General features: G+C 44.8%; 8 protein-coding genes, 1 long non-coding RNA gene and 2 pseudogenes across 18 annotated transcripts in view; 5 read left to right on the forward strand and 6 right to left on the reverse strand.

Annotated features, from left to right (window-relative positions):
- The first annotated feature begins 1,613 nt into the window (after nt 1–1,613).
- On the forward strand, nt 1,614–12,485 carry CUNH19orf18 (chromosome unknown C19orf18 homolog). The gene is made up of 3 exons (XM_058574765.1): nt 1,614–3,786; nt 11,246–11,388; nt 12,258–12,485. The coding sequence occupies exons 1-3, from the start codon at nt 3,647–3,649 to the stop codon at nt 12,371–12,373; spliced, it is 399 nt and encodes a 132-aa protein (XP_058430748.1). The 5' UTR covers nt 1,614–3,646; the 3' UTR covers nt 12,374–12,485.
- Nucleotides 12,486–14,799: 2,314 nt separating this feature from the next.
- On the forward strand, nt 14,800–18,150 carry LOC124084100 (uncharacterized). The gene is made up of 3 exons (XR_009225605.1): nt 14,800–14,913; nt 16,451–17,127; nt 17,621–18,150. It is a non-coding gene; the product is annotated as an uncharacterized LOC124084100 (long non-coding RNA).
- Nucleotides 17,811–30,378, reverse strand: LOC124084062 (zinc finger protein 154). Its single transcript, XM_046430982.2, has 3 exons — nt 30,239–30,378; nt 27,443–27,569; nt 17,811–26,186 (listed from the first exon to the last, which is right to left on the reverse strand). Exons 1-3 carry the CDS (start codon nt 30,269–30,271, stop codon nt 24,802–24,804), a joined length of 1,545 nt encoding a protein of 514 aa, XP_046286938.1. The 5' UTR covers nt 30,272–30,378; the 3' UTR covers nt 17,811–24,801.
- LOC124084131 (zinc finger protein 211-like) lies at nt 18,155–18,896 on the forward strand (annotated as a pseudogene).
- LOC124084132 (G patch domain-containing protein 2-like) lies at nt 19,965–22,969 on the forward strand (annotated as a pseudogene).
- Nucleotides 30,379–46,562: 16,184 nt separating the features above from the next.
- Zscan4 (zinc finger and SCAN domain containing 4) lies at nt 46,563–48,711 on the reverse strand. The gene is made up of 3 exons (XM_046431113.1): nt 48,316–48,711; nt 47,405–47,570; nt 46,563–47,314 (listed from the first exon to the last, which is right to left on the reverse strand). The coding sequence occupies exons 1-3, from the start codon at nt 48,709–48,711 to the stop codon at nt 46,563–46,565; spliced, it is 1,314 nt and encodes a 437-aa protein (XP_046287069.1).
- A 16,200-nt stretch (nt 48,712–64,911) lies between these two features.
- On the reverse strand, nt 64,912–74,616 carry LOC124084058 (zinc finger protein 211). 10 transcript variants are annotated; one of them, XM_046430961.2, is made up of 4 exons: nt 74,390–74,616; nt 73,462–73,532; nt 73,210–73,330; nt 64,912–68,646 (listed from the first exon to the last, which is right to left on the reverse strand). In XM_046430961.2, the coding sequence occupies exons 2-4, from the start codon at nt 73,513–73,515 to the stop codon at nt 67,169–67,171; spliced, it is 1,653 nt and encodes a 550-aa protein (XP_046286917.1). In that variant the 5' UTR covers nt 73,516–73,532; nt 74,390–74,616; the 3' UTR covers nt 64,912–67,168. The 10 variants fall into 10 exon arrangements, with proteins under 10 accessions (XP_046286917.1, XP_046286918.1, XP_058430729.1 ...); XM_046430962.2 differs by lacking the exon at nt 74,390–74,616 and adding an exon at nt 73,942–74,336; XM_058574746.1 differs by lacking the exon at nt 74,390–74,616 and adding an exon at nt 68,900–68,976 and having other exon boundaries at nt 73,210–73,335; nt 73,462–74,336.
- A 29,658-nt stretch (nt 74,617–104,274) lies between these two features.
- On the forward strand, nt 104,275–107,458 carry LOC124084084 (protein phosphatase inhibitor 2). The gene has a single exon (XM_046431042.2). The coding sequence runs from the start codon at nt 104,549–104,551 to the stop codon at nt 105,161–105,163; it is 615 nt and encodes a 204-aa protein (XP_046286998.1). The 5' UTR covers nt 104,275–104,548; the 3' UTR covers nt 105,164–107,458.
- Nucleotides 107,459–107,923: 465 nt separating this feature from the next.
- Nucleotides 107,924–111,252, reverse strand: Znf134 (zinc finger protein 134). Its single transcript, XM_046431040.2, has 2 exons — nt 111,011–111,252; nt 107,924–109,714 (listed from the first exon to the last, which is right to left on the reverse strand). Exon 2 carries the CDS (start codon nt 109,252–109,254, stop codon nt 108,490–108,492), a length of 765 nt encoding a protein of 254 aa, XP_046286996.1. The 5' UTR covers nt 109,255–109,714; nt 111,011–111,252; the 3' UTR covers nt 107,924–108,489.
- Nucleotides 111,253–128,760: 17,508 nt separating this feature from the next.
- Nucleotides 128,761–136,723, reverse strand: LOC124084064 (zinc finger protein interacting with ribonucleoprotein K-like). Its single transcript, XM_046430987.2, has 4 exons — nt 136,548–136,723; nt 136,064–136,102; nt 133,845–133,971; nt 128,761–132,193 (listed from the first exon to the last, which is right to left on the reverse strand). The coding sequence occupies exons 1-4, from the start codon at nt 136,569–136,571 to the stop codon at nt 130,926–130,928; spliced, it is 1,458 nt and encodes a 485-aa protein (XP_046286943.1). The 5' UTR covers nt 136,572–136,723; the 3' UTR covers nt 128,761–130,925.
- Nucleotides 136,724–142,204: 5,481 nt separating this feature from the next.
- Nucleotides 142,205–142,502, reverse strand: part of LOC124084134 (vomeronasal type-1 receptor 1-like) — an 897-nt gene continuing 599 nt past the window's right edge. The window contains exon 1 of the mRNA XM_046431114.1: nt 142,205–142,502. This exon is cut by the window's right edge and continues 599 nt beyond it. Within this exon, the coding sequence (XP_046287070.1) occupies nt 142,205–142,502 (298 nt within the window).

A 142,502-nucleotide genomic window follows, 5' to 3' on the forward strand; every position in this document is an offset into this window, starting at 1 on the left:
GGGACAGAACCCAGGGCCTGTGCGTGCTGCGCCAGGGCTCCACCACAGAGCGGCACCCAGGCCTGACTAGTGCCCCTGAGAGTCTGGCTCAGGAAAGGAGGCTCTGGGTGCCACCAGCACCTCACAGTGTCTCCTGGGTGTTGGGCCCCCGACCAGCAGCCTTTACATCTAGAGAGGCGGAGACCGTCAGGCTCCCTGTCTGATGCCAAGTCCTGTCCTCACTCTCCCTAGTTGACCTGGAGCCTAACTTTGCCTTTGATCCTCTTCAAAGCCCACACAGAGAGACCTGCTGAGCCCACCCACAAGTTCACGGTCTCCGGGAGGACTACAGGTGAGCTGAGGGGCCTAGGAGGGTAGAGGATCCGTTCACACCCGGGGCTGAGCTGGGTGGGCCCCAGGCACTCACCCCAGGGCAGACCACCTCTGAGCAAACTCGAGTGCAGCGTCCCTCAGAGGGTGAGTGGTGAGGGTCCCACTCCACAGAGGAGGACACCAGCGCTGGGGTAAGCTCCAGCTCCCTTTGGGTGACACACGAGGTGTGACCACACACACACAGCAGAGCGGCCTTTCCGGCAGCATCTCTTCCTGCAGATTTGTCCCCTGGAGCACACTGAGGGTGGCCACTGGGCCCTGGTGCTCCTTCTGCCTCTTGAAGTCTGCCCTTCTCTTCCTTTTTTGTGCTAAGGCCTGGCATGACTTGGGTGCTTGCTGTCCCCTCTGCCTTAAATGCACCCCAAAAGGCAGGAAAGAGTAGCCCAGGGCGTAATGGCTCAGGTTGGATCCTCCCTTCCCAGGAGCGTTGGGGGACTGCCATCTACCCATTTCTCTCCCTCCTAGAGAGAGGACTGCTACCTGTCCTTTGCCCCTTCTCTTAGGAGGGGCAGTTCAGGCCCCCAAGCATCAAAGCATGGGGAAGTGCAGAGAAGGAGAAGCAGTCGGTGTAGCTGTGGTCCCGAACACGCAGGGTCTTCCCAAAGCTCAGGGGTGCGCCTTTCACTCACAGGTTCCCAGCACCGCGCCCAGGCACCTAGTGCCCCCCAGGCAATGGGACCCCACGTTTCATGAGCTTGCACCAGGGATGGCCTGTGGAAATGCTTGCTGCTCCTGGGCTTCAGGGGCGATGGCTCTGCCCAGAGGGCAGGGGTGGTTGTCTAATCAGACCCCGGAAAAGAGCAGCTCCTCCTGGGACCTGAGCACTACTGTGTTTAGTTTTGTTTTGGTATTGGGGATTGAACCAGGGACACTCCACTGGTGAGCTTCATCCCCAGTCATTTTATTTTTTTATTTTGAGACAAGGCCTTGCATATACCACCCTCCTCCTCAGCCTCCCCAGTCACGGGGCCCCTTAGCTGCTGATCCTGTGGAGTGCTGCTACCTCCCTTGTGGCGAGAAGTGTGTTGAAACCACACTGCCCTGGGTTATGGCCGGAGCCCTGCGGGGGCAGGTCCCAGGACAGTGCTCTCATGGATGGGACCAGTGCCTTAGAAGTCCAGAGAAGGATCTGGCCTCTGATAGGGCAGCCAGGGGCCCCCAGTGCCCAGTCCAGAGCTGGGGAAGCACAGCTCTGCTGTCCAGAAGCCAACAGGTTTCTGGTGCTTTGGTACAGCAGGCTGCACAGGATGCAGTACACGGCGCATCACAGCATCTCATGACCCTGCCTTCTGACCCCATGGCTTCCTCCAGGGTGCACCCGCCCTCCTTCCCCATCTGTAGCAAAGCTCCTCTGACTCCTCCTCTCCTTGAGCCTGCTCACTTGGGCTTGGTTCTCACACAAGCAGATCCTGCCTCTTCCCTTGTCTCTAATGGCCTCCCGTTGGCCACTTTCAGCCTCATGGCACCTGACCATGAAACTGCTGCTCTTCCCTCTGCAGCATTTTGCTGTGAACACATGCAGACATTCAGGAAGCTGTCAGAGCTGCAGAGAACCCTGGGCACCCATGGCTCACCATCTACGGTGGTCACCTGCACTCCCGGTGCCCGGCGGCCAGGTGGTTTGTGTAGCATCAGGCTGCGTTTCCACCTCAGGGCACTTTCGGCTGTCAGAAAACTCTCCATCCTGGTGCTGGACAGCTGGTGCCTGGGAAGGGGCTGCTGCTTACAGGTTTCTTTAGGCCCCCAGAGTATATGGATCCCATGGGAATGTCACAACTTTTTAACGTGAACAGCAACACTGGAAAAACTACCTCTTAGAAGTTATTACAACAGCCATTTGAGGAAAGTGATTTGTAATGTAGAAAGTTGAAGCTTAGGCAATTTAAGCAGCTTGCGGTATCTACCTGGTAGGTTTGCCTGCAGTGAGATTTCATTCTTCACACTGAAAGGACATCTTTTCTGAGCTGCTGTGATTGAATCTGGAATGACACTGTATATTTTCAACTAACAGAGAGCTAGCTGGGTCTTGAATAAGGATAGCTGCTCTGGATGACTTCAGAACATTGCTTACCATGCATCAAACAGGAGTCAGAATCCTCACAGACTGAAGCAGACTGGCCTTGACCAGATCTGGGATGACTTCAGAGCTGGGATTGAGCAAATGAACACCAGACAAAGCCAAGTCTCAATTCATGGAACTCCACGTATAGCCTCCTGCTGGAGCTGAGATCCATTTGTTTAGAATTTTGATTATCTACTATTTGGATCTTTGAATTATTAGAAATTTTACCTTGTGCTTTCTCTTCCCGGTCCATCCTATATAATAATCACCAACTTTGGAGGAAAAAGAAAATTCTCCATTCTATATCATTGCTGGGACACAAGGTGAAAGAGGCCAAGCATGTGACTGGACATAGACAACTGGCAGGTTTTATAAGTAGCTGAGTAATGTACCTGTTTTAGCAATTGTTTTCTGTTCAACTTGTACAAACAATAATTCCCTAGTAATTGTTTTAAATTTCAGATAATGTAAAGAAGAGCAAAACATCTGAGCTTACAAAGACCAGCCATGGCTTTATAGCACAGACCATAACCCTGAAATCTGACTCTTGGAACAGAGGTTCGTAGAATCCTACCCCAAATTGCCCAGTAATCCCCTTTCATTACAGTACCAGATGACCTGAGGAAATCTAGTCTGATTCATAGAACTAAGCCATTCTCCTTGCAGCTACACGATGACAGGTGAAAAGTACCCATCAATGACAGGTGTTGCTCTAGGGACCAGAATGTCCCCAGATGACAGGATCTCTATGGGGATCAGGATGTACCCAGATGACAGCCACTGTTCTAGGGATCAGTATATCCCCAGATGACAGATGTCATTATAGAAACCAGTATAACTATTGAGCAAGAGATGACTTTGAGGATTGGAGGTAGATTAAAAAAAAGGCAGGATTGGGATCCTGGCTCAGCGGTAGAGTGCTTGCCTAGCATGTGCGAGGCCCTGGGTTCGATCCTCAGCACCACATAAAAATAAATAAATAAAGGTATTGTGTCCAACTACAACTAAAAAATAAAAAAAATATATTTAAAAAATAAAAAAAGGCATCAGAGATTGTTGGGAACTAAAATTGTATTTGTTTATACAGCCTGTGCAATATAGCCTTAGTATATTTAAGAAATTAAGAATATATTCTTAAAGGTATTTTTTGTCTTCTATTCTCTTTGTAATAGCAGTGTGATTAACACATGTTAGTTGAGAAATTCAGCTAAAATGAGATTTTTGAGCACTTGTCTTCTTTCCATGTCAGCAGTGATTCCGCACAGACCTGCTCTTGTTCAAGTGATTCTAATCGCGTGTATAGCCTTCAGCATTGCTCTGGTATGTGGGATCATGGTCTCCTATATGATACAGTAAGTGCATGTGGAAGAACACCCACCATCCTCAGATGACAACTTCATGAGTGTATCATTTAGTGTCAAAGGGTGATGATCCTCCTGATGCGCTAAGTTATTATAGTCATTGTACATTTCCAGACCCATGTTTTCAAAATACCAGTCATGTTTAGGTTGGGTCATGATGTAACTCAAAAGGAAAAGAAAAGAAACAATACAACTTAGTATAACAGAAAACTTGGGAAAAGATTGCAGGTATTAAAGTAAAGGCCCATTTTTGAAACTTTTGGAAAGATACGTGCACATTTGTGAAGAAAGACACATTTCCTGTGGTGGGCTGGCCATGGGAGGGATTTGAAAAACATCAGGCCAGTGTCCTCTGAGTGTGGTGTTCTGGGGTGAGCTTGATACTTTGGAGTCACCCTGGCACAGAAGGAGGAGGTAAATGTGCTCTCTTTTTGTCTGCAAATTTGCTGATGCTGTCCAGGGAAACAGTAGCTTTTGGGGAAGATATTATACCCTCTCAACATAAGTAAAGCTTGGAATCAGGCTCTTTCAGGTGACATGGTATTTTAAAAATTAGTTATAAAGTGGGGGCTGGGATTGTGACAAGAGCACTTGCCTAGAATGTGTGAGGCACCGAGTTTGATCCTCAGCACCACATAAAAGTAAATAAATAAAATAGAGGTAAAAAATTAGTTGTCAACCATGATCCCGGCCCATCTGCTGCCCAGAAGGAGGAGCAGCAGATGACCATGACCCTGGCCTGCCTGCAGCATGGCAGGAGCAGAGTGTCCCTTGAATCCACATTGATAGAGACGAAGACATTCAGACAATATGAAGAAACAAGCGAAGAAAGTGCCCCAAACAAACCAAGCTGATACAATAATAGATTCCACTGACAACACAGTACATGAAATGTCAGAGAAGGAGTTCAGAATGTACAAAATTAAAATGGTCTGCAAAGCAAAAGTGCATCACCAGGATACAGGAAGGCAGAGATACAAGCCAAATGAATGTGCAGTTTCTTCAATGAAACGATAGCAGAAAATTTTCTAAACATGAAGAATGAATTGATTTCAATCAAACACAAGAGGCTTACAGGATACCAGATGTACAAAATTTCAATGATCCACACCAAGGCATACTATAATAAAAATGCCTAACATACAGAATAAGGAGAGAATTGTAAAAGCTGCAAGAGAAAATGATTAGATTACATATAGGGGAAACCAATTTGGATTGCAGCAGATTTCTCATCCCAGACCTTCAAAGCTAAGAGATCCTGGAACAACATATACCAAGTTCTGTAAGAAAATGGATGCCAACCAAGAATCTTATACCCAGCAAAATTAAGCTTCAGATTTGATGACAAAATAAAAACTTCCCACCATAAACAAAAATTAAAAGAATTTACAATGAGAAAGCTGGCACTACAGAATATTCTTGGCAAATAATCCATGAGGAAATGAAAAACAACAATGAAAATCAGCAAAGGGAGGAACTACACTAAAGTAAAATACAATCAAAGGAGAAATCAACTCAAGTTAAAAACCCAAAATACACCAAAATGACTAGGAATACAAACCATGTCTCAATAATAACCCTGGATGTTAATGGCCTAAACCTATCAATTAAAAGACATAGACTGGTAGATTGGATTAAAAAATTAATCAATATGCTGTGTTCAAGAGGCTCATATCATAGGAAAAGACATCCACAGACTGAAGGTGAAAGGATGGGAAAAAACATATCACTCACACGGGCCACATAAACAGGGGTTTCCATCCTAATATCAGATGAAGTGGACTTCAAAGGTATGCTGCTTAAGGGAACCATACACCAATAAGACATAACAATCGTAAATATCTTTGCCCCAAACAATGGAGCATCTACATATGTCAAACAAACCCTTCTCAATTTCAAGAAGCAAATAGATCACAACACAGTAATATTGGGTGACTTTAACACACCTCTCTCACCACTGAATAGATCTCCCCCCAAACAAAAACTAATCAAAGAAACCATAGAACTCAATAACACAATGATTTAGACTTAACAGACATATATAGAGTATTTCATCCACCATCAAGTGAATACACCTTCTTCTGAATAGCACTTGGTTCCTTCTCTAATATAGACCTTTATATTATGCCACAAAGCAACTCTCAGCAAATAAAAAATAGATATATTACCCTGTATTCTAGCAAATCATAGTGGAATGAAACTAGAAATTAATGATAAAATAAAAAATAGAAGCTACTCCAACACCTGGAGACTAAATATTTTAAATGAGCAATAGATAGCAGAAGATATCAGAGAGGAAATAAAAAAATTCCTAGAGGTAAATGTGAATACTGATACAACATATCAAAATCTCTGGGACACTACAAAGACAGTGCTAAGAGGAAATTTCACTGCATTGAGCTTATTCATCAAAAGAAAAAGTCAACAAATAAATGACCTAAAATTACATCTCAAAGCCTTATTAAAAGAAGAAGAAATCAACACCATAAGAAATAGAAGACAGGAAATAATTAAAATCAGAGCTGAAATCAATGAAAATGAAACAAAAAACATTTTTTTTAAAAAATTGAAAAAATGAAAAGTTGGTTCTTTGAAAAAATAAATAAAATTGATAAACCCTTAGCCATTCTAATGAAGAGAAGGAGAGAGAAAACTCAAATTACTAAAATTTGTGATGAAAAAGAAAATATCATGATGACACTATTGAAATACAGAGATAATTAGAAATTATTTTGAAAATTTATACTCCAATGAGAGAGAAAATCTCAATGACACAAATTTCTATAAACATATGATCTACCCAAAGTGAATCAGGAGGACATAGGCAATTTAACATTAATTTCAAGCAAGGAAATAGAAGACGCCATCAAAAGCCTACCAACCAAGAAAAGCCCAGGACCAGATGGATTCTCAGACAAGTTCTATAAGATCTTCCAAGAAGAACTAATAACAATACTCCTCAAATTATTCCATGAAATAGAAAAGAAATTCCAAATTCATTCTATGAGGGTAGCATCACTTTGATACCAAAACCAGACAAAGACACATCAAGGAAAGAAAACTTTAGACGAATATCCCTGATGAACATAGATGCAAAAATTCTCAATAAACTCTGGCCAGAGGCAAACAACAACATATTAGAAAGATTGTGCACCAAAATCAAGTGGGGTTCATCCCAGGGATGCAAGGTTGGTTCAACATATGGAAATCAATAAACATAATCCATCACATCAATAGACTTAAAGACCAGAATCACGATTATCTTAATAAATGCTAAAAAAGCATTCAACAAAATACTGCACCTCTTCATGTTCAAAACACTAGAAAAACTAGGAATAGTAGGATCATACTTCAACACTGTAAAAGCTATCTATGCTAAGCCGAAGGCCAACATTTTATTTTTTTTATTAGTTGCTCAAGACAACACAATGATCATGACATCATACATTTGATTCAAATAAGGTATGAATTCTCATTTTTCCACGTGTACAGATTGCAGGGTCACATTGGTTATACATCCATGTGTATACCTACAGCAATCCTAGTGTCACAAACATCATTTTAAATGGAGAAAAATTGAGAGCCTTCTAAAAACTGGGACAAGACAGGGATATTGTCTTTCATCACTTCTGTTCAACATAGTCCTTGAAATTGTAGCCAGAGCAATCAGACAAAAGAAATTAAAGGGATACACATAGGAAAAGAAGAACTCAAACTATAACTCTTTGCTAATGACATGGAATTGATCCAAAAAAAATTCCATCAGAAAACTTCTAGAACTAATGAATAAATTCAGCAAAGTAGCAGGGTATAAAAATATCCATAAATCAAAGGCATTTCTATACATAAGTGATGAATCCACTGAAAGAGAAATTAGGAAAATCACCTCATTCAAAATAGCCACAGAAAATACAAAATACTTGGAAATCAATCTAACAAAGGAGGTGAAATACCTACACAATAAAAACTACAGAATACTAAAGAAGGAAATTGAAGAAGAACTTAGAAGATGGAAAGATCTCCTGTGCTCTTGGATAGACAGAATATTCAAAATGGCCATAATACCAAAACTGTTATACAGATTTAATGGGATTTCTATTAAAATCCCAGTGAAATTCTTCATAGAACTTGAAAAAGCAATCATGAAATTCATCTGGAAAAATAAGAGACCCAGAATAGCTAAAGCAATCCTTAGCAAGAAAAGTAAAGCAGGAAGCATCACTATACCAGACCTTAAACTATACTATAGAGCAATAGTAACAAAAATAGCATGGCATTGGCACTAAAATAGACATGTAGAACAATGGTGCAGAGTAAAAGAGACAGAGACAAACCCACATGAATACAGTTATCTCGTATTAGACAAAGGCACCAAAAACATACATTGGAGAAAGGAAAGCCTCTTCAACAAATGGTGCTGGAAAAACTGGAAATCCATATGTAGCAAAATGAAATTAAACTTCTGTCTCTCACCATGCATAAAACTGAACTCAAAGTGGACCAAGGATCTAGGAATTACACCAGAGACTCTGCACCTAGTAGAAGAAAAAATAGGCTCAAATCTTTATCATGTTGGATTAGTTCCCAACTTCCTTAACAAGAGTCCTAAAGTGCAAGAAATAAAAGCATGAATCAATAAATGGGAGGGATTCAAACTAAAATGCTACTTCTCAGCAGAGGAGACAATCATTGAGGTGTAGAGACAGCCTATAGTATGGGAGCAAATTCTTACCACATGTACATCACATAGAGCACTAATCTCCGGGATATATAAAGAACACGAACAACTTAATACCAAAAATAAGAAACAACCCGATCAATAAATGGGCTAAGGAACTGAACAGACACTTGTCAGAAGAAGATGTACAAGTGATCACCAAATGTATGAAAAAGTGTTCAACATCTTTAGTAATTAGAGAAATGCAAATTAAAACTACTCTAAGATTTCATCTCACCCCAGTCAGAATGGCAGTTATCAAGAATACCAGCAATAATAAGTGATGGAGAGGATGTGGGGGGAAAAGGTACTCATACAGTGCTGGTGGGACTGCAAATTGGTGCAACCATTTTAGAGAGCAGTGAGGAGATTCCCAGAAAACTTGGAATGAAACCACCATTTGACCTAGTTATCCCATTCCTCAGTCTATACCCAAAGGACTTAAAATCAGCATACTATAGTGACATAGCCACACCAATGTTTATAGCAGCTGAATTCACAATAGCTAAAATGTGGAACCAACCTAAATATCTATCAATAGATCAATAGACAAAGAAACTGTGATATATATACACAATGTAATATTACTCAGCATTAAAATAGAATAAAATTATGGCATTTGCAGGTAAATGGATGGAGTTGGAGAATATTATGCTAAGCTTAGTAAGCCAATCCCAAAAAACTAAAGGGCAAATGTTTTCTCTAATTAGTGGATGTTGATCTATGATGAGGGTAGCATAGGAAGAATGGAGAAACTTTGGATTGGGCAAAGGAGAGGGTGTAGAGGAGTTATGAAGATAGGAAAGATGGTGGAATGAGATGGATATCATCACCCTAGGTACATGTGTGATTGCACCAATGGTGCATCTTTATACTGTATATAACCAGAGAATTGAAATGTTGCACTCCATTTGTGTACAATGAATTGAAATGCATTCTGCTGTCATGTATAACCAAGTATAACAAAAGATTAAAAAATTAGTTGTAAAGTGACATTGTGCTATTGGCCCAGAGTCTACACTGTGCTTCCTACTCCCAGGAGTTCCACCCACCCATCAGAAACAGCCCCAGAAGTACAAATGTATTTGCTCTTTGAGAATTAAGTGTGAGAACAAGGAACATATTGCCACACATGGGATGTTTTTAAGAAAGCCACTCAAAGACCACTTTGGACTAGGTCAACTGAAGGTAAAATGAGATGGGAAGTAAAATGGGAGGTGCTCCACTAACCAGCATGGAGCCTGCTGTTTGGTTCTGGGTTATCTGAGGTGATAATCTGGGTTGACTTAATGGTGTAACTGAAATGTGATTAATTACTATGGGAAATACGTTAACAAATCTCAAAAGCTTCTAACTTAGGTCACTAAAACATTGCTGAAGTTCAGTGCTGGATAAAGCACTGACCTACATTTAACCCTGTGAACATCATCATCTGTGCCACCTGTTATGTTCCTCACAAGTTGCCTAGAGTCTGGGGCAGAAGAAAAAACACATGGCCCAAAAAGCATGCTTTTATGTACTGGTCTATCTCTACTGGTTTCTCTTTCACAGAAGTAGCTTTTGAAAATACTACTGGCAAGTTTACTTTCATTTAAACCAGGAAGGTAAAATTCTAACAAATTCTAGCTTTGTTTTAGATAAAATATTTCAATTTATGTTGTGACTTTCAATTTTTGAATACAATCTCATTTATTTTAGTGTTTGGAAATGAAAAATCACTTAAAATCAGCATTGGGATCCTATCTTCATTTAAGATTTTAATATTTGGCTTATGGTTTTGGGGGGTCATTCATTTCAATTTTTGAAAATATTGTGTTAGTATTTATCTTTGTGCCTGGGTGTTTTGGTGCCTCTTAAACTTTGTTCTTGAGGTGAAGGCCTCATTCTACCCAATATCATGATCAACTTTGGTAAAGTTTACCAGTCCAGTTCTTGCCATCCATAGCAAGCTCTGGATGCTCCCACAACCTTTCTCATCATGGTCCCCTTAAAGTAACTTTCATTACCCAAGTCTCACAGAACTGGGAGGGCAATGATGTCAGGAAAAATCAGGAGCCTGTGTCATGGTCCACAGTGAACAGGAACAGCAGCTCCAGGAGCCACTCCAGGACTGGACCACAGGAAGTGACTTCCCTTCAGTAGCCTCAGTTTAAGGGAGGATCAAAAAACTCAGTAAGCAGGATAAGTACTATTTTAAGGCAGTACTTTTAAAATTCAGATTAATGCCAAAAAAATCCACAGTGACCAAAATATCAATATTTTCAATACAGAACCAGTGACGGTGCTGGGCTGAGCCATGTTATGGAGCCTCAGCAAAAGGAAGACTTTTAATACCCACCCGTCTTTATTCAAAATGTTGTTATTGTGTTTATGATACATTTTTGGCTTTAGTTTTTATTTCATCATGTATTACATTGAATTATGATTTGTCTTGATGGTAGGTTTTCTGTTTGTTTTTACCAACCCCTTAAATTTTGTACCCAATGTGAGTGCCTCATTCACTCCTAGTCCTGGCTTTGATCCACAATTTCGGATTATCAGACTCACTCCTTCCTCCAGAATTTGGCCAGTCATCCCACCCAGAAATCTGAGGTCTTCTCATGATCAGTCTTATTTAATCGCCTGCTTCCTCCTCCATCCCCACTTACCACCTCCTTTGCTGTTAAAATGGTGCATGAGTAAGACAACGATTCATCATGAAAACTGCACCTGAACTCACGTGTTCTTCTCCAGTAGGCTGGTAAAGGCTGAGGAGAAGCAGCAGCTTGCGGAGCTTTATGAAAACATTGAGATACCATATGAGGAAGTTTCTGAGGATGAGTCCACCAGCCTGCTTCCAGAGAACGAGAAGGAGCTGGGGAAGTTCATCCGTTCAGGTAGTGATGGGCTAGTCTGACTAAGTGGATACAAGGTCACACGAAAGCTCGGCCAGCAATTTTTTAATGGTTTAGTTTGTAAAAGCAAAGAAAAGTGGGAGATAGTGGATTCCCTGGTAGGAAAGATGGACACCTGTGTCCATACCCACAGAAGCAACCATTCTCCTCCAGTCCTGGAAGGCGGATGGCTGTGTGGCTGCTTGTTTCCTAATGCATGGTGATCCCAAGGACCCTGGGACAGAGTCCAGGAAGTAAACTCTGCAGAACAGAACTTTCCCTTAAGTATAATTGTTTCTATGACGTTGTTCTCATGTTTAGGACACAGTTATGCAGGCATTTCTCTTGCCTCAGTCTGCTGTGGAGGTAGGTCCAGGATCACAGAACAGATGCCCCTACCCCCAGGGGTGCCTGCCCACTGTGAAGGGGTGGCCTGAATGCTCCTGCACACTGATCTCTGAAAGTTCTGAGATTCTTGGACACCTGTTACAAACTTCTAGAGGGAACACATGTGATTCTGTCTGATCAAGTCATACTGATACCCACCTCTGGATTCCCTCTAACAATTCCAGACATGGACAGCCCAAAAGAGCCAAAAGGCCCAGGAGCCCTTTTCATAACCTAATAGAAAATATTTTTTCAATATCTTTTTGTTACATTGGATGATGACTTTTACTTGTTCTTTTTAAAAATTAGGCATTTATAAAGTTTTTATATACAAAAGGGAAATGACATTAAAATTAAATAACATTTATCATCTCAAGAAGCCCACTGCTTGTTCCTTCATTTCCCATGTTGCACCCTCAATCCTTTCTTCTCCATTCTCATTCCTCACTTTCTCACATCTCAATAATTTCATCTCTACATTTTAGTTATCAAATTGAAAAGGAGGGAAAATATTGAAAAGAAGAAATTGAGGGAAGAGCAAAAGTTAATGAAAGAAAAGATAAAGGATGCCATGTACGGTGCAAAAATGGAGAATCTGTGAAAGCAAGTGGGAGATGCAGGCTGACAAGACCACATGGCAGCGGTGGCTGAGGACGCAGCACGACCTGCTCCGAGAGCCCGGAGAAGAGCACTCCAGAGAAAGCAGCATCGGAAGTTTGTAACAGAAAATAAATTCCTGTGGTCAGCAACCCTTGCTTCGTAGCTCTGATCATCCATGGACAATTGTAGCTTGATTGGAGAACAGAAGGAATCCAACTGTGTTAAGGGAAAAGGAGAAATTGTCAGGATTTTCTTCTCTTGCTCCTCACAGGTTCAGATAGAGGCACAGATAGTTTCTTTGGGCAGGACCCCATACCATGCTAGCAAAATGCTTTCATTAGACAACACTTTCTCTTTGTCATTTTCTATCAATTCCAGGCATTTATTTGTGACTATTTTACACATGAAGAGACTGAGGTTGCCACAGTAAATGACACCAGATTAAGGCAGGCCTGCGGATGTCAGCTCTCTGGAGCACAGTGGCCTGCAGTGAGGAGCCATAGACATAGCCAAATGTAGCAAGCTGCAAGCCGGGAGCTGCCAAGGGCTGTGAAAACACAGGAGGCAATATCTAGTCTAAATGGTGCAGTTGCTTTGGAAATGTCTGGCAGTTTCTAGAAAGTTCAACACTGAATTACTGCCTGACCCAACAATTCTACTCCTAGATACACATTCAAGAGAATTGAAAACACCTTCCACACAAAACTTTGCACACAAATACTCATAATGCCATTATTCAGAAGAGCTGAAAGTGGAAACCACCCAAATGTCCACCAACTGATAAATGGATGAACAAAATGCAATCTATCCTTACAATCAGATTTTTTTTTAGCAATAGAAATGAAGTACTGATGTACACCACAACATAAATGAATTCAGAAAACATCATGCTACGTGTAAGGAGCAAGACACCTACTATACAACTCCTTTTATACACAGAACAGTCAGACCTGCAATTGCAGAAAATGGGTTAGTGGCTCCAGAGCTGGGGGAAGGATGAAATAGGATTGATTGCTAATGGGAATGGTATTTATTTTGGGGGTAATGAAAATGTTTCAAGATTTAATAGTGGTAATGGCTGTTCAACCTTGTGAATATGCTGAAAACCACTGAGTTGCACTTGTGTTTTTGTGTGTATGTATGCTGGAAATTGAACCAGGTCCTTGTACATGCTCTATCACTGAGCTTGACTTTCAGAACCCAAAAGTGTACACTTTAAAAGAGAATTGCATGGTATATTAATTAAGTCTCAAACGAGCTATTAACAAAAAAGATTTAGTCTAACTTGAGGATGAGCTGAAGACAGACCAGTCTCCTGACTTTTGCTTTCAATTTCCATATTTCCTAAACTTGAAAAATTCTAAAAGACAATGTGACACAGGAACAGGGGTGCTGTGTAGTAGAGGCTGGGGCAGTCTAAAGAACCTTTCAGGGCTGGGGATATAGCTCAGTTGGTAGGGTGCTTGCCTTGTAGGCAGAAGGCTCTGGCTGGGTTCGACCTCCAGCACTGCCAAAACAAAAACCCCCAAACAACTTTCCAGCCAATAGTTTGAAGCTGCATGTGGGGTATAGTGAGGGAAAGAAAGAACCACATATGGGACAGATGTTCCAGTTGGTAGCAGGATGACATAGCAGCCAGGGAGCTGCCTTGATTCACAACTCTCAGGGCCTGGGGGCCTTCAGTGTTCCCAAAGACATCCTTATCTCTGCCCAGCTACTCTTAGACAAAATCCCAACTCAGGGAGGCACTAACGTGAAGTCACTTGCCTTAGTCTGGTTGGCTTTTCTTAACAAGTATCTTAGTTTGGGTGGCTTAAAGGGAAAAAACACATTTATGTCGCATAGTTCTGGCAGCTGAAGTTCAAGATCAGGGTGCTAGCATGGTTGGCTTCTGGTGAGGGATCTTTGAGATGGAAAGGGAGAGAAAATCCTGGCTTTTGTGAGGTTGTAAGTAAGGGTACTAATCCTACTCACCAGGGCTCCACCCTCATGACCTAATTACCTCCCAACATCTCCATTTTCAAATACCATCACAGAGAATCAGAGCTTCAACGTATGAATTTGGGTGGACACATTCAGTCTACAGCAACTGCTTTTCAAAACCCTACCTACAACTATTTGTTGAGCAGCTACCACTGCCATCAGCTTGCTCATTTGATAGACAACATGGCAAAACAAGCTTTAATGTCCATCAACAAATAACACTGCTCAGTTGTGGAACCTCCAAAATCAGTGCGAGGACTAACCAGTCTCCAAAGCCCGACTGGACGGACCAAGGCCCTCCAGTCGTGCCCTGGCGCTTCCCGGCGTCCTTCGCGGCAGCCCCCCTCCTTCCACGGAAACGCGTCACCCAGCCGCGCCTGCGCCGGGGGCACTTCCGCCACACTCGCGCTCGGGGCGGGACTTCCGGAGTCCACTAACAGTGGGGCGGAGTCATGCCACTTTCCTGTGAGGCCGCTGGAATCTGGGAGGGTTGGAGCGGAGCTGGGACGCCGTTCGTGGTGGGGTTTTTAAACGTTCGAGACAGTTAAAGGAAGAACGGTACCAAGGCGACGAGGCCGCTCCCGCACCGGGAGGCGGCACCCCTTCCCTGAGCCCCACGGCGGGCGCAGGGACAAGAGCACCGAGGCAGACGCCCGGGCAGTCCGCTGGGGCTCGGGGAAGAGGCCGCCTCTTCCCGCGGGCTCCGTGTCGGTGCAGGGCGGGGGGACGTGCCTGGGTTTCTGGGCTGAGGAATGGTCTTGTGGTCGTGAAGGGAGAACGTGTTGGGGACAGGACGGTCCTGCATGGCCAAGGCTTTCAGAGGAAGAGTGGGCGAGCAGTGGTTCGGCAGCCAAGGAGTGAGAAGGGAAGACGACACTCAGGCCCGAGTTGAGCTGAGGGTCTCTGGGCTCTCCAGGGTGTGTGGTGCCCGGGGGAGCGGGGCGCAGGGTTTGGTCCAGCCTGGCAGATGAGGCCAGCCGTGCCTGTGATCTCAGAGCGACATGTGCTCAGAGGAGTGAGCAGCGGAGCTGGGCTTTGAAGGTTTGGTGGGCAGAGGAAGACTTTTGCAACTGAGGGATGGCATGTGGGGCCAGAAGTGGAAAGGCGCTGGGTATCAGATTCCAATCAAGCTGGGCAGGAAGGCTTTTGCATTAGGATTTGGGCTGCCACTGCTGTTGGGAACCCTGGGTGCCATGGAAGTTGACTTAGAAGGTTTATTCTGCAGCTCTTTGCCAAGATGAGATGTAAGGCCTGGAAATAAGGCCAGTTGTTTTGGGTTTCTATGCCCTGAGTACAGGTTCTCCCCACTCTATACCCTGGGTAAGGTCTACCAAGTAAGTAAACCTTTTTATCAAGTTGGAATCAGTGCATTGGTAGTGAGTTTTAGTTCCCCACCAGTGATGGAGTAAGGCCAGTTGCATCCTCGTACCATAGGAATCATACTCGAACCATAGGTCACCTTGCCCTCTTGATCCTAGAAAACATGCATCCCACAATTTCTGGTTGTCCATTCTTATCTATAGTGCAGCCCCTGATGGTGTGTGGTTTCTCCTTTCCCAGGTTGGGAATATATGTGACTAATAAGTTGCTTGGATCTCATCTGCCTAAGTGTCATGTGTTGTGTGTTTGCCATCCCCATAACCCTAGGGGACAGTTCTGCTCTCACCAATGGGGTACAAAGGGGAATGTGAAGAGGCCAGGGAAATGCTTAGCATGGGGCCATGAGAGGGTTGTGATGGAAATGTCTGTGATGTCCAGACATGAGGAGTGTGCAGTCTAGAGAATGGTGTGATGGCCCCAGGTGCCTGGAATTGAGACTTCTGTGACCTTGGTCATACAGAGGATTACCTGACACTAGCATTGGATGCTGCTTTGCCAAGCCTACAGTTGCATGTCTCTTTGTGTCATTGCCCTTGTGCCTGGTGGCTGAACAATCTTCGGGCCTATGAGTAGACAGTGATACCAATGACACCAGGGCCTGGTTTCTCCTCTGAGATATGGAGCTTGGAAGAAGATGGGCATGGGGTAGATGAGGATGGATTGTGGAGCTTCAGGAGTGGACTGTTTATGATGTCATCTCTCCCCACCCCGGCAGGGCACTGTGACCTTTGAGGATTGGATTTCTATTTCTCCTCAAGAATGGGATCTCCTTGATGAGGTTCAAAGATGCTTGTACCCTGATGTGATGGTGGGAAAATTGGCACTTATACTTCTCTGGGTAAAGTCTTTACACCTGCTTCTGTGCTCTGAGGTAGCCTCTGCCCTTCCCTTCCTCCTCAGCAGCATATCAGGACTATAGGCTCAACTTCCTCCCCAGTTCCCTTGGTAGGTGCTTTGATTTCAGGGCTGCAGTGTGAACACTGCTCTTTTCTTGGACAACCCCAGCTTCTGTGAAGCCCATGCCTGGCTGTAGAGGATGCAGGTTGAGGGGGCTTGCAGTCACCCTAATGGGTCCCCCTTACTTCCCTCTTGCTGACAGTGGCCTTCCCATATCCAGTGCCCCATGTCTTCTAGGTACTGCTTCCCATTTATAACTAACATCTCCTCACCCTGCCTGTGCAGCACTGCTGGTACCTAGGTGCTGGCTCCTCAGTAGACCATGAGCTGTTCTTTCAGCATCCTCCCTGAAGTTCTTTTGTGATGATGTTTTCCTTTCCTGCAGGCTGCTATGTGCTGAACTATGCTGGCTGGTGTCCCCTTGCCTCTCCTGTTTTTCTCTTACTACCTGCATCATCTGGATGCAGTGTGATTTTTTTTTTTAATCCTGTGGTGGTATGTATAGTTCATATCAGTAATTCATATCTGGGCCCTGGGTCTCACCTATGTCTCTCCATGCTGTCTGCATGGTTCTCTAGCATCAGCTTCTTCATGTTTGGTCCTGAGGTGTGCACACATTCTTATTTGGTCCTGAGCACTGGAAGCTGTGTTGTGATGGTTTTCTTGGATATACCCACCTGCATAGCCCTGGGTGTCAGCAGCAGACAAGGTCCTGACAAAGTTATTTACAGAGGAACAAGTCGTAGGCCCTGCCTCTCCTGTGTCACACCTGCAATTGTATCTCTGGCCTCCTAAGGCTTCCCCCATTCTGTGACTGTCAGGGCCCAGTTTTGCTAAGCAGTTCATTCTTATCCTCAACACCAACTCCTTGTCCTTTAAGCAGTCTCATAGACTTGTTCCTGGGAGCATTACACATGCAAGAAATGTTTGTAATGGAGCTGTCTCCTTCAACGGCATCAATATGTATTTCATTATTTCTTTCTTTCAGGTTGGTGGTGTGGAATAGAGGACGAGGAGGCAACTTCTGAGCAGAGTGTTTCTGTAAGAGGAAGTGTCACAGATTATGACTCCCAAGTCAGTTCTATCTCTCCAAGAGACCAACCTCTGTGAGATGTGTGGCCTTATCTTAAAAGACATCCTTCACTTGGCTGAGCATAAGGAAGCACACCACAAGCAGAAAATGTGCATGTGTTGAGCATGTGAGAAACAATTCTATTTCAGTACAAATTTTCAGCACAAGAATCAGCATATTGAAGAGAAGCCATTCAGAAGTGATATGGGCAGAACCTCATTTGTGAAGAACTGTAAATTCCATGAACCAGGAAGGCCTTTATACACAGGGAGGTTGGAAGTGATTTCCTGACCAGCTTGGAATTTCTCCATCAACAGTCTTCTTCCTGTGGAAAAGTCAAATAGCAAAACCAAGTATGGTGCTGCCTCTCGCAGGAGAAAGCTCATTGTAACTGGGAAGAATGTGATGAAGTGTTCATCCCCAAACACACACTTACTTGTTCAGCATTAGAGAGTCCTCACTAGAGAAAGATGTTACATGTGCAGAGAGTGTGGGGAATCCTTTACCCACAGCTCCAGTCTCATTAAATACCAGAGTACACACTGGAGAAAGACCTTAGAAGTGCTCAGAGTGTGGCAAGTCCTTTAGCCAAAGCTCTAACCTCTTTCAACATTGGAGAGTTCACACTGGAGAAAGGCCTTATAAGTGCTGTGAATGCAGTAAATCCTTTAGCCAGAGCTGCAGCCTCAATAACCATTGGAAAGTTCACCCTGGATAGAGGCCTTTTGAGTGTGGGGAATGTGGGAAATCTTTATCCAAAGATCCAACCCAATCTAACATCACAGAATTCACACTGGACAAAGGCTTTTTAAGTGTAGTGAATGTGGGAAATTCCTTAGCCAGAGCTCTGCACTCCTGCAGCAGCATAGTATTCACACTGGAGAAAGGCCTTATTATAAGCAGTTCATTCTTATCCTCAAAATTCTTTACCTACAATTCCAGTGTTCTAAACTACCAGAACATTCACACTGGATGAAGGCCTTATCAGTGCAGTGAATGTAGGAAATCCTTTGGTCAGTACTGCAGCCTTATTCTACACCTGAGAGTTCACACTGGAGAAAGGTCTTATGGGTGCAATGAATATGGGAAATCCTTTAGCCAAAGGTCTGCACTCCTTAAACACCACACAGTTCATACTGAAGAAAGGCCCTATGAGTGCAGCAAATGTGTACTTCAACTTCAGAGACCATAGGAGAGTTCACACTGGAGAAAGGCCCTAGAGGGTCTTAAGTGTGGAAAATCTTATCCAAAGCTCTGGCCTCATTCAACACCAGATTTCACTCTGGAGTAGGGCCTTATAAATGTTTTGAATATGAGCAAGCTATCAGCCAAATGCCTTTCCTCAGGTACCACAAAGTTCACATGGGGAAGACACCTTAATGTCCTGGAAGTTGGGTGCTTTCTTGTTTAATGCAATGGCACTGGAGGAAATCCCTTAGGATGCCATTTGCCTGAACTGAACCTGATTCATTCACACGTCCACATTAATTCCAGGTGTGGGGGAAGCTTGAAGCTTTGTGCTGCACTTCTAAATCTGTCCAGGGTCTTTGCCCAAGTGTTAGTCACCTTCAGTACTGTAACTGAAGCCGTGTGGCCTCTATCACCTGCCAGGCGCCCACAGTGTGTGTTGGTACTCCTATTGCATAGAGAAGTGGTTAGTCTTTGCTTTCCCAACCCAGAGCAGGATTTGTGAGATGACAGCATTCACTCCCAACGTGTTAAGGTCTGGGTCTGACTCAGGTTTGGCCCCAAAGACCTGGTTGAGTCCTGCTTGTGAGAAAAGATAGACTACGTTAAAAGATAGACTACGTTTTCCAGAGATACTGTCTTTCATGACCAGTGATGAGTTTTGTGGCCTTTACCTGACCAACCTGAGGAAAAACCTGCCTCTTGTTTCTCTGCTTTGTGTGATGATAAATTTCTTTTTTAAAAAAATTGTTTGTAGATGGACACAATACCTTTATTCGCTTATTTTTATGTGGTGCTGAGGATTGAACCCAGTGCCTCACACATGCTAGGCAAGCGTGCTACCACTGAGCTATAACTGCGGCCCCAATGTCTTATCTCTTAAGCCACCTTTAATCTTGGGAGCCCTATTCACTTTATTGAGTGATTTGAAAACAGTAGAGTTCTGTCACAATGAAAGCAGCAGCAGCATTTGAGAGCATTCCACATGTATGCCTCAGGGTATTATGGCAGAAAGTAATTCTTCTGTTTGGGCCTGATTTGTGTTTCTCCCCAAGCCTCCAAGGAAAGCACCATGGACCTAACTTACAGCCTGGCTACTGTGGTACTTTGTGGCTTCTGAGCTCACTTGGGAGGTGACTGTGAAATTTCAGTACAGTGTGAAATTTGTTCACAGGTGTTATTGTGTGATTCCCTTGAGAGAAATCTCTTTCCCTTGTCCTGCAAAGGAGCCATGAGTCCTAGGATAGCACCAATAGTTGCAGTGTGGGGCAAGGGACCGTGATTGTTACATGAACACTGGATTAATAGGTAGTGGAAAGGGGAAGGAGCAGGTTGAGAGGGTGGGGTCAGGGCCAGTGACAGAGGGGATGGGGCACTGGGATGCAGCTCAATGGCTAATGACACCATGGGGCTGTAATGGCTGGAGGGAGGGACAAGGGTGATGGGGCATTGCTTTTCAGGGCCTATCACCCAATCCAAGATGGCCTCTTACAGCTCTCTTCTCTCTCTGTTTCTGTGTAGGCATGGTGTTCCAAGCCATGTTTGCTCAAGCCCTCGGGGCCAGGCTGGGGCATGGTGGAGTCCTTCGAAATATGCTTGTTTCTCCCACATATGTGGTCCTGTTGAGACCCTCAATCTTGGAGGGAGCCCAGTCACCAGGACTTTCTGTTTGGCAGTTTCTGCCCTAGAAGGGCTACTCCACTGTCCTAGGTCCAAATGAGAAGTTACCGTTCTGCCTCCTCACCTTCATCTTTTGGAGTCAGCACTTTGCCCATGTGTGGCTTGGATGGATTACTTCTCTCCAGGACATACCTGGACCCAGGGTCACCCTGGTCATATAAGCAAGATTGGAGGTGTGGGAGTCTCATGATTGTACTGTCTGCATTTGAAATGCAATCTTTGAGGCAGGGAAGGATTCTGAACGAGCATTTGACTAGTCTGATAATTCAGTGACAAATTGGGGAGAAAGCACAGAGATCTAGTTCCCTGAGTTTGCTTGTTTTTGCTAACATCACAGTTGCTATCTGATGTGGCCTCAAGGATGAGCTGGTACTTGACTTAGCCTTAGACTGGGAGCAGACATCTGAGCAGAATAAACTTGGTGAGCGGTGGGAGATGTCCCTGAGCCCTTGGCAGCAGAGACAGCAGCTTTGGAAGCCCCAGTCTGACTTTACTCACCTGGCAGAACACACTTGCTGATACAGTGAGGCCTCTGAGTCACATCTGGATGAGGCCATTAAAAATTGTTGACAAGTGGCCCAGTCACAAATTTCAGTGACTCCGATGACACAACGGTAGCCAAACAGCACCCAGCTTTCAATGCCATAGTTAAAAGAATAAGCAACATTCTTGGCACGAATCTGATTTCTTTACTGAAAATGCACCTTGTCACCACTCAGTTGCCAGGAGAAGGTGGCTGCCAGCCTTCAGAGAACCTGAAAGTTCAGACTGGAGCTCTGAGAGAGGCTGCCTGTTCAAGTCTACTAAGGAGCAGTGTTGTCCTGCTGGAAGGAGAATACTCCCTGGACCTCACTGGGCCATGGTTGTGTGAATCAGCAGAAAGCAGCACTTTCCTAAGCAAAATAGGAAGGAAATAAAGAATAGAGTATGAAGCAGATAAACAAAAAACATATCAGAATGGGAAACCAGCAGTTTGTGTAGCAACAGTGACACTGGGCTCTTCATCAATAGTGAAGAATGGCAAGGAGATGAAGAGAGTCACTGTCCCTAATCTCCTGCCCAGTGGACTCCTGGTCATTGCTTAAGTAGAAAAAAATGGATTCTGAACTGGATAAATTTTTAGATTCCACATTCCTTTTACTTTCTTGACCTTCTCAAAGAGGATACCATGCTGATTTGAATTGTGTGCCAGGAGCTGCAGTGTGATGCCTCAGAAGTGGGAAAGAAAGCTGGTTGGAAGAATTCATCTGGTTCTTAGCAGTCTTTCTCATTTTTGCACATAACTGAAAGTGGCCATCACAAGGGATAGAATTCTAAGTTGAGGAAGATGAACTAAAGACCAGAAAAAACTTATTTTTAGGTGTGACTATGCATCAAAACATTAGAAGTAATGCTTGGTGCAGTGGTGCACACCCATAATTCCAACTACTCAGGGGCTGAGGCAGGAGGATTGCAAGTTCAAGGCAAGCCTCAGCATAATTTGTTGCATAATAAGCAACTTAATGAGACCCTAGATAGGCATGTAGCTCAGTGGTAATGTGCCCCTGTGGTCAATTCACAGTACATGCGCACGCACGCGCACACACACACACTTTCTAAACACATAGTTTGAGTAAATTATACCTCAAACTATTTTAAAGATATAAAAAAGCTTCTTATTCATTTTACTATATTTCATTATTTTCTATGCACTTGAGCTTTTTTTGTGCCTACTATATAAATATGGTAGAAACAATACATTGGTGTGCTACTGATAACTTTCTCAAATTCCATGTTCTGCAGTGACATCATGTGACAAATGGAAATTAGCCATGATGGGAGATTTTACATCAAGGAATGTGGCAAAAGATTCAATGAATTATCTAGAATTAGAAAATGCTGGAGAATATGCTAATAATACAAATTGAACTTTAAAATATATGTAGATGTGATCATTGCATTGTGTATAAGGCATATACACAAAATTAGGCACTACGCATTCAGGATTGCAGTTAAAAATTCACATTATTGAAGCATAGGGTCTAACATACATCTTTGTATTTTTTTCTATCAACTTATTTGTTGATAAAAGGGAATATAGCTAAAACTCATTTTTAGTCATACAAAAGTTATGAATATATTTTATCAAAAACATTCTGGTTGTAAATAAAAAATGCTCAGTATAATAAAACACCAGGGAAATGGTACTAAACTACATTATTACACTGCTACACATTTACTCTTAAAAAACTAACCATATCCAGTGGATATGAAGAACCAGAACTCTCATACACTGCTCATAGGAATCCAAAGAAAACAAGCATGTGAGATCAGAGTTCAGCAATTCTTAAAAGGTTATACATTCACCTACTCTGTGACTCAGGCATTAACACAAGAGAAATTAAACACATCCTTGGAAAAGTGTTTGCAGCAGCTTTTATTTGCAATAAATCTAAAACTTGTTGTAAACAACCAAAATATCTATGACCAGATGAATAAATAAAAAGTAGGTTATAGCCATATAACCTCATACTTCTCAGCAATAAAAAATATCCAGACATCCTCATGTTCCTGTTGATGGGCAGAGTCACAGCTTTGGGGACAGGAGTACCCAGTGTTTCTTCTTTGCAGCAAAGCCACAAACCTTTTTCCTTTCTCTTAAAAAACAAAAATCCCACTCATATAAGCAATACTGATAAATCTCATATATGCTGTTTGAATATACCCAGGGGAAAAAGCATGAGAACTTAAAATGATTTCAATAACATACAATTCCAGGATATGAATGAATCTATTGTTGTACAGGTGAAAGTCTGAATTTGTTTTTGAAAAAATCAGGATTGACGATGTTGACTCCATCACCTTTCTCCTCATGCCCTGGGGGACCTCTTGCCTCAGTGGTAACAAACATAGCTAAGAGGTGAAGACTGTTTCCTCTGGACTTGGCAGGAATACTGCCTGCTCACAGAGGCCATGTAAGTGGACCAAGATCTCCCTTCTTAGAATCCTTATTTTCCTGTCTGCACAGTACAGCCTTGAGATGAGCAGTCTCTGACAATAACTTCAGCTACACAAGATACGGTCCTAAGTATTTCTGACCTCATCTTTCATAGCCAGAGTGACTAACATTGTGGATACCCATGTAAAAGAGGCACCTTCCAATCAGTTTGTGGTAGTCTCTTCCACTACCTATTAATCCAGTATTTCTGTTAACAACTATAATCTTACAGCTTGTGATGCTATCCTATGGAACTCAGAATGTCAGGGCATACAGATCCATGCAGGGCCTGACAAACAGGAACCCCAGCCAATACTGAGCTTGAGGCAACATCCCTTTGAAAAGGAAAATAAGTTCATGTTGCTCTCAGAAGCATCAGATTGTCACTACCTCTCCCGACTTCAAACAGCACCCTGCAGGTTTTCCTGGAAGCCTCAGGCAGCAATACAGAAGGCCCAAGCCAGAAAGAGCTGTATCCTGCCATCATTCCACTACCCTCCCTAGGGACACAAAGTTTGGGATCCCAACAAACTTGTTCACCCAAAAGATCCCAATTGTTTTCAAAGAACTACATTCAGTAAATAGAATTCCCCCAAATAACTGGTGCCTCAACCAATAAAGATTTTATTATCAGACAACCGGAGCAATGAGACACAGGTGGTTCCCACACTTGGTGATTCTGTGGTAGGAAAAATTCCATCAAGAGTCTCATGAAACCAACAATATTTCTGAAAAAGGTCCACCTTCCTAAGTCAACAGCACAGTCCTTGTGGCATGGACTAACTCATCAGAGAGAAAAGGGGATGAATGCTTAGCCTACGTACAGATCCTTTTCACAGGCGGGAGAGCCCTGTTTCACTGGGGTGGGTGGATGGTGCATGCTGTGGGCACCTTCCAGCAGGTAGAGTTGAGCTTTCAGTGGCATGAATTTGGCACGGGGCCCAGGCAGGTTAATGAGTGCAGCCGAGCTCCCACATACCTGGAATGTGAGTGGATGCTTGGATGTATGTGGTCCTATTCAGGCAGTGGCACCACCAAAACCCTTCAAGAACTGGTATAATGAACAATAACATATCCATGCACATCAAAGGTATATTTCTCATATGAACTTTGTGGTATCCACTGAGATAAGGCTTTCAGCTGAATGTTTTCTCAAGTTCACTGTTCTCACTAGGACTTTTCTAAGGTGAATTTTCAAGTTTGTAGAGATTGGATCTTCAGCTAAAGGGTTTTCCATATTTCCCACAGGCCTTTATCGAGTATGAATTCGCCTGTGTTTAATGAGGCTAGAGCTATGGCTAAAGGATTTCCCACATTCATTGCACTCATAAGGTCTTTCCCCAGTATGAACTCTCTTGTGTTTAATGAGACTGGAGTTTTGAGTAAAGGATTTCCCACATTCACTGCACTCATAAGGCCTTGAACCAGTATGAACTCTCTGGTGTTTTTGGAGACTGGAACTATAGGTAAAGAATTTCCCACATTCACTGCACTCATAAGGCCTTTCTCCAGTGTGAACTCTACGATGCTGAAGGAGTGCAGAGCTCTGGCTAAAGGATTTCCCACATTCATTGCACTTAAAGGGCCTTTCTCCAGTATGAACTCTCCTGTGTTCAATAAGGCTGGAATTTTGACTGAATGATTTCCCACACTCACTGCATTCATAAGGTTTTGATCCACTATGAACTTTCTGGTGCTTTATGAGACTCGAATGATATGTAAAGAATTTCCCACATTCACTGCATTCGTAAGGCCTTTCTCCAGTGTGCACGCTCTGGTGTTGAAGAAGTGCTGAGCTCTCACTAAAGGATTTTCCACATTCACTGCACTCATAAGGCCTTTCTCCAGTGTGAACTCTCCGATGTTTGATGAGGTTGGACTTGTTGCTAAATAATTTACCACATTCCTCACATTCATGAGGTCGCACTCCAGTGTGAACTCTCCGGTGCTGAATGAGGCTAGAGCTCTGCCTAAATGATTTCCCACACTCCCCACACTCATAAGGCTTTTCACCAGTGTGAACCCTCCAGTGGTCATTGAGGCTATAGCTTTTGCTAAAAGATTTCCCACACTCACTGCACATATAACATCTTTCTCTAGTGTGGGTTTTCTGCTGCTGCACAGTTGTGTGTTCATGGCTGCATGTCTGTATGTATTCTCTATAGTCAAAATGAGTTTTTCCATTGTGACAGACAGTCCCCAAATTACTTTTGCCATTTGACTGTTCCTCAATGCAAGTGGCTGGTTGATGGAGAAATTCTGAGCTGGCCAGGAAGTCCTTCCCAACTTCTATGCAGGCAAAGGGTTCCCTTGATTCATAGAATTTGTACCTCTTCATAAATAAGGCTCTTCCCACATTGCTTTTGAAGGGTTTCTCTCCAAAGTGCTGATCAATGTCTGCAGAGAAATACAACTGTTTCCCAGATGCCCCACATCTGTACAGTTTTTGCTGACAATGTGTTCCCTGTTGGTGATGAGTTATGTGCAAAATGTCTCTCAAGACCAGGCCATACATCACACAAGGAGGAGCCTTCTGGGGAGACAGACCTTCATTTGAAGTCCTTACTTGGGACACATCTTCTAAAGAAATATCCTGCTCAGAAAGATCCTCCTCATTCTCCATTCCATGCCAACAATCTGAAAGCAAGAAATGCTAGTCAAAGTGCTAGTGGGAAGGGGCAACTGCTACAAGCCAAGGAGCAAATCCATGGGATTGTTTGTAAGACAAGGGAGTTGGGTTCTGGTTGAGAATGAGGGGCTCAGCAATAGTGGGTTAGAAAGATGACAGAATGGGGGAGAGTTGATGAGGCAAGGGACACACCATGTGATGTGACAGAAAGAGAAGAGGGAGAATTTGAAACTTTATCCTCTGCAAACAACTTCCTGCATAACCTTCTCTGCTGATGATACCTAAGTGTTGTATGGAATGGTGTATCCAGGCCCAAGAAAAATATATGCCTTTAGTAGAGCAGCTGGCCTTTACGGACAGTTTAAGGATGTATGCTTATTTCATGACACAATATATAAAGGCCAATGTTGGAGAGCACTGTAGAAGTGGGAGTTCAGAAATGTGTAAATTAGCTGCAGGCTGGATATGAGAGTAGAAGTGACAAGTAGTGGAGCTGACAAATTAAAAAAGTATCAAAATGACAAAGGAAAAACAGAAATGAGCTCCAGCCACTGGCACTGGCACCAAAACACTACTCAAACAGAATATATATCTGCTACGATGCGAGCACAGCTTTCAAATCATTTTCTTAACCTGGGCAGTCTTCCTCTCAGTTCCTCTTGATGTTGTTTGTGAACCAATGAGGACTATTTACCTCAATTCCAAAATGATACAAAAACATGGCACTTAGGGATACAAGTACTAAGGGAAAGATGGGAAACAAGAGCAGCCAGCATTGACCCAGAAAAAATTTAGCACACGATAGCCCAGAGAAATAAAACAAATATTAGAAAGAAAATTTCAAAGAAAGGTCTTGTAAGAATAGTACAGTCCCTGTAAGTATGAGCATTTCAGTGGCATGATCCCTGGTACAGGCAGTCATAAGGAAACATTGGTTAGAAGAAGGAAGCAGAACCTGGCGCACATAGAGGTGTCAAAGCTGGACAAAGACATCGAATCATGGAGAGGGAAAGAAGGCAGGATGCAGCAACGTGACTGCAAGGCTTCTGATCCCGAGTCTCCTTGTGAGGCTACAGGGAAACAGAGTTGGGGATGCTTAGGCAAAGAAAAGCAGTACACATCTCAATCCTACTAACCACAGAACCTACCCAGGGAGCAGAGGGAAGTAGAGCCAATGGTCCTGTGTGAGGACAGACCTGCCTCTCAGAAAAAGGGCGAGAAAACAGACTTGCTCGGGGCTCATGGGTGGGTGTCAGGAACTTACCCAGGGAAGTTATAAGGGCCAAGTTCTCCACCATCACATCACGGTACAGGCATTGTTGAGCCTGGTCAAGGAGATTCCATTCTTCACAAGAGAAGTGTATGGCTACATCTTCAAAAGTTATATTGCCCTGCCATAATGGAAGAAAATCAAACCACAAATAGTCCCTTCCCTGAGGACACACAATCCATTCCCCCACATATTTATCTCATGCCCATTCCATGCCCAAGCTTCCAATTGCCACTGTACTCTTATGGGTTCACTGATCACCAGGCACAGCATCAACAACAGGAAGGTGGACAGATAACTTAGCTAGGTACCTGGCACAGAAGTATTTGCCCTTGCCCCTTTGTACCCAAGATCATGTCAGTCTCAATACAGGACCCCAGGACAGTCAGAGTTACTTGCTGTCCAAGTGCACATCATTCTTTACACATCCCTCGTAACTAGAGATACCAAAGTCCCATGGACAAAACAACTTCACTGTCCTACACCTCATCTTCCTGATTTCCTTACTTGCTGTCCAAGTGCACATCATTCTTTACACTACACATCCCTCATAACTAGAGATACCAAAGTCCCATGGACAAAACAACTTCACTGTCCTACACCTCATCTTCCTGATTTCCTTACCTCCTCTTCACACCATTGGTGGAGGTAAATTCTCACCCTAGGTTATGGGGATGACCAAACATACAATATCTGATACTGGATAGATTAACGACAATCCTTGTAGAGGACAATGTATATCACTTAAGACTACATAGAGGTATGGTCCAGAAAAATTGAACCAGGGGCTGTGGGATGCAAATTTTTTTAGGACCAAAAGGGTAAGATAATCCCTGGTCCCCTCAATTGATATGTTTGGGTAACTACGTGGGCTGGTAAGGAGGTAAAATCTGCTACAAAGGAATAAGCAGAAATTATGTCTGGTCCCCTTCATATAAAAAATTGTCTATGTGGAGATATTATTAGCTGGAGAAGAGTGAGGACAGGAACTTATATTCAGTTTACTTGATATCATCCGAATTTCACCAGCTGTCAAAACACCACACAATACTTGTAAAGGCACACAACACTCTCAGTATGCTTGACAAATATGAACAGGATCAAAAACTGCCCTGCACTTCTCATAGTTTCCACTAGTGGTGGCAGACAAGGTTATATCAAGTCCCCTGCCTGGCTCCAGTTTTTGCCCCAGACTTAGCCACACTGGCCATGTGTTCATCTCAAATACTCATGACCCTACTCTTCTCATGTCTGTACCAGATATCCAACTTTTCTCTATATACCTAACACTTTAAGATCTGTTCCACTCTTCATTCAACCCCAGGCAAGTGACTATCACAGACGTGATTACATCTGCCCCTGGCTTTATCTTCCAGGCAGAATGAAACACTAGGCCCCACTAAAGTCACTACCTAAAATCCTAGCAATTCCATAGATTGGACACCAAGTCCAGCCAAAGTGTCATCTTGCCTCAAATATACCTATACCTCGCAACCATCCCACATCCATTCCTCCGGTGAAAGCCTATGCTACTTGCAAAACATCCTGTTTGCTACCTCCTACTTTCATGGCCACTCACCTCCTTTACCTCTATTCCCATAATGTATTTGTAAAGCCTATTGCCATCAACTGGAAACTGAACCAAGAGGCACTGTTCTTGGCTCCATCCAACCCTGCCAATGCCCCCTATGCCTTCCACCATGAATCCTCAATGTGATTCACAGCTCACTAACTTTAGTCCACAACAACCACATTTTGAATGTCTCCATTGTCAACCACTTACCAGATTTCCACATCAGTGTATTCAGCTCCCCACTTAATTCTGCCTCTCTGGTGGAAACATCTCTACACTCTTAACATAGCCAAATCAAAACTCCTGATGTCCCAGTGAATATTATTATTAATACCATCTTCTCCATCTCAGTTAATTGAAACTGAATTCCCTCAAAAACTACAGGGTCATTCCTGAATCCTGTTTCCTCAATGTCCCAATTAGAAGTTGCCTTTTAAAAGAACTTCACATCCAAAATGTAATCTATAACGGTGGTCCATTAGCCTCACCTGGAGTATGGCCGGAGCCTCCACCCTGATCTTCCTTCTCCCTCAACCCCTGTCTGTTCTCCACTCTGCAGGCGATGGAGACTAGTCAGACTTCTGACCCTAACTTCCCACCGCCTGCAGCACAGTCACCCAACTTTCCAGGCACATCACAATCCCTACCCGCGGCTTCCTGAACATTCCCAGGTCAGGCTCCCCTCCACTCATCCGCAAACCTCCAGGTGTCAGTTCCAGGGAGGAGCTCCATAAGGTCCTGGCGTGGCCTTAGGACCCTAGGCTTGGAGTTTATCCAAGGTCCCACACCCAAGAACTAGAAAAATGGCACTGAAGTCACACGACGCAGGAGGCAGCAGCAGGCTGGCGGGGCGCATGCACTCCCCGAGGAGGGTCCTTAAGCCCGTCTGGGCCATGGAGCCACGAGAAGGGGCAGCCTGACTTCTGGGATGGCGGAACGCTCACCCTCGCACCCCGCCTGGCCCTGAAATGGGGTGGCCGGGCTGGCTGCCTCCCACCTCGTGCTCACGGCCGCGGGACCAAGAAGTACGCCCCGCGCCCCCACGAGCTCGTCGCCCTTCCACCGGTTCCTCCTGTGAAGTCGCTTCAGAGAAACGTCTGAAACCCAACAGACGGCGAGGCCTCTAAGCCCCCGGCGCGCGCCCCGGCTGGTCACTCCGGCCCGTCCCCACAGGACAAGGCGGGCCGCGCATACCCCCGCCGAGCCGCGGCGCTCACCCGCGCGGGGTCCCCCGGCGCGGCCGCCGCCATTGGACTCTCCCCGGGCGGGCGCGGTCACGGCAGCCCCGCGACTCTGCGCAGGCCCGCGGGGCGCCCTCCGCCCCACCGGGCGCTGGTGGACACATCCGAGCAACGTCAAAATGGCCGCCTCCTAGGAAACGCCGGAAGTCCCGCCCTCCCGTTGTGCGTTCATGGAAACGCCCACTTCCTGAACTGTCATTGGCTCAGGCGTAGCTGCACAGTGCAGAGCCTTCTGGGTAATGCAGTTTCCTAGCTCCAGAGGTCACGCATAGGGGTGGTGATCATTTGGAGTTCAGGCTAAGCTCCAGGGACCAGCACAGAGGAAAGGACTCCTCCCTTCTGAAAGCGGAAGGGGCAGTAGCTAAGGAGTCTTGTCTGCAGCTGGTAGCCCAAGTGTTTAGAAACTTAAAATTTTAAACTCTGTTAATGTTTATAGCAGCTCAATTCACAATAGCTAGACTATGGAACCAACCTAAGTGTCCCTCAATAGATGAATGAATAAAGAAAATATGGTATATATACTCAATGGACTATTACTCAGCTTTAAAGAAGAGTGAAATTATGACTTTTGTCAGTAAATGGTTGGAGTTTGAGAAGATCATGCTAAGCAAAATAAGCCAATCCCATAAAACCAAAGGCTAAATGTTTTCTCTAATATACAGAAACTAATTCACAATAAGGTGGGGGGCACTAGGGAAGAATAGTGTTACTTAGGTAGAGGGAAGTGATAGGAGGGGAGGGGATGTGGGGATAGGAAAGATAGTATATTGAAACAAACATTATTACTTTATGTATATATGTGACTGCATCACCAATATGATTCTACAACACGTGCACTCAGAAAAATGAGAAATCATATACCATCTATGTATATAAAAGTGCATTCTACTGTCATGTATAACTAATTAAGACAAATTTAAAAATTAAAAAAAAACTCAGTATGCACCTAGAAGTCAAATTTATTATTTCAGATGCTCCCAAAAGTTATGGATCCAAATACATATTTTATAGAGTCACTCACACAGAGAATGTGTGCCCTCCTAGGGAAGCTTAATAAAAATTATTGTATTGCAATTAAAATGCTTCATCCTGAAGCACTGAAGTCAGTTGGTCAGCTTGTGTGCTTTCTGTTAGGGGCAAGAATGAAAATAAAGAGTGGGGCTGGGGATGTGGCTCAAGTGGTAGTGTGCTCGCCTGGCATGTTTGTGGCCCGGGTTTGATCCTCAGCACCACATACAAACAAAGATGTTGTGTCTGCCAAAAACTAAAAAATGAATATTAAAAAATTCTCTCTCTCTTTAAAAAAAAAGAGTGGCATAGACATGCCTCTATATGATAGAGGAGGAATTTGAGGCCACACTGAAGCAGTAGTACAAAAGTGGATTTGATTGTGGCTTGCACAGAAAACATCTTTCCTGCCTACACAGTCAGTAAACAGTGTCCAATTCATTGAGCAATGCTTTTTTCCACTTAAACACTCTTACTTGAGATCTGAGACATAGTCACTTCCTTTCAGAAATCTAAGATCAATCTCAAAAATAAAATAAAATAAAATAAAATAAATGCTCTTTTGCTAAGGGAAAATGAGAGATGTGGTGCTTTTTAAGAGGGTCAGTGAGCATACATTTGAAGGAAGTGAGGGATGAGCTATGTGTGTATTTTGGAATAAGTTACAGGTAGAAGAAGCAGATGAGAAGGTGGTCTATGTGGTGGAGATTTCACAGGACTATGTAGCAGTGGGAGGCTTGAGACTCCACCCTACTGAGCCTTTATCTGCCTTGTCCATTGCAGAGACATTCAGGGCATGTGGCTTAGAATCCTTGGCTTTGGCCCTTGGGACCTGCACATGTACACTATTGTGTGCGCTAGCCCTGGAACTAGACATCATCACCTTTCCTACTGCAGTGATTCTCCTAGTTTGATTCCTGGATGTTCGCCATCAGTGTCACTAGCAGACTCATGGGAAATACACATTCTCAGTTCTGAACCCAGACCCAGTGAATCAAGAACTCTGTGAGTCAAGTTCAAATGTCAATTCACTGAAAAGATTTTTATTCATTTAATAACTCTTACTTGCTATCTGAAACACACTTTAACCAGTTTTTAGATTATTTTGTTGAGCATTTAGTAAATTTTATTTTTTCTGATGTGATTCCTGCAGAACCAGGTGCCTGAATTTCTGTAATTAGCAGGAATTCTGTATAAAGCTGCAAGGAAGAAAAGTGATCTATTACATATTTGTTTTTCTAATAAGTTTTTCAATTGTTTATTGAAAGGATACTACACTATATAAAATTATACAATGGAATGTCAAAGTCTCAGATATGTCTACATTCTGTGTAAAAATGTTAGTAGTATTGTGTCTGCACATGGATCCATTTCTCTCTCTGTGTATCCATATTGTTAAATGAACAGGAGGTCATTAGTCTGAGATTGTCTCTCTACTCTCTACATATAATAAACTGCAACCTAACTTAATACACAAACAAACCAAAAACCTAAGCTACAGGTATCACAACGGCCAATCACATGCTGTTGGGTTTTATCCAATCATACTAGTCAAGCAACTCATCAGACTATGCCTGAAAAAGGCCAACTGGCCTACTAGAGCCAACAGGGACTTCTTTACTGACCTATGGAAGCTCACAGCTCACACTGCTAGGGAGAACCCTCTGAACTCATTCTACTAGTTCAGGGCCTGCTCCACTCATGAATCTTTATATCATCAAATAAGCTGCTTACTTTAATTTGTCTAAAGGTTTTCTTTCAGCAATACATTCAAATATGTCTACATAAAATGATTTTCTTAGTAAAAAATAAATCATATTTTATAGCTTTTTACTTTACTTTTCTTGCTAGAAGAAGAAATGTTGGAAAACTTAAAGCTACTTTCTCATTTTAGACCTAAAACATCCTTATTTACAAACTTAGACCTAAATCTGCCTCTTTTAAAATTCTGCTTTGTATTTCATTATCTGAAATGCTTGATCCATGTGGGCCAGCTGAAAGCGAGAAGCCAGGTCCAACATAATGGTCCCCCAGGTCTCCCTAAGATGACCTTTCAAGGCTCCAGAAAACTCCATGGGTGTCTTTTGCCCAAGCTGTTTCTTATCAGAGCTTCCTGGGACAAAGTATGCCTAAATGTAAGCCTGGAGACCGGGACCCTGTTCCCACATTTAGGTTCAGCCTTGGTGTCTGTTGTGATGTCTAGGACCTGCAGTGGGGGCCTCATCATCCTCATCGTGTCCTGCCATGTTGATCAGTCTCAGGTGGGATGCAGTGCCTGGGGACACTTCTCTGGACATGACCTCTGATGTGAGGGTGAGGGTCTCAGCCTCTACACTGATGGAACCCAGAGAGCTGGCCTAACAAGGAGGGCCTGCTAAGAAGATGAAATAACAGGACTGACTATGATCATCTCAGGCCTTGGCTCTGAGCTCAGGTGCCTCCACCCTCTGATATTTGGGCTCCTCTCCTCTGTGCAGGCCTCTGTGTTGTCTATCATTCAAGATCTCAAAGAAGCTGCTTCAAATATTTTAGAAAGTTTTATAGTTATGCATAGCAGGAGTATAATTCAGCGAGCTAACTCAATTTCAGATATCTATATTAGTATATATTTTTGTGTTGTTCTCAGTGGTACATGTTAAATACATTTAATAAAATGTAAAGTTTGAGATATTTTGATATTATAAAGGTTTAAAAATTCTGTTCATTAATCAAAATGTTTTCATCATGTTTTCCCTTTTATGACCAGTGCTTCATGCAGTGTAATATCATTACAGTCAGTGAACAAGAGCTACAGCTCCCAAATTCTAGATAAAGTAGAATAGTAGTATCACAAGTCTCTCCATTTCAGTGAGCCTAAGCTTGCATATTCTTAATTAACCCAAGTCATATGTACAGATGCCAAAAAGTAAGAACCACTGGTGTAGAGTATTCACTTTTCAAAATAATACCCAGCCTATCTGTTCTGCATTAGTGCCTCAGATGATGAACATACTACAAATACTGATATAGGATATAGTTATAAATAATATAGGAAAAACATATCATACATGTGAATTGGCAAAATACATATTATTATATGATATATAATACAAGTACAACATATAGCATAAATAATACAATAAGAATTATCTGATAAAATTGAGTGTAATTTGTGTGTGTGTGTATATGTATATGTGTGTGTATACACACACACACACACACACACACACTAACCTCAAGTATTCAAGAGAGTGCCTTAAATTCCCAAACTGAGTTCCAAGTATTGTCAACAGGACAGAGCCTGAACTCATTGAATGAGTCACTACCGAGCTACAGTGGCAGAACTTGCTTGAAATATGGTTTCTGGAACTTGTCAAAAATCCTCGATCTGGCTTTCCCCAGGAAGCTGTTCCCAGACAGGTGATTAAGTGGAGCCACACTTCTGGAAACCCACCTGCAGGAGAGTGGCAAGAGGAAGCTGCAGGCCACTGGGTCTTGCTGAGAGATCCTCACTCCAGGCAGTAGACCCAGTGGAGAAACCTGAGGCCTGCAGGAGCCTGTGTCGGTCAAGTCACCCACACCTGGAAGTAGGACTGGAAAAGTCCAGTGCTCTTCAAGGGCCTTTCTGGACCATCACGAGAGCAAGCCAGACAATGACTTTTTTCTTCTAGATCCTTGAACTTAACTTTCATTTGTTATCTCATAAATGTCTAATATCTCCACCGAAGATCATAACAAATCATATTAAATATCCTTATATAATTATTCATGCTATGTTATTTTATGGGACAGAACAAGATCAATAATTCTCTTAAACACAAGGTATCACACACTTCCAGCAGAACATCTTGAACTTACTACTCACTTATAAATTGGGAAAGTAAAACTGGTTTTCTGGAAAGAATAGGAATATTTCAGATGTATAATCAGTTGCAAAAGATGTAAATTTCTTTCTCCAGTAGGAAAAGCAAAACTGAGAGGCACAGGCATCATTGCTTGTTAGCATAAAGTCGCCAAATGTCTGGAATCATGAAGCTGGAACAAAAGAGGGGAGCAGCAGAAACTGGATTGGATTCAAAACAGGAGAAATATAAAGAGGTAAATGGAGAAGAGGAGAAAAAATAGACCACAGAATTCACCAGGGCCACAAAGGTGATATATATATGGTGCAGAGACCACAAATTGCCAAAAATCCTGTGACGAATTTAGAGAAAATTACCTTTTCCCCCAGCAAGAATAAGAATAAGAGTGTAGAGGCATAGGGTTCTTACTGAAGAAGGGGTTAAAAGTGGATATACATATTTTTACAAATGCAAAGATGCTTATCACCCATAGTCTTGGACTATCAAAAATGATACATAAAGTACCAGGATGGAAAACAATGAGTGGACAGAAACGAAGTTACACACCAGGACCAGGATGGCCTGGGTGACTCTGAGGACACTCCAGGGGAGCAGTGGGCACTGTGAATATACTGGACTTGCCTCTTGTGCATGAGAAGGATGCTTACCTTGGAGCCATAGACCCAAACACAGAACAGCAGTGAAGCAGAGCATGGACACATACAGTGGAGTTGCACTAGTGCCAGAAACAACCCCAAACAGTACCCCAAATTGAATCTCTTAGTGATATTTTTGCTGATATGAGGGCCAGTCACCATCATGGTGATCACCATGTGTAGAAGCAGAGGCACAAGCCAGTTAGGTGAACAGAGGGATCAACAGACTTGGCAGCTCTGTGTTTAAGCTCCATCCACCTGGTGCTGCTGGGGCTGATTACAACTGCTGGAAGCAACTTAGGAGGCAGGTGGTGTACAGAGACATCCCTTGGGCCACTTGATAAAGATAGATGGCAAGTTTACATCCAATGCCACGCAAGAAATACTTCCACCCAGACTCTATCACTGTCTGAGAAATTATTCTTGAGATAATAGTCAAGAAGTTGGTCAAAGTTAGTGCTTTACAGTCAGGTCTTTGGGCATCAAACTCTTTCCACTCAATAAAATAAATAATGAAATAGAAGTGAGGAATTGCCAAGATTCCCACTGTAGTCTGGAAGAAGACAACTCCCACTGTTAATTCCCTGAGAATCATTCTCTTATCTGTGAAGGGAAGATAAATTTATTAGGGTTCAAAGACCCTGAGAGAAAAATAAAGTATGTGTTACTTTTATTAAAGTAGCTTAAAACAAATTTTCATCACTTTATTATATTTATAAATCTTTCCCACTGATGAATGTATTCTAAAGCTTTGTTTTTTTTATATTAGTAGATGCCTTGTGTTGAGCTTAGAGGTACATCTCATATGTGTTTAATAAAATTTAAATGTTTGAGATATTTAAATATCATCAAGTTTTAAAAATTTGCTCCATTAATATGTTTCTTTCATTTATTTAAAGCACTTTGCATCTCTGTGACTAATTTATAGGCTCATTAAAAAAAGCCTAATTTCACTTAAAAATAATTCAGTGTGACATGTACAATTTGATTATAATACTTGTTTAACATCCTTTCATAAAATATTTTGATAAGATTCGAGGATTGTTTGAAGCTAGGATGTTGAAACAGGGTATTCATCCTTTTTAAAGTCAGAAATAACATTACAATTGTTATCAAAACTGTAAATTTTCAAAGGTGTAACTGTGTAGACAATATGATGGGAAATTAAAATACGGCAAAATATTACTAAATAACTTTTATTTTTGAAATCTGTTGTACAATTTGTTAAATTTAATTAGCTGAATCAATTGTATTTAATGTACAAATTGGACACTTACTAAATATGGGAAATAAATATAAAAATATTGCACTGTAATGTCAGCTTATCAATTCAAAGACATTTTTCAGATTTCAAGGAATTAAAATAAAAATATGGGGAACTCAACAATCAGTATAATTTTTAGAAAAAAAATTAAAGATTAAATAAATGAAGAGATGTGCCATATCACTCTATGTGGAATCTTATTATCATAAAGCCAATGTTTTACAAATAACTGAAGTTCTAATTAATGTCCAAAGGAACTTAAATAGTTAACCACTGCTTTTGAAATTAACCCAGCTTAGATCTGAAAAATTTGGAAAAGAAATTGGAGAAAATATGTACAAATCATATATTTGATAAAGCATTCATATTCATAGTTTACAAAAAACTCCTAATGAAAAAGAAGAGAAAGAAAACCAAATAATCTGATTAAAAATAGTACAGGGTTAAATATATTTTCCTCCAAACACAAATACAAGTGGCCCACAGACCTATGAAAAAATGCTTAAATTACTAATTATTAGATAGATGCAAATCGAAATCACAATGAGGGATTGATGATATAGCTCCATGATGGAGTGTGCTTACCCAGCATGTGCAAGGTCCTGGATTTGATCACTAGCACCACAAATTCAAAACTTCATGATGAGTTCTCAACTCTCAGTATGGATCAGTATGGATCCTAGCCCAATAAGAAAAAATGCCCCCAAAACAGAAAACAGCAAGTGCTGGCAAGGATGTGCACATATTGGAACACTTGTGCCACACAGTGGGAATGTAAATTGATGCAGAAAGGAGGTTCCTGAAACACAGAAAGGAGATTTCTGAACAAAATTATGAATAGAATTACCATGTGATCCCAGGATTCCACTTTTTGCTATGTATTAAAAAAATTGAAAGTGGAGTCTTGAAGATATTTGTATGCCCATTTTTCCTAGCAGCATTATTCACAAAAGTCAAATGCAATCCAAAGTTTACCAAGAGATGAATGCATAAACGCAAAATGGTATACACATACAATGTAATATTATTTATCCTTAAAAAGGAAAGAAGAGTTTTAGAATATTGTTTCAGTTGTTGATGGATATTTATTTATTTATTTACATGTGATGCTGAGAATCAAACCCAGTGCCTCACACATGGTAGGCAAGCAATCTACCACTGAGCCACAACTACAGCCCAAAGGAAAAAACACATGCTACAACCTGGATAACCATCGTTGTGTGAGGAGAAAGAAGCCAGGCCCAAGTACTATATGATTCCATTTGGGTGAGGAATCCAGAATGTTCAAAATGATAGACACAGAACCTAAAATTATGGCTATTAGAAGCAAAGGGAAAAACAATGAAAAGTTTTTGAATGGGTATAGAATTTCAGTTTTGCAATGAAAAAAGTTTCTGAAGATTGGTGGCAGACCAATGTGAATACTCTTCATGTTACTGTACTATATAATTTAAAATGATTAAAATAATCACTGTTTTGGTATTTGTATTCTACCACAATTTCAAAAATTTACTAGGGTATTTTTGTTAATCAGCATACAGTTATAACGATGATGGTCAAATAGTAATAACACAGGCTTCAGCACACAGCTTCATGGTATAGATTTAAGGATCAGAAAAATGAACTTCTATCTATGTCTGTAAAAAAGTTAGAAAGGCATTAGACCAAGGTGTTACATGGAATGCTTTTGTGGTTTGAGATTCATTCAGCAGTAGCAGTGCCTGCTATGAAACTTTCATGTGAGAGGTGTTGATGCCCTGAACCATGAAAATGATACCAGGAATGGAGAAAGCTAATCATACTTATATGTGTTTTTTAGACATGAAGGGGACATAACTCTCCAACCACAAGGGGTATCTGTGGTTTTGAACAGGACAAGTAAATTCAGATCTTTATGCCAACCTATCTAAAAGTTTTATATTTACTGAAAAAAGAGTAATAGAATGAGGTCAAATATCTGTCTTGCTTCAAATGGACTAAATTTTCAAGAAAATACCATTGTCCAACACTTTTTAGTGTGCCCCCCCAATTTTTTTAGGTAGTATAAATTTTGATTCTAGTCTTCATTTCCTTCACGTTTTTTAGTTTCTAAACTGATAACTGCATTATAATTTATCATTTTTGAAAAATTGAATCGATTAATATAGATAATCCACCCAACAACCTCCTATAATCCAGTCATTTAACTGAATTTAAAGACTCCCCACAGGCACAGATATTTGTGAGCAGGGGGAATGGAAAGAGAAAATATATGTCAAGACACTTAGGATAAGATTAAATGTACATGAAATAGAAAAAAAGACACTTAGAAAATAACTTGAATTTTTAAACTGATAAAATGGTCTACTTTTCCTCACTATAATAAAATAGCTGACACAGGTTACTGATGATGAAAAAGAGATTTACTTATGTTACATTTGTGGAGACTGAAAGTCCAAATAGTATATTGCATGATCTTGGATGTCTTGCCTCATGGTATTAATAAAAATGGCAGGAGCCTGTGAGGGAGCAACTAAATGATTACATTTTGAACCAGAAGCAGAAGAGATACCAGTTTTTAACATTCCCTTCTGAGGGCACACTGGCCTCCCATTGGGGTAATGCCGCAGTCTGGCTGGGTACAATTCAGGAGCCACTTGTCAAAAGAAACAAACTTTATTTTTAGAACACACACTCTGCACCACACAGCTCTTCAGGAAAACCCTCAGAGCCCAACTGCCACCACCTGCTTCCCATAAGCCTCTCAACCTCCCCCACTCCTCCTGCTCTTGAGGCCGATTGGCTGGGTCGTGTGGGCGGAGCCAAAAAAAGTCCCCCAATGAGCAGCTCCGAGGTCTGAAAAGTCGGGGAAACAACCCAATGAGCATCAAGGCAGAGGAGCCAATCAGTTGGCAGCTGGAAGTTTGCTGGCAACTGGGAGTTTGCTGGCAGCTGGAAGTTTGCTGGGGCCCCTTCGGCTGTGGCTTTCAACAGGGTAAGGTTCATTGAGTGACAGTGGTGCCTGCTATGAGACTGTCATGTGAGAGCTACTCAACCCCTGGATCTTGACAATGATATGAAGAATGAGGCATCCAATCATAATCATGTATGTTTTTTTACCTCTTAAAATTTCACCTCCAATACCAGCAACCTGAGTACCAAGCCTCTAGATACAAGAGACTATAGGGGACTCCAAAACTATAGTGTTACCCTTGAGATATTAAATAATTCAGTACTTTGAATTGCTGTTTCCTGTATTTAGGAGAGGAGGGACAGGTTTTTTTCCTGTTAAGCAGGTCATCTATTTTTTTTCCTGTATGAACACTACCTCATGAGAAGCATTGTTTGTATTTTATAAAGCATCATGAGATTTAAAGTGTTAGCCTGAATTGAGAGCCTCCCCCAAACGAAGTCATCTACCATTCTCTACTAGGGTGCACTTGTAATGTCCATGCTTTTCAATTTAAAGAGACAGCATGAGTTTTCCTGAAGGGTGGACCAGCGTATAAAAGAAATATAGCCTGTTATCGCATTACAGAGATCAGGTTTTATAAATACATCAATAATCGCATAGCTCCATCGTTGATGTTTTCACCAACACTATGAGAAAAGAGAGAGAGAGAGGGAATATATAATATCCAGGACCTCTCCTAAATTCAACTGAGGAACATTTCCTCAGTGTCTTGACATGAGTAAGTCCACACAGAGAAGATTCCAAGTCTAGAAATCACTCTATATGCACCCTCATTCTCCTGTGTCCAGGGTCACACTCTCATTTATAAATATTCTGTGATTAGATGAGACCATTGATTAGGGAGATAGTGAGCAAATGCATAGTGTGAAGCGAGAGAGTGACCCTGCACACCTAGGGAGGGAGGAGGAGAACAGGGAAGAGAGTGGGAAGAAGGGAGCAGTGAGAATATGCGTGATGTTGCACTACAGATAAAATCATCCAGAAAGTATCATGCTTCTGGAAAAGTAAGCTGCTATAATTATAGATGTGGCTTTTAAATATGGACAGAATAAATGAGTAATATTTTATTATAAAAAATATGTTAAGTAAGCTCTTCCTCAGTCTATGTAAAATGAGAAGCAATTCATCATAAAATGGGGCAGGGAAAGCTATAAAGAGAGGAACTAGAATCTAGAATTTAAAAACCTAGATTATGAGGCAGATGACAAAATATTAAGTCTTCAATAACATAGGAGGAAACTAGTATAATTACAGACCAGAAATTGAACAATAGAACTCTTTCTAACATAAGGAAAAGGAGAAGGACTTCAAAGGAGAATACTTTAAACAGAATTCTTATACAGGTTTATTTTGTTGAGAAAAAAAAAAAGCCTCAGAGCCCTGATGTCAAAAGAGTTACAGGGGCAGTGTGTGGAAACACAGTGGATTCACAGATGGGAGAAAACACCTTCAGAGATAGTCACTCCCACAGTGCCCTGCTGCTGGCTCCATGTGCAGTGCTCCTCACACCATCCCAGGCCAGGTGGGTTCTGAGCCTGGCTCTCCCACCCATGTTACTTTCCAGTTACTTACCATCAGTATGACCTGCAGGGGTCCACTGATGGACAGAGCAGGGGAGGGGCTGTATCTTTAGGATCTGTATATGACCAGGATCCCCCCTTCACCTTTCTTGTGGAAACCTGCATTCATGTCCTAACACTCTTCTTAGCTTCATAATATATCAAGGATAATAACAGAATATGATCAGCTTGTAAAGAACACCTGGGTTTATATCACAGCGCAGGAGAAACATGGCCACATCAATGTTTATAGCAGTTCAATTCACAAATGCTAGACTATGGAACCAACCTAGGTGTCCCTCAATAGATGAATGAATAAAGAAAATGTGGTATATATACTCAATGGAATATTACTCAGCTTTAAAGAAGAGTAAAATTATGGCATCTGCCAGTAAATGGTTGGAGTTGGAGAATAGCATTCTAAGCAAAATAAGCCAATCCTCAAAACCAAAGGCCAAATGTTTTCTCTAATATGCGGATACTAATTCACAATAAGGTGAGGGGCACTAAGGAAGAATAGTGTTACCTTAGATTAGGTAGAGGAAAGTGGTGGGAGGGAAGGAGAGGGGATGTGGGAACAGGAAATATAATAGAATGAAATAGACATTATTACCTTATGTGTATATGTGACTTCATGACCAAAATGATTCTATAACAAGTACACTCAGAAAAATGAGAAATCGGGGCTGGGGTTGTGGCTCAGTGGTAGAGTGCTCGCCTAGCATGCACAAGGCACCAGGTTCCATCCTCAGCACCACATAAATGTAAAATAAATATATTGTATCCACCTAAAGCTTAAGAATAAATATTTTAAAAAAGAGAAATCATATCCCATCTATGTATGATATATCAAAGTGCATAAATGCATTCTACTGTCATGTATAACTAATTAAAACAAATAAAAAATTTAAAAAAGGACTTTACATCAATATTTTTGAGTTTGGTAATTAGATTTCACCTTTCATATTAATTATTTAAGTTTTATAACAAAGTTACATTAGGCTTATAGAATAGTTTCTTTCTCCTCCTCCTCCTTCATACTAAGGTTGAGCCCAGGGACATGTAATCACTAAGCTACACCCCCAGTTCTTTTCAGTTTGAGACAGAATCTCACTAAGTTGCTATGAATGGCTTTGAACTTGCAGTCATCCTGCCTCTGCTTCCTAATTGCTGGGATTAAAGGCATGTGCCACCATGCCTGGCCAGTTCTTTCCCGTTCTTGAAGATGATTTGAACAATATTTATTATCTTATTGTTTGGTACAATTCAACTCTTCTGTCAGAGTCCATTATTTGACTTTGGAGGTTATTTTGAAATAGAAAACATAAGTAGTTGAGATTTATGATAGATTGTTCAGGAAAAGTCTGAGAGTATAACTTTATTTTATTTAAAAAAATTTGTAGTTATTGATGGACAGCATGCCCTTTAAATTTATTTTTAATGCCATGCTAAAGATAAAATCTAGTGTCTCACATGTGCTAGGCAAGCACTTTGCCACTGAAGCACAGTCCCAGCCCTGAGAGTATAAATTTAGAGATATAAGAAAGATAAGAATTAATCTTTGTGGACTGTTCAACTCCAGGGCTGCAAATACCCCAGTGTACTGTTTACCCATCCTGAAGGACTTAGAGGACTCAATGGAGATGTATTAACACTTCATTAATTACTCACCCCTGGATTGTGATGGGAAGGGGTACAATGAAGGGTGCACTGTACCTATAATCTAGTGGAATATACAGGATAGGTAGTAAGCCCAAACTGCAGGTGGCTTTCTTCAGCTGCTTTTTAGGTACATTCCTTTACTTTACAACAAGGGTCACTCTGTTTATATCCTCTTCTGAGAACTAGAGATAAGGAAAGTGGCAGGTCCTTCTCTCCCATTTCCCTAATTATCATCATTATAGAGACCTTCTTATCTCACTGCAATCTTTTCTAGGCACTGATTTTAACTGAATAGTAGACATTGCATGTTAAAAATTTCTAGGAGGTTGAGACTATCAATGCAGTGTCCAAAATAGGAGTAGTTTTGGAGGCTCTGCATAGAGGTAGGTATAGTGTTCCAGGTATATGGAATGCAAGGGCAGAGACTGGAGGATGGGAAAGAGCATGACACTTTTGAAAAAGTTAGACTAGAGGACAGGAGCAAAAGAGTAATACAAGGGCCTGGCAGTGGTGCACAACTATAACCCCAGTGGCTTGCTGACTCAGAAAACTTGCAAGTTCAAAGCCAGTCTCAGCAACTCAGTGAGACCCTAAATGGCTGGGGATGTGGCTCAGTAGTTGAATGCCCTGGATGGTTCAATCCCCAGTACCAAAACCCAAAATAAAACAACCCCCAAATCTAGAGTAATTCAAGGAAGGTGACAGAGACAGCCAGCCATGGCTGATGAAACAGCCTTGCAGAATATGCTGAGGTTGGGGGGTTATTTCCACTCTAAATCTGATCCATGCACCTGGAAGGAACAAAACAGGAGTTCATATGTCAGGGTGGGAAACAGGTCATTAAGAAGGCAGCTGCTACCATCACATAAGTTGGTTTACAGACGTCTCCACTGAGTGTCACAATAAAAAGTACCATGTGCTATTAAAAAAAAAAAAAGGCAGACCACACTAAATAAATGAGCCACATGTCAGACTCTAGGAGTTCTAACGTCACAATAGGGTGAAATCATAGATTTGGGTGCCTTTACGTAGGGTAACTGAAAAAGATTGGCAGGAAAAGATTGCACCTAGCAAGGGATAAAGCTAAGTAAGAATGATTTTACTTGACCAAGGCTATCATGAGCGGAAAACGGTCACATGCTAGAGAGTAAGCCAGAGTCAATTTGCACTTTCATCGCAAGGGACATGACGCTCCTGGCATGTGATCATTATTGAATGTTTCAATGGATTCACTTTTCAGACATCAGTATCTTAAAGACAAAAAAGAAGCCACTACCTCAGCCTAAATAGATGGTAACTGCAAAGATAGACCTAATGACACATTAAGCCCTCCTCCTTGCACATACCCATACAAACAGAAATTCCAAAACAGCTTGTTAGCTGGAACTCAGTCCAACCTCCACAGAGGAGCTGCAAACAGGGACTTCCAGGGCTCAGTTCAACCTCTGTAGGGAGCTGTAGACAGGAAGTTCTGGGACTCCACCCATCCGCCGCAGTGGAGCCATGGACAGGAAGTTCCGGGACTCAGTCCAACCTCTGTGGGGAGCTGTAGGCAGGAAGTTCCGGGACACCGCCCATCTGCCGCAGTGGAGCCCTGGACAGGAAGTTCCCGGGACTCAGTCCAACCTCTGTAGGGAGCTGTAGGCAGGAAGTTCTGGGACTCCACCCATCCGTCGCAGTGGAGCCCTGGACAGGAAGTTCCGGGACTCAGTTCAACCTCTGTAGGGAGCTGTAGGCAGGAAGTTCCGGGACACCGCCCATCCGCCGCAGTGGAGCCCCAGACAGGAAGTTCCGGGACTCAGTCCAACCTTTGATGCAGAGCTTCAGGCAGGAAGTTCCAGGTGGCACCGGTCTGCCTGCGCAGAGCTTGCCTCCAGTAGGGCTCCCTAGACGGAAGATGTTTTTAACCTTATCCTAGGAATTTAGCCTTCAGTCCCATGTGAGAACCCGTGCCAAAAGTTATGTGCAGGAAACTTTGGTGTACTTGGACTCTGGGTAGGACATCATGACCGATATGTGGAAGTGGGCTAGAGCAGGCCATCGTTTAGTCTATTTGTGATTCCTGTGAATAGTCAGGACCCGTTACTGTGGGCGCTATGTGTCCTGGAGAATGGACAGGCGTGCGTTACACCTACAGGATCCAAGCCTACCAACTGTGCAAGGGGGAAGGAGGAAAGAGCTTTATTTGCCCCTTTATATTACCTGGAGACTCCAATAATTGTACTCAGGATCCAGGTATTAAAACCAAAGCTATCGCCATACTGAGTGTTGGAGAAGACATGGACATTCAGGATTTTTTTTTTTTTTTTTTTTTTTTTTTTTTTTTGCTGCTAATGGTGCTGTCATGGATTCAGAAAGAAAAGGAAAAAAAAAAGCTCACAAAATGTTTTTCTTTGCCTTATTTATTAAAGAAATATTTTCCCTTGTGTACCAAGAATCATATGCAAAAATGTCCACAGTAGCAAAACACCTGGAGACAGTCCATGAAAGAGTATGAATAAATGAGCCCCACCCAATAGAGCACTGTATACAGCCCCAGAGTTCTATAGAGGGACCATTAGAGAACCATCACAATTTACACTGCACAATTCCCCCTTCCATGTTTTAGGGCATTCCTGCATGACATCCTCTAGTTAGTCAGTGGGTTTGAGCTCCAATTTCCTAGTGGAAAGCAGCCCATCAGTACATGCCAACAAGTTGATCTATATATGCCCATTCGCCTCAGATCTGCACAGGATTTCTTTTTCTCCGAACTTCCATTTAAAGCTGGTTCTGGAAATAAATTCCCCTTCCCTCCTTACCGGCCATTCTTGGAAGAAAATAATGGGAAGTAGTTGTCTTTTTTGTCATCTGTTCATAAAATTACCTCCTGCAGCTTTAAGTTATCAGTCATATTCAGTCCTAATTTAGTTATTAACATTTCCAGTAAATTGAAAAAGTCATCTTGCAAGACCTGCCTTCAAATATCCACCTCTGCTCAGGGTGTTTTTAGGTGTCTGTGGTTACAGAAATAGAGTGTGCTGGGATGATGGGGGCGATGGGTAGTGAAAGCCCCTCTGGACCACTGTGAGGTGGTGGTGTTTTGTCCTCCAGGATAGATCTTTTCATGTGGGCACATTTTTTTTTTAATTTCTAAGCAGCTAATAGCGTGAACATTACAGATTAATTTGTTTACTCAACAGATATTTATTAAACATGAAATATCAGGCACTTTTCTAAGCACTTGGAATACTTTAGTGAACAAAATTGACACATGTGGTGCCCTCTTTAACCTTACATTTTCATGGTGAGAGACAACATAGTCAGGAAGTTACATTGTATGTTCTCAATGGATAAATACTATGGAAATACACATGTATGCAATATATGCATTTAAATTACATAGGGGAAGTAGTTGAGGAAGCTTTTGGTGTGGAAGAGACACTTTTGAGTCTGATTTTCTGGTGAATCCTCAGGTGACGGTGGTATGTAGACGATTGGCGGTAGCTTCTCTGGCACAGGGAGCACGTATAGGGCTTTTCTCCTGTGTGAATTCTCTCATGGGCCCTCAAGTTGGTTTTGTGGCTGAAGGATCTTTCACATATGCTGCATTTGAAAGGCTTCTCCTTTGTGTGAATCATCTGATGCACATGTAGGTCTGACACCTGGAAGAAGCCTTTTTGACACTCAGCACAAACAAATGGCCTCTCATTTCTGTGTCTTCTCTGGTGGGCTAAAAAGTGACAGAGATACCTAAAAATCTTGGGACATTCCTTACATTTGTATGACTTTTGAGCTCCACGGTATTTTTCATGGTGTCCCTCACATGTAGAGTTTCCCTTATTGCTCTGGTGGGCAGGGACAAACTCGGAGGAGGATTGGTCTGAGGTGGGGAGAAACTCTGGTTGCTCCTCCACAGGGACATTTTGGTAAGAAGGTCCCTCCAGGGGCCCTTTCTCAGAATTAGATGTAACTACCCTTCTGGAGTTGTGTGGGTTCTCACAAGAAGCACCTCCATCTTCTAACCTAAGATAGTTATCTTCCTGGATAATGAGTAGGGAAGGTGTTTGAGTTCCTTGACAATTAATACTGTTATTTGCTTGAGTATTTTTCCAGAAATTGTTGCATGCATTTTCTTTATCTTCATTTCCTGTGGAAGTAAAGAAGCCATGAAATGAAGTTGTACTCAAGAAGGGGCACACATAGAATAACCCTCAGGGTGGAGGTCTGCCTGACTCACCTTGTCTTGTCTCCAGGGGAGTATCCTGAGGAGCCTGGAAGGATATCCCTTTATTCTCTCCTGTTGTGTTTTCTGCTGATAGCTGTTTTTTGAGATGAACAATAACTTCTTTTAAGGGCATGTTCTCAGAAAAAAGGGCTTCCTGTCCTTGCATGTGAACACGTACCTGTAAAGAAAGCCATTTCATTTTTATCTGTGAGTCAGTTGTGTAAGGAAAAAACTTTATGGAAAACTTGCCCTCAACAGACTATCACAAGATTTCTCAACTCTGAGTTACCACACCTTGTCTAACCCTATCTCTGATAGTGCTATTTCCATTGTTCACAAGTTGTTATGCTTTATAAGTATCTATGAACATTGAATTTGTAACTATAGAATAATTATGCCTGGGGAAAATGCTGTTTCTGGTGAACTTCTGGCCACAATATTTTCATCAACTGGGCAACACATAACCTTGGTATATGTGTGTCTACTGAAAGCATCTCATTTAATATGCATTCTTGATTAGTTATCACTGATTAATAAAATTATATTTTTTCATGATTAATAATATTATATTGTGGATCCCTAAGGAAATAAAAGCTCCTGTCAAGGTAATTCTTAATCTTTGAGGTCTTTACTCAAATGTTAATTTGTTATAGATTGCCACCACTTCTCACAAACTGAATTTATTAACTTCAATTAATCAATGTGTTTGGCTCATATATATCCTCAGAATAAACAGATACACATTTTCTGTTAAGTAGAACAGTGAAAATTCTCCTTGGTGAGAAAGAGTGGTTGGGAGAGAGTGTGATCTGATGAAAAATCAGGTCTGCTATGACGTTCTTCTATTTCCAGGCAACTGTACTAGACTGTGCTCTTCCTGACTTTGCTTTGTCTCTCACCAAAGTTCATAACCATCTACTCACTAAGACTGGTGGCTCCATGCAATCATCAGTCAGGTCTTCCATTAATTTCTCCAGGTTTCTTCCACTTGATTCCCATTTCTCTTTCAAAATGGATCTGTCCCTGCAGTTTCCATTAATCATAAACTGCTCCAGGACCAATCGAGAAATAATCTCATCCTTACTATGCTTTTCCGGCTGCAACCATGAGTGAAAAATCCCATGGAGTCTCTGCAGTTCCTTTCTTGCATTTGAGTTACCATTGTCTGGAAGTGAGTTGAGCTCAGAGCTTGAGAATTCAGAGATGATCTCTCCATTCTGGACAGCAGATCCTTGGGTTCCTCTAAATTCTGTATTTTCTAATTCAAAATCATTCTGGGATGTTTTGCACTGACATGAGTTTGTGAGATTTGAAGCCATTCTTAGCAAAAGTTCTCAGGCTCAACTTTGGCACTTTAGTCTCTGCTGTCTTGTTTCTCTGAGAATCTGTTTCAGTGATTGGTGGATGCTTAACAGATGTAAGCTAGAAACAGAAGAAACATACAGTTAGTTAAACACAAATGAATAGTGCAAAATTTCAGGGACAGATGCTTTTATGGATGAATTCTATCAGACATTAAAACATTGTAGGAAGAAACTCTACCTATTTTCATCAATGAGGTCATCACTTCTCAGATAACAAAATCTTACAAGTATATTCAAATAATTCAAAGCAAAATATTTCCAAATCAAAATTTTCAAAATGCAAGAAGTTTCGATTAAGCCCCACATGGTGGCCCTGTAGTTCCAGAGACTCAGGAGGCTGAGGCAGGAGGATTGCAAGTTTGAAGCCAGTCTCAGTAACTTAGTGACACTTTGTCTCAAAATAAAAAATAATAAGGGCTGGGAATATGACCTACTCCTAGAGCACCCCTGGGTTCAATCTCCAGTACCCCCAAAAAAAGTTTGGGTTAAAAATCATCAACTGAATTTACCATGTTAATAGATTATAGAAGAATATAACATAATCATGTTATAGTAGATGCATTTAAAATGAATGTTAGTACTCATTTCTGAAGAAGGCATTTAATAAACTAAAAATTTGAGGAAACATCCTTGATGTGAGAGTGTTTTTGTAAAATTACAGAAAAATATTCTTAAAAGTTTTCTCCCTAAGGTCAAGAGGCACATATCCTACGTAATCTCTGAGACATTAGACTGTTTTTTAACCAGTAAAATAAGGAAGGAAAATCTATGAAATATCATTATAACACTCCTTATTTTATTACAGAACAACGTTCAACAAATATTAGTCTTAATGAATTTAGCAAGGTGTCCAGTAGAAGGCTAATGTATCAAAATGAACTGATTTTGTATTATTGTGTTATCAATTATTGATAGTTAAAAATTAAAAAGAATAAACCTTTCCACTTATATTACCATGGATTGGAAGAATCAACAATACAAAAATGTCAATTACATCCAAATTCCTTTATAATTCAATACAATCAAGAAAATTCAGCAATACAAACCCACTTTTTATCTTGTGTGTGAAATTTGACATGATGATTCTAAGGGCAACTCACTAAAATGAATATGCTTGTATTCTCATTGATGCATAAAGGAGATGTTACATTTACTTTAGAAAACCTGGTATTCAGAATTGTTTCTCAAACCCTTTGTGATGTATGTAAAAGATTTTAAAAGTCTAGTAAACCTTTTATAGGTTATACAATCCAGGAATGATTTTCTCAAGGACCCAGGAGCCATGATTTTAAAATGTCATCATGGTAGATTGGGTGCATATTTCCCACTTTCTATGAGATGGAACTAGCCTAACTCTTGGCTCCAAGTTGTAAATATGCCTCAAAGACATATAAGAAAAATTTGCATCCTCACAGTCTGTGACAGTCCTATGTTTCAACCTAAATATATAATGTTAGATGGCACAGATTATGACTTATTCATATAAAGGGATATTTGTCAGCAATGAAAATAGGCAAACAGCTGCTTCATCAAATTAAATTAAAGTTAAATTCAAATAATAACATGGACTGGAATAACCCATACACTAAATAATACTTTTTGTTTATTATTATACAGTATATGGAATTCAGAATTTATGTTATAAATATTAATACACATCATCACATGGAAATCCAGAAGTATATTATTGGTATTAATATATCATCCACACTATATGAGGGTATCGGTTACTTCTGCAGCTAAGGAGAAATTGGAATGGCATGTGGGGGCATCCCAGGAGGGCTCTACCGCCATGGTTTCCAGGTTTAGTTGGTAGCGGTTTATTTTTTCCCAAGGAAACTAGTTACACAGTAGTACTGGCTCTCCCTGTGCTATAGACTACACTTCTTCTGTGGTGACCTTGCAAGGTAAGCACCTTACCAGTATCCCCCAATACTGCAGGATTTTTAAATTTCCTGTATAGGCATCAGACTTTAACAAAAGTGCTCATAAGAGTGTAAGTGTGGTCTTACATTATAATTACATTATAATTCATGTGATAAAGTTCAACAAAATTCATGCAATATGTTCTTTCAAAAATCATCAGAATTTATGAGAAAAGGTGGATAGTCCACAGTAGCGAAAACATGAAGACAATTTTGTCAACAGATGAATAGATAAGAATATGGAGGATAGATAGGAAGAGAAATGGGGTGGGAGAGAGAGAGAGAGAATGGAATATTATTCAGCCTTTAGGGAAAAAAATGTCCTACTGGGCTCAGTGGCACATGCCCATAATCCCAGCATTTCAGGAGGCTGAGGCAGGAGAATTGCAAGTTTGAGGCCAGCCTCAATACCTTAGTGAGGCCCTAAGAACTTGATGAGACCCTGTCTCAACATAAAAAATAAAAAGGGCTGGGGACGTGGTTCGATGGTTACATACCCCTGGGTTCAATCCCTGGTGCCAATAAACAAATAAAAAGGGCTGGAGATGTGCCTCAGTGTAAGGTGCCTTAGGTTCAAGCCCTATCACTGCAACAAACATCTCACCATCACTTGTATACCTTAGATTTAAATAATTTTCCCTTTCTAATTATACGTCAGGGAAGTTGAGCAGATGGGGAAAGAAAAAGAGGCCAAAATCCACATAAATGACATTTTTCTCTGGGCTGAACACCATATCGACATTTGTCCTTGCTTTTTAAGATTTGCTTCTCTGTTTTTAATTTCTGTCCTTTGCCTTTAGAGTCTGGCATCTAGCAGAGGTGGAATTCTGTATGCATGTATTGAACTTGATTTGTGATCACAAATCACATTACCTGAATAACAATAGGCACACCATTTGGAATAAGGATATAACATCTAATCACCACTTGTTTTGGTACTGGAGATTGAACCCAGGGTACTTTACAAGCTACATCCCCAGTTGTTGTTGTTATTATTATTATTTTGGTAGCAAGGATTAAACTCATGGCACTCAACCATGGAGCCACATCCCCAGTCCTTTTTTTGTGTTTTACTTAGAGACAGAGTCTTACTTAGGTGCTTAGGGCCTTACTAAATTGCTGAGGCTGGCTTTGAACTTGCTATCCTCCTGCCCCCACCTTTTAGTTGCTGGGATTAAAGGCATAAGCCACCACACCTGGCCTAATCCCTTTTTAAAATACATGACAGCAGAATGCATTACAATTCTTATTACACATATAGAGCACAGTGTTTCATATCTCATGTTGTATATAAAGTATGTTGACACCAATTCATGCATACTTTGGATCCTGATGCCCATCACATTCCACCATCATTTCTAACTCCCTGCCCCCTCCCTTCCCCTCCCACCCCTCTGCCCTATCTAGAGTTCGTCTATTCCTCCCATGCTCCCTCCTCCCTACTCCACTATGAGTCAGCTTTCTTATGTCAGAGAAAACATTTGGCATTTGGTTTTCTGGGATTGGCTAACTTCACTTAGCATTATCTTCTCCAACTCCATCCATTTACCTGCAAATGCCATGATTTTATTCTCTTTTATTGCTGAGTAATATTCCATTGCGTATATATGCCACATTTTTTTTATCCATTCATCCACTGAAGGGCATCTAGGTTGGCTCCACAGTTTAGCTATTGTGAATTGTGCTGCTATAAACCTTGATGTGGCTGTGTCCCTGTAGTATGCTGTTTTTAAGTCCTTTGGGTATAGACCGAGGAGAGGGATAGCTGGGTCAAATGGTGGTTCCATTCCCAGTTTTCCAAGGAATCTCCATACTGCTTTCCATATTGGCTGCACCAATTTGCAGTCCCACCAGCAATGTATGAGTGTGCCTTTTCCCCACATCCTCACCAACACTTATTGCTGTTTGTCTCCATAATAGTTGCCATTCTGACTGGAGTGAGATGATATGTTAGAGTAGTTTTGATTTGCATTTCTTTACTTGCTAGTGATGCTAACATTTTTTCATATATTTGTTGATTGATTGTATATCCTCTTCTGAGAAGTTGGACACAATACCTTTATTTTATTTATTTATTTTTATGTGGTGCTGAGGATGGAACCCAGGGCCTTGCATGTGCTAGGCGAGTGCTCTACCACTGAGACACAACCCCAACCCTCTCATCCCTTTTCTATATCATTGCTTTATTTTTTTGTATTTCTCATTTTATATAGGGTTAGCATTTCAACAATTAATATTTTTTAAAAAAGCAATTTCATCATGGCGGGAGTGATACAGGGTATGTGAATGTCTAATTGATTTGTTAGATGATGTTATTTGACATTTCGGTGTTGACCATGTTGGGACCCATGACCAAACACCCAGATCTCATCAGGGTTGCAGGCAATTACCTCAAAACATTGTAGGCAAGCTCGGAACACTCTTGCTTCTCCCTAAGCCATTCATCACTGAGCTAGTCAACTACAGAAAAGGCTAATCTGTCCTCACACCCTCCCTCCCTCCCTCCCTACCTGTCTCCCTCTTGCCCCCGGGGAACGTGCAAAGCCGTTCCTTATTCTACAAGGGCTTTTGGAGGCGGCTCTAAGTTGCACCAGTTCTGTTTTAGAGTTTGTGTCTGAGTAAGTTGAGTGCTCTCTTTTTAGGTCCTGGAATCTAACCCAGGGGCGTGCTACCACTGAACTACATCCCCAGCCCTTTCAGTTTTTAATTTTGAGCTAAGTTGCTGAGGCTGGTCTTGAACTTGCAGTCCTCCTCCTCCCTCAGCCCCAAGGACTCGTTGGGATTCCAGGTGTGCCCCACAGCACCCAGCTTTGTCTCTCTCTGTAGGACCCATGCCTTATTCGCTCCAACCTCACAACGGTTCTATCCTAGGATCAGAATTTGTAGGCCAGCCTCAGTAACTTAGCGAGGTCCTCAGCAATTTAGCCAGATGTTCTCTCAAGATGAAAAAAAATCAAGGTATGGGGACTTTGTTCAGTGGTAAAGCACCCTTGGGTTCACTCCTCAATACCAAACAGAAACGCTCTGTCCTCCTAGCCGACCACCCCCCTCCTCCCCCCAAACACTCTGACCGAATGTTCACACTTGCATACATGCCCTCAGCATATGGCACAGTCCTCGGAATTCAAGCCAGGCTCCGGGGGTCCTAGTTTGGAGTCTGGTGCCACATGACCTGTGACCCAGGCATGTTACCCACCAAGTCGCCATCTGGTCATGGAGGCTCTGAGCTCCACAGGCACTTTGCCCCCAACTTGGAAGCTCAGTTAGCACAGAGGAAGTCCTCAGACCAGCCGCTGGCGAGCGGTAGGCCCTCCGGAGGAGTTTGCTAAACACAGTGCCCTGGCCAAAGGGCTCGCTGTTCAGTTCCCGCTATCTGTGGTCAAGCACAGTCTGAAAAGGTTAAATGGAAAATTCCAGAAATAAATAATTCACATTTTAAACTGCATGTCACTGAGAGTGGCAGGGTGAGAGCTTGTGCTGTGCCGCTCTGTTCTGTCTCCTGTGCATCACCCCTTTCTCCAGGGTGTCTGGAGGACACCTGCGTGCTGGCCACCCCTCAGCCTTCTAAGTTCCCAGCTCAGCTGTCACAAGCTGCAGTGCTTGTGTGCAAGTAACTCTTACTTTGCTTAGTAATGTCCCCAAAGTGCAAGGGTGGCGATGCTGGAGGTTGAGACACACCAAAAAGAGGCTGCAAAGTGTTTCCTTTGATTGAAAAGGTGAAACGGGGGCTGAGGCTGGGGCTCAGGGGTGGAACAGCGCTTGACCAGCATGTGCACAGCCCTGGCTTCGATCCTCAGCACCACACAAAAATAAATTTAAAAAACAAAGGTATTGTGTACATCTACAAGTAAAATTTAAAAAAGAAAAGAAAAGGTGAATGTACTTGACTTAATAGGGAAAGAAAAAATAGCATGGGGAGGCTGGGTACGGTGGCTCAGGCCTCTAATCCCAGTGACTCAGGAGGCTGAGACAGGAGTTCAAAGCCAGCCTCAGCAACTTAGTGAGGCCCTAGGCGGCTCAGTGAGACCCTGTCTCTAAATAAGTACAAAATAGGGCTGAGGTTGTGGCTCAGTAGTTGAGAGCCCGAATTCAATCCCTGGCATCAAAACCAAACCAAACCAAACCAAACAAACAAACAAACAAAAACCACTCCAAGGATGCTAATATCTGGGGTAAGAAAGAGGTGATATCGGGTTCAGTACCGGGGCCTGGGCATGCTGCCGGTGCAGACAGAAGCCACGTGTTAGCCCCACCCCACTCCCATACGCTGGAGCAACCTTTCCTTGAGATACAATAAAGACGAGTCCTGGAAACATGAACCACACAGCACTCTCCCAGAGCAACCTCCTTCCGTCTTCCCAGGCCTTTACACGGAGCTCCCAACATCAAGTCCTTTGTGTCAGAGCAAGAGGTCTCTCCTGGGAGACCCCCATAGCTTTGTCACTGGGAATTTCTACCCAGTCCCTGTGCCTACACGTGTATGCCCACTCACACACACACCAGGAATTGTTTTCCATCCTGAAAACTTACCTCCTTCTCAGGTGAGCTTCAGACAGGGATACTCCTGGGCTGCACAGGAGCTTCTGCTCAGCATCAATCTACCTCCCAAGGCTCCTCCCTTTTATAGAGCCTGAGAACCACACTTGGTTTAAGGTGTGATTGGATGAAGCTTGCCTGTTGATTGGATCACCAGCACAGTTTTCACCCAGGTCAGACTGAGGCTGAACTTATGTCAGATTGAGAGGTGAAAGAAAAATATCTTGTTACATGTCACTGCAGTAATATCCACGTGGTTGACTCCACAGATGCCACCCCTGGGCTGTGGAGTCAACCACGTGGATGTTACTGCAGTGACATGTAACAAGATTCATACCAGTGGGAATGTAAAGTTCAGCCTCAAGCTGACATAAATTCTGGTCAAGTCTCATGTCAAAATTTTATCAAATTTGTTGTGAGTGATTCATTACAAACTTACTGAAACTTTTTAAAAAAAATTTCAGAGATTTATGGATTACAAATGGGGTAGAGAAACCCAGTGTTCTCTCTCCTCCTATGTCAGTTCCAAACAGAGGGGGCTCCAGGACTCTGGAGAAGGAATTCTGAACCCAGCAAAGAGATGGCAGGGGCCACTTGTGTGGGAAGGAGAGGTGGGTGCACACTTCATGTTTGAAAGATGCCTCCTGAGGGCTGAGGGGCGGGGGGTCAGGACTGTGAATTTGGTAGAAGGCTCCACCCTGCACCTCCAGGAGGCCCCAATTTTCCATACTATTCATGCTCTAGATCTTCCCTGGGGTCAGGAGGAAGTAGGGTTCACATGAACTCATCCATCAACACGGTGGCAGCAAACAGTCTCCGACATGGAGCTTTGGTGTTTGATTTTTGGTACTCGGGATTGAACTTTATCACTTAGCTACATCCTCAGCCCTTTTGATTGAGACAGGGTCTTGCTCAGTTGCTAAGGTTGACCTTGAACTTGCTAACCCTTCAGCCTCCTGAGTTTCTGGGGTTACAGATGGGTACCACCAAGCTGTGCTCCAACATGGAACTTTGAAAACATTTTATATAATGAAATCATCCTGTTTTACTTCAGAGTTATGAGTTTTTATACCCATGAGTTGTTTTATCATGTAAATGAGCTTATGTCTTGATGCATCGATGACATATGAGCAGCCACCATAGAGATTTCCATTCTTTCATGGTAATGTTAGAGATGGGAGATATCCATCATATGTTTTCTTTGGATTTTTAATGACACGATAACCATTTGAAAAGAGTCAAACAGTACAGATTCGAGGTGTTTGCAAGCTTTTCTGTGGCTCAGTTTTCCTTCTGTTGGGGAATCTGGATGGGCAGGTTTTGACCGGGGGCATCTTGCTTCTCTCTCATGAGAACTTGCCTCCTTAGTGAGTGAGGCCAGAGGCAGCCTCCAATCCCAGCTGGCAGGGAGGCTGACGCAAGAGGAGTCACAAGTTCAAGGCCAAACTGGGCAACTGAGCAAGATTCCATCTTAAAAATAAAAAGGGCTGGGGGTGTAGCTCAGCGGTAGAGTGCTCCTGGGTTCAGTCCTCAGTTCTGCAAAAACTAAAATAAAAGGTCTTCTCCTTCTTAACAAGGCGGTGGGAGGTCCAGGCCTTTGACTGGATCGTCTCTATGATTGCTTTTCATTTTGGCATTTCCTTCTAGAGCGCTGTTCATCAGCGTCACCACAGAAGGACGTGGAAGTCGCGGCCCCCTGGGGCAGGACCGGGCCCCAGCGTGTGACGGCGAAAGGCCGCAGTCGGAGGGACGGTGGACGGTCCTCCCAGGGTCCCGGAGGGTGGGTGGCTGAGGCTCGCGGGCCTGCTCCGTGGGCGGCGCGGGAGGCTGTCACCGCTGTGGGGGGCGACAAAGGTCGGGCCTTGCCACCCCCCTCCCTCCTTCCCTCGTCGCTCCCGGTGGACTTCTGGGGGACTTGAGTGTCACGGGTGACCTCGCCGAGGGTCGTGGCCGATGGCAGCACCCGGAGGCTTGCGGCGTCTAGAGGAGACCTGGGCGACTTCCCGGTGCCTGTCACTGGGCAGGAGCTGGGGAGGTCCCTCCGGGTGGGACCTCAGCTCGGCCCTGGCCGGTGGTGCCTGGACTTCGGCTGCGGAAAAGACCTCCCAGGCGCCCGGGGGCCAAGCGCCAGCCCAGGTTCGCCGAAGGGCAGCGGGCGGCGGGCAGGGGCAGGGGCGGGGGCAGTGGGCGGCGGGCAGGGGCGGGGGCGGCGGGCAGGGGCAGGGGCGGCGGGCGGCGTGCGGCGGGCAGCGGGCAGGGGCGGTGGGCAGTGGGAGGCGGGCGGCGGGCAGCGGGCAGGGGAAGGGGCGGTGGGCAGCGGGCGGTGGGCAGGGGCAGGGGCGGTGGGCAGTGGGAGGCGGGTGGCGGGTGGCGGGCGGCGGGCGGCGGGCAGGGGCAGGGGCGGCGGGCGGCGTGCGGCGGGCAGCGGGCAGCGGGCAGGGGCGGTGGGCAGTGGGAGGCGGGCGGCGTGCGGCGGGCAGCGGGCAGGGGAAGGGGCGGTGGGCGGCGGGCAGCGGGCAGGGGCGGGGCGGCGGGCAGCGGGCGGTGGGCAGGGGCGGGGCGGCGGGCAGGGGCGGGGCGGCGGGCGGCGGGCGGCGGGCGGTGGGAGGCGGGTGGCGGGCGGCGGGCGGCGGGCAGGGGCGGTGGGCGGTGGGCGGCGGGCAGGGGCAGGGGCGGTGGGCAGTGGGAGGCGGGCGGCGGGCAGCGGGCAGGGGCGGTGGGCGGCGGGCGGCGGGCAGGGGCGGGGGCGGCGGGCGGCGGGCAGGGGCGGTGGGCGGTGGGAGGCGGGCAGGGGGGCGGTGGGCGGTGGGCGGCGGGCGGGGGCGGTGGGCGGCGGGCGGCAGGCGGTGGGTGGGGGCGGGGGCAGGGGCGGCGGGCGGCGGGTGGGGGCGGGGGCAGGGGCGGCGGGCGGCGGGCGGGGGCGGCGGGCGGTGGGCGGCGGGCGGCGGGCAGGGGGCGGCGGGCGGCGGGCGGCGGGCAGGGGGCGGCGGGCGGCGGGCAGGGGCGGTGGGCAGGGGCGGGGGCGGCGGGCAGTGGGCAGGGGCAGGGGCAGCGGGGGCCGCCCACCGGGGCCAGCGCGCGGGGCGAGAGGGGGCGGCCGTCGGGGCGGGCGCGGGTCTCCCTCCCCTGGAGGCCCCGAGGCCGGCCGCAGCCACCGAGGCCACCGTGGCCTCCCGACGTCTCCTGGGCAGGATTCGGGGTCCCAGGAGCCGGGAGAGGCAGGCGGTGTCGCCTCGGCGCCACCAGGAAAGCGGGCCGGCCGCCTTCGCCTGGACCCTCGAGCCCTCGGCGGAGGCCGAGCAGGACCGCGACCCGCGGGACGGGAAGGACGTGGGCCCTGCATCGGGGGTGCCTTTTGGAGGCAATGGGGCCTTCTGCCGGACTCGGGGGACACGGTTTCTCATTTGAAGGACATTAAGGACACGGTTAGACTCTGCGCAGCGCTGACGGCCTCCTGGGGACCCCCGCCTCCCATCGGGTCCCCAGATGCCACTAGCTTGGTGGTGTTGGAGGCAGGGGAGGGCAGGTGCCTCGCGTCTGACCCGCGAGGGCCTCCCTGAGCCGCAGCTCGCGCGGCCTCGCTGGGCGCATCCCTGGGCCGACGCCTTGCAACCTCCTCCTGGAGCCTCTTCCAGGGCGGCGCCGGCCAGTCGCCGGGTCTGCAGACTGCGCGGGCGGCCTGACCCCAATGCTTCAGCGGCCTTCCTTAGTTGGGGTGTCTGTTTCCCTTCCCTTTTCCGCTTTGGTGTAGGAGAGTGTTTTGTTCACTCCTGGAGCCATTCCCCATCCCATTTCTTCCAAACACTCCCTTGTATAAATTTATTTTGTTTTTAAATTTTGAAGTTGTTAAAAATATTTTCTCCTTTACTGATTTTAATTTCCTTCTTTGGATTTGCGGATAATAGATATTATACTTCAGATCATTGTTTTAATGTTGCTTTCCCCCAAGGATATCAGTCACTGAGTAAACGCTGGCTGGTAAGAGAAAAATTATGAGAAATTGGATTATTTTAAGGCTTTTCGGTCAACAGAAAGGGCTGGGGCTGTAGCTCGGTGGTGGAGCCAGGATTCCAGCCCCAGTCCAAAAAATAAATAAATAAATAAACAGAAGCCGTGAGAACTTTAATGATGCTAAGAAACCAGAAAAAGCATTTTCAACTAATCTTTTCAAATCTGGAAACTTAAAAAAAATAAATAAAAAGTGTAAGACTCTGTGGTGAGCCACTTTTGCTGTTTCTGCAGACTATGGTCGCCATTACAAGATGGCGCTGGCTCCGCTGTGGTCTGTGACAAACAACTCCTTATTTGGGAGAGTTGGCGCATGGTTTTTCACCACCCTATGAGAAAGCTCCATGTGGCAGCTTTGCATTGGGGCTTGAGATGCTTTATTAAGGCTGGGAGGGGCATCCGAGGGGAAGAAGAAGAAATATCAAGGGCCTGAATAAACTGCTGAAAGAAGATTCCTGAGTTGCGTCTTCCTTGCGGGCAAGGGGTCGCGACAAGTGGTGCCGAGACCCGGGAACCAGAACTTTCAGCAGTCAGGGGTGGTGCACCGGTTAGTCCCAGGTAAGTGGGATCTGCGACCAAAGCGGGGTTAGTCCCAATAAGTGGGATCCGCGATCAAAGCGGGGTTAGTCCCAGGTAAGTGGGATCCGCGACCAAAGCGGGGCAGCTCCTCTGTAAAGAAAGAGAGAGCATTACATTTTATTGCAGCTGCACTGTGTACTTTCGCTTTTGTTTTCTGTGTTTCTTTTGTTGTTGTGTCATTTCGCTTTTGTTTTTTGTGCTTCTTTTGTTGTTGTGACGACAGGGACGCTCCCCTGTAAAAGGAAGAGAGCGGGGACTTTTGTACTTTCACTTTCTTTATAGCTCTAAAAACATTATGGGCGTTGCTTCTTCAAGCCCAATTTTGTTGGCCCTAGATGGGTTGTTACATTCAAAAGGACTTAAGATAAAGCAGAGTACTTTGCAGATGTTTTTAAGAGAAGCTGATATAGCGGCTCCTTGGTTTGCTTTTTCAGGGAGTCTTACGGTTCCCAGCTGGGACAAATTAGGGAAAGATCTAGATTTCGCTCATGAGCAAGGTACCTTGCAGGGTGGCATTATACCACTTTGGAAGTTAGTTAGAGGATGTATAACAGATGGTAAATGCCAGGAAGCTGTAAGTGAGGGTCAAGCTATTCTTGAGCAGCTGCATGAGGAAAAATCTGAAGGATCATGTAGTGAAGTGGCAGAGAGTATTAAAAGTAACAGTAGTGAGAAGGCAAAAGAGCCTGAAGATAAAAATAGGAGAAGGCTCTACCCAGACTTGACCGAATTAAAAACGCCTGAGAACACAAGCGACTCAGAGAGTTCTGAGGACCTTGATATATTGTTACAACAACTACATAAGATAAAAATGAAAAAGAAGAAAAAGGAGACACAGGGCACGCAGGCCTACTGTAAGAAGGGGAAGGGAGTTAACACCAGTCAACAAAACTCTGAGGAGGAGGAGGTAGAATATCTAGAAGAAGATATGGTGCCGATTGCCCCACCTCCGTATGTGGGGGGGAGCCAAGGTTCCGGGAGATCTTTTCATGCACAAGTTTGGAGGACAGTTAATACAGATATGGGACTTGCATACCCTGTATTTCAGGACAATAACAGGGGAAGATATCATGAGCCTTTAGACTTTAAGATAATTAAAACCTTGGCAGAATCTGTCCGCACTTATGGCATAGATGCCGCTTTCACTCTCACTCAGGTGGAGGGACTTACTAGATTTTGCATGACTCCCTCAGATTGGGCTAGTCTAGTCCGCGCTTGTGTTTCCCCAGGGAAATATTAGGAGTCCAAAGTTGGCTGTTTAATGTTTCTGGCAGTACCCAAGACTCGGAGCGAGGTAGGAGGCTTAAAATTTCTGCAAATAATTCACAATTGTTTAATGCTACATTACCCTCCGCAGCAGTTTGTCTCCAATCTCCGTTCCTGTTTCTTTTGGCTAATGTTACATCACAGGGGATGCTTAATTGTTCTAATATTACCTGTTATTTGTCTGAGTGTTGGAATGGCTCCTGGACTACGGCAATGGTTATGAAATTTCCAACCTTTGTCCCGATCCCGGTTACTGCAGATCCAGAGTCATTTCCTATTGTTGAACTGATTAGAGCCCGTAGAGATTTTGGAATTACGGCAGCCATAGTGACAGCTGTGGCGGTATCTGCTGCTGCAGCAGTTATAGCTGGAGTAGCCATAGCCAGCCAGGTACAAACTGCTGCCACTATTAATCAGGTTATTCAACAAACATCCACCATACTTGAATCTCAAAGTAGAATTAATCAACACATTTTATCTGGGATTCTGGCTGCTAATCAAAGGATAGATCTGCTTCAAGCTCAAGTTGAGGAATTGTCTGACCTAGTACATTTGGGTTGTGTTGACCAACGTGCACATTTATGTATAACCTCTGTCAGATTTTATGATTCCAGAAATGCCTCCCACATCATCGGGGAGTATCCATCCGGAACCTGGTCCATGGAAGCAGAAAACATGATCCAGTCTCAACTAACCCAGATAGCTGTCTTGAACAGTACCCGTGTCGATCCCGTGACTTTGGGTCAATTCACCGATTGGATATCTTCTGCTTTTTCCTTCTTCAAAGAGTGGGTGGGGGTAGGCATTTTTGGTGCAATGTGTTGCTTTGGTATGTTCCTCTGTTTGTGGTTTCTCTGTCGCCTTAAGGCCCGCAGTGCTCACGATAAGGCTATGATCATACAAGCTCTTGCAGCTTTAGAAAATGGCAACTCACCTCAAGTCTGGCTTGCGCATCTTAAACAGTAAACCTTTGACATGGTTGTTACACCCCAAGTTATTATAACATTGCACTGGGATCGACATGACTTTCCTTGTTATACTCTTAGTGTTGGAAAGCCCTTGCACTCTGCCGGTCTTACTGCCATTGCACGCAGATGGGTTTCCACACTAGTGCTTTTCTATCGCCTTAAAGTCCGTGCCTTTCTTTCAGGGTGCTGTCAACTTGTTTGTCGTTATAAACAGCCACAGTTCAGCCTCAGCTATCCCCCTTCGTCCACCATCGTCACGATACAGGATGCGAGGCAAGGCACTGCACTTGAGTGATCCTTGAAGTGGACCTCAAGGAGAGCATGTCCTATTGCATGCGGGTTAGACGCGTCCACGCCCCGCCCCACGAAAAAAGGCGTCGGCTGATATGGCCTCAGATCTGGGGAAGGGCCCTCCTTAGGACTGAGCCATACTATGCAGCCACTTCTGCACAGTGGGATAGGACCTCTACTCTCGCCTGTATTGTTTTAAGAAAACAGAAAGGGGGAACTGTGGTGAGCCGCTTCTGCCGTTTCTGCAGACTATGGTCGCCATTACAAGATGGCGCTGGCTCCGCTGTGGTCTGTGACAAACAACTCCTTATTTGGGAGAGTTGGCACATGGTTTTTCACCACCCTATGAGAAAGCTCCACGTGGCAGCTTCGCATTGGGGCTTGAGATGCTTTATTAAGGCTGGGAGGGGCATCCGAGGGGAAGAAGAAGAAATATCAAGGGCCTGAATAAACTGCTGAAAGAAGATTCCTGAGTTGCGTCTTCCTTGCGGGCAAGGGGTTGCGACAAGACTCCTATTGTACCCATTGCGTTTCGGTCAAGGTTTAACTGCTGAGGCTCCCAAGGGCCGCTCTGGGTTAATTTGGTAGGACGCAGCTCAGGATCGCTCTCCGTTATCACTCACACACTCATCCTTCCGGCCGACTGGAAGTGCTGTCAGGACCTACAAGTACTGTATTCATCGATTTTTGAGGTTCTGGGGATTGGCATGCTTTAACACTGAACTACATCCCCAGCCCCCTTTAAATGCATTTTTTAAAACTTTGAGACAGGGTCTTGCTAAGTTGCTGAGGCTGGCTTTGAACTTGGAATCCTCCTGCCTCAGCCGGTGGGTTGATGGGATCACAGGCGTGTGCACAACGCCTAGCTAGGACCTACAAATTAAAAAAAAAAATACTGTCACAATCCCATCTCTGTAGTCTATGCTGGGACTGACTCCACACCCCTCCCCAACTTTACTGGGGATGGAACCCAGTGGTGCTTAAGCATCGAGTCACATCCCCAGCCCTTTTTATTTTGAGACAGGGTCTCAGTTGCTTAGGGCCTTGCAAAGTTGCCTGAGGTGCCTGGAACTTGCCACCCTCCTGCCTCAGCCTCCCGAGTCACTGGGATCTCAGACATGCACCTCCACCCAGAATGAGGGTGGTTTTCAAGACCCAGGCTCTTTGGTACAACGTGATCCATGGGACCCTGGCCTGTCCTGGGCAGAAGAGAAGCAGAGTCACCTAAAGAGCCCTGCTTGTGACCTCGATCAGCTGCTTCTTTACTGGGTGCTTCTGGGTTTGATGCTGGGCCTTCGGAATTTAAGTTGGAAGTGAATGTCCACGGCCCACGTGCTGGGGGGCTGCTTCAGGAGACCTGCGGATCAGAAGTGCCCTCCCTCAGGAAGGGGCCAAGGGCTTGCAAGAGGCTTCACACAGCCCCCACCCTCTGCTCCACCAGGTCACGTGACAACAGGGAGCAATGTTTCTCCCCCACATACTTAGGCTATTGATTTTCCGGGATCACAGAATGTACCGATATAAGGTAGGGGCAGCTGCGATGCGGTTATCAATAAATCCTAATGTATACACACTGGCAGCCACGGGACCTAGGGGCTGGTATTGTTTGTAAATGTGCTCGTACAGTCAAGGGCATAGTGCTTTATAAACATGCCCCCTCTGAGTGTTCCAAATTTATGGAAATTCTCATCACTTTACAGAACCTCAGACTGAATTGTTAGATTATTTTAAGGCTCTTCAGTCAACAAAAACAAAACAAAATTCCAGGACTCATATAAGAATGGACTTTTGACTCCAAATAAATCTAATTAATATATTAATAACATTCTTTAAAAACCCTTTATTTACTTTAAACTGATGTAAAAAACACAAAATTGTACATCTTCATGGGATGCTGTGGGATATTTCAATAAATGTATACATGTGGAATCATAATGACTTCATTTATCACAACATTTTTTTTTAGGGGGGTACTGGGGATTGAACCCAGGAGTGCTTAACCCCTGAGCCACATCCTCAGCTCTTTTTATATTTTATTTAGAGACAGGGTCTTGCTGAGTTGCTTAGGGCCTTGCTTTTGCTAAGGCTGACTTTGAACTGGCAATCCTCCTGCCTCTGAAGCACACTCTGAAGTGTGTGCTACCGTGCCCCAGCCATCATTTACCATTTTTTGATGAAATCTTTCAAAATCCCTTTTTCTAGCTTTGAATATGCAGTATACAATTACACCCACTATGTAACAGCACTCCAAGCAACTCAATCCCATCTGACTGCAACTTAGATCACTCTTTCCAATCCTTTGTGAGAAAAATACCTTCAAAGTTTGATTTCCTTCCTTCCTTTCTTTCCTGGGGATTGAACCCAGGGGCACTCTACTCCTAAACTACAACCCCAGTTTCTTTTATTTGAGACAGGGTCTCACTAAGTTGCTGAGGCTGGCCTTGAACTTGCAATCCTCCTGCCTTAGCCTCCGAGTTGATGGGATGACAGGCGTCCATCCACCTGGCTTAAGTTTATGATTTTCTTTTCAAGAACGGATTGAATTACAAACAACCTAACTGAATCACTGCCAGTATCACACATTTTGCTTTCAACAGATTTTAAAAAATATTTATTTTTCTTAGTTTTAGGTGGATACAATGACTTTATTTTTTATGTGGTGTTGAGGATCGAATCCAGCGCCCCACACACACATGCCAGGCAAGCACGCTACCGCTTGAGCCACAACCCCAGCCCTTCAATGGATTTTTAAAATTTCAGGTATAAACAGCAAAACGTCCAAACACATTCCAAATGTTTATGCTTTGTCACTTATACATGCATTACAGTTTTTAAAACAAGCTTTAAAACCTGCCCCTTGCTACCACTTCCCTGTTCCTCTATGAACAGAATCTTACCAAAGAATACATACGGGTCACAAATTCATGAAAAAGGGTCCAGCGTTATGAATGCTTAAGGAAAAGCAGTTAAAACTACACACCTATGGATGTAGTAAATCCCAAGGACCACACTGAGTATTGGCAAGGATGTGGAAGAACCGAAGTCCCCACAGCCCCACAGGCCCCCGCTCACAGCCTGGTGGTTTCTTAACAAGCTGACTGTCGCCTGCCCTGTGTCTCAGCTTTGCACCTGAGTCACTGACCCCAAAGTAGCTGACATAAATATGTAAACAAGTGCACATGCTGTAGCAGCTTCACTGTTTTGGCATTAGCCAGAACCCAGAAACAACCTAAAGGAATGGCCAAATGCAATAAAAATGAACAGCTCACACAGCAGAAGAATCTCAAAATAATAATCATGAATGAAACTAGAAAAATAAACATTTTGTGAATCAAGTCATCCACGTCCTGCTAACACAATCTAAGCCATCGGGGAAGACAGAGTAAAGGTGGCCTGGCGGCCAGGGATGGCCCGGGCCAACGAAGGGCATGAGGTAGGTCAGGGTGCAGAGCGTTCACGTGATGACTGCAGTGAGCCTAGTGGTTCAGTGTGAGGTCTGGTAACCCCACACGAACTCCACCTCCTTCTTGGTGACCTTATGGGGACAACCTTGCCTCAGTGGCAGAAAGTATTAGTGACCGGTGACGTTCACTTCTACACAGGATGGTGGCTGGTCACAAAGCCACCTTGCTAGAGTGGGGATCTCCCCTCCCGCCATGCTTGTTTTCCTGGCCTTCAGGGAACATTCCAGAAAGGCTACCTGAGTGGAATACACAGAACTTTTTTTTTTTCCCCCTGACAATGACCACAGATCCGAAGGTGCACATCCCTGGAGACCGTGAGATTCTGTGCACACCTCAAACCCGCACCATCACTAGAATCTAGTTTGCTGCGATCTCCTCCAAGTCCTATGAACCCAGTGTTTCTGTCCCAATCAGTTTCCCCAGGCACAAGCCCACAGAATGACGGGGATCAGGCACTCGACTCTCTCAGTCGGCCGACACGGTGCTAGGCATCACGTGATGTCCTGTGCCACAGTTCACGCTGCTCCGGGCAGCACTGGGAGTTGTCAGAACTTCCTGCCTCGAGGTGTCCCCAGCCCACAAAACATCCTGCATATACTCCACCACATAGGACCAGAAGGCCCTACAGCTCCTAGGGGGCCTCGGGCAACAATTCATATTAGGACAAAACTGGGAAGAGAGTCGCATTCTTCCATTAAACCAATGTCTCTAAGGCTTGGAATTATGTGACCTCCCTGTGCCACCCCCACACACCACAGCTGTTTAATGCTGGCTGGGACCAATCCTGTTTTTAAGCCATCTCACAGAGTGAACAGAATCCCAAGATTACAGGTGCTTCAGACAATAACAGCCCTCAAAACAAAACAAATGTGAGGCAAGTAGTTCCCAGGTTAGTGTCTTAGAGGCTGTGGAAAAAAACCCAACCAACCACCCAAACAAAAAACCCCAACATCGTCACAAGAAATGTGTCCCTGAAAGAATTTACTTCTATCAGGATCTCCAGTACAAAACTGGGTCAGGTTCATGCCCCATCTTTTTGAAGAAGGGAATGTGGGCTCAGACTACTCATTACCTCCAGCAATGGGAGAACACAGATCAGCGTCCCTGAACATGGTGGCGTGGTGACTGACACAGCTGGACTTAGCAAGTGGCAGTGAAATGGCTTCTGTCTCAGAAACTGTCAGTAACCTAAACTGCAAGGGTTATGGATGCTAGGAACTGTAACACAGATCCTTGGAGCTTCCACAAACCTGAACTGAAGGGAATCTCTCTGCCATGCACCTTCAGTTGCTGGGCTTCAATCCAGGTAGGCTGCTCTTACAGGTGCTCTCCTCCAATGATTCCACTAAATAAAAAGTGCACATTCCCTATATAGCTAAGACCTTTCTCCACTGTGAACTCTCTGGTGTTGAACAAGGACAGATTTGCAGCCAAAGGATTTCCCACATTCACTGCACTGATAAGGCCTTTTTCCAGTGTGAATTCTCTGGTGTTGAATGAGGCTGGAGCTTTGGCTGAAAGACTTCCCACATTCACTACATTTATAAGGCCTTTCTCCAGTGTGGACCCTCAGGTGTTTAATGAGGTTAGATTTGCAGCTAAAGGATTTCCCACACTCACTGCACTCAATAGGCCTTTCTCCAGTGTGGACCCTCTGATGGTTCCTAAGGTTGGAGCTGTGGCTGAAGGGTTTCCCACACTCCTCACATACATAGGGCCTTTCTCCTGCATGGACTTTCCGATGTGAACTGAGGCTGGAGCTTTGCTTAAAGGATTTCCCACAATCACTGCACTCATAGGGCCTCTCTCCAGTGTGAAGCCTCCGGTGGTGAATGAGGCTGGAACTTCGGCTAAAGGATTTCCCACACTCACTGCACTCATGAGGCCTTTCTCCAGTGTGAACTCTCTGGTGGTAAATGAGGCTGAAGTTTTGGCTAAAGGATTTCCCACACTCACTGCACTCATAAGGTCTTTCTCCCGTGTGAACTCTTTGATGTTGAATGAGGTTGGACCTCTGGCTGAAGGATTTCCCACATTCCCCACACTCATAAGGCCTCTCTCCCGTGTGGACTTTCCTATGGCTGTTGAGGCTGTAGATCTGACTGAAGGCCTTCCCACACTCACTGCACTCATAAGGCCTCTCTCCAGTATGCACTCGCTGGTGGATGACGAAGCTCGAGTAGTAGGTGAAGAACTTCCCACATTCACTGCACTCATAAGGCCTCTCTTCACTGTGGACTTTCTGGTGCTGAATGAGATTACATCTCCGAGTACAGGCTTTCCCACACTTGCTGCACTCAAAAAGCCCTTCACTTGTGAGTGCCCTCTGGTACTGAACGAGTGTATCTGTGTGGCTAAGAGCTTTCTTGCATTCCCCCCAGTGGTGAAGACTTTTTCCATTGTGAAAGGCCACCCCACACTTGTAACTGGCATTTGGTTTCTCCCCTGTGTGAGTGGCCTGTTGACGGGGAAATCCCATGCTGGCCAGAAAACCCTTCCCCACCTCTTTGCAAGTATAAGGCTTCCCTGACACATGGATCATGCAGCTCTTTATAAACAAGTTTCTGTCAGTGTCACCTCTGAAGGGAAGCTCTTTAATGTGCTGCCTCTGATGCTGTTGAAGATTTGCAGCAAAATAGAACTGTCTTCCACATGTGCGTGGCTTCTGCCCAGGATGTGTTGTTCTGTGGTGCTGAGCCAACTGCAAAATGCTTCTCAAGACCAGGCCACATATTTCACAGGAGCAGGCATTCTGGGATGACGACCCCTCTTTGGGAGTCATGAGACGTGACAATCCTTCAGAAACGCTTGGTTCAGAAGGTGCTTCCTCTTGCTCTACTCCATGCAAACAACCTGAAAGCAGACATCAGAGGAGGAATGGTGAAGGACATGCTGCCTTAATTAGGATGTGGCCATGAATCACCAATGTTCATCCAACAAGCAAAGAACCAGTCTATGCAACTGTTTTCAGGCTGCGGAAGCAGCTGCTCTGCATTCCTGGACCCCAAGGTCCCCCAGTGGAATAGGCCTTACCAGCTGAGCACTTAGGGTGAGAGACATGTTTTATACCTCATCCCTTTGTCAATGACTCCTAGCAGGACCATACCTGCTGGTGACATGTGGTGCTATGAAGGGACCTCTAGACCCAGAAGAACTGGACTGGAACAGTAACTGGTTCAGGCTCTGTTAAAGGATACATGTACACCTCAGACCACAACATCAGAAGACACTCAGGAGGCAGTGTGAGTCCAGAGACAAAGGGATCTGCACTGGGCTGGATTGTAGAAAGGAAAAGATGGCAAAATGTCAAGAATATACAAGGGAAGGTAAAAGCAAGCTGCCACAAGCAATGACATAAAGACAAGGGCTGAACAGGCTGGCTCCTAGCATGACCTGTGTGTAACCCCAATGCCATCCCTTCCCTTTGTCCAGGCCCTCGCTGAACCCATCCTGCTAAGACTGGGTCACGAACATCCTGGGAAGCATGGAGGCTCTTTCACTAACCCCAGGTGAGGAACTGCATGGGACCGGGAGGATAAAGGAAGAACAGGACATGTGAGCAGCTAACGCAGGCCCAGAACCATTCAGCAAGTGGCCGAACACAGGAAAAGTAAGGAAGTTACGTGGTATAAATTCAAATACTGTACTACAATGTTAAATGCAATCTCCATGGTAACTACACACAGATAAATAAATAGCCATAGACGTACATAAAAGAAAAGACAAGGAATTAAAGTTTACTATAAAAATCATCTGAACACAAAATCAATGTAGGAAACTGGAGACAAAAAAGCTGTGAGGTCTATAGAGAACAAATGGCAAAATGACAAAGCCAGTCCCTCTTGTCAGTGATTATTCTAAATATAAGTAGATGAGACTTTCTGAGCAAAAGACAACAGACATCAAAACTGAAGGGAGAGGGACTGGGGTTGTGGCTCAGTGGCAGCTGGCTGTGTGAGGCCCTGGGTTCAATCCTCAGCACCACATATACATAAAGTAAAAAATAAAAACTGAAGGGAGGAAGATAGTTTTACAATAATATACAGTTTTACAACAACAGTTGGAAACATTTACACCCAAATCTCAACAACAGACTAACCAGGGAAGAAAGAAATGAGGACCTGAACAGCCCAATAACCCAACTAGACCCAACAACCACACAGAAGTACTCTGCCCAACAAGAAGGAACACACTTCTCAAGGGCACCCAAGGCATTCCCCAGGACAGACTGGGTTAGGAGGTAAACTAAGCCTGCTAGATTTAAACAGACAGAGGGCATCATACAAAGAATATTCTCCAATCCAATGGGACGAAGCTGGAAACAACAGAAGGAAAACTGGAAAATTTACAAATGTGTAGAAATTAAACAACATGATCTTAGATCTTAAGCCAATGCAACAGAGAAGAAATAGGAAATAAAAACATAATATACGCAAATTTATGGGATGCAACAAAAATAGTAACAAGGGGAAAACATACGGCATAACCACTTATATTAAAAAAGAAGAAAGATCTCTACTTATCAGCCTACTTTGACATCTTAAGGAACTTCAAAAAGAAGCACAAGCCTGGAGATGGCACACGTGTGTAATCCCAGCAACTCAAGAGGCTGAGGCAGGAAGACTGCAAATTTAGGCCAGCCTCGGTGACTTAGCAAGACACTGTCTCAAACTGCTGAGGACATTGTTCAGTGGTAGAGCACCCTGGGTTTAATCTCCATTACCATAAACACAAAACAAAAACAAAAAAAACAATAAATTAAAGCCAAAGCTAGCAGGAAAAAGAAAAAAAGGAAAAGAAGTTAATATGTGAAGATAAAAACCAAATAAAATCATGAAACAAAAAGGTAGTTCTTTAGAAAGGCTATCAAAACTGACAGACCTTTACCTAGATGAGAGGAAAAAAAGGAAGTCAAATTACTAAAATCAGAAATGAAAGTAGGGGATTCTCAATCTTCAAAAATACAAAGCAATAAAATTAGTAGTACAACAACTGGATAACAGATGAACTGAAAAATTCCCAAGTACATAAAACCTACCAAGACTAAAAAAATGAAGAAACAGAAAACCTAAACAGTCCCATAAGTATTTAGGAGATTAAACTAATATCCAAAAACCAACCAAAAAAAGCTCTGAACCTGATGGCTTCACTGGTGAACTCTACTACCATTTACTGAAGAACTCTTTTTAACCCTCCCCCAAAACGTGAAGCAAACACTTCCAAACACATTCTTTAAGGCCAGTGTTATTGATTCCAATTCCGACAAAGACAAATCAGTTTTCTTGATGACAGCTGATGCAAAAATTATCAACAAAATATCACCAAATATCTGAATTCTGCAGCATTCAAAAAGGATTACACACCATGACCAACCAGAAGTTATTCCTGTAATGCAATCATGATTCAATGTAAGAAAATCAATTTTTAAAGAGGCAAAAAAGCACATGAGCATCTCAACTGATACACAAAGAGCATTAAACGAAATGAAACATCTTTTTATGAGGAAAACATTCAGCAAACCAGGAACATTTTATAAAGTTATAAAAGTCATACAAAGAAAAAACTAGATCGTGAAAGCTGAGAACTTTTCCTCCCAAAGCAAGAAGGAGAGGAGTATGCCTCTTTCTATTACCATATTACTAGAAGTTCCAATCATTGCAATTATGCAAGAGGAAAAAAAAATAAAAAGGAACAGAATGGAAAAAGAAGGATCAGAATAGGAAAAAAAAAGATGATCTCTGTTTACAGATGATATATGTGGAAACCTCTAAAGATTTCACTAAAAAAAACTGTTATAGCTAATAAACAAATTCAGCAAACAGATGGATACAAATACAACATGCAAAAATTGGTTGCATTTCTATGTACTAATAACAAAAAGGCAGGAAAGGAAACTAATAATTGTGCTTATTATGGCATCAAAAAGAATAAAAATGCTGGATGCAGTGGTGCATGCCGGTAATCCCAGTGACTCGGAAGGCTGGGGCAGGAGGATCCCAAGTTTGAGGTCAGCCTCAGAAACTAAGACACTCTCTCAAAATAGGTATGGAGCTCAGGATAGAGCATCTCTGAATTCGATCCCTAGTATTAAAAAGGAGTAGAATACTAAGGAATTTAATTAGCCAAGGAAGTAAGACATGTTATTGCTAAAATGAAAATAAAGAATAATAATAAATAGAAAGGCATTACATGAATGTTCATGGATTGGCCAACTGGATCATCCCAAAGTGATCTACAAAATGAATACTATCAAAATCCCAATGACTTTTTTTCCCCAGAAATAGAAAAAAAAAATCCTAAAATTTACATGGATTACCAAGAGTCACCAAATAAGGTAAAACAACCTTGAAGATCAAAGTTGGAGGACTCACATACAAAACTTATCACAAAGCTACAGAAATTAAAATAGTGTCATGCTTCCATAAAGTCAGACGCATAACTGGGCATGCTAACACACACCCGTAATCCCAGTGGCTGGGGAGGCTAAGGAAAGAGGATGGTAGATGCAACAAAAACAGTACGGTTGTGCCTTAAAAAACAGAATTAGTACATGATCCAGCAATTCCACCTCTGGTTATGTGTCCACAGAATTAAAAGCAAGTACATGAAAAGGTATCTGTTGACTCATGTTCATTGAAGCATTATTCACAGTAGCTCCAAGTACACACAGGTGGACAGATGGATAAACAACATGTAGGACATCATACAAGGGAATGCTATTCAGTCTTCAAAGAAAATTCTGGCTTGGACCTTGAAAAAGCTACCACACAAGAACAAATACTTTATGATTCTACTCACCTGAGACACTTAGAGTGGTCAAATTCATAGAAAGAAAGCAGAATGGTGCTTGCTAAGAGATGGAGGGAATTATTGCTTAATGACTAGAGTTTTAGCTTTGCAAGATGAAAAAGTTCTATGAAAGAAAGGTAGCGATAGTCACATAATAATGTGAATTTTAAGTATTTAAAACCAATGAAATGTACACTTAAAAATGGTTAAAATGATAAAATATCATACATATTTCACCACAATTCAAATAAATAAATAACACCTTGGGGGAAGTTCTTGTAAAAACAGGCTAAATAAGTACTGATGATGTCAGTGACTATATTTCATGGCACACTAGACACTGATGAACGTCAGATATAAGAAGGGAAAAGAACGTGCATGGACCTAGAGAGTCACCAGACAGGAAGAAGACAAGTAGGTGGGATCTGTTAGGCTCACTTGATCCTTGTCCATGATGCTCTGGGGCAGCAGGAATTATGGCCATAAGGGGAGGGAAGAAGGCAAGCACTCAGTCCCAGCACCTGCCCAGGGAACTGGGGATGAGATCTGAGGAGAACAGAGCGGCTGCCAAGGAAAAGGAGAAAGGCAGTTCAGCCCAGGCCACAACAGTGGATACAAGGGACTTACCCAGCGAGGATATAAGTGCCAAGTTCTCCAGCATCACCTCGAGGTGCAGGTGTCTCTGGGCCTCATCAAGAAGATCCCATTCCTCCCAAGAGAAGTACACAGCCACATCTTGAAAGGTCACCTGCCCTGGCAGGACAGAGACTGATGAAATCATGAACAGCTCACTCTGGCAGACCCATGATCCTTGTCCCACACATCTGCCCCCATGTCCACCCTCCTCCCCAGCTCCTCAATTCTGAAGGGACACCAGACTCTGGTGTCACTGGTGCCTGCTCTTCTGGTGCTCCCAACAGTCACTGCATTCATCCGTTCTGTTTTCCATTCTGCAACCAGATAAAACCCGTCAACACTTGGGTAGAAAACCTCCCTCCTCTAAACCCAACCTCCCACTGCCTCCACGTAACAGTGTGTCATTCCAAGCCTGGCTCTGCCTCCTGCCTCCCTCTCCCGGAGTTTGTTGCCATCAGAAAGGCAGGAGACCTGTAGTTCCCGGGACACATTCCCCTGCAAGCAGTTCCAAGTGCTGGTATCTGCACCGGGATAAGCTTCCACACCTCCCTCCTTGGGAGGTCCTAAACGGGAACTCTCCAAGTAACTGGCCACACAGATGCGGGACCCGAAGCTTGGTGAACACAGGGCTGGGGAAATGGCAGGCGAAGTCCAAGAGACCCGAAGGCAGAGAAAAGGTAGGTGGAAGTCAGGAGCAGTAAGACCGGGGCGCCCTGCACTTACCTGTGAGGTCGGTGCCGCCGTGGGACCTTGGGAGAGGCAGAGCCAGGCGGACTGAGCACGGCTGTGCTCCCCCGGCACGGGCCTCCCCGGCCCCCCTGCCCGCCAGGCCTGGCAACTGACCTCCAGCTGAGGGCCACCTCTGCGCCTGGGTTCAGGGGCGACCTGCGGTCAGCGGCTGGCCTCGGGCGGGGCTGACTCTCCCTCGGCCTCCGGGGCGCACCACCCGCGGTTCTTCCCGGAACAGCCTTGGGCAGGCTTTCCACACCCCATCGGCCGTGTCTCGGGCTCGGGGCTGTCCCCGGCCGGGCCCCGCGCACGGGGCGCGACTCCTGCGCCTGCCCTGCGGGGGCGGGCCTCCCCCAAGCTCCGCGCCCTGCGGTGACGGCGCGCACCCCACGTCCCCGCGCCCCGCGCTGACCCGGGCCGGGGCCGAGGACGCGCCGCTCACCCCGGCCGGGCCCCTCGGCGCGGCCGCCTCCATCCTACTCTCCTGGGGGGGCACCGGGGCGGCGACCGCGCGCTGCCGCTCTCAGCGGCGTCACAGGCTGCAGCGCCTGATCCTCGCCCCTCCTCCGGCGCCTTCTCGCGCGTCACTCGGGTCCCAGCGCAGCACACAAGACAGACAGAACCGGCCCGAAGGCCCCCGAAAAGATCTCCAGGAAAACGCCGGAAGTCCCGCCCCCAAGGGAGACGCCCTGCACGGAACCGCCTCTCCTCTGGACCTTCATTGGATCAGCACTCTGCCACTGGGCGCAAGCGCTTCTGGGTAATGTAGTTCCCACGGCCACGATCGCGCCCAGGGAAGCCAGGAACAGCGACCTCGCGGGAAAGGTCCCCGCAGCGCCGCCAGGGCCCCCAGCCGGTGTCTGCGGAGTGCCAGTCTCCAGTGCAACTGACCACTTAAATATGTGGACATTATTTCAGACCCAAGAAGCCGACCCATACAGAGCCTCGCAGCTAGCTAGAAGCGTTCCCACGGCCGCATCGCTCTTCAAATGCGTGGGAGCACGCCATCACCTCAGACTGGCGCCAAGAAGGGACCAAAGGCGGTGGCGAGGGGGTGGGGCGGACTGAGCCAGGGTAGACAGCACAGGGTGCAAGGACACGGGGCATCTATTCCTGTCCCCTGAAACGTGCGTTTGGCCTGTGAAGTCTGGATGTTCACAAAGCCTAGACTTTTGCTTACGCCCTGTGTTCCTAATTTACACCGGAAGTTTCTAAGTCATAAAATTGACTTTATTGTGTGTTGAGGATTATTATCACACTCTATATATTTGTAAAACGGCGAAAAAGTCTCCTTCTATACTTGTCGGATTAGCCGCACCTGAAAGACAGCTTCTTTCCAGGAATCTGCTCCAGGCATGCCCTCTACCTGCATCCCACATGCATCCCACAGGCATCCCACCTGCATCCTACAGGCATCCCACAGGTATCCCACCTGCATCCCACAGATATCCCACAGGCATCCCACCTGCATCCCACAGGCATCCCACCTGCATCCCACAGACATCCCACAGGCATCCCACCTGCATCCCACAGGCATCCCACAGGCATCCCACCTTCATCCCACCTGCATCCCACAGGCATCCCACCTGCATCCCACAGGCATCCCACCTGCATCCCACAGGCATCCCACCTGCATCCCAGAGGCATCCCACAGGTATCCCACCTGCATCCCACCTGCATCCCACAGGCATCCCACCTGCATCCTACAGGCATCCCACCTGCGACCCACATTCATCCCACAGGCATCCTACAGGCATCCCACCTGCATCCCACAGACATCCCACAGGCATCCCACCTGCATCCCACAGGCATCCCACAGGCATCCCACCTGCATCCCACCTGCATCCAACAGGCATCCCACAGGCATCCCACCTGCATCCCACCTGTGCCGCGTCTGGCCAAGGGAGCCGAGTCCGGCGAGGGACGGCGAGGTTAAAAGACACACAGGACACCAAGGTTCTTCATCCAGGAGTCAATACCCTTTATTGCTAACACACCTTTTTTTATACCCCAAGCAGCAGAAGTGGAAAAATACCCAAAAGCAGGAGGGAGGGGGGAGAAATTTAGTTTCAACATCTATTATTGTCAGGTACTGAAACCTCCCTTAACAATAAGTCCATCAGACCAGAAAAGGTCAAGGCATTCCCGTGGGACACATATGTCTCAGACGGACAAGCAGGAACAGAAAAACCGCAAGTTCGCCATGGCCTTGTGAGCTGGCCACACTGGCATGCAGAACAAACTAGTGGAGGTAGGGCTCCAGGGGCCAGGGTGGACCTGCTGCCAACAAGTCCCCCTCTTTTGTTTTTTGCATGCCAGTGGGAATCAAGTAGCCCCTGTCTTAGGTCGTTCACAGCCCTTGCGATGCTTACCCGTCTCTGGGAAGGCCCCGATTCCCTGGCTTAGGTCGCACAGCAAGCGTGAAAGTTGCCCGTCACTGGGTACTACAAGATCAGCTCAAGGTGTTATGACCTATCAAGACATTATTGCGGTGAACGCTTAACCGTCTCCACCTACGGGACCCACGACCGTCACCGCCGAATGGCAGATGTGATTGGACCGAGAGATTAGACAGCAAAGATCCTAGTACAGGAAGGCAAGAGGGAAAGGTATGCATAGAGAAAAGATATGGCAGGAGTTCTTCTTTTAAGGAGGACACTCATCTTTGGATCGGTCTGAAGTATATCTCAGAGGGGCGATCATCCATCTTCAAGCGTTGATAGTGAACCTGTATCGGCTTAGAGGCTAAGATATTAATTTGATCCTTAATGAATTGTACTATCTTATTTACAATGCAGGGTCCTATTGCCACTACTAGAAGGAGGCCTAACAATGGTCCCAATAAGGGAAGAAGATAAGGCAAAAATCCATTAAGTCCAGTCCAGAGAGGGTTCTCAAATAATTCCCTCCTCCTTTTTTCTAGGTCTTCTTGGAGTTGTTTAATTTTTGTGCGAACTATGCCAGACTTGTTAGCATAAAAACAGCACCTCTCCCCAAGGGCTAAACAAATTCCCCCTTGATTGGCAGTAAGCAAGTCTAAACCCCGCCTGTTCTGAAGAACTACTTCTGCTAGGGAGTCTATCTGGTCTTGTAAGTCTTTAATGGTTCCCGACAGGGTTTGCACATCATCTATAAGCTGTTGAGATAGGCGGCAGTAAGAATGTATAGCCGTACCCAATCCTGCCGTGCCTGTGCCCACAGCAGCGGTTATTCCAAGGCCAACAAGGAGTGGTAAGGCCTGAACAGCTCTCTTGTGTCTTCTAACTAAGATGTCTAGGCTAGGAATGGGTAGGGGTTCATCTCCTGAGATAATCGTGATATCAGGAAGCAATAATGCCAGAATGCAACCACCAGTCCAATTTGCTGGGAGCCTGGGAAAAGCTAAATTTCCACCACACATAAAAACTGTACCATTAGGGGGACAAATGGGCGGAGTAGGTGAGGAGTAATTCTTTACTAATGAGCAGTTTCCAAAGGAAGAGACTCCAACATCAACATCATAGGTATTATTTTGCATCATGCCCAGAAGGCATGACATAAAACCACCTAGAGGCTGCACCTTAAAGGGTAGCCCAGATTGACATGTGTTGTCATCATCAATGGTATAATTGATGGGAACCGCCAATGGCATGACTGCACCTGCCGTCATGCAGAGCCAGCAATCACCAGCAAGGGTAGGATTGGAACTGTTAAGTAAAGAAAAGGTAGTTTCTAGGATATCTAATGTATTGGCATCTAAATCAGGAAGCTGGGATTTGGGCAATATCAAGGGGTGGTATGTAGGCTTAGGAATCTCCAGCTTTAAAAGCTTAATCACCTGAAGGTGTTTGATAGCATCAGTGGGTCCCCCTCCATCAGAGACTCCGATAGGGGCCTGCATGGGCCAGCAGGAGGGTTTACCCAGGACGCCCTCACATCCCGCCTCCGTTAACCGAGTCGTGATGCCTTCCCCTCCCCGGTCACCAAGAAAAGGAATATAATTATAAGTGGTCCCCCATTCTCCACGGGTGTTAGTTAGGATGGCCTCAAAATATTGTTTTCCTTGATTATTAACACAAATTGAGGCCGATGTATAACAGGAGATGTGCATTGCCAGGGTGTAATGACAAGTGGTGGAACAGCTTCCAAGAGTCTCGGTCGGATTAGGGACAACAAGTCCAGGCTTATTAACACATACCCATTTTGGTTGCTTAAATCCTCCAATGTTTTCATTGAGTTCAGCCGCCATATAGGCTACTTTAGTCCCACAATCAATGCTCTGGATATAACCAGAGGGGGCCGAGTGCCGGGGCCCTCCCTTACACTCACAAGGGGCTCCAAAAAGATATTCATGAATATTCCCAGGCGGGGGGTCAAGCCCTCCTTCAGCAAACCTGTCCAGAATGAATGTCACAAGCGGGGTCCAGCTCATGAGGTGTGTCTCGGCACTCACTTGAAGGGGTGAGAACAACAGTGGCAGGATCAGCCATCTTGGGAACTTCATTTTGTCTTGAATTTTCATTCACCGGTCTGGTGCAGCGCTCTGGGATCCAAATGGGCTTCTCAGTTCCTGGGGGAAAAACACATACAGCTCCCCTCACTCTAGCTAAGAGTGGAGCCGGGGGTTGCCACTTTCCAGTGGATAAATCTTTCCACCTTATTTGAGCATCTTGTACAGTGGGAGGGGAAAAGTGGCGTTGTGCAGCCGTGCGCCCTCCAGTGTCAGTGAGTAAAAAATTTAAAGTAAATAGGGTTATACTTAGAAGTGTTTGTGGTCCCTGACAATTCCGGTATATCTCCCCCTCTTTTGTTTTTTGTAAATAAGTTTTTAAATGTTGATGGGCTCGTTCCACGATAGCCTGTCCCTGTGGATTATAAGGGATTCCAGTCTTATGATTAATTTCCCATTGGGTGCAAAACCGTTGAACCGCCTGGCTTACATATGCGGGACCATTATCGGTTTTGAGGCATCGTGGGGTGCCCATGGAGGAAAAGGCTTTTAGAAGATGACTGATTACGTCCTTAGCCTTCTCTCCAGTATGTAAGGTGGCAAAAATGAAGCCAGAATATGTGTCAGTGGAAACATGTATAAAGGAGAGCTTACCAAAGCTAGGGAAGTGTGTAACATCAGTTTGCCAGACATCATTAGGTTGCAATCCTCTTGGATTAACCCCAAGGGAAGGAGAATGAATAAATGGTGCACAGGTTGGACATAATGAGGCAATTTGTAAAGCTTGGTCCCGTGAACATCCTGTGTGGAAGCGTAAAGACTGTGCATTTAAATGAAATTTGTTATGGAATTGTAAGGCCTTATCATATTCGGTCGCCACACAGGAAAGGCCGACAGCATGAGTAGCAGCGTCTGCTTTTGCGTTGCCCTCTGACAAAGGTCCAGGGAGCCCTGAATGGCTTTGGATGTGGCCGATGTATAAAGGATCTCATCTGGCCCAAATGAGAAGCGGTACTACCTGTAGTTGTTCTGTGATGGTGGATTGCTTTCCAATATATGATGCTGTTTCTATGACTAGAGCCAGATTGGCTACATACAAGCTGTCAGTATATACATTAAGAGGAATAGAACTATAGACTTTGAGAGCTATGATTAAAGCTTCAACTTCCGCCTTTTGGGCCGACTGACCTGACACAGGTTGTCGGAGAATTTGAGATCCATCAAAAACGATGGCAAATCCATTTTTGGCCCCATCTGTATATACAGTTTGGGCCTTTGGAATAGGTTCCCTTTTCATAATCTTTGGGAAGATAATGGGACACCTTTTAAAGCTCTCCAAAAGTCTATGTTTAGGGAAGTGATTATCAATCTGACCCTTGAAGCTGCACAGGAAAAGACACCAAAGGTCATGTTCTTGTTGTAACTTGTGTATCGTATCTTGAGTGTAAGGTTGAATAAGTATGTCAAAGGTTTTTCCAAACAATGCATCACCCAAATATTTAGCCTTCCAAATTAAGTTAATAACTAGCTCATAAAAGGGAGTCAGTACCCGGGGGTTAGAAGCCGGCAAGTGGACCCAATAAATGGGACCCATTTGCCAGAACACTCCTGTGGGAGTAATTTTAGAAGGTAGAACTATAAATGACAAGGGCAGAGAATAATCTATCTGCGTAATCTGCATGTCCTGCAGAGCCTCTTCTATTAGCCTCAGTGCTCGTAAGGCTTCTGGTGTAGGTACTCTACACGACGTAGGAGAAGGATCTCCTCGCAAGAGGTCATACAGGGGTTTGAGCTCTCCAGTTGGAATATGAAAGGACGGGTGCAGCCACTGTATTTCCCCGAGGAATGTCTGCCACTGATGCAAAGTTTTGAGCTGATTTATCTGGAACTGGGGTCTCTGGGGAAAGATTCCTATGTTATTAATGATGTATCCCAAGTAATTGTAAGGGTGTTGAAACTGCACCTTTTCGGGCGCTATGACCAGCCCTGCCCCTTTTAGAAGGGATTGGAGGACTTCATAAGATTGAAGAAGCCTTTCTTTCTTGGGCCCTGCCAGTAAGATGTCATCCATATAATGAATGAGGTAGAGCTGTGGGAACTGCTGTCGAAAGGGTCGTAAGACCTCAGCTACAAAATATTGGCACATTGTAGGACTATTAGTCATCCCTTGAGGTAGGACGGTCCATTCATACCGTTGGTAAGGTTCCCTAAAGTTTGTTGAAGGCAAGGAGAAAGCGAAACGCTTTCGGTCTCATGGGTCTAAGGGGATAGAGAAGAAACAATCTTTTAAATCTATAACAATAAGGTGCCAATCCTCAGGATTGCAGTAGGAAAGGGTAGCCCTGGCTGTAAGGGTCCCATGGGTTGCATAGTTTTATTGATAGCCCGTAGGTCCTGAAGAAGCCTCCACTTCCCAGACCCCTTTTGTATAACAAAAATATTGGTATTCCAAGGGGAGGTAGAGGGCACCACATGTCCTAACTTAAGCTGGTCTTGAACTAATAGGGAAGTGGCCTGTAATTTGTCCTTAGTTAGGGGCCACTGTTCTACCCACACAGGGTCATCTGATAACCAAGTAATGGACAGTGGAGGCGGCCGCACTTCAGTGGCCCCTAGGATAAATTTCCCAGTCCTCTCCGGTCTCTTCCCCGCCGGGTAACCTGTTCTGCTGGATCCACGGGTGATATTCTGCCCTCATGTCTCTTTCCTAGTCCCCTTCCAGGGATCCACCCCATGTCTAGCATTGAATCATTAACAAAATCATTATTTCCTTTTAAAGTCTGGGTAGTAAGAATAGCCCCCATTTGATGAAGCAAGTCCCTCCCCCAAAGGTTCGTGGGGAGTCCAGTCACCACATAAGGCTGGAAATGGCCACTATGTCCTTCGCCATCTCTCCATTTTAAAAAGGAAGCACTTCTTTTTGGTTGAGTTTGTCCTATCCCCTGTAATATGGCCGAGGGACTCTGGAGGGGCCAGGCAGGTGGCCATTGTTTTTCAGAAATGACAGAGAAATCCGCCCCCGTATCTAGTATTCCCTTGAAAGCCTTGTCCTGTATCTCAATGGTCAGGTTGGGACGCGAATCCAAATGAGCTACCCAAAAGGCCTGGGGAGTTCCAGTGAAGCCAAAGCTGCCGTCGCCCCGGGACCCACGGAGGGTGTGCCCAGGAATGGAAGCTAAGGGCAGCAGCAGCAATTGAGCTATACGCTCCCCGGGGGGAAGAATAACAATTCCTTGGGTAGCTTCTACTACTATTTTTATTTCTCCCTGATAATCAGCATCAACAACCCCCGTAAGAATCTTCAAGCCCCACTGAGGTGCGCTACCTCGTCCCAACACTAGTCCCACCGTCCCCTCTGGCAGGGGTCCAAAAACCCCAGTAGGCAGCGTCTGGGGTCCCATTTGGGGAGTTAATACTGCTTGGGAGGTGGAACTGAGGTCCAGTCCTGCGCTTCCTGGTGTTCCCCTGGAGAGTTCCCAGATAGAAAGGGGTTGGTCAGGGGGAGGCGGTGGAGACGCCCACTCCCCGGGGCACTGTTCTGTCCCTGCACTGCCCTGTACACTTTGGCTTCCGGGGCCCGGGGCGGGCCCCTGCTCCCGTTTCCCGACGGTATTGGGTTACCCTGGATGTCAAATTTTGACCTGCACTCACTGCTCCAATGATTTCCTTTATGACATCTAGGACAAAGTCCAGGCATCCCTCTACCAGCACCCTCGCTCCTTTCCGGGCAGTTTCTCCTTATATGTCCCTCTTTCCCACACTTAAAACACCCCTTGGAGCGGGTTCCCCTGTTATCAGATTTTTGCATTCCAGTCTTAAGGGCAGCAGCCAAAACCTGACCAGTAATATGAGGCCCATCTATATCTTTGCATGCTCGAATCACGTCATCTATACTTTTAGCCCGGGAGGACTTAATAGCATTTTGGCAGTAAGTGTTAGTGTTTTCATATGCCAGTTGTCTAATAAGTGGCATAGCCTGTTCCAGATTAGGGAATATTTTTCCAGCCGCCTGCATTAGGTGGGCTATAAAGTCCGAATAAGGTTCAGAGGGCCCTTGAGAGATCTTGGAAATTTTTGCTTCAGTCTTAGAAACGGGCAGGGCTTTCCAGGCATGGACTGCAGCTGAGGCTATTTGAGCATAAACACCTGGGTCGTAACTAATTTGTTGGCCTATGGTGGCATACTGCCCAGTTCCTGTTAACATTTCGGCATTTCGCAGTTGATGGCCCGCATTCAGGTTAATCTGAGCCAGCTCGCAGCACCTTTAATGATATTCACTTTTCCACAATAAGAAATCCCCTCCAGATAACACAGCCCTACAAAGTTGCTGCCAATCATTGGGTATCAGTTGACTGGCTGAGAAAGACTCGAAGAGGGTCAATGTGAAAGGGGCATGAGGTCCATAATTAATGACCGCCTCCTTAAGCTGTTTTATGTCCTTGAAGGCTAGGGGGACATGGGCTCTGGCCGGCTGTCCATCAGCATCGGCGTTTTCAATCATTGGAAAAACCTGAGCCGCTCTAGAACCCCAATGGACCCCCGCCCGTCTAGTAGGGGCGTCCTCATTCCAATCAGGATTATAGGGAGGAGGTGCGGCAATTGAGGGGGCCCTAGGCGCCCTCACATTTACCCTTTTAAGGCGATGTTCTAGTTCCTCTATCTCCCTTTCTAATCCCTCCTCTTCCTCAGAGAGAGAACTGAGGTCCTCAGGATCCTTTTTGGGCTTAGAAATCTGGAGGCGTTTCTTACCCCCCGAGCCCTAGTCCTCAAGGGGACCCTCATCCTTTAAGGATTCTGCCATTTGCTCTTCCTGCACCTGATTAAGGGCCTGTTCACATTCAGCAAGCTGATCCTTGATCTTTACTTTATCTGTTAATAAAGCATCCTTTACCAACCTCCATAAGGAAAAGGTGGCAACTGGGACACTGTCCGAGCCCCGGTCCCTCAATAATTTCTGAAGGTCATGCCTCACCAGGTCCCAGTCACTATTATTGAGAAATCCTCCTGTCAGAAACCAAGGACAAGCCTGGGCAATAATTTCAACGAATTCGGTTGCAGTCTTAGTTTTTATTCCTGTTCCTTGTGTATTTAACAGCTCTTTCAGTTCGTTGGCCAGACGAACCTTTGCTGTTGAGTTACCCATGGTACGTACCCTGTCTCTTTAAATTATCTTTAAACCAATCCTCCCCCTTCTTTCTTAGAAGGTGAGCCCCATCCGCTTACCCCTGCTTTCCGGATCTCGGTGGGAACCTCCAATTTCCGCGTCGGGCCAAGGGAGCCGAGTCCGGCGAGGGACGGCGAGGTTAAAAGACACACAGGACACCAAGGTTCTTCATCCAGGAGTCAATACCCTTTATTGCTAACACACCTTTTTTTATACCCCAAGCAGCAGAAGTGGAAAAATACCCAAAAGCAGGAGGGAGGGGGGAGAAATTTAGTTTCAACATCTATTATTGTCAGGTACCGAAACCTCCCTTAACAAGAAGTCCATCAGACCAGAAAAGGTCAAGGCATTCCCGTGGGATACATATGTCTCAGACGGACAAGCAGGAACAGAAAAACCGCAAGTTCACCATGGCCTTGTGAGCTGGCCACACTGGCATGCAGAACAAACTAGTGGAGGTAGGGCTCCAGGGGCCAGGGTGGACCTGCTGCCAACACACCTGCATCCCACCTGCATCCAACAGGCATCCCACCTGCATCCTACAGGCATCCCACCTGCGACCCACAGGCATCCCACCTGCATCCCACAGGCATCCCACCTGCATCCCACAGACATCCCACCTGCATCCCACAGGCTTCCCACCTGCATCCCACCTGCATCCCACAGGCATCCCACCTGCATCCCACAGGCATCTCCAGGCATCCCACCTGCATCCCGCCTGTGCCCACCTGTATGCCTTCTGAGTCCTAGTGCGCACTGCTCAGTGACACTTCGGTCCTCCTGCAGGTGGGTCTCTAACTCGCCTCGCTGGCCCTGTGGATCTAGACAGCCCCAGACGCCTTCCTCACAGCACACCCGATAGACTGCTCCTGTTCTCAGGACATGGCGCACCCTGGACGTTCGGGGCTTGCAACATCCACTCTGTCTGGCAGAGAGGACCAGGTGACAGTAACCGGCTGCGGGACCAACCTGGCCGTGAGCAACCAGTGGGACGTGGATTCGGGACAAACCCAGGCCCAGACTGGATGGGCCCTTCCCCACACGTCGCTCCTGTCCCATCTGTAACAGGGGCCCCTTTGTTATGGGGAGTCTCTCCAGAAAGCACTCTAAGTCCGAATTTCAAATCAAAAGAGAGAGCTTTGTTTATCTGGCCAGGGACTGTCCCCCACTGCAGAGACTCAAGCTCTGTGGGAGGACAGCAGTTCCTGTTCCACTAAGGAGAATGCAAGCACAAAACCCACAACTCAGTGACTTGCTTATGTCATGTAAGGTAACCAATCATAGAAATTAAAACATTGATAAGGGGGACCTGTGGGCTCTAGGCAGGACTACAGTCAGCAAGCAAACGATAAACAGAAGCTAAAAAAGCATTAGGTTTGCCGTTCAGTTGACCACTGTCCTGGGTTCAAGCAGGAGTTGGAAGTCATTGGGTGGAGGTTGGTGGGTGAGAATTTACTTCAAAATCATGGAGACCCACAAGGGCATTCAAACCAGGGATGTAGTTCACCACGCCACCGCTGCATCCTGAGTGGGGTACAATTTGTGGGGTACAAAGTACAGAAAGACAATTTTTAAAAATAAGAAAACAGCTTCCATTTCAGTTGCTCAGAAATAGCTCTTGTATGTTTTTTTATAGAAGGCAGCAAAATGGGGTCTTAGATCTGCCTATGACAGTTCTTGCTTTATAATTGTCTTTTTATTAATTGGTTTTTTAAAAAATAAATGACAGTGGAATGTATTGCAATTCTTATTACATGTACATCACAATGTTTCATATCTCATGTTGTATATAAAGTATATTCACACCAATTCATATCTTCATACATACTTTGGATCCTGATGCCCATTGCATTCCACCATCATTGCTAACTCCCTGACCCCTCCTTTTTCCTCCCACCCCTCTGCCCTATCTAGAGTTCGTCTATTCCTCCCATGATCCCCCTCCCTACCCCACTATGAATCAACCTCCTTATATCAGAGAAAACACTCAGCATTTGTCTTTTTGGAATTCACTTAGCATTATCTTCTCCAACTCCATCCATTTACCTTCAAATGCCATGATTTTATTCTCTTTTATTGCTGAGCAATATTCCATTGTGTATATATGCCACATTTTTTTATTCACTCATCCACTGAAGGGCATCTAGGTTGGCTCCACAGTTTAGCTATTGTGAATTGTGCTGCTATAAACATTGATGTGGTTGTGTCCCTGTAGTGTGCTGTTTTTAAGTCCTTTGGGTATAGACCGAGAAGAGGGATAACTGGGTCAAATGGTGGTTCCATTCCCAGTTTTCCAAGGAATCTCCATACTGGTTTCCATATTGGCTGCACCAGTTTGCAGTCCCACCAGCAACGTATGAGTGTGCCTTTTCCCCACATTGTCACCAACACTTATTGCTGTTTGTCTTCATAAGAGCTGACATTCTGACGGGAGTGAGATGATATGTTAGAGTAGATTTGATTTGCATTTCTCTAATTGCTAGAGATGATGAGCATTTTTTCATATATTTGTTGATTAATTGAATATCCTCTTCTGAGAAGTGTCTGTTCAGGTCCTTGGCCCATTTGTTGATTGGGTTATTTGATTTTTTGTGCTTAGCTTTTTGAGTTCTTTATATACCCTAGAGATTAGTGTTCTATCTGATGTGTGAGGGGTAAAAATTTGCTCCCAGGATATAGGCTCTCTGTTCACCTCACAGATTGTTTCTTTTGCCGAGAAGAAACTTTAGTTTGAATCCACCCCATTTATTGATTCTTGGTTTTAATTCTTGCACTATAGGAGTTTTATTAAGGAAGTAGGGGCCTAATCCTACATGATGGAGATTTGGGCCTACTTTTTCTTCCATTAGGCACAGAGTCTCTGGTTTAATTCCTAGATCCTTGGTCCACTTCGAGTTGAGTTTTGTGCATGGTGAGATATAGGGGTTTAATTTCATATTGTTGCATATGGATTTCCAGTTTTCCCAGCACCATGTGTTGAAGAGGCTATCTTTTCTCCAGTGCATGTTTTTGGCACCTTTGTCTGATATAAGATAATTGTAATTTTGTGGGTTAGTTTCTGTGTCCTCTATTCTGTACCATTGGTCTACCAGTCTGTTTTGGTGCCAATACCATGCTGGTTTTGTTACTATTACTCTGTAGTATAGTTTAAGGTCTGGTATAGTGATGCCACCTGCTTCACTCTTTCTGCTAAGGATTGCTTCAGCTATTCTGGGTCTCTTATTTTCCCAGATGAATTTCATGATTGTTTTTTATACTTCTATGAGGAGTGTCATTGGGATTTTGATCAGAATTGCATTAAATCTGTATAGTGCTTTTAATCGTATGGTCATTTTGATTATATTAATTTTGCCTATCCAAGAGCAAGGTAGATCTTTCCGTCTTCTAAGGTCTTTTGAATTATTTCTTTAGGGTTCTGTAGTTCCATTGTATACATCTTTTACCTCTTTCATTAAATTGATTCCCAAGTATTTTATATTTTTTTGAGGCCATTGTAAATGGGGTAGTTTTCCTCATTTCCCTTTCTGAGGATTTGTCACTGATATATAGAAATGCCTTTGACTTATGGGTGTTGATTTTATATCCTGATTCTTTGCTGAATTCATTTAATAGTTCTAGAAGTTTTCTGGTGGAGCTTTTTGGGTCTTATAGGTATAGAATCATATCATCAGCAAGTTGCTAATTTAAGTTCTTCTTTTCCTATACACATCCCTTTAATTTCTTTCATCTGTCTAATTGCTCTGGCCAGTGTTTCAAGAACTATGTTGAATAGAAGTGGTGAAAGAGGGCATCCCTGTTTCTCATTCCAGTTTTAGAGGAAATATCTTTAATTTGTCTCCATTTAGAATGATGTTGGCCTAAGGCTTAGCATAGATAGCCTTTACAATGTTGAGATATGTTCCTGTTATCCCTAGTTTTTCTAGTGTTCTGAACATGTAAAGGTGCTGTATTTTGTGAAGTACTTTTTCTGCATCTATTGAGATAATCATATGATTCTTATCTTTGAATCTATTGATGTGATGAGTTACATTTATTGATTTCTGTATGTTGAACCAACCTTGCATACCTGGGATGAGTCCCACTTGATCAAGTTGCATGATCTTCTTGATACGATTTTGTATTCAATTTGCCAGAATTTTATTGAGAATTTTTGCATCTATGTTCATTAGAGATATTGGTCTAAAGTTTTATTTCTTTGATGTGTTTTTGCCTGCTTTGGGGATCAGGGTGATATTGGCCTCATAGAATGAGTTTGGAAGCGCTGCCTCTTTTTCTATTTCTTGAAATATATTGAAGAGTATTGGTATTAGTTCTTCTTTAAAGGTCTTGTAGAACTCGGCTGTGCATTCATCCAGTTCTGGGCTTTTCTGGAGGGTGTCTAGTAGGGTGTCTCTGCAGGGAGGAGGGGAGCCCTGTGCTCTGACATGGGTTGTCCTCAAGCATATACTCCACAGGTAGAGGCAGGATACAGACAGGTGCAGCACTCATGTTTTTAAAAGAGAAGAACAGAAATATTGGTGCACATTAGCCTTGGGCTGTAGCTCAGTTGTAGAGCGCTTGCCTACCCCGTGTGAGGCACTGGGTTTTGTCCTCAGCTCCACCTAAAAGCCTCTCTACATCTAAAAATTATATAAAAAAAATAAATATTGGGGCAGAGATAAAACATGGTGGAAGGGTAGAAATGTCAGCTTTGTAAAGTGATCTGATGTATGTTTGAATAATACAAATCTAAGTGTTTCCCATGAGTTCTGAAAAATAGTAATCACAGTAGATGTCAAAATCAATAGTATCCAAAATTAAATGAAAAAAAATCGTTTGATTATCTGTATGTTGTTCTACTTACCATAAATAGTTCAAATAATTATTTTTTCCTTGTTCTGGGGACAGCAGTGTCTGTGGGAACAGCAGGACCACATCCACAGCCCTTTTAATATTTTTCCTTGAAAGTGGGGTCTGGGTAAGTTTCCCCAGGCTAGCCTCCAAGTTGTGATCCTCCTGCCTCAGTCTCTCAAGTGGCCAGGATTATAGGCAGAGGCCATTATGCCAGGCTTCAAGTAAATCAAACTCAAGGCATGAAACCAAACAGGTGAAGCTGTTGTTCATAGTCATCTTTGCAAATTGTAGTATGATTGTTAATTTGAAATATATAAAAATCTATTTACAGAACTGACGAACAACCCTTTCTCACAATTTAAAATATATGTGAATAAAAATCTAAATAACTCAAAACTGCGTGACTTTGGAGGAATAATGTAGGCCATGCATGATTTTAAAACACGTCTGTTTCCCACTTCTCTTCAGTGAAACATCTAGACCTTGTGAACCACGGCCTGCCCTGGTCACCTCGAGTGCCAGGAGTGCACAATCTCCCCTGTGTCCCGCCCACTCCTCTGTTTCAATAAGCAAAACAGGTGTGGTGGACGCTCCTTCCTTGAGGAAGAATCTCTCCGAGGCACCAGTAAACCGTGAACTAGGCTGTCAATGTTCTGCACTGATTGGCCACAGTGTGGATCTCAGTTGTTGGACGCTGGAGCACCCAACGGTTGGGCCACTGCAGGGGAAGTCAAGGTGAAGATGTCAGCCTCGCAGAAGAGCTTTGGTGTCCACTGTAGCTCTCGCGCCCAGCCGGCTCCGCGCTGCCGCAGACTCCCAGGCCTCCCCCGGCGGACTCTGGAGTCATCCTTGTCTTCCCTGACGCTCCAGTTTTCACGGACTGGGTCTGTGACAGCTTCTCCAAGTGGACTCCTTCGTCCCTCGACCATGTCATCTTTGCTCCTTGGTCACACTTCCTCCTAGTGAGACATTCCAGGCTCCTCTTGCCACGCCCTGCCCTGGGTGGGGACCAGCCTCCTCCCCAGGAGGTTGGCCACCTCCTACTGCAGGACACTGTTGCCAACTTAGGTCCAGGCCTTGGACGGGTCTGAAGCTCTGCATGAGCCACGGCCTCCAGGGGCCTGGGGGTGGGATGAAACCAGGCCCCCAATGCCACCCAAAGCCCCTACCAGAGATGAAGCTTTTGTGGAGGACATTTGTATTAAGGAAAACGTGCAGACTTCGACTCCTATTGGAAGTCGGCAAGGGCGCGTCTCCAGGAAACCCACATCTTGTGACAGGTCCTCAGAGCCGGGGATTCTCCCTGCCGTCTTCAGCAGATTTCCCCTCAGAGAGACTGACCTGAGTTTTTAAGAAACACAGCGGAGCTTTGGGTACTTCTAGAAATTTGTATAACATAATGATTCGTCTAGTTTACACTCAGGGGCTTCCAATTTACCCAGGTGACGAGTGAGGAAACGGGGCGAATACTATCGAAAGGGCTCTTTACGTCCGTTTCCTGAGTGGATGGGAGATGCCACCTCTCGAGGGCTACGGGGAGTGTCAGGTTTGTTCAGGAGGCAGAAGCACAAGAGGCGGAAGGCCTCAGCTAAGGTTCAGTCGGCGTTTCTGTGGGAAGTGGCACGGGCAGGATGGACGTTGAGGGCTGGCCAGTTGGACAGCTCCTGGACACCGTGGGCAGCAGGATGGTCCTGGTTTCCTCCCTGAGAGCCAGCAGGGGCAGTGGTGGCTTGGGCAGGGGAGTGGCTGGGTGGGCAGGCCCCATGGGTCACGTGGTCTGCATGTGACACCCAGGCTGCAGGTGAGGTGGCCACTCCTGGGCACTGGTTGACCCTGGGAGGGGCAAGCTCTCCAGGGTCAGCAGACTTTTCAAGAGGTCAAGACATGGACAAGAAAACCACCGGTACATACTCAGGAGGGCTTTGTGCCTGGCTTTTCTTATTCCTGCAAGATTAATTCCAGATAATGTGAATTTCAAGAATTCATCCCTTTCATTGCTGAGTGTGATGCAGCTCTGTCAACTTTATTTTTTATTTCCAACCCCAGAATACATGTGCAAAGACTAAAAAGTCGACCCACACTCTAAAGCTAATAAGAAAAAGAGCCCTCTTCTGCTCCATCTGCCTTCATTTTAAAATTCCACTGTTTTTAAAATACACAGAGTGAAGTGTCTGTCGTTCTGGTTGACCAGCTCACACGTCTGGGGTGCACAAGGTGATGTTTGAGACGTGTATCTGCTCTGGTTTGGACCCAGAATGTCCCCTGACATGTGGTGAAGACCGGTGGCCCGCAGGCTGCTGTTGCGGGGTGCAACCTGCAGGGGCCCAGGGGAATCGGGGCCAGGGGCCTGCCCCGGAAGGACGGGGTGGGGGTGCGGGGACTCTTCCTCACTCGCTGCTCCTGGGCCTCGAGCTGCCGAGGACCGCAGCACCCTGCGCTGCGTTTCCACAGGCCCCAAAGCACTGGACAGCAGCCGTGGATTCAGGCTCTACAACCCGGAGCCAGAATGAAGTTTTCCTCTTTAGAAGTTGACTATGTGAGGTGTGGCCACATGGTCGGGAAATTGACTAACGCACGTTTACTGTGAAATGAACCAAACTAACGAACACACCATCACCTCATGCAATGTCATATTTTTTTGTGGTGAGAACATTTGACGTGAATTGCGCTAGAAATGTCCGCGTCTGTAAGACCTGCTGCGAATTCCCCCTGAGGCCTCCTCACAAGGCGCAGGAGTGGCGTGTGTCCCCAGCGTCGGTCTCCACGTTCTTAAGCAGTATTCGTTGCAACCACTGGTGCGTGGGTCGGCCCCCACAGTTCCCCCTCAGGGTGACATCGATCTGTTTTACACCTGGAGGGTATTTGGGTGCAGTAGTGGTGATCTTTAGACCAACTCATGGGCTCTTCTCACCATCAGACTGACGTTTTTGTCCTCAAGGCCGGAGATTGTCCAAACATGGCTGCTGTGGTGCCCTCATCACAAGTTACATGGTGACAGTGGCCCTGGTGCCCTCCAAGGAAAGGGCCCTCAGTCTCCTCATGGTCTTCCCTGGAGCCAGAGGGGTGGGGCGAAGCAGCCTTGTGGCCCAGTCTCAGCTGGGGGCAAGGTCCTCTTGGCTTCCCCTGTTTTGGCTGTCACAGAACATGACAGGCTTGACTGGGTGTATCTCTGGTTCTCACCCAGTTTCTGAGCCTTTTAACCTTTGCTTTACCCAATAGTAAGACAATGTCCCCACAGGGACCCTGCCAATTTCCTCCTGTGGGCTCCCTGGAAAACACCCCTGTCCACAGGCCCACGCTGGGCCAGGAAATCGGTGGCTTCTCTCTCCCCCTGGTCTGTGGCCTTGGCTCTTGCCTGTGTCCGTCCTTAGGGACTTCACGCGCAGCACAGGAGCAGTGTCCTGGGGATCCTCTCTGGGGTTAAAGACGTGTGTCCTCTGATGGCTTGGCAGTGCCAATAAAATGGCAGCAGCTGCTGACCTGCTGGGGACTGTTCCACGGGCTGCTCCTGATCCTCATGACGACCTGTGCCAGGGTCACCACGGCCGGGGGGAAGTGAGACACCGCCTGCCACCGAGGGTGCGCCTTGAGTGGCGGGAGCCCAGACGGGCACAGCAGGGGGAGGGGCCTTTCCATTCTGCACCCCACGTCCACGTCACGGAAAAAGCAGCCGCAGCCCCGTTGGCATCAGGCACGTGGCTGAGCACTTGAGTCACTCTGGGTGCTTTTAATCTGGCAAGTGCATTGCTCCCGCCTGCTCCTCGGGTGGCCATCAGGGAGTCTCCACGGGACAGGCGTGGCCTCGAGGGAGGCGGCTCCACTCGGCAGTGCTGGGGGAGCGGGCAGCATCCCCGCGGAGGGCTGCTGGGCTCAGTGGGACCCTGTGCTTCTAAAGGACTCTTGGGGGTCTCAGGATCAGCAGCCGAGGGCCCCTGCCCCTGTTGTCACACGTCACTCTGGTGCCCACGTCATAGCCCCACCTGTTTCTCAGGTGGCTCCACATTCTCAGGTGCTGAGTCCTCGACGCAGAGCTGCAGTTAGCAGAGCAGGCATCGGCTGTGGACTAGCTGTCCACGCTGCGGTCTACCAGATGGGCAGGGCCTCTCAGCCTGAAAGGAGTTGGTTTATCATGTTTGCTGGCAGTGAAAGCAAATCAGGTGTGGCATTAGCATCCACATTTGGTAGTGGGTTGATCTCTCACCTCTAAGCTAGAGAATCATTTTTTTTTTTAAATCTGAAAAGCCCTGGAGAAATAGCACTCTCTTGTAATCCCAGTGACTGGGGAGGCTGAGGCAGGAGGATCACAAGTTAGAGGCCAGCCTCAGCAACTTAGTGAGACTCTCAGCAACTTAGCAACCTGTCTCAAAAAATATAAAGATTTGGGGAGGTAGCTCAACAGCAGAGCATCCTTAGGTTCAGTCCCTGGTATAAAAACAATTTAAAGAAATAAAATCACTCAGAAATTTTGAATTATTAGATATGGAAACAAAACATTTTGTATACAGGACAGATAATAGTGAGGTGAGAATTCAATACTGGTGAAGAAAATCGAACTTGGCAACTTTAGCCCCCTTCCAAATTTCCTTCCTTTCTTATTTATTAATTTATTAAGAGCCAACAGCCAAATGCTTTATGGAATATTTGTATCAGATTTGTACATAAGAACTACCTTTAACACCAAAAGAAATGAACGTAAAGGCAAATCACTTCAAATATAAGCAAGAAAGTCCAAAGCTACAAATGACCACGGTGAATGGTTCATGGTGCAGAACCAGGGTGGAAGAGTTTGTCTCACATTAATACGCATTTTTTCTTTGCCAGTGAGACAAAAAATAAGGGCTTTAATAATGATAATCCAAACTGTCGGTCCCCTCCAAGCTGCCTGTGTGACTTTGGTCATTCATAGGCCGTATTTGTGTCGCATGGGATGAGCAGGGTGGACACTCATGGCTGAAGGTTCAGGAACACTGGTCTGACATCTGCGGTGTCCTCAGGACTGGAGTCAGCTCATGTAACCAGTGCGGGCGGGACGCTGCCCGGGAAGGACTTCAGGATGGTGAGGCCGCCCCGCAGCAGAGGAGGCCGCAGCCACGGGCAGCAGGTGCCAGGGCAGAGGACGGCGACTTGGCCTCCCTTCCCGGCCTCCTCGGGCCTCGCTCCCGGGAGGCTTGGCGATGCCGTGAGAGGCTCCAGGCAAGGCAAGGCCTGCGGGGATCGGAGGCTGCCACCCGGCCTTTACTCGGGATTGGCCTTTCCTGGCGGTGTAGACAACGGCACTAATGTCCAGTCCTGGTCAGAATGGTGCCCGGCTCCCTGCGGTCTCAGCCCTGGCCAGACCCGGCCAGGGTCACTCGTGCCCGGGGAGCAGGCCAGAGACGTGCCTGCCCCCTCTTCCTGCCCTGCTCCCCCGAGCCCCCCAGGCCCCAGGGCCTCGGGTGCAGACCAGGAGCCCCAGTTCTGTCCACGGCTCCTTTGTTTTCCTGCCCTCAGGCCCTTTTTTCTGCTTTATGTATACGTTTGGTTTTCAAGTTTCATCCTCTCTAGCAGGTTAGTCCATGGCTACCTCTTTTGATATTTCGTTCAGGGTTTATAATAAATAAACTGCTCTGATGTCCTCCAATAACGTATTTACCATGACAAGCTTCCTTCAGAACTGACATTTCAAAATTTGTTTCATAGCATTATGTTAATGACCAACTGAATTTTATTGGTGGAATTTAGCGCATTGCCTGATATATAGTGTATTTTCTTAAATACTTTGAATGACATCAGAAATGCCTGTACTATATATCTGAGAGTCATCTGCATTGGGTTGGAAATGCTGATGGTTTTGTTCATGTTTATCGATCAAGTGAATCTGAACAATTTAAATTAAAATGTCTCCATTGAACTCTATTTGCTCATTTCTCCTTTTAAGTCTGTCCAGTTCTTTTTGTAGGGAGGGACATTGAACCCAGAGGTTGCTTCCCCATTGAGCCACACCATCCCCAGCCTTTTTGTGTGTATTTAATTTACAGACAGGGTCTAGCTTAGTTGCTTAGGGCCTCTCTAAATTGCTGAGGCTGACATTGAACTCAAGATCCTCCTGCCTCAGCCTCCTGAGGTGCTGGGATGACAGCTCTGTGCCACTGTGCCCAGCAAGTTTGTCCAGTTTTATGCCTAAAACATTCCACGAGTACCACAGTCCCCAATGAAAATGATTCAAGATCTTTCCTGCTAAAATGTTTCTACCTCCAGTTATCCAAATACCCCTAAACTCCCCAAAAAGTCAAATTTCCCCAAGGAAGAAACACCGTGGCCACCAGAGTTTCCTCCTGATGGATGCCCTAGTTTCCCTCGTGTCTGACCTCAGACGGGCCCCTTCTCAAGGCCCATGACCCCTGCTGTCGTTCTGCTCCACACCCAGCCTTGTCCAAACCACGGCTCCCGTGACTGCGCCTCAAGGTCTCCTGGTACTTACTGTCTGATTATTTCTCTCCTTCAATTCGGAGCTCTTCTAAGTGTGATCCAGCAATGTTACTGCAGCCCAACACTGTGCCCTTCTGATGTTTGCCCCGCCTCCAGGGTTTCAGGAGTGTGATCTCTGATACCAAATTCCATGCAGTGTCCAACCCTGGCCCAGGTGAGCTCCACAGGATGCTGATTCCACATCCTCTCAGCCCCACTTGCTCCTGTTGGCTGAAGGGCCCTGGCACTCGGTTCTACCTCCAGGATTGTGCTCTAGTTGCAGGCCAGGCTGGCTCACCTGGGTCTACAGAGGACAGCTTTGATGGACACCCAGCCCCATGGAAGCTCTCAACTGCTGCCATCCACAGAGCCTGCATGCTTAGCTCTCGGCAGCACTGTGACTTTCTCCAAGGACATGGAGAGCAATTACGGCAGCATTTGTGGTACACCTTAGGTGCTGTGAAGGTCGGTGACAGGTGGGGCCCTCTACGGTGGGCGTATGACGAGGGGAGTGCGTACAGGGAGCAGGCCGCCATCTGACAACTGGAAAGAAACAAGGAATGGAGGCTGGTCAGGGAGCAGGACCTCTGGAGCTCGCTGACCCTGTGAGGACAGCTGTCACCCGACACCAGCAAGCAGAGCAGAGCCTGGGACCTGTGTAGTGGCTGAGGAGCAGAGAGGGGCAGGAGGCTGGGAAACGGCAGCCACTGCCACACGGATGTCCGCCCACCACCTCGTGGCTCCATCCAGGAGGGCACGTAGTGGTTAAGATGGCGGGGGTCCTGTACGGGAGCACAACCTGCTCGCCAGGGCAAGGGTGCTGTGGGTGGCCTGCTCTCAGGGGAGGACCTCGGAGGGGCACTGGTGGGAGTGTGGGGCCCTCTTCTTGTGCCACTGGCCCACATCATGAGTCCCAAACACAGGACATCAGTGGGGCAGACAGGGCTGAACATACACACCCACCGACTCTGGGGACTTTGGATAACACAATGACCAAATCCCTCATCCCAGGGAGATGTCTCCAGCCCCTGTGTCATCACTCTGATAGGTATGAGGACGTTTACCAGCTTGTGCAGGACCCAGCACAGGCACAGGGAGGGACCGGTGACCTTGGGGGCTCCGACCTTGAGCTGTGCCCACTTGGAGTTACTGGGGCTGATGGTGGTGGCCTGAAAGACACTCCAGAGGCACATGGAGCCAAGCCATACCCCCCCTGGTGACTCTGTGGAAGTAGAAACAAGTTTACAAGCGATGTCGTCCAGGGAGTGACCCAGGCCAAAAGCTGCCTCTGAAAGGGGGACTCCCTTACAGAGGGGAGCCATGATTGCCCAGGCCAGGTTTCTGAGACTCCCGTTGTGGGCTTCACCCTGCTCCCAGTGAAGTCACTGAGGACAACGTGGTAGAGGAAGGCAGCATTGCCAAGGTGCCCAGGCCAGTCTGGGACAGGAAGAGGCCACATCTCTGGAGGCATTCATCCTGGTCCTGGGAATGTCCCTCAATCCCAGGGCCAGCGGGCCCCTGATACAAACACAGGGTGACCTTCTCCACGGTGTGTGGAACGCTGTACTCCCCAGCAGCCACGGGTCCCATCCACTGCTTCCAGCAACATCGAGGCCTGTCCTGTACAGCAAGCTTCCTGGCCAGAGTGCCCTGCTGTCTGGAGTGCAGCTGGCTGAGGGCCAGCACTTGCCCCAGTGCTGGACCAACAGTCCCCGACTTGAATTTCACAGCAGCCCTGAATGAGAGGCTCAGAGCGCGAGACCTCCTTCAGATGAAGCTCCCTGGGTCCCGAGATGGTGAAGAATCCCAGGCCTAGCACTGGCCAAAGGCCAGAACTCGGCAGAGCCCAAGCTGTCCAGCTCCAAGGAGCACAGTGACCATCTTCGCACGTGAAGGACAACTGTCAGTTCCCCTCCTCACACTCCTCATCTCAATCTAACGTGCAAGATGGTTCAACTTGCCATTTTCTCTCAGTCTCTCTTCAGTTCTGCTCTCCTGCTGTTTAATTTCCTGTTAAAAGTTCTACAGGCCTCATCAGCCAACAAATATGTGAAAAATGCTCATCATCTCTAGCAATTAGAGAAATTCAAATCAAAACTACTCTAAGATTTCATCTCACTCAGTCAGAATGGCAGCTATTATGGAGACAAACAGCAATAAGTGTTGGTGAGGATGTGGGGAAAAGGCACACTCACACATGCTGGTGGGACTGCAAACTGGTGCAGCCAACGTGGAAAGCAGTATGGAGATTCCTTGGAAAACTGGGAATGGAACCACCATTTGACTCAGCTTTCCCTCTCCTCGGTCTATACCCAAAGGACTTAAAAACAGCACACTACAGGGGCACAGCCACATCAATGTTTATAGCAGCACGATTCACAGTAGTAAACTGTGGAACCCACCTAAGTGTCCTTCATGGATAAAGAAAATGTGATACACACACACACACACACACACAATAGAATATTATTCAGCAATAAAAGAGAATACAATCATGGCATTTGCAGGTAAATGGATGGAGTAGGAGAAGATAATGCTAAGTAAAGTTAGCTGATCCCAAAAAACCAGATGCTGAAAGTGTCCTCTGATTTAAGAATGCTGGTTCATCATGTACTTAGGGGTTCCTGGGAGGGTTAGGTGAACTCTAGATAGGGCAAAGGGGAGAGAGGGGAAAGGAGGGGGCATGGGATACAAAGGACGGTGGGATGAGGTGGACATCATTACCCTAAGTACATGTGTGAAGACCCAAATGGGTGACGCTACTTCGTGTACAATCAGAGATATGAAAGATTGTGCTCTACACATGTGATATGAATTGCAATGCATTCTACTGTCATATATAACAAATAAAAATTTAAAAAGTTCCACAGGCCTGTATTATACATGCACAAAATGCAAATATCAAATACAACAATGATAAGAAGACACCAAAGAGCAAACTTACTTTAAAGTTGAATGTACTGAATGCCCGAGTGTCTCCATGTTAGGATGGCAAGGGAAGATCCTTAATGTAGTTGGAATGAAATAAAGTGTGATTATTAATTCCTAGAAATAGCCAACAATATTGCAACTGTCTGGAAATGCCAGGTACAGAGTGGAGATAATACAAGTCTTTGTGAACAGTGTGCTTTCTATAGAGATGACATCCTCCGTTGTACTGTGGTTTGCTAATTGACAGGCGAATAAAAATGTGACACTTCTGTAAGGTGCCCAGACTCTGGGTAAGCCCAGAGGGACTATGGAAACAGCAGAGATGTGGGTGCTGAGGTCTGGGTGACATTGGGTGAATTCACTGGTCAGAGAGACCTCAGCAGGATCTTCTGAAATGGAAACCACAGGTATCTGATTTTTCTGCTTCTTATGCACACAATTATGAGAATGGCCTCCTATTGCTCCTGTCCTCTGAGAAAGAAAAATAGCGTCTTGCTCTGCCACCGGCACTTGTGCATCCAACAGAGAAAGAAACTGTCATCTCCCTCTAAACCCAGAGTCATAGATGTCAATATGCACATTCTGTGAATGTCCTCAACTCTGTGGAAATGGTCCTCACCATTCTTTCTACATTCTGGGAGAAGTGTCAGCTTCCCAGTGAGCACCCTGAGACTGCCCTGGGAAATGGAGAGCTGGTGAGTTCTGGGACAGTCAGGGGCTTGCTGGGAGGAAGCACCGTCAACCGTGGGCAAGAGCCTGGGAAGGGGGCTCAGGGGCATCTCACCATGGGCTCCCTCCAGCCAGCCTCAGCCTCCCACTGTGTGCACTCAGCCCCTGCTGCTCCTGGGCCCCAGAAGGGAGGACACCCCTGCAGACTGCAGCCTTGCCCAGACTCCAGGACACTGTACTTGCCCTCTGCACAGTGTGGACCTGCAAGAAAGGAACTCACCTGGGTAGACAGTCTGCCTGTGTGGTGCTGGCTCCAGGCAGGTGGAGGGCCAGAGGGACAGAAGGCAGGTCCGCAGACCTGAGGGAGGCAGCAACCTCTCCCACCTCGCCCCCGAGAGAGCAGACTGAGCTGCTCAGGCCCAGGGCTGACAGCCTCTGCTCAGGAGCTGGGTCATCCCTGGTAGACGCTCGCTCCTGTCAGCAAGCAGGGGCAACCTGTAGCTGAGTCCTGGGCATCCGCAGAGGGGCAGGCTGCAGGTGTGCAGTGCTCTCCTCCCCTGGGAGCCAGGGCAGAGCGGGAGTCCAGGGAGAGGGTGTGGGGACCCTGGGATTCTGAGGAAGAGGGCTGAGAGCAGACGGCAGCTGCCCCACTTGCCTTCCTGAGGGTCTGGACAAATGGACACTGACCAGGCCTTCTATAGAGACAGAAGTCTGACCCCATCCTGCAGTCCAAGTAGCCAACCCCAACTGCAGAAACAGGAGGCCTTTCAGACCCCTGGCCAGCAGGCATCTTCCTTATCTGCCCGCCTCCTGGGGATGGCCATTCACAATGTTTTCTTGACTCTAGGAAACTCCACTGAATGTCAGCGTCTTCGTCTTCTCTTGCTGTTGATTCAGAGTTGACAGCTTGCTTTCCAAAATTCACGAGGAAGTGACGGAGAGGATAAGGCGCCTCTAAGTGGAGACAAGTAGGAGGCTCTGTCCGAAATGAGGGTAAACCCGTGGGTGACACCGCAGATCAGCACAGAATCAGGAGCGCGGGCCAGGGGACCCGTGTTGAGCTTAGGAGGAGATCACACCTGTTGGGACACCTGATGTGACAAAAGGGGTCCTTCAGAGAAAGAGGTGGGGCGACTTTTCAAAGTACTCTTCTAGGTCAACGAGGCCATTACGGGACAGTGTGACAGACCCCCATCTTAGCCCGCGGGAGCTGGGCCCTGCGTGAACCACAGACCCTGCTCTCAGGTGTGCGGACCAGAGTCCAAGATCACCACCGCAGTCCAGCGTGGGTTGGGGCGTGTCCTCGGGTGACAGGGGAGCAAACATTTTAGGACACTGGTCTCATGAGGGTGGAGCCCACAGACCTAAGCATGAGTGTGACGGAGACGCAAATGTGACATCTATAGTGAAAGAACACTGACCACGGGGAGTGACCTTCACAGCGCAGGCTCGGGGAAGGGTCCTTACCTGAGAGCGCACTGCAGCCGCCAGGGAAGGGTCGTCCTCAGTGGGCAACCATCCTGGTTCCTCTGGGTCTGGGAGGAGACTGACTGCCAGGAGGGGGACACCCAGGGGTGCACACCCGTCTCAGCTCTGGGAACGCTCACTTGAATTGTGCATTTTATGGTGTCTGAGTTTTATATAAAAGTGGACTGTGAAGAGACACTGAATTCTAAGATACCAACACCAAATGACCTGAGAGTGTGCTGACTCGATGTGCCTTGAAATGAAGGCAAAGCCAGGTGGGTTTATGACCCCCGGACCTTGTCTGTCACAGCAGCAAGCGTCCCACCGACTCTGGCAGCTGTTGGACTCAAATACTTCAAATACTGGAAAACAAATGCTCAAATACTGGAAAATAAAGGACACAATTTTTTTCTTAAATTTTCTCCTGGTGGCCAGAGAGAGGTGGTTCGGCACTGTCTGCATCTCAAGTGGCCTCCAGAGGCACAGGAGAGACCCCACGATTCTCTTTTTAACACAGCATTTACCAGGTTTCCCTGTAGCTTCTTTATAGTGTGTAAGTCCCCAGTGTGTAGTTAGAATCCCCGCCCCTGGCCAGACACTTCCTGTGTGATGGAATCGGGACACTGTCTTGTGGGCTCTGCTTAGTCGGGGGCACAGTAAAGGCCTGAGACTCACCGGGCTGTTGCACATCTCGCCTGTTTCCATAGCTGTGAGGATCCTACGGCAACTTGTCAACCATTCTCCTGCCGTTGAGCTCTCCGGCTGCTTCCGGCTGGGGAGCCACAACAATGCTACTGTCGAGCACCGTTGGTCTCCCTGACAAGTTCTTGTCCCTGTTCTGATTCACATGGGGAAGTCTCTGTCTAGGCCAGGGATTCTCAAGACTCTTGGTGCCAGGCAGTCATCTCACCACCCCTGCTCAGCTGGGACAGTCCCTAAGCCTGGCGTCCACGGACAAGATCCAAACCAGCGAATCCCCAGCCTGCGGCCAACCTGGCTGCTCCCCTGCCTTGCCTGCTGCGCTCCTTCCCACCCAGGAAGGCTGTCCCCGCTTCCTCTGCTCCAGTGCCTTCCTCGCAGGGCCCCCGAGGCTGCCTGGGCTTTCTTGCTGGGATCTGTGCACACAGAACTTCCTCACAGCTATTTCTGTGTCTACAGTCTTACCTGATTAGAGCAAACCCTGACCAGGTGAACACTAGACAAGCACTCCACCACTGACCAGAGAACCGTGGACACAGCACCCCCAAGGTGGAAGAGAAAGGCGCTCACTTCCAGGGGCAGGCCCCTCGGTCAGGCAGCTGGCTGCCCTCTGAACTCAGGCCTCTCACGGCAGAAGAATTTCCATTAATGATGCCAAAGCCTTTGTGGGAGAAAAGTCATTGTCCTATGGAAAACCCATGTAGATGGAGTGAAAACGGGGGATATTGATCTTTTTTTCCTAAATAGCAGTTTAGTATCAAAGGCACTTCTGTTTTTATTATGATAACTTTTATATCCACAGTATGATTAAATACACAATGCAATTTCTAAAAGAATGTATCCAGCTAAAATTGCCCCAGTTTAACAGATTTCCCCCCTTTTGTTAGTCTTTATTGCTCATGTGCAAGCACTCACATGGCACTGCACCCCACTTTTCCACTGAAATCACATTATGAACAGCATGCTCCACACACCCGTCGCATGGAGCCAAACTGTGTACTGCTTCTGAGTTCATGATTTTAAATGCTGTCAATAGGACAATTTTCACTTCTAGCTTGTTTATACTTCCAACCAATCTCAGAGATACACTTCCGAAAGTTGTATTTTAAAAAAAAAATCAAACCAAAACACAAGTAGCCTCAGTGCCTAGATACAGACTGTTCTGCGTGCTTCCATTCATCTTCTGTTGTCCACAGAACATCATCAATGGATTTGTCCAAGATGTAAGATCTCACAAGTTTGATATTAATAAAACCAAGATTCAGAAAATATAAAGTACCCACTTATGTGTGTTGTATACACAATAATTCAATCTAGTTTGGGTGATTTTTTTTTGCACCAGGGTTTGAACTTAGGGCACTCAACCACTGAGCCACATCCCCAGCCCAATTTTTTATATTATTTACACACAGAGTCTCACTGAATTGTTTAGCGCCTCACCATTGCTAAGGCTGACTTTGAATTTACGATCCTCTTGCCTCAGCCTCCTGAGCCACAGGGATTACAGACGTGTGCCAGCTGTGGGCTTAGTTTTGGTGATTTTTAATATAATCATCTAAAGAATAGCAAGAACCAGGCGCTATGGCCAAACCTATAACCCCAGTGACTTGGGAGGCCCAGGCAGGAGGATTGCAAGTTCAAGGCCAGCCTCAGCAACTTAGTGAAGCCGTGTCTCAAAATAAAAAATAAAAGTGTTGGGGATTTGGCTCAGTGTAGAGTGCCCCTGGGTTCAGTCATCAGTATTGGGGGAAAAAAAAGAAGGGCAAGAAATTGATCATAAAAAATAAGAAGAGCAGTATATCTGGGGAACAGAAATGGGTAGATGGGGATCACACAAAATCATAAAACACGTCCTTCTTTGGGCAGGAGCTGGTAAATAAATTAGTTTTATTTTACTATTAATCTACATACATTATTTATAATTTTAATGTTACCTGGAAGTGTGGCCAGTTCAAATGAAGCATTGGTCATTAAACTGAATTTAAGCAGCCACAGTAAACTTGAGGCTGATGCATGGCACAGCACTGTCACGTGGCTCATGTTTTCCTGTATTTATAGGAAAAGTGATTTCGGAAATGCCATCAGAAAAGCAGCTGTTGTAGGGCTGGGGACTAGCTCAGTGGTAGAGTGCTTGTCCAGCGTTCACCAGGGTCTGGGTTCCATCCCCAGCACCACAAACAGAACGCATGTGTTCTAAGAGAACGCACCACGAAGGGGAGCGACATGCGACATACAAAAGTAAAACGCAGGGAGAAGTCAGCCTCATAGCACCAGCACGAGGAAGCAGAGCATCGAAAGGAAGGAAACTCGGCATGAATTGAAAACCTTACTGAAGCGGTGCCTCCCAAGAGGGCTCCACAGGACAGGGCAGGTGGCAGGACAGGGCAAGTGGCAGCGGTGGGCTCTGCCAGGGCTCCTGGGGGGAAGGGCCGGCAGGAGCACGCGCTTTGCCGCCCCACGAGGCTTGGCCACCTGCTCCTGCACCTGGCTGGCCCTGCTGTCCAGGCGCTCCTGTCTGGGGAGTCCCTCGCGCCCTGCGGAGCTATCCCGCATCTCCAGTCCTGCCACCAGGAGTGCGAGGCTCACCCCAAAGATGGCCTGCACCTGTCCTTCCTCAGACCCGCATCCCTGCTTCTTTTCGTGTGTGGACCTCCACCAGGGCTCCAGGTTCTGGCCCAAAACCTGGCCAGTTCTCTAGGCCTGGACCCTGCCTGGTTCAAATTCTTAGCAGGAGCGAGCATTGTGACGTCACTCTATCACTTTAGCTGCTATAACCAGGCAACCTGAGGTTCATTTACTGTCGCATAGGGATGGCCTTGGAGCCATGGGCAGAGCCCAACTCCTGGGCAGAGACAGGCCTCCTAGAGGTCTCCCCAGGTCAAGGGGCCCAGTGCGGCTCTGTCCTGCTCTGGCTGCCTGGCATCCGCTGTCCATCTCTGCCCCGGAGCCGCTTCTCCAGACCAGTTTGTAGTGATCCTGGGCAGCTGGTGTGGGCCAGCCCCAGGTATTTCTTAGCAACATGTGCCATCTACCCTGATTCTACAGAACAGGGGCCAGAATGGGGAAGGGCACCTGGGAATGAGTCACCTAGGCAGGAAGCAGCATGTGGGAGGTACACGGGGCCTTCAAAGTATGGAACTCAGGAGGGTGGGTGGCCTGGGGCGGCAGGGTCTCCATGCAATGTGTACGGGGCTCTGTCAGGAAGTACCCAGTCAGGTAAAGGTCAGGGTGGCAGGGTGTTGCACTGGACAGTCGGAACACTGAAGGCAGACTCCTGCTGCCACTCCTGCTTGTCCCCTCCTGTCCCTCACCCACTTCTGACTGTGGCAGAGGAGCCCACTCAAGCTCTTACCACCGCTCAGGCAGAGGTGGCTCTTGGGCTTCCCATTTCTCTTCCGCACGTCCTTGTTCATCCAAGCTCATGGCTGGGCTGCTATGTCCAGTGCTTTTCTAACTGACTGATGCTCCTGTTCTCCTATCCAAGTCTACATGTGGCACCTGCGTAAGTTATGTACAGGTATCCTGGGTGGCAATGGCTGTTTGGAAGACCTGAAGTGCTTCAGGGAGTAAAGAACACAGCACTAACTTCAATGCAAATGACACACGAGGGACATCAGCCATCAGTGGAATGTGGAAGAATTACCCAAGAACCACTAAGAGGAGGAAATAAAGACCAAAAGGGGGCGTCGCTCCCCGGCTGGGGCAGTAGGCCGGCCTCTCTTCGCGGTCGGTAGGTAAAGTGCCGGCGGCGGAGGGTCACCAGCCGCGCGGCGTTGGCTGGGGCGTTGGGGTCGTTGTGTCTTGACAGCGACGCTGGTAGTCTTTTCTGCGACAGCGGGAGCGGCCGCGTTAGCCCTAAACGGGCTTCGCGGCTGTCTGGCGAGTCTCTGCTAGCGCCCGACCTTCTTTTCCCGGACCCTACGCCAGCAGCGACCCTGAGCCGACACCCGGAAAGACCGGTAATGGCGGCCTCGACGGCCTCGCACCGGCCCATCAAGGGGATCCTGAAGAACAAGACGTCTACGACTTCATCGGTGGTGGCCTCGGCGGAGCAGCCCCACCGGAGCGTTGAAGAGGAGCTGAGTAAAAAATCCCAGAAGTGGGATGAAATGAACATCTTGGCAACATATCATCCAGCAGACAAAGACTATGGTTTAATGAAAATAGATGAACCAAGCACTCCTTACCACAGTATGATAGGTGAGGATGAAGATGCATATAGTGATTCAGAAACCACTGAAGCTATGTCTCCAGATGTCTTAGCTAAGAAATTATCTGCTGCTGAAGGCTCAGAACCAAAGTATCAGTCTCGGGAACACGAAAGCAGTGGAGAGGAGGATAGTGAACTCACACCTGAAGAACAAGAAAAAAAGCGACAATTTGAAATGAAGAGGAAGCTTCACTACAATGAAGGACTGAATATTAAATTAGCTAGACAACTGATTTCAAAAGATCTACATGACGATGAAGATGAAGAAATGTTAGAGACTGCAGATGGAGAAAGCATGAATATTGAAGAATCAAATCAAGGATCTACTACAAATGACCAACAGCAAAACAAATCACAAAATTCATAGAAGAGATTTGTTCAACATTGCAGTTGTTTGTCAAATACAAACCCTTTTACTATAATACACTGCTTCTTGTTCTCCACAACTCATGACTTAAGTACCAAAATGCATACCAGTTATTATATATTGCCAAGAATTAAATGATAACCTTAGAGACTGATTAGACTGAAAATGCCTAATTAATGCATATATTCTTGTGCCTCGTACTTCACCACAAATACAGTGTAATGTCATCAGTCCTAAACTGCTTTAGTTTTGTAAGAACACTAGTTAATTTGTATAAGATATTGTAGAGCTTTTTATGCTTTAGAGGTTAAACAGCGTCTTTGGGGGGGAGGGTGACTAATTTATTTTCATCACTACTAGATGTGATACCTCTTATAAAAAGTTTGTTGGGTTTTTTGTTTATTTTTAACAAAAGTTGATTGGAACAAGAAGATATATAGGTTGATATATATTCAGGCTGAAAGATATTTTAACAGTTGTCTTCAACTTGATTTTTCTGTTTGAGAAAGTTTATAAGTATTATTGATGCATATTCTGGCCTACTCTCTTTAAAATTCCTGTTGAGTTTCTTTGTGTTTACAAGGAAAAGATTGAATTTTTTCTCCTCAGAACTAGCTTTTTTTGACAAATAAACTATCAGGTTAAACTTGCACTAATGTCTGCTCTAACTGCTTGTTTTGGTACACTAAGCAGACCAGATCAGTTTTTTTTTTTTTCCAATAAATATAATTATAGTCATCAGTATTCCCTTTACATATCTGTCTTAACTTTCTGCTTTCGTTTTCTCCTCCTTTCTACACATACGCATACGATTGTAAGGATCACAGAGTTGCTACAATAATGACATTCTTATTTTGGCCATTAGTGTTTAATAGTTCTTCTGATAGATGAAGAAGATCAGTTGAGTAGCAACAATACTATAGGCAGGAAATAAAATTCAACTGCTCAGTTTCTACACCTCTCTTATTTATAGTGTGGTAATTAAATTGCTATTATTAGTTCATTTGACTTAATTAGACGTTAGAAAACAATTGAGGCTTTTTTGCATGATGAGAGAATTGTATGTAACCAGTGATATAATTGTTCCTGAATGTACAGACAGAATTAAGCCTGAACATTTTTTATTTAAAAAATTTTAAATAGTTCCTGATTTAAGGGAATATGATAATGTATACTATGATAAATGTACTTTATTCTTCTAACACAGTAGGAATTATTTGGTTTTTGTTTGGTTCTGAAATGAAGTGCAGTTCTTGTGTATCTTGATTTAGTGATGGTTTCATTTCTAGTCAATTATTTATATCTTAATTTTTTGTTAGTACCAAAAGAATCCATTATCTGAATAGACTTTTAAAACAATTTCTGTATATTATATATATATATATATATATATATATATATATATATATATATATATGAAATGGCTTTTATTGAACAGCTTATCTTCCACTTGCAGGTTTATATCAGTATGTTGAAGTAAATAAAAAGTGGGAGGATTCTTTGCTGTTAGAAGAATGTGCTTATTATTTTGAATGTCATGGAATCTAATCAAAGTACCTCTGAAATATAGTGTGGTATTTTAATCATTTTAGCTAGTAATACCACTGATTTATCAGCAAAACAATGTTTATCTCTGTTTTGTGTTTAGTCTATACACAAGTGTGTACGTATGTTCATACACCCAGACCTCTGTTTTTGGCTTCCTCTTTTTCAGTTCTTAGAAAGTATTCACATACTCCTACAATTAGCTGCTGTACAGTGAAGAAAAATTAAGACTTTTTAACAACTGATTCTTTTTTTTTTTTCCCTACAAACCATTTATTGAAACTTAAAACTTATTTCTAGTTTCAGAGAGTAGATAATTATCTCATAGGAGTAAGACTTGCCAGATAGCATGGTTGATAAGATTTTAGATAGTCAAACACTACTAATAAAAATGTTTTTGTCAAATTATGAGTTCCTAATTGACCTGGTATTGGATAAGCAAAAAATGAAACTTTGTGGAGTATAGCTCAGGGGTACCTTTCTGGCATGTATGAGGCCCTGGGTCTGATTCCCCCATATTGCAAAAAAATTAAATTTTTTAAAAAGTAAAGCTTAGAAAGTAATCTGTATTTAGTTTTAGCCAAGGTAGATTCTACTCTCAGCCTTATTTCTTCTGATAAACTCTTTAGTATCAACTAGTGTGTTTATTCATTTTTCAAAGTTCAGAAATGGTTTCTTAAAGTGGGTGCTACTTAAAATCCCAGCAACTTATCAAGACCCTGTCTCAAAATAAAAATGGCCTGTAATGTAGCTCACTGATTGAGTGCCTCTGTGTTAAATCCCAGGACCACGTGGTGGGGAAAATGTTTTTTTTAAATCTAAGACTTAGTAGTATAACGTGATTATTAAAATAAAGAATCAGTTGAAGATTAAAGCAAAAAAAAAAAAAAAAAAAAAAGACCAAAAGGATTGAACTGATACAGGGAACAAAATAAGTAAGGGTCTTTTCCCTACAGAGAGAAACTGGACACCAGAAAATAAAACTGTCCCAATCTGCAAGTGTCCCTTTGTTACAAACCCATATTTAGAAGTTCATCCCATGGAAAAACCAATCTCCGAGAAACATGAATTGGGAAGAATTAACATCAAAGCTGAACGGAGAACTATTCTCCACCCACACCTTGTCCCACAAAAAGCTGGAGGTCCCCACACAGGCAGGGCCTAATTCTGTTCTCAATCCATTCTAGAAAATGAAAAGACCCCCAACGTTAAAGGTGGCTTAAATTATAAGGCCTTTATTATTACAAACCAGAGCAACATGAGGAGGTACTTTTCCAGGCTAGGTGACTTGGGAGGCTGAAAACATCCATTGAAATTTCAAGTAAAAGCTGGGCACAGTGACATGTGCTTGTGATCCCAATTACTTGAGGGCTGAGGCCGCAGAACCATTTGAGCCCATGAGTTCAAGGCCAGATTTTATGTAAGATCAACAATGTCCATCATGAAAGAAAACATCTGAAAGCCACCAGAGATGGGTCATATTCACACCCACTCCAATCACACAAAAGGGAATGAGGACCCTCTGAACTCAGATGTCCCATGGCTCACCCTGGGCATTGGAGAGAGTACAAGTGCTACTGTCCCTGAAGATGTTGGGTAACTAAGCTGGAGAAGTTGAGATGAGTTCAGGCATGAGTTTTGGCAGAAACTTGAGGTGGTCAGGAAGTGCAACACAGAACTGGAAAGCCGCAGAATACCTGGCAAACAAGGTATGTCCCTGTGTGAATGTTCATGTGAGGCCTGACATCTCACTGACGAATCCTGCTGTGTGAACAGCTCAGCTAAAGCCGGCCTGCAGCATGTATTTTCTGGTGCCGAATGAGGTGGGAGCTTAAGCTGTAGGCCTTCCCACACTCACTGCACTCATAGGGCCTTTCTCCTGTGTGCACTTTCTGATGCCGAACTAGGTGGGAGGTCCTGATGAAGTCTTTCCCACATTTACTGCACACAAAAGGCCTTTCCCCTGTGTGAACCCTCTGGTGTGCAATAAAGTCAGAGCTTCGACTAAAGAACTTGCCACACTCAGTGCACTCAAAAGGCTTAGTCTCAGTGTGAATTCGCTGATGTTTAATAAGAGTGTATTTGTGGCCAAAGGATTTCCCACAATCACTGCAATCATAAGGATTTTCCCCTGTATGGATGCTTTCATGCTGAACAAGTGTGGATTTGTGTCTGAAGACTTTCCCACAATCATTGCACTTGTAAGGCCTTGCTCCGTTGTGCACTCTCTGGTGTACAATTAGGTTAGAGTGATGGCTAAAGTATTTTCCACATTCACCACACTTATAAGGCATTTCTCCTGTGTGGATTCTCTTGTGCTGAGTAAGATTGTCTTTTCGACTAAAGGCTTTCCCACACTCACTGCACTCATACGGTCTTTCTCCAGTGTGGATCCTCTGGTGCTGGACCAGTGTAGCTTTCCGACTAAAGGCTTTCCCACACTCGCTGCACTCATAAGGCTTCTCCCCACTGTGGATCCTCTGGTGCTGGACCAGTGTATCTTTGCGACTGAAAGCTTTCCCACATTCACTGCACTTGTAATGCATTTGTCCAACATGCAGGATCTCCCTGCTTGCAGTTCTCTGGGCTGTCTTCCTCTTGTTATGGGTGACCTTTTGTTGGCAACGGCCCAAGCTAGCCTGGAAGTTCTTCTGCTCCACCTCACATTTAAAGGGGTTTTCTAATAAGTGAGCTCTTCACAAACTCTGCAGTTTTTCACCAATGAAGTCTTGCCTTCATCTCTTTGTGAAGGTTTCTCTACACTGTAATGCTTTAAGTTCCAGTTAAAGTCTGTAATGAACGACAACTGTCTCCCATATACCCCACATGTGTAAGTCTGAAGTCCACAGTGTGTTCCTTCCAGGAACAAAATATGTTTCAAGATGGGGCCACATAAATCACAAGGGTGAGCTGCTTGCGTGGCTGCACCTAGTAGATGTAGAAGTACTACCATGCAATACTCCTACAGAAATGCTCTGCTTCCATCCTTCACTCTGCACCAACACCCTGAAAGCAGAAAAATACTGCTGACACACAAGATGACTTTGGTAGAGGGGGCAATCCATCACAACTGTGAGTCTAGTACACTCAGGGTTAAGTCTATGGTACTATTGGCTGGATGGGGCTCAGATTTGAAAGTCTGCTGTACAGGGACCTAAAGTTTACAGAATGGAGAAGGCCTCACAAGGGACAAAGACACTACGACGTAGCACAGGCAGAAAAGGTCAGCAGGCTACAACCTCATCCTCTGCAAATGGCTTTTAGCAAGGCCTTGGCTGGCTGTTGGTGACAGATAAACACTATGCAGAAATGCATGTCTCTGCCCAGGAAATCTATTAAAAACAAAGGATGGGGGTGCAAGGACTACTGAAGGGTATCTGCACATCTCATTCGTTCATGTATGTTGGAAAGTACTGCAGAGAGAGGGGTAGAAACAGCCCTGGGTCTGAAACAAGAAATGACAAGTGTCCAGAACAGGGAGGCAAAGACTGAAATGAGGCATGGCCTCTGGCTTTGGAATCAAATCATGGCAAATTCCTGGTACCAACAGAACACAGCACGGAAGTCGTGCCTTCCCCACCAGGGAACCACCAGTGTCCGTCCAGGCCTCTCCTGCTGTGGGAGCGTCATAACCTCTGAGGAACCCAGGGTTCCCTCTCTCATTACAGTCAGCAACCACAAAGGATCTGGAAGATTCCAGTCACCGGGGGAAGATGGGACAGGGAACTCAAAGCACTGGCTCTGAGTAGCCCGCCAAAGAAACGAACATAACAGAATAAAAAAAAGTCTTGCTGGTACTGCCGGGAGGGTCCACAAATGGCGGCATGACACAGGTGGACCCAAGAAAGGTCAACTAGACAAAGGTGGCAGACGCTGGAGCCCAGAGGTGTCAAGCCAGGAGACTCGCCAAGGACTGGTGGGATGCACTGGGCGGACCGCCTGACCCCCAGCCCCCCTGGAGCAGCTGCAGAGGAGTTAGGGAGCGCAGGGAGCGGGGAGACCAGAAACCCCGCTGGGAAGTGGCACCCGAGAACCCAGGCGAGGGGCTCGGGGCGAAGGGCGGTGCCCACAGCGCAGGCCCCGGCGAGGCCGCCGCGGCACCAGCGTCCTCACCGCCCTCCCCAAGTCGGATCCCCGGGGCGGCAGCCTCGCCGCGGGCCGGCGGCTCCACCCTCCGGCCCGACACCCCGCGCCCGCCTGGGCCGCGTCGCCCCCGGGTGCGCCACAAGGGCGCGGGGGACCGGCTCGCTCCGAGGGCACAGCAAACCCGCAACGCCCGACCAGCCACCGTCCGCTGCTCACCCGTGAGTTCGCGCCCGCGGCTCCTCGCCCCACGCCCGGCCGCGCTCCGGCCCGGCGCTCCGCCCGCGAGCCGTGGTGAGGGGAGCGCAGCACCCACCCACTCTGCGGCGGGGACAGCGTCCCCCTCCTAGTCTCCCGGCGTCCGTCAGCGCGGAACCGACCCGGCGCTGCAGAGCCCCGCCTCCCACGGTCCCGCAGCGCGCCCCACAAAATGTCCGCGAGGAAGATGCCGGATGTCCCGCCCACACGCCCCACGCACGCACGGAAGTGACTTTAACAGCACCGGCGCCGCAGCGTCTCCTGGGTAATGTAGTCTCCAGAAAGTGAGCGTCCCCAGAGACGCCGGGCGGGGCGGGGCCTCGCTGCTATTAAAGGGCCCACACCCCGAAAGCACCCAGTGCTTCCAGCCAGGATCCCAGAAATGCCGGGAGGCAAATTCTTTCAGATGTTCCCCAAATGGGCATGCCACAGCAAATGTGACTCGGAGTCCATTCACAGTCCATCCGTGTTTTTGTGGAAATATGCGAAGAGGAAAGCTTTAAGTCATGTTGTTACCTTCAGCGGTGAGAGGAGTGTTCCCAGACAGGGCCATAAAGTGGAAGAAGGGGCTGCAGACCGCCACCTTGGGGAGACTTCGTGCCCCCGAATGGACTAAAGTGTAGCTCTTCCACTGGTTCCTCGGAGAAGGCTCACCATAGGGAAGGGGCCACTGGGCTACCCTGGAGCGGGGGTGGAGGAGGGCCTTTCCTGTCTGTAGAGTCAGGAGGCTGATCCACCAAGGGGGCAGCTTTCACCCAAAAGCTGATTCCCAGCCTGCGGTACAGGCCTGTCCGCAAAAAAGGGGACAATGATTAGCCCCTGTGCCTGGACAGGCTGACAAGGCCCTAGAGGCCGCACGTTTCAGAGCTGAGGTGTGAACCTGGAAGTGCAGTTGGGGAATGCCATACTCTCATTTGTTTGCTGGGAGGTGATTCTTGACTCATCTGCAATTACAGGGACAGTATTTGAATTGAAAGTTGAGATTACTTAAGGAGAAGAGGAAGAGATTTGTGAATTGTTTAAATTACTAAAAGTTCATCTTAATTCCACAGCTTTCACAGATACATGCAGAAATGCCTCTAGTTAAATGAATATGTGATAGGTGAGAACAGTTAAGATGTCTGCAAAATCTTGTTATGGCCAGGCTATATGGGCAATGACCAAACAGACTCCATTTTACCCTGAGACTCCATATCATGTAAGATAATGCTTCTCCCATGGGAAAGCCCCGCCTCTGTACCCATTACTAATTGCCTAGCATAGCATACTTAGCAACACAAAATAGCAATTCTTATACAATGTAAAATCATTCTCTTTGGTTTCCATTTTCCTTGGGCAGTGTACCTTGTTGGAAAATCATTAGTAGCCATTCTTTAACTGGTACTCAACTAGGGTCATTTTGATCCATTTCTCTTTTGATTATGATTATGGAAAAATCCCATGAGAAATACTGAATGAGAATGAAAATATGATTAAGGACATTGCAATTTTTTGCTAATGGCTTTATTCAGCGTGCTTGCTTATTAGTTGCTATGCCAACCTGGATGTGGTTTTTCTGGTTTCCTAAAATGTTGATGCTGTTTCCTGCAGAGACAATGTGGCCCTTTAGGGAGCAGTCCTGACTAGTTGGACAATAAAGACTCTTCAATTTGGACAAAACTGGGATTTGGTGTGTCTTCTGAGTGACCTCCCCCATAAAAATCTGAGCACCAGATACTGAAGTCTGAGAAGGGAGAAATGCAGAGCTGTGCTGGACCTTGCCCAAGCATGACTTAGTTATCCAAATACATTTTCCCCCATTATTCAAACCCTTGAGTGCTACTTGCTCAGAGGGAGTATTAAGGCATTTATGACATATTGCTTGGGTGGTGAAGATGAACATGGTGCTGGAGTAGTGTGTTTATACATGGCTCCAACAAATGTTCATTGAACACTGCTGCATTTCAGGTACTCTTACATGCATGAAACAAACCGGAAAACAAAGACTCCAGTTATCAAGGAGCTAACACTGTATTCCAGGAACACAGTGGAATGAATACAAAATCAGGTGCTGAATCATATGTAATATCAGAATGTGGTCAGCACAATGGAAAAGAGGAGATGGAGGCATAAGAGGAGCAGGGATGAGCTCTTATGCCTATTTGGGCTGGTGGGAGGGCGGGGGGAAGACAGCCAGTGTGGCAATGAATGGTTGGTTGGATCCAAGATGGGGGCTGCTTTGAAAGGAAAGGAAATAAAATATTATTACTTCAGGACACATTCACTCCTCCAACCTGTTGCCAGGGTTACCTGCCTCCAGGGGGTTGCCCCTCCCTGCAAGGAGTCATTAATGAGTAGCCCTGGGTGACTCCGCTCCTGCTCTTACCCAGGGCAGCTTCCTTCCTGCCCTTAGTTTACTCCACTTTTTGGGTCAAGGAGGCAGGATGGGAGAAGGAAAGGGCATGAGAACAAAGGAAATCCAAAATGTATAGAAGGGGCAAGACACCCTCACTCGCTTGGGCACCTACTTTCTCTGCAGAGGAACCGCTGTCTGTCTGTATCTGTTCTATCCTTTAAATAAAACTTTTTGCACTTACCTCGGCGTTTTCAGTACCAGGGGATCGGGACTTGGCCCTGATTCTCATCACCAGTGCCGCCCTCCACCTGCGTGGGCAGCTGAACTTAAGATCACTCATGTGAATTCGCAGGGACACTAAATAAAACACAACTAACCTTTACACTAAATTGAAACAATTAACCTTTACCCAAGCTTCAGGACGGCTTCTCCGCTCTCAGCCTCAGGATCCCCAAAAGGGAGAGCAAGAGAAAGTCAGGAGAGGCTGGCGAGAGAGAGAAAGCACATTCAGAAGGGAGCTTTTTATTGAGGGGACCCTTGATCTTAGAAATTTCTATCCCAAAAGGCCAGAAGGAGCAGGGTTACAAGGGATAGGTGAGTGTAACTCAAACCTCGCAGGTAACACCTGCACCTGAAGACCCGTCTCTATCCCAGCTGGGATAATGCCCAAGTCACCATAAAATGTCGTGATTGGTCAGAGCCTCCTGCTCAGGACTGGGAGGCATGTGGTCATTCAGAGCAATTCCCACACTATCCCACTATCACTATTACACAGCCAAGGGAGGCTGGGTTATGGCTGGGCCTGAATTTATAAAGATAACTAGACATCTAGAGGTCAATGCCAATGAAACAAAAATTACTAGAAATAAGAGGAATAGCATGTCAGGCAGGGCCACAGGAGAGAGGGAGATGGAGAAGGACAGAGGCAGCCAGGGCAAGATGGCAAGCGAGGACGTCAGGGACAGGTCTAGACTGAAGGGGCATGGAGAGGGTCTTCCAATGATGTCGCCTTCCTGGCTGACAAAGTGTCTGTGGACGCAAGCCGGGACCAATCAGACATTTCTGTACTCGAGCTCCTAAGCAGGGGATCCAACAGAAGAGCTGAAATAGACACGTTAATGCCAACGAACAGTAGTGGGGAGTGTGGAGAGAGGGGAGGAGACGCGAAAAGGAGGAAAGTCCAAACACCACGAAAATAAGAAGCCCAAACTTTCCCATCAGACTCCCAGCTCTGGGAACCCTTGTCTTTGGAGAAGTCTGTTACTGGCACTTTTGCAATAAACCTGCTTGCTATCTCTGTGTCCTGTTCAGTTTGTTGCTGATCGAAGGCAATGAACTCAACACCCTAGCTGCTTCAGGAGGCAGGAGGAGGAGCAGGGAGAAAGCCTGGCCCAGAACCTTACTGTTTCCATGGGAAAGGGAGGGCAGAGCAGAGCAGGCCACTGAGGCTGGCCCGTCCGAATGAGTCCAGTGGGCTGCGGGCTATTGTGGTCGACTCTTTGGTTACCTGATTCCTGGTCCTGAGATGCTTTGGGCAAGGGCGATTATTGGGTTGGTGTGCAAGACTTAAAGGGGATGGTGGGCTTCCCCCTCTGTTGTTTATGTCAGGAAGGAGGAAGACGGGAAAAGGGATGGGGGAGGAGACAAACCTTTCAGGGCACACCCTAGTGACCTGCTTCCTCCAACTAGGCCCCACCTCCCAGTGGTCCATTCAGCCATGATGAACCAACACTACCTTATCTGGTGAAGAACTTTCTATGGAAACTCCTTTGTGTGTCCCCCTATAAAAATAAAGAGATTCTGGGTGCATGCTGTCTTTTCTAGAGCTATTTCCAGAGTGGAAGCTGACCTTTCATGTTGCAGAGCAGCCTCACCCTTGATATGAAAAAATTACTTCTGTGTGCTGGGCTTTTTCACCATTTTTAAAGCTTAATATTGCAGTCAGCTCTTTTGAATTCGGTTCATCTGTCAGCATGGGTCCCTGGTGAGATACCATCCTTTATTTTGAAGATCAGCCTAATCATGTTTCTTCTAAAGTTCTTTGAGATTTCTTCTACTGTGTGGTCTATGAATTCTATTGTTGGAACATCTTGGATTGTTTGAGCTGTTTTTCATGTTGTTTGTGTGTCTTCCCAACTAGCAGTATGGATCTGAGGCAGTACAGTCTCTACTCTGTAGTCTTATAGTGTCCCTGAAGGCTTCCATTACTTCACATTTAAAGGGAGACCAGTATTAACAGTACCCAATGCAAACAATAAACAACTTTAAACCAAATACCTCCTATTAATGCATCTGCAGTTTTTTTGCAATAAACAGAAATGATGTGTTCAATTATTGTTTACAAAATAAACAGCAAATTTGCTAAAAGAATTTACCATTTCTAATGATGGACAATGAGGGAACAGAAGTAGTGTAAGGTGTGATGTTTATGAGGAGAGAAGATAGAGGTAAAAATTCATAGTAAGAGGAGGAAGGAATTAATAGAAGTTGGCTGTTAGTATGAGATAATTGAGAAAGAGAATCCAGGGAGACAGATAAGTGAGAGAAAAAAATGTATACAGATTTTTTAAAAAAGTAAAAATATAAGGACACACCAAAAAAATGTAATATACTATTCAGATAGCACATTCCTTAATAAATTGGTGCATAAAAATATTTGAATTCAAAGATGGTAGAGATGTAAGAGAGAGGATAAAAGAAAAAAAAATAAAGTCTCAATGGAAAATTGAACAATAACTCCCATTGGCTTTTAAAGATTTTCTCATTTCCCTTTGCAGCAACTTAGTGAGACTCTCAGCTACTTAGTAAGATACTGTCTCAAATTAAAAAATAAAAAGAAGCTGAGGATGCAATTCATTAATGAAGTGCCCCTGGGTTAAATTCCAGCACCCCACGACACACACCAAAACAACAACAAACAAACAAACCCCAACACCTGTGATTCACTGAGTTCAAAACTGTTTGTGGCAAGCTGGATACTTCAAATAAATTTCAATAAGACTTCAAAAGAGCAAATTGGCCTTTAGTGATGTTTTCAGAGCAGATGGGGCATCACACAGCATTTGTACAGAAAGCTGAATGCTGGGATTTGCCATTGCTTTTGAATGCAATCTCAGTAGACCATTACCGAAGCCCCTTAAAAGTTTCCTGTGCTCTGATGGGACTGAAGATGGGCTGAGGAGGCAGGGGCCACTTTTGTCTTGTGCTTAGCAGGGAGGTAATTAGGGATTTGTAAAATAGGACAAAAAGCCCCTACACAAAGTGGACAGAGGTGTCTCAGCTTGGTACAAATCCCCCCCCCCATAGTAGTGGTGAGGTTAATATGACCCCTAAAGGAACCTGCAGCCTCTGCTGATGGGCTTGCCCATGGCTCTTATTTCTGAAGCTACTCTGCATCCCTGGTGCTCCTTGTGTGAACTCTCTTTGAACCACTGCTTAGTGACTAACTCGGAAAAAGAGTTTTTAATAGAAAGGTGACTTTCTACTCTTTATTTCTTCTAGGAGTCACGTCAGATGGCTTCGTTTTCGCCCAGCACTTGTTTTGTGATATGGTGTGCTAGAGCCTTCTGCTGTTGTGGATTTTCATCTCTGCACTCCATCTGTTTCCTTATCTGTTTATCTCTGTTTTTTTCTTCTTAGGCATAATTCTGAGTCAGGATATTTCACTGGACCTTTCCTCTTCCTTTACTCTTTTAAATTCTCTTCTTTATTCATTTCTGTCTGACTCTCTCTTACTCTATATTTGTTAATTTTTAGCATTGTGCTGTCAACTTGAATATCATTCTTGTAGAATGATTTATACAACTGACTGAAAACCAAGTCATGGTTATTTTTGTATAGCTGCATCAGCAGTACTTTCCAGGATCTAAAACTGTTTTTCCTCATTCCCTCTTTTCCTGGAAGATTCATACCATGTTGTCTGAGCTCTTTCTCATGTGGAGTTTGCACTTGGCCAATATGGTCTTCATTCTCTCTCCCCCTTCTCTCTTTTTTCTAGTTGATAAGTACTAATTGCATATATTTTGGGGGCATGATGTGATAATTCAATACATATAAACCTGGGTAATCAGTATTTCCTCTTTTTTTCTCTGTCTTTTCTTTGTAAGTTGGGGGAGTTCCTATCACTTTACCTAATGTCTTTCTGACATTAGGTATTTTTACATTGTATATTTTTACAAATGTGGTGTGAACTGAAATTGTTTTTCTCCTTGTGAGGTCAACCTCTCCCAAATCATTTCACATGAATCTTGAATTTATCAGATTTTCTAAGGAATGTGAACAGAAGTGCTTGAATCAAGACATCTTGTGATCTACAGGGTAAGTCACTTTGCTTTACTGGCACTTCAGGAAGAAAAGGAGATATTGCAGGTGTGCTTCTGTCGGGAGAATTAATAGAAGCTTAGGTATTTTTTCTTTGAGCTCAAATCTCACTTAGTTTGGTCTTTGATAGAGACTTTTTTGGATGACTTTGTGGTACTAAATCTCTATTTGATTCCTTAAGTCACTTATGAAATTGGTCTCTCTTTCAGAGTCAACAGAGCAGACTAGTCTTTTTTATTCAAATAAAAATAAGCCATTTATTGCTAAGCACCCTGATCCAGAGTAAACTTTCTGTTCCTTAGAGACTTACACACCTCTCTGAAAGTGTTATTAACACATTGTGTATTTTACAATAATTACAATTATTAACATTGTATATTTTTACAAATGTGCTGTGAACTGAAAAGACAATGAGTTGTTTTTTTAATCACTTAATATAGGGAATCAGAACTAATTGAGGTGAAAGATGAATTGCTTTAGATTTCTCCTAGAAACAATGGTCTGAACTTGAACAGTTTCATCATTTAAATGTTTCCATTCTCTAAAACACCTGGCCATCAATCCACAAAAAGGCAAGTCCATAAAAGACAAAGGCTGAGGAAGTGCCCCAGATTGAAGGAGGCTGAGAGATAAATAACAAAATGTGAGAGGCTATAATGGGTCCCCAAACACTAAAGAAGACATTATAAAGGGAATATTTTAATCAACTAGTGAAAACAGAATATAATGAATATTAGATGACAGCCCATCTTCAGTCCCATCAGAGCACAGAAAAATTGATACAGTGTATCAATGTATTACATTTATGTCAGTCACATGTTTAACTAAATTTGACTTTTAAAAAAACATGTGGCTGTGAAAAATAATGTCCTGGTCTTAGGAGATAAATTTTAAAGTATAGATGGGACGTTGGTAACACTTAAACAGTAGGTAAACCCAGAGAGTGGAACATATTGGTGTTAATTAAACAATTATTAGGACAGAACCATTTTTCTTTCTTCTGCAATTGTGTTTGGAATTTATTTGAGGGTATACTACTTGCCACAAATATTTTGGACTCAAAATTATTGGACTCAGTAGTTGTAAACATAGTGGTCACTCCTTAAGTGACTTAAGGGTCCTTTCCCAGTGGAATGGGGAGGGGTGCATTTGTCAGTGTACTCTATTTATGGCTACTTTATGAGAACTAAAAGAAAAATCCAAGCAAACAGGAAGAAAGCACAGTTCATCTAATTACATTGTTAGCACTGAAATTCACCAATACTACATCAAGATCTATATTTTTAAGATATCAGGTATTTTCACATTGTATATTTTTACAGATGAGGTGTGAGTGAAACTGTGATTAAGTGCCAAGATGTATGTTTTTAAGACTCCCCCAGCCCCTTCCCCTCTACTTCTATCCTCCATCACAAAGAGCAATAGAAGTAATCACATGAGAACTCCCCAACTTTCTGCCTCAGAATCTACAAAGTCACCCCTCACAGAGGCATTTCTTCCTTATTTTCTGCCCAGAATAAAAGCGATGTCCCCTTTGCAGCCCTGGGGCTGGCTCCATGTCCGAGAAAGAAGTGCTCTCCCTTCTGAGCCCTGCACCCCACACCACTACCCACTCTTCCAGTTCACGGACATGTGCTTGCCTCCTCCTTTTCAAGAGTAACAATTCCTGGGTATGTGGCTCCCAAAAGATTCTGGAAGTTGTCACCTTTTCCTAGTCCCTAAAGGGAAACTTCTTTAAAGAAAGGCGACTTTCTCTCCTCCATCTTAAAAATTTGCTTACCCTCAACTTACGTAGTAGCTCACTGCACACCAGGGTAACGTGGCCACATGTCAAGTAACTCCCTCAGCCTGGACACCAACGCTTCCCGCCAGTTGTCATGTTCTTTGTGTGCGTAGTCCACCTTTTAGCACATTTCCCCTTTTTATCTCTGGATCAAGTCTGCTCCTCCTTGGAACTGCATCTTTGGGAAGGTTCCATCCGTTCTCTCTTCTTATCTTAACCAATCATCATCAGGATTCCAAAAACTACCGGGAAGAGTTTCCCTAGTCCTGACCCCTATCAGGGAAAGCTCAGAACTGACCCGTGCTCACATCTCCTTTTAATTTTCAGTCCCACCCCTGTTCCTGCTCTTTTCAGGCTCCTGTGAATTCTGTCTGGCAGTTAAGTGACTGAAGGTGTCCTTTCCTTCCACGGAGGTCACTGTGTACAGCCACTCTGTGGGAATCACAGGAGATGCCTACTTTGTCTACACAGTAGGGTCTCTTCACACATCTATTTCCTGGTGAAATGCTTTACCCAGCTCCTTCCCCCTCTGTGGGTATCTGTCTTCTGATTATCATATTTTTTCTAAGATGATCTTTTATTCTACTCAAGTTTGGGTTTGCACAATTTTACATTTCTACATGTGTGTGATTATCTTAACTGCGCATTTATTTTACTCCTTGCTTCTATTTTTCTTTAATTCTTTAATGTGAGCAGATATACACACATTTTAGGGGAGCCTTTCTTTTTTTTTTTGAATGCTTGCCCCCACTCTCATGATTCTACATTCCCTGTGATCCCTTTTATCAAACTTATGGCCTATTTCTTCATATGAATTTAAGTGCTTATTTCTCATTTAATAAAATGGGTGAATTTATATTATTGCTAGCTTTCTTGCAGTACTCCATTGTATTTCACATAATCTCAGTGTATCAATGTATTACATTTATGTCAGTCACGTGTTGTTTTGGGTCCTACTTACAATCCCAAGTAACCACAGAATAAGCGTTTTTGTACATCTTTATACAGGGATGCTTTTATTCTAATGAATAGATTTTTCTAAAATTACTTGGAAGTAACTACTTGTAAGTAACTGTGCATTTGTAATAGGTGTCCACATGTTGTGCTCTAACACTGAGTAGCACCTTTCCCCACATTCCACCCAGAAAATACATTATGGCACTTTAAGGTTTTTCCCCAGAATCGTATTAAGCCAACATGCATTTATAGGTTATTAAAAAAAAAACTAGTGGATCTTTCAGGTGTTTCTCATCAAGGTTTGTTTTTCTGTGACTTGTCCGCTTTTCTGCCTCTTTTCTATTGTACTGGGTTCTACTTATGATTCCAAGTAACTAGACCAAAACTGGAGCAAAAGCTACATTTTGCATCATACTCTTCCTCAGCAGCATACAAAGTTGGGGTCCCCACAGAATTGTTTACTATTACAAGCTACCAAAATTCTTTTTTAACTTCAATCTATACCACAGTGAAAAGAACTTCCCAAACTAAAGAAACTCGTGCAAAAAAGGCTTTATTATTGCACAAACAAGTGCAATGTTCAACAGGCAGCTCCTACTTTGGAAATTTGAAAGTTAAAAAATATCACAACTATCACCTAAGTCCAAATATTTGTTGAAAAGGTGGAGTTTTCTCTGCAAGTTGGCAGCAGAGTTCTGATTGAATCCTTTGAGGCAAAAGAGGGTTAGATACATGTCACAACGGGTCAGAAAGAAGAGAATAAGAACTTCCCTAACAACTCAGACTATTCATGATTTCTTCCAACAAATGGAAGAGTATAGAGGTCTGATTCCCTGAGCACAGAGGGGTGGAAAACAATGTACACTCGGTGGATCTGCCTGATTAGAATAACACGGCTTCAGTCACAGAAACTGTCAGTGACATTAATATTAAGATCCCTGGGCAAGTTTTAAAAATATGACACAGCTACTCGTGCTTCTCATGTACCTGAATCTTATGAGGAATCCTTGGATGCTGGAAAAAACACATATCCCAATACACACACAGTTGAGGAAGACTCCCCACAAAGTTTCCTCCAGGGTCATTATACTTACCTGTGCTTATTTCTCATTTAATACAATGGGTTAATTTATATTATTGCTATCTTTATTGCAGTACTCCATTGTATTTCAAATAATCTCAGTGTATTTATGTGATACATGAATACTGAATATGGTAAAAAACACAATCCCTAAATACTTAAGACCTTTATCCTATGTAAAATTTTAGTGCTATATAAGGTCAGATTTGCTGCTAAAAGATTTACTATATTCACTATATATGAATTTTCCTATTTTGAGGAGGCCATATCTTCAACTAAAGACTTTCTGACCAGGCACAGTGTTGCACCTGGGTGGGGGGTGGGAGGCTGGGGCAGGAGGAGGGTAAGTTTAAGTCAGCTTAGACAACTTAGTGAGTCCCTATCTCAAAATTTAAAAGGGTGGGGAGTGTAGTTCGGTGGTAGAGCACTTGCCTAGCATGCGTGTGTGATGTCTTGGGTTTGATCCCCAGTACTACCAATAAACAAACAGACAAAAATAAAATTAAAAAACTTCCCATCTTCACGACTTGGTAAGGCCTTTTTAATGTGAGAACTCCCTGATGTTAAATATGGTAGCTTTTGTGGCTAAAAGATTTCTCACATTCATAAGGCCTTTCTCCAATGTGAACTCTTTAATGTTGAATGAGAATAGATTTCTGGCCTAGGGATTTTCCATGCAATGCATTCATAAGGCCTCCCTCCAGCATGAACTCTTTGGTGTTGAATGAGGACAGATTTATCCTTGAAAGATTTCCCACACTCAATACATGTATATGGCTTTGATCCAGAGGGAACTCTCCAGTGTTGATCAGGGTTGGATGGGTACATACATAATGTCCCATGTTCACTGCACTCATAAGGCCTTCCTTGAGTGTGACCTCTTTGATGTTCTGTGAGGATATTTTATTCCTGAAAGATTTCCACACTCACTGCACTAGTGTGGGTTTGCTCCAGTGTGAAATCTCCAGTGTTGACTCAAGTGGAACTGATTCCTCATAGGGTCTTTCTCCAGTGTGAATTTGCTTTTGCTGATCAAACTGGATCTGCAGCTTGAGACTTTCCCACTTTTGCTAAACTCACCAAGACCTCCAGCACAATTTCTTGCTAACTATTTTCCTTCATTCACCCAGTTGGTCATGCCTTTTTTCTCCATTAAAGAGCTCTGCACCCTTAAGGCTGCTGCTCTCCCCTTATAACAGGATGGCTTGCTGGTGTAGAAGGCGTGGGGTGACTGGAAAGTTCCTTCCTATCTCCTCACAGGTGAAGGTTTCCCAGAAACATAGAGTGCAGTCTGTCACAAACAAGGGCTTGTCCATGCCCATCATGAGGGGTTATCTTCACAATAATGCTTTAGAAGCTGCAGGTTTGCATTGATCAGGAGTCTCTTGAAGTTCTACCCAAATATGATTTCTGCCAAGAGTATGTTGCTTGGAGCTCAGCCAGGTGCAAAATGTGTTCCAAGGCAGGGAATACACTTCACAGGCGTGAGATTTCTGGGTGGATGAACCTGCCTTTGTAGTACCGATTTGTGACATTCTTCCTATAGAAAGCTCTGTTTAGAAGGTGTCTCCTTATCCTTGGCTCCTGTGCCACTGAACTAGACCCCCAGGCACAAGGACTGTTTTCTGATCATAGGAACCGGGCCTATGTCCCATGTCTGGATGTCTACACCACAGGACACATTTAAACCTTGATGGTTTCCTGACTTCACTTCATCTGTAACTTCTGATCTCTAGCTGCTATACCTGTATGGCCTTCACGAGTCACTTCTTTTTCTCCACTGTACCTTCTGCAACATTGTCCTACATATATTCATCTTTAGGCCCTCAATACTGAGACTCTTGGGTAATTAGTTCACACTCCTGTGGGGACACGTGCATGGAGTACTGCATACATGGCATATGCTAAGGGCATCTGAGTGGCAAACCACTCCCCTGTGCTAGGCATGTGAGCAGCAAACCACTTACCCCATAGGCACAGCCCTGGGTGTGAGGCCATGTGTTGCAGTCCCTGTGCTTGCTCAATGGCCCGCTCCTCAATTGGTCACTGCAAGGACAGTTGGCCAGAAATTGCATTGGTGGCTGCCTGTAATCTGCTTAGCTACTGCCTGAGTACATATACATGGTAACTGCGCAATAAAATCAGACCTCTTCCGGCTTGGTCTCTGGAGGTCTTGATTGGCGACTCTGCAGCCACACTGTCTTCTACGCTGTTCTGGGGACCTCCTTGCTGGATGAGTGAGAGCCCACACACTCCCTCTTCTTATGCACACCAGTCTTCCTACCACACCTCTCCCACAAAGACCCAATCCCACAGTGACCTCCACCCTGCCACTTAGAGGCCTCTCCGTGGGCTCCTACATACCATCAGCATGAGATAACCACAAAGTGCTTGCAGATTCAAAGAGAATACAGTACGAATCAATCCACAATGGTTCTGTTGCCCAAATCCTAGTGAAGACCTCTCAACCTGAATCTGATCCTTACTTCAACCTCAGCCACACAGAGCTATCTGTGAATCTCAGATACCCATGGCCCATTCCAATTTGCGTTGCACTTAGAAATAAATGCCTGCCTTACCTTCTAACCCAGTGGCCCTCTACTCCAGGACCAGTGACTCTCCCAAATGACCATCTGTGCCTTAAAAATAATCTACTCACATGACTGAAACTTCCCACTCAAGAGTCATAAGAAAAATCCCAGTAATATCACAGAGTAGTAAATGAACTCTAGTCCTGACCTCCACATCATCGTGTCTGAATGAATCCTGAGACTCCATATTCATCTCATTACTCAGAAGCATTGGCAACATGATAGGTCATCCTCTCTCCTACACATGGCCACAACCCCTTCTCTCCCTCACCTGTGTTTGGGATTTCTGCATGCCCATTAGGGTATCAAAGTATGAGACACAGTTGTGGCTTCTATCCATGCCCTTCTATTCCTGCCCTTCTAGTAACATGATTATCATGATCAGGAATTCCCCTGCAAAGTGTGACTCATACTTTTCTAGGCTGGGTGTCCTCCCAAATTTCTTGTGTTGAAGCACTGACACAACAAAGTCTAATATGAGAGTATCAGGAGGGGGGGCTTTGGGCGGTGATTAGATTCACAACAGGTCAAGAGAGTGGGGCCTTCAAGATGGATTAGTACTCTTACAGGGAGAGGAAGAGACACGTTTTGTTCTCTCCACAGGCTCCCACCCAGAAAAGGCCCAATAAAAAGGCAGTGGTTCCAGCCAGGAAGTAGGCCCTACTCAGAAACCAAAGGTGCTGGCATGTTCACCTTAGACTCCCCTGTCTCCAGAACTGCGAGAAAAAATTTAATTGGGCCAACAGTGTTTTATTTTGTATTCAGTCCAAAGACACAACTCCATCCTGTTCTTGTATTGTCCCTGACTCTTTGTAAATTTCTCTATCTTGACCCCCTTCACAGAACTTGACCCCCAAGTTCTGTGTGTCTATCTTCCCCTGATTCTTCTATGCATTTGTTCCCTAAAACACATACCTTTAATGTAGACAAGATAAAACTGATATCCTGAATGAAAATTTATCATACCAATTCCCCATCCCAGTGCATGAAACTTCAAGCTCCTAAATCCAAAAATTTGCAGTCACCTTTTATTTTCCCCCCTCTTGTACTCAAATAATAATAAAAAATTCGATAAGACCTACTAAAAAAAATCTAAAAATTAACCCTTCTACCACACCCATGGCTACCACACTGCTGAACTCACCTGGACTGCTGCAGTAGCCTTCTCCTCATCTTGCTACCACTTCCCTCAGACCTGGTCTTCTCTAATAGGACTTTTACTTCTTACCTGATGTCCACTGGCCTGCTTGTGTATGACTTAATTTTAAGAGATTTAGATGAAAGATTACCACATTTTTCCATTTCAAATTTCTCTTATTGTACTTCATTCTACACAATGGACTGCTTTCTCAAAAACTGCCTGTTTGCCCAATATTTTATGACTTAATGTAATTTGTATAGGTACTAAAATGTTATGGAAATTCCTGTTATAAAGTTCCTTTATGATTATTTTATGATCCTGTTTTGCTTTTTAATTTTTGAAGAGACCCATAAAAAATACATTTTTACTTTAAACTTGAGCACCAATTTGTAATGACTTACACACTCGTTTATTTAAAAAGAAAATAATCCTTTTTTTAAATATTTTAGTGCATTTATTTTTCTTCTTGTGCTGGCTTGTAAGTTTGGCATGAGATATAAGCTGTGAGTTTCATCTCAATTTGCAATTCATTTTATTTCCAAGCTGATAATCAACTCAACAATGCCAGTCCACAGGGATGTCACAAAACACTCTAGGAAGGGGAATCTTTTCCCCTAAGGCTGTGATACTTATCTAGGAATAGTATTCACTCACTAAACTGGCATTTGCTGCAACAATGGCAGCTGAGATGTTGGATTTCCAAGTGTGGAATATGGACAGATGAACATAGAGTTTGGACTTGATTATCTCATGTTGCTGGGAAATCATTATGTCACCTGTTTAGTGCAGTGACACTGTCTACAAGAGGTCTGGAGACTATCTGAGAAAGACTATCTGTGGAGTGAAGCAAATTACAACTAATACAGATTAATAGGGTTACCCAGTGAGAATGAAACATCTAGAAAGGTAGGTGAGAATCCTAAGAACATGAGTCTTGATTGGTGGTAACTAAGAAACACAGTTCTAAGAACATAGTTGAGCCCACCATATGTTGAAAATTTTGTTAACAAGAAATTGATATGTATATGGTCACCCTGAATATTTAGTCTTCCACACAAAATGGATAACCAACTCCATCTGGTAAACTGGAGATTAAATGTCTAGATGGTAGTAACCATTCTCTAAAGTACTTAATTAGGGTCATTTTGACCCACTTCCCTTCTGCTTGCTTGCTGCTATGCCAACCTGGAAAGCCCCATTGGAAATACTTATGTACCCATTGCATTGCCTCGTTAACTGCCCAGTGCAGCTTCTGTACCTCCTTGTTTGCAGCTACATCAACCCGGATGTGTTTTTTGCCTTTAAATATCCTAAAAAGGTGAGGCTCAAGACTGTTTCCTGCAGAGACAACTTGGTCCTGCAGGAAGCAGTGCTGGCTGATCAGAATAAAGACTCTTCAATTTGGACATAACTCAGACTTGCTGTGTTTTCTGAGCAACCTGCCCCACAACACTGCAAAATTCAATACCTGAAATGTTTTTGTTTCCATACAGGCCTATGGCTTGACAGCAAATTGCACAATATGAAGATAATCCTTAAAGTATAGAGTGTCTTAGCTTTTACCCCATGAATAGATAGGCCAAAAGGGGGAAAAAAGACTGCACAGGTGTGTCACTATTACATACTTACCTGTGGAATCAGACTTAAATCAAACCTCTTATTAACATCTGTGGTAGTGCTGGGTATAATGGCACATGACTGTAATGCCAGCAACTTAGAGACTGAGGCAGGAGAACTGCAAATTTGAGATGACCAATTTAGTGAGATCCTATCTCAAAATAAAATTTAAAAGGTCTTGGGATGTAGATCAGTGATAGAGCACCCCTGGATTCAATACCTAGTAACAAACAAAACAAAAAACCCTACAAGATCAATGATAGTTAATTTTGGTTGTAGCTTGACTAAATCAAGAGATGCTTAGAGAATTAGTAAAGCACATTTCTGACTGTGTTTGTGTGAGTTTTTTCAGAAACAATTGTCTTGTGGGCCAACCAACTGAGGGAAAGACCCACCCTGATATGAGAAGCACAATCTAATAGGCTAGGGCCCAGACAGAACAAAAAGCAGACAAGGGGGACGTTCCCGTATGTGCAAGCTTGGTTTCTCTTAAGCACATGCTGCTGCTGCTGCTGCTGCTGCTGATGATGATGATGATTTTGGCTGCTGCCTCACCCGTGAACATCAGATTACAATTCTTCAGTCTTTGAACTCAAACTCCCATCAGTGACTCTCCAGGGGGCTTTCAGGCCTCCAACTTCTGGCTGGGTCTGCAACATTAATTCATCCCCTTGGTGGGGGTTCCGGTTTCTTGGACTGGATAGCTACTATTCTCCCCACCTCTCCAGCCTGTCAATAGCCTTTGTGGGATGATCCAGCACCTATCATGTAAGACAATCTAACAAATTCCCTCTTTTAACTATGTGCATTATTTTGGTTCTCTTCATCTAATTAAATATCTAGTGCAAAGGGTATATAGAGAGTTAGTATGTTTAGTGACATCAGAAAAATGCAAAATAACCAAATACAGAATGTGGGAAATTTTGATGAACAAAAGACCCAGAAATCTCAATAAATGAATAATGTTTTAAACCCTAATGGTATTTGTAGATAGTAGGGATTTACGGAACTACTAAAATTATGTATGTAAAAGTCATATATAATTAACTGAAATCAAACAAATATGTCTTAAGGAACAAGTCAATTTTGTAGGAAACTGAAAAAAAAAAAACCCTGAGTACTGACATAAAAACAGGAATTATACACTTTAAATATGCATAGTTTATTGTATGACAATTACACATCAAGCTACCTTGAAAAATCTAAGGTGATACTCAAAAGCTGTTACTTTCTAATTATTTTACTGTTTTACATCTGTATATTTGTGACTACTATATCAGTATGATGAGAATAAAACATAATTATGTGCTATTGCATATCTCTTCCCAACTCTATGTTCAGTGACATCATTTTAGAACTTGAATTGGCCATGGTGAGAGTATTTTACTAGGGTAATTGACAAATTCTAAAAAGAGGGTTTGCTGTTACTAATAATGCACAAAATGCTTAAAACATATAGTGTCTATGACTGCGGTTTACTGTAAGTTCCTGCACTGTGAATAGGCAAAAAAAATTGAGAAAATATTTTTCCAACATTCAAAAACAATTTCCTATTTAGCAAAGACCCTCATTTACTGAAGAATGAGTAAGTTCCAACATGTTCTTGTTATACATGTCTATTTGTTAATGAAAACTACATCACCAACACACATTTTAAAATAGGCAAAAAGATAGCCTTTTTAAAAGAAGATACATAAGTGGCAAATAAAACATTCCCAACATTATGAAACATCAGAAAAATGCAATTAAAACTACAGTGAGATGCCACAATACATTAAAACAGCTCAAATTTAAAAGACTAATCATTTCAAGTACTGGCTAGAGGTGGAAGGACAGAAATGTCCACATATTATTGGTGGGAATTCAGTGAGTACAATAAGTCTAGATCAGTTTGACAGTTTTTTTTTTTAATGCAAAACACATACTCTGAATTATTTTCGCAGGAGAAATAAACCACATATGCACATTAAGAATCCTATGCCTGTATTCACAGTAGCTTTGTTTTTAACATCCCCAAACAGGAAATAATCCAACTGCCCATTAAGTGACGGGAGAATAAAGGCTAGGGACATAGCTCAGTTGGTAGAGTGCTTACCTTGCATGCACAAGGCCCTGGGTTCAATCCCCAGCACAAATAAATAAATAAATAAATAAATAAATAAATAGATAAAAAATAAACAATAGCACATCCATAGAACTGAATATGACTCAGCAACAAAAAGGATGAACTGTTCATATAAGCAGTAGTGATGATTCTTTCTCAAAATAATCATGTAGCAAAAAATGTGTAATTGCATTCATAAAATATTTCATTCACAAGTTACTGTCATGTGAATAAAAGTAAATTACTGGATACTTGCAAACCTGGGGAATATGGGGAGATAATATGGCATGAGGTAAACTGTAGATATATTTATGATCACTACAATGGTTTCAGGAATTTATGAAACAAAACTTTTCAAATTATACACCATAAACATCAGTTATTCCAAGTAACTATATATAAATAAGTTTATAAAAAGTGATTCCAAAACCAAATTCAAAGCCTAAACTATTTTTCTGGTAATAAGCCCATGTTGATTCCACTATCTCTGTCCTCATGCATGGGAAAGGGCAGCTCTATATTGGTGCAATAAGGAATGCTGTTGTAATATCAAACAACAGAACACTGACAGGATCACCAGAGCTATAACCCTGGACTGTAGGATCACCATGATCTCCTTATTTTCCTGCTTCTACAGCAATGCACTTCAGGTGAACAACACAGAAAGACAATATGATTCCACAAAACCTTTATTTTTCTTGACAATGACCACAGCTATTGGGCATACACAGACCTCTAGGTCCTGTGAATGCTCAATCACTGGAAGATATGTGGATGCACCTTTGCAAGAGGCACATTTCATGCAGTTTACTGTAAGTGCCTTCTCCACACTCAGTATTTATGATTTCTAAACCAATTAAGGTTCACAGCTGGCTCCAGCCATCATATGAGTGACACCAATCTATGAAATGGAATGATTGGTATCAGGGCACATGGCTTCTTGTAAAGCCCTGTGAACATTTTCTCCTCCACATGTGCATTGCAAAACAACATCCTCTGGGAACAAGAGAGTGAATTCATTCTCTTCACCCAATCATAGAAACCTGTCACAACAGCTGGCCTCTCCCCAGGTGGACCTATAGTCTCATAGAAAATTGTGACCATCCAAGCCTCAAATCAGGGCAAAATTCCTGCATTATTTCCCATGTTGTCTAGGGCAGCAATACAAACCAGCCTGAAAGCAAAATGAGAACTGTCATTTTACTGTCCCTGAAGAACACAGTTGACCCAGGAAAGCTGTCCATCCTTTCAAATAGCACAAAGTGTCTTCCAGCCTCCCCACATCGTAAACTCAACCCCATAATTAAAGGTAGCTTTAACAATAAGGCATTTATTAGCACACAATCAAGAGAAATGCAAGGCAGGTAGTTACCATTTGGAAAATAGAAGGCTGAAAAAATTAACCCAACTATCATGTGAGACTGAAAAAACTACTTCTTGATGAAGAAAATCAGCCATTCCTGAAAGCCTCCAGCAGACTGCAGACCAGGTTTTCACGGTAAAAACTAGGTTATGTGTGTGCTTTAATCAGTCAGAAAAGGGAAAGAACTCTCCTTGAAGGCCCAGGTTGTTCAAGACTTCCTCCAGGGAATAAGCATTTGCCTTCCCTCACATGCTCCACTGACTGATGGACACTGTGCAGAGTGGTAGAGGAAGATGCCTTCTACCAGAGAAAGCGGCAGTGACTTAACTCTTGACATGGCCCCCATCAGTTGAGAAGTGCATGGCAGCTCCCGGAAGGCTCACTCATGCATGCACACACGGGGACACTGCCCTCAGTGGGTATTAGGAAGAATGTTTGACTTTAGGCAGGTGGTTCCTTCACAAAGCCTCTCTGAAAAAGATGACACTGCCTACAGGTCTAAGGCCTTTTTCAAGTGTGGGCTTTCAGGAGCTGTTAAACCTTGGGCTGAAAACTTCTCTGTATTTGTTGCTTTCATGATGCCCCTACACGTTGTGACATTTTTGGTGGTGAATGAGGCTAGAACATTGACTAAAGGAATTCCCACACATGTCACACTCATAAGGCCTTTCTCCAGTGTGAACTACCTGATGTTGAATGAGGCCAGACTTTTGGCTAAAGGATTTTCCACACTGGTTACACTCATAGGGTCTCGCTCCAGTGTGAATTCTCCGGTGTTGAATAAGGATGGAGCTTTGACTAAAGGATTTCCCACATTCGCCACATTTATAAGGCCTTTCTCCAGTGTGAACTCTCTGGTGTTTAATGAGTGTAGCTTTTTGGCTAAAGGATTTCCCACACTGACCACACTCATAAGGCTTTGCTCCAGTGTGAATTCTGCGGTGCTGATTAAGAATGGCACTTTGACTAAAGCAATTCCCACACTCACCACACTTATAAGGTCTTTCTCCAGTGTGAACTCTCTGGTGTTTAACAAGGGTGGCTTTTTGGCTAAAGGATTTCCCACACTGACTGCACTCATAAGGCCTTGCTCCAGTATGAATTTTCTGGTGGTCAACAAGGCTGGAGTTTTGTCTAAATAATTTTCCACATTCACTGCACTCATAAGGCCTTTCTCCAGTGTGAATTCTCCGGTGATCATTCAGGTGGGAGGTTTGGCTAAAGAATTTCCCACATTCACTGCACTCCCAAGGCCTTTCTCCAGTGTGTACCCTCTGGTGCTGATCAAGCGAGTACTTGCCACGGAAGGTTTTCCCACATTTGCTGCACTCATAAAGCTTTTTACCAGTGGTAACTTTGGGGCGGTGAACAAGAGTGTGCTTGTGGCTGACAGAATTCCCACATTCTCTTGACGTATGACTTTTATGACTATGACTGTCCTCCCCACCCTTGGAGGTATTATTGGGCTTTTCACTACTGGGAAATGCTGGGGACTTGACAAGGCTCCACATGGCTGGGAGGTCCTTCTCAATCTCCCAACTGGCAAAGGGCTTCCTTGACATGCGGAATAGGAAGTGTTTCAAATACGAGGATTTTTCAATGTCCCTCATCAAGAGCTTCTTTGTACTGTGATGCTTTTGGTGCTGGTGAAGATCTGCATATGTCCCAATTCTGAATTTCTGCCCAGGTAGATCATCCAGGTGCAAAATGTCCTGCAGAATTGGGAAACATTTTTCACAGAGGTAAGTCTTCTGCATGGATGAACCTGCCTCAGAAGTCCTGACCTGTGAAACTGCCACTGAAACCTTCTGCTCAGAAGGTATCTCTTCATCCTCTGTTCCATGCCCACAACCTGAAAGCAGAGAATTGCTAATGAAATGTATGATGACTATGTGTGAAGGAGGAGGCCCCATCATGCACACTCTACCAATGATTCCAAGATTTTTTCTATGAATAGGAGATATAGGGACAGGTTGAGGAAGGGGCTATATGGCAATATGATGTCTCTCAAAGTCACAGAATTGGGGAGGCCTTACCAATTGAAGATTACAAAGACGGATGGGTCATAAGGAGAAGTAGTCTTCAACTCACTCCTCTGCACACAGCCTTAAGCTACTTTCACACTGTGGCCATATCTCTAGAACTCACCACACAGCCTTCAGCAGGATGCTGTTTGCTAGTAACAGGTACATGCCATACAGATGGTGGGTTGACTCCAAGCCCAGGAACATCCACACAAAAGTGAGTGGCAAGTATTCAGGTTAATGTAATGTATGTGAACACTTTATCAGCGTGTGTGAGGTAGTGCTGGAAAACACTGCATAGAGCAGTATAAAAGAACAGATGAGGCATGAAGACCAGAAAGATGTGGATGGATGGGTGCTGGAAGTTACATGAAATGAGAAATCAAAAAAGTTCATGGCTGGGTGCAGTGGTGCATGCCTGTAATCCCAACAGCTTGGGAGGCTGAGACAGGAGGATCATGAGTTCAAAGCTAGCCTCAGCAATTCAATGAGAACCTAAATAAAATACAAAAGAGGTCTGGGGATGTGGCTCAGTGGTTAAGCACCCCCGAGTTCAATCCCTGGTAAACCACCACCCTCCCACAAAAAACTGAGATGTATGGGGAAGAAAACATGGAAATGAAGTTTGGCTAGTGGTACCTGCACCAAAACAGTGGTGGACAGAGGACAGGTTCCTTTTATGATTTGAAAATAGCCTGGATGTTATGCTACTTTCTATGTGCCACACATCAGGCCCAGGCCTCTTCTGAAATCATGTTCACTCTATGAAGGAACCAGGTTTCTCCCCACACTGTAAGTACTATCACTACATGGGACCTTTTTGAAGCAGGGTCCATAGGAAAAAAAAGATAAAAGTGCCAACAGAGATACAGATCATCTCAGGATACAACAGACCATAGGAGAGAAAAATAAAAATTATTTTAAAAAGAGGGATACGGGGACTGGGGCTGTAGCTCAAGCTCAGTGGCAGAATGCTTGCCTAGCATGTGTGACACACTGGATCTGATCCTCAGCATCACATTAAAAAATAAAATAAATAAAATAAAATAAAAAAGGCATTCTGTCCATCTACAACTACAAAAAAAAAAAAGTGTGTGTGTGTGTGTGGGGGGGGGGTGTATGATAATAATAACCCATGGTTCCATGGTTCCAAGTATGGACTATGACAACGCCTGTTATGCCACAAGCAGTCACAAGAAAAGGTCAACCAGCAAAAGGTGAGGGGTGGGGGAGCTGTGAAAAAAGGTATCATGATTCTGGACATAGCCAGAGAGACGGGAAAAAGTTGAGATCCATTAGCCTGAATGCAAGATACTTAACTCCCAGACCACACAGGGCACGTGTGTTAGCTCAGTGCTGGCGTCCATAGCACATATGCCAAGAAACTGGAGAATTTAACAGATTGTAAGGCCTGGAAAAGGTGAATCTGTTTGGGGGAAAAAGAGGACAGAGACACTAGGGTGAGTGTAAGAGCCTTACCCAGTGAGCTTGTGAGTACAAAGTTCTGCAGCATCACACTGAGGTACAAAAGCCTCTGAGCCTCATCAAGTAGTCTCCATTCTTCCTGTGAGAAGTAAATGGCCACGTCCTCAAAGGTCACACAGTCCTGCCATGATGGGGAAAGGTCACTCCACAATAAACTTCTCCTCTAGAATTCCAATTCATCCACTTGCTTGTCCATCCTGTTTGCCTTTCTTCCTACATTCCTATCTCAGAGGAGTACCACACCCCAGTGCCTCTGAAGCTCACTGTCATGGTCCCAGTATCACTGTGTCCTCCCATAGCCATAAGGAAGGTGGGCAGGAAGATACCATCTTCACTGTGGACTTGGCGTGTAATGTGGTATCCCCTTCTCTTAGACCATTCCTCAGTGGTCCTCCAGATGTGCCTCCAGAAACATGCAGCCTAGGATCCTGCCGGAAGGCCTGGCTGTCTGATTCTGCTCCTTGCTTCAATCTCAGCTACCCAGGATCACTTAAGGATTTCAAACAACTCTTGTCCTCTATTTCTACTGATTTTGATGTCCACTTACCAGTCACAGCTTTCCTTTTACTCTTAACCCTCAAACTCAGTGACCAAAGTACCTCAGAGCCTCAATGACATTCTACTCCAGACCCAGTGACACTCACAGATGATCACTGTGCCCCCAAACTTAGCTATCTGCTTGAGTGGACGATCCTGGTGAGCCTGTAGCATGGTGAATGAGCACTAGACTTAGTAACTTCAATTGTGCTGCTGTAACAAAACACTACTCATTGGGTAGCTTATTAACAACAGGAATTTCTCACAGATCTGGAGGCTGAATTCAGGGTGCCATCATGGTCAGGTTCTGGTGAGAGTCCTCTTTCAGGCTGTAGACTGCTGACTTCCCCTTGTATCTCCACATAGTGAAAAGAGCACTAGCTATTCTCTGACCTCTTCTTAAAAGGGCATTCACTAATACCAGACACAAGGACTCCATCCTCATGATTTAATTACCTCTCACAGGCCTCAGCTCTAGGATTAGGATTAGCTCCCTCTGGGATTAGAATTTCAATGTATGAAATTTGGAGGGGAAGAAAAATTCAGTCATGGCCTTGGTGTCATCTTCTAATTATTCCTGTTTCTGTAACCATTCTATCTCCCTTATGCCTTAGAAGCCTTAGCCACCTACCAGATAATCTATTTTGTCATGCCCTTCCATGGTCAATTCTCTCTCCACATCTGTTTATGATGCTTACCATGTCTACTCAGGTGTCCAAGTACAAGACCCAGGCACAGTTCCATTTTCCCTTACCTGGGCTGTGGACAGCACTACTATTATGACAAATATAATTCCTCCTAGTTATGGGTCAAACACTAACTATATCTTTTAGATGTCTCCATCTTAAACCATTCCCCAAATTCCAAACCGATGTGGCCAGAACTTGATGTCTCTACTAATTGTTCATCCAACATCTTAGATGTAAGTACCTAAAAACCAAAATTCTGATATCCCCAGTGAAATAAACCTTACTGGTAACTTTACAGTCCAGCTGATGGAGTTTCCATTCTTCCAGATACTAAACCCCAAAAGCCCGAAGTAATGCCTCAATAGTATCTTTCTCTCTCCCCCTCTCTCATCCTCAAAATCTGAAAATCCAGGCAGGCCTAATTAAGAAAATGAATCCAGAATCCTACCACTTCTCTTACCTCCACAGTAGCCTTACTGGTTCAAGCCACTATCAGCACTTACCTAGAGTATTATGGTAGCGTCTTCCCTGGCCTTCCTATTGTGTCCCTCATCCTGACCGAGTTCTCCATGGCATAACATGGAGGCTGATGAGACCACCATCAGATCATCTTCTTTCCCTTCTCTACAACTCCCACTGCTGCCACAAATTCTGACAGTCAGCTCTGAATCCTGCCCTGCGACTTTCAGATCCTCTGAAATAGAAAAGAAACCTGGAACTCCATGAACCAGCTCAGCTTCACCTCCAAGCACATATGCATTAGGGGAAAGCTTTTCATATCTCTATAGAAACTACCTAAAATAACTCCCAAATAGAATTAGGATCTTAGGCTTGGGTTTGTTAAAGGTCCTTTGGTCCAAGGAACGACGAGCATCAAGAGAAGGGATTCATTAAAAAAAAAAAAAAAAAAAAAAAAAACCTCCTTGGGGGGGGGTAGTCGGAGGGCTGGTGTCAGGATCAGTGAAAGCCTGTGTCATACCTACTCACCTGAGTGAGGTCCCTATGGGCTTCTGCACTCATGGAAACCTGTAGGAAGAGGGAGGTCATGAGAGGCAGATGATCATGGCAGGCCTCCAGAGGCTCAGCCCCTGCTGTACTCGTTCCCAGCTGGACGCCAGGTGACTTGAGGAGGCTTTCATTATGTTGGCGCCTCAGTGCTCGCTCGTAGCAGCTCTCAGGCCTTGAACCCCTCCTTCTGGTCCTAATAGTGAGAAGCTTCTGGAAAAGTTTGAAGTCAGACTAGGTACCTCTTCTGTGCGCAGTTCTCAGTGGCTACCAACGACCTAAGGACAAAGGTAGAACTCTCCGTCTTGCCATTACAGCGTTAATACGAGGCGTAGTTTCCCCGCTTCACCTCATTCACAAGCCCCGACCGGGCTGGACAGCGCCTGGCCTGCGGCACCCGGGCAGAGCCCCTCATTCGGACACTCTGTGGGGAGGCGAGCACAGCGCGGCGGGGAGGACCACTTACCCGAGCGGGGCCGGCTTCGGCCATGGGCCTCTGCTCCTGCGACTGGGACACGGACAAAGTGGCCACCGCCCCTCGGACCCCTCCGGACGCCAGCCCAGCCTTGTCGCTTCCCGGAGGACAAAGCTCCGACAGCTCGGACAAATCCAAAGACCGCTAAGACCAGCGCCGGCGGAGCCACGCCGGAAGTCCCGCCCACACAATGGCCCACGCCGGAAACACTCCTCTCTGGGCGCTCATTGGCTTAGCGTCTCAGTGGGGCAGGGCATTCTGGGTAAGGTAGTGCCCAGGGCTCCAGGGAGACCTGCGAGCGGGAGGAGTTGGGGGGGCTCTGCATCCACGCAGGCGCTCTGCAGGCGAGAACTAGGCTTGAGCCTGCCGGGAGGACTTGCATACCGATGGAGCAGCAGGTCAAGCCTTCTGGGCTAGCCCTGGCGATAACGGTGGGGACTTGGCCTCTGCGGCTACCGCTGGTTACAGCTTGCAGGGACTGTCCTCTAGGCCCGCGCGTGTTCCCATGCTTCCTGCCTGCCCTCTGTTACGAGATGGTTGCTCCTCTGCAAGGCCTTCTAACCCCTGTCTCCCCACTGTTCATGGCAACTCATTATCCCCTTCCTCTCTGTCCCCTTGGAGGTGCCAGCTCAAATCACACATGGCAAGCATGTCTGCACACCTGTTAGCGGAGAGGCAGCCTGATAAAGCAGGTTGCAGGCTTTTCCTTACCACCAGCCTGAGAAAAACAGAAAAACTGTCTATACCATTTAATAGCCAGGAAAAGCAGAAGATAGACTCTCTCCCATTTCTGTACCTTGAGCCCCCCCCCAAGTAAGTTGTTCCAATACATCTTCTTAAATTTATTTTTCAGAGATGATATTACATAAGATACCTTAAGGATAATGCACAAGTGACCAAAAGATGAAAATTTACTTCATTATTGTTAGGTGCAGGACAGGCTGAGTAAGCTGTCTGCAGGGCATGCCAAACAAAGTTAGCTGCAGGATGACCTGGCCACTCAAACCCTCTGTCTGATTCTTTATCACCTGTTTGCTTCAAGCCCAAACCCCAAGCCCCTGCTCAAGGCCGAGCACTTAACCCCCTTGTGTGCCAACAGGCAGCTTGCAGACCCAGAGACCCTGTTAGATTTAGGCAGCACAGCAGAAGGGCTATAAAAGCCTTCCCCAGCTGCCCCTCCCACTTCTTTCCTTCTTTCCTTTCTCTTTGTGCACTGCTGCAATAAAGATCTCTTGGTTGCTCCGAGTGTTGTGGTCATTTTCTTTCAATTATAATACCAAAATCTTTACCTGAGTAAGAGCTGGAGCTCATTTCCATAACATGGGACATAGGAAGGGGCACACTATCAGACTGTACCTGTGTAGGATTGTCCCTGCACTGTGCACATGATGAGCACCTTCCCTTTTCTGAATATTCATTCCCCGCCCAAATAAACTGCAGCTCCCCCTGAGGTGATTTTATGAGGGGTATCCTTATTTGCTGCAAAAAAACTTTATTCTATGACAACTATTCTTGGTGTTCTGTTCTGATTCAGATCCCAGGGAGACAGAACCATTGAGTTCAGTGGCACAGCAGGTGAAGAACTAGCAGAATGTCTTGGGTAACACAGGAGATTAAGGATAGCCTCTTTCAGAAAACCCACTCTGTGAGGTGCCCACAAGACCCTTGTTTCTAGGATTCAACACTTAGTGGAGGGTTCCTGCCACAGACTGGGAGGCCAGCAGGGCCACAAAGTGGTCATATAAAAGTAAGGTAGCAAACAAGTTGAAAAGAACATAAAAATAATGTTAAAGAAGGGTGAAGATCTTATAAAGTCAATATGCATTCAATGCAGGATGTGGTCTACATTGGGAGAAACAGATTTTGGAATAAAGTAAGAAATACACATTCAAGGGAGAAGGTCTGCCATCTTCAGAGGGATAGACAGCCATAACCAAAGTTTTTTTTTTCTTTTTTAACTCTCTTTTTCAAGTCAATTTGTCTGAGTTTACTTTTAATGTGCAGACAGACCTTCCACCTAAGGGAGCCATTTCTTTTGATCAAAATTCTATGTACCATAAAATAAGGGATGGTTTATATGATCCAAAGGCCAACACAATCCTTCAATTGTAGAAACTAGCCCATACTAAACTTTGACTACCTTGTTTTTGTCTAGAAAACCCATTAGAGGCTCTGGCCCTGTCCTTTACCTGCTCTTGTTTTTGCCTTCGGACCACTCTTGTGATTCCCTAGACATGAACCCCATTTGAACCTAAATTACCATACACCCTCTTCTAACAAGTGACTACACATCATTCTGTTGCTGCTTGGCCTTTTTACTAATGGTCTGGGTGCGTTCCATGGTTTATAATCTGGAGTCCCAAATTCCTCAAGTAACTTACTGTTTAAACCAACCATGAGAGCTACATTATTCTGACTATGTATGAAGAACACTGAAACTCCATGTCCCTGATGTCATTTCCCCAGACTAAGGCTTCATTGTTGAAGGTGATGTTGCCCTTTACACTATAAATAACACTACCCTGAACATTAAAACCTCCACCCCAAGGGATTTTCCCGGTCTGCCTTTCTATGCATGAATTGAACACAGTAAATATTTGCTGTCTTTGATGCCAGGGATTCTATTGTGTTTCTGAGCTTACTGTGTGCTTAGCAATACTCTGATTATGCTATTTTCTCTGTGACTGTAGTCCTCCAGAATTGAAAAAAATGACCTCTTGCCTACATGACACACCATGATCACTCCTTCCCCTTGATTAACACAAATACCAGTAATCTTTATATATATGTTCATAAATTATCAGTTTATATATTCTAACCACATATAAGATGGACCTGCCAGCTTGACCCTAGAGATGCACCAAGAAACTATTACATATCTCATTCCATCAATATACTTTCCAACTTTACCAACACATTGATAGAGATTTCAGCAACTTTAGATGCATTTTCTTTTATAATGCCATATTAATATGGACTCTAGTTATAGGATAATCTACAAGGACTCCATATAGTTTTAGTGTTCATCCTTTTTCACTCAACGGAAAGTGTTTATTACAGAAACTGTGACCTATTCTTTAAAGTCCCCATTATCATTTTCCCATTATTTCCAATAAATGAATCCAAACAACCACACAAACAACGATTCAGTGTTTTCTTAAGTTCTGTGCTTCTCTGTTAGGTGCCCATTAATCACAGGAATGAACTAAAGGCTATTCTGCTGTCTCCGGAAAGTTAGCTACTATGGAGCTGCTTTTCATGTGCAGACTGCTGATCCAGGACCATGGCTCCACCCACATCGTTATCTAATTCTCACACAGCAAGCCAATATCACCTTGCTCTAAATCAACCCAGGTTCAAGAACCAGACAACTACAGACAGCTCCAAACCCCAACACCTGTGCAAGTGGTCAAACCAACTGTCATTACTCTATCACTCCTGAAGAATACCCTAAATCGGGTGGCCTGGGAATTCCCTTTTCTCTCCACATCTCGTCTGCCCACCTGGTTATCAGACATGGAGGTGTGTACAAGGTGTGCAGTGTCATGGACTATAGTCAGGCTGTAATGATCGCCTTGCAACATGCCAACAAAATATTGCAGGAACAACAACAACAACAACAAAACAAGTGCTCAGGAGTGAATGGGACTCTGTAAGACATCACTGTTCCCACTGTTAGTAATTGCAGCTATGTAAGGATGGGTATGAATTCTGAAGCTTTCTAGCAATCACATAAACCAACTCAAAAAAGGAAGGAATACCAGTGGAGTTGCAGGATTCCTGATAGAGCTTTAAAAATACTTTTCAAAAATTATGCACCAAATTTAAGTTGGTAAAAGTTTGATTTGTAAATCAAGAGATAGAATCCCTTTTGAAATATCAACACAGTGTTCAGGAAAGTTGAATTTGAAAGAAAAGAAAGATCAACAGAAAAAGCCCAGGCAATATGAGTTTCCCATTAGATTACCTTTCCATACATGGTTTATACTTTATAAATGTGAGATAGAAAGCCATAAACCATATCCTGAGTTTAAATTTGAAATCAAAGAGAAAATGAATGGTAAATTTGACTTACTGTTCCTTTAAAATAAACAGGAAATAATTACAGAAAATGTGTATTTTATTTTAAAAACAAGATATAAATAAAAGAGTGATAATTTTGCAACATACATGAGCTCATAATATTGATATGAAATAAGTATTAGCATTTCACTATACTGTATAATTGCAAATGTTTGCTCATGATCATAGAAACGAGTAAGATGTTAGAATTTCAGACAATAAAATATTGAATACATTTTTAAAGCAGAGAAAAGCATGCTCAATTTTCTGGAGATAGACTTTCAAACGTCAGATTTTATTCTATAAAATTTTGTGCATTGAGAATTTTCACTTTAGTAAAACTAGGCAAGAGACATTTTATAAGCAATTTAGATGCTTAATGTTATCCACTAGCAATTGAAGGTGCGTTTTCATTGAGGGCTAAGTAGTATACTATACATTTGACGTAAACCACAATATCAAAGACTTATAGTGCTATTTTTAGAAATAAATAACACTACTTAAATATCTAATACTTTACATTTTGGTACTAGGGATTGAATGCAGGGGTGCTTTATCACTGAGTTACTTCCCAAGACACTCCACCTTTTTTTTTTCCATTTTGAGACAGGGTTGTGAAGTTCTCCAGGTAGACCTGGAACCCACACTCCTGCCTCAGACTCCAGAGTAGCTGGGATTTCAGGCTGTGCCTCCACACACAGCACAGCAGTACCACGCAGTGAGGACTTCTGATATTTTCAGTCTCTCAACTGAATCCCTTCACTGCCCATCATCTTAAACAGCCACTCAGATTTCCTCAGCTGTCCTAAGTGATTGCCCAGAGACCTCCCTGTCCCTCCTCTCCTGCTGACCTCCCCACCTGTCTGCACTCCAAGCACCTGAGACTCAGCCCACTGCCCTGAGGCTGGAAGTGCCTTCCTCACACTGCTCATGCAGTTCATTCCCCTGCAAAAAACGTGAGCTCAAAAATTATTGGGAAAACGATTTATGATCACTGTTGTTAATAATGTACTTTGCATTTAAAAATTTCTAAAACAACAGGTTTTTAAAGATCCTCACCAGAAATAAGTTTGTGAGATGTAGGACATGTTAACTAGGTGATTTAATCTTTATACAATGTGTAAATAGATCAGAACACCCCACTGAGTCCCATAAATACACATAATAAATATTGGTCAATTAAAATGAATTAATTAAAAAACAGAGAGAAACATGAAAAAAGCCTTCAGTGAGTTTCTAAAAAAAATGAAAATAAAAAACTTTCCTGGACATTAAACTCAGAAATTTCCTCCATTACATTCTTTTAAAATATCCTGAACAAACAAAACATATAAATGAAAAAAATAAATAAAACATCCTGAACATTCTTTACTGAGAAACCTAAGGTTAGAATGATAAATCCTTGTTGAAGTATGTGCACAGTGTTCATGGTCAGTCTAGTGTAGAATGACACTACAGAAGATATGGCCACCGCATTTGCCATAGTACCAGACAGTATTGACATAAGGGCTCTTCAAACATGAGCAGATGATGACATGGACATTCAAGTACATCCAAGACAACAGACCGCTAGCCAGGCAGGTGGATTAGGAGACACCACGTGTCCTTGCTCTGCAGTAAGAGAGGACCTGAGAGACGCGGGTGTCACTGATGATGAGCACAAAGGGGCTGAGTGCTGGGACACATGAGGACACCAGCACAGAGCTGTTCATGACCCACTGGCCTCTCCTGGGGGCAAGAGTCATCCAAATGGTCAAAACAGTGTAGACGGAATAAAAGGCCACGAAGGAGCTCACCAGGATCAGGATGGTGCGTATGGCTCTGGCCTCGTGAGAAGGTGGGGGGTAGAGGACGCGGCTGTGGATGTGCTGAACCTGCTGCCTG

Source organism: Marmota monax, unplaced genomic scaffold (genome assembly GCF_021218885.2).
Source record: "Marmota monax isolate L192 unplaced genomic scaffold, Marmota_monax_Labrador192_F-V1.1 WCK01_AAM20220418_F8-fsc00215, whole genome shotgun sequence".
NCBI classification, from domain to species: Eukaryota; Metazoa; Chordata; class Mammalia; order Rodentia; family Sciuridae; genus Marmota; species Marmota monax.

Excerpts from the sequence above, each read along its gene's own strand:
- CUNH19orf18 (XM_058574765.1), top strand. The coding sequence starts at position 3,647 with ATGAGATTTTTGAGCACTTGTCTTCTTTCCATGTCAGCAGTGATTCCG. Across the intron at positions 3,787-11,245 it reads ATGGTCTCCTATATGATACA|TAGGCTGGTAAAGGCTGAGG; the intron begins GTAAGTGCATGT and ends GTTCTTCTCCAG. Across the intron at positions 11,389-12,257 it reads GGGGAAGTTCATCCGTTCAG|TTATCAAATTGAAAAGGAGG; the intron begins GTAGTGATGGGC and ends TCTACATTTTAG.
- LOC124084062 (XM_046430982.2), bottom strand. The coding sequence starts at position 30,271 with ATGGCGGCGGCCGCGCCGGGGGACCCCGCGCGG. Across the intron at positions 27,570-30,238 it reads CGCCGGGGGACCCCGCGCGG|GGCAATATAACTTTTGAAGA; the intron begins GTGAGCGCCGCG and ends CCATTATGGCAG. Across the intron at positions 26,187-27,442 it reads GGCCCTTATAACTTCCCTGG|ATTGTTGGCATGGAATGGAG; the intron begins GTAAGTTCCTGA and ends TCTTGCTTTCAG.
- Zscan4 (XM_046431113.1), bottom strand. The coding sequence starts at position 48,711 with ATGGCTTCAAATCTCACAAACTCATGTCAGTGCAAAACATCCCAGAAT. Across the intron at positions 47,571-48,315 it reads GCATGGAGCCACCAGTCTTA|GTACGTGTTCACATGCAAGG; the intron begins GTGAGTAGATGG and ends CTTTCTTTACAG. Across the intron at positions 47,315-47,404 it reads TCCCCTGGAGACAAGACAAG|GAAATGAAGATAAAGAAAAT; the intron begins GTGAGTCAGGCA and ends TTACTTCCACAG.
- LOC124084058 (XM_046430961.2), bottom strand. The coding sequence starts at position 73,515 with ATGAATGCAGTGACTGTTGGGAGCACCAGAAGAGCAGGCACCAGTGAC. Across the intron at positions 73,331-73,461 it reads CAGGCACCAGTGACACCAGA|GTGACCTTTCAAGATGTGGC; the intron begins GTCTGGTGTCCC and ends CTGCCAGGGCAG. Across the intron at positions 68,647-73,209 it reads GGCACTTATATCCTCGCTGG|GTTGTTTGCATGGAGTAGAG; the intron begins GTAAGTCCCTTG and ends GTCTGCTTTCAG.
- LOC124084084 (XM_046431042.2), top strand. The coding sequence starts at position 104,549 with ATGGCGGCCTCGACGGCCTCGCACCGGCCCATCAAGGGGATCCTGAAG.
- Znf134 (XM_046431040.2), bottom strand. The coding sequence starts at position 109,254 with ATGCATTACAAGTGCAGTGAATGTGGGAAAGCTTTCAGTCGCAAAGAT.
- LOC124084064 (XM_046430987.2), bottom strand. The coding sequence starts at position 136,571 with ATGGCCGAAGCCGGCCCCGCTCGG. Across the intron at positions 136,103-136,547 it reads CCGAAGCCGGCCCCGCTCGG|GTTTCCATGAGTGCAGAAGC; the intron begins GTAAGTGGTCCT and ends CTCTTCCTACAG. Across the intron at positions 133,972-136,063 it reads CCCATAGGGACCTCACTCAG|GACTGTGTGACCTTTGAGGA; the intron begins GTGAGTAGGTAT and ends CCATCATGGCAG.